Raw genomic sequence first — 144,179 nt, forward strand, 5'->3', positions numbered from 1 at the left:
TTTCGAATGCTCCAGTTCCTCGCCCAAATTCCAATCAACCTGTAACGAAATCATGACACTATGTGTGTGCGAAATTTAGAATCCTCCACTTCCCCTTCCAAATTCCCAACAAAACCAGGGAATAAGAGCAGTTCACTCATTGCTAATTTCAACTCCTCCTCTTCCTCTCCCAAATTTCCACCAAACTCGAATGGAAGAACGGCATTTTGTGTGTGCCAAATTTAGAATCCTCCACTTCCCCTTCCAAATTCCCATAGAATAGCTGCATTCCGGGTATGGGGATTTTCAAAACATCCATATGCCCACTTAAATTCCCACGACAACCTAGGAAAAACAGCATTCATGGTGTTGGGAATATGGTATCCGCCATTTGCACTATCCAATTCCCAGCAAAACCATGCAATTACAGCACTCTGGGCATTGGGAATTTGGAATCCTCCGGTTCCACTCCCAAATTCCAATAGAATAACAGCCTTGCAGGCATGGGGATATTGGAATCCTCGAGTTCCCTTCCAAAAAGCCCATGGAATAACGACATTCTGGGTATTGAGAATTGACAATTTGCCCATTTCCCTCCCAGATCCCTAGGGAGTAAGACACTTCCGGGTGTCACGTATTTCGAATCCTTCAAATCCGCACCATAACAGCCATGGAATAACAGAATTCCAGGTGTCAGGAATTGAGCATCCTCCACTTCCCCTTCGAATTTCCCATGGAATCATGGCATTCTGGCTGTTGGCACTTTAGAATCTCCCATACAGCCTCCCAAATACCCAGGAAATTCACAAGGAATAACAGAATTCCAGATATCAGGAATCTATTATCCGCCAGCTCTCCACGCAATTTCCCATGGAATCATGGCATTGCTGGTGCAGGGAATCTTGACTCCTGCAGTTATCCTCCCAAATCGCCATAGAAAAATGGCATTCTGCGTGTTGGGAATTAACAATCCCCCAGAAACCCACCCCAAATCCCACCACATTCCCAAAGAAAAGCAACTTTCCAGATGTCTGCAATTTGAAATATTCCAGTTCCCCACTCAAATTCCGATGGAACAACAGCATCCCTAGTGTCAGGAATTGGGAATCCTCCAGCTTCCTGAAAAAAATTCCCATGGAATCATGGGATTCCAGGTGTGAGGAATTGAGAATGCCCCATACAGCCTCCCAGATTCCCACCACATTCCCATGGAATAACAACATTCCAGATTTCACGAACTGAGAATCATCCTCTTCCCCTCCCAAATTCCCATGGAAACATTGCATTCGGTTTTTCCGCAATTTGGAACCCCCCAGAAGCTGTCCCAAAATCCCACCAAATTCCCATGCAATAGCGGCATTCCAAGTATCAGGAATTTAGGATACCCCATTTCCGCATCCAAATTCCCATAGAATAACGGCCTTCCGGCTATCAGGAATTTTGAATCGTCCATACGGTCTCCCATATTCCCATGGAATAACGCATACCCAAGCATGGGGAATTGAGTTTCATCTAGTTCCATACCCCAATTCCCATGGAATAACAGCATTCTGGGAGCGGAGGACTTGGAATCTGCCTATTTCCCTCCCAAATGTTTAGGGAATAATGGCATTCTGGGCATTGGGAAGGTTGAATCGTCATGTTGCCCTTGCAAATTCCCATGAAATAACCAATTTAATGTGTTGGGAATTTCGAATGCTCCAGTTCCTCGCCCAAATTCCAATCAACCTGTAACGAAATCATGACACTATGTGTGTGCGAAATTTAGAATCCTCCACTTCCCCTTCCAAATTCCCAACAAAACCAGGGAATAAGAGCAGTTCACTCATTGCTAATTTCAACTCCTCCTCTTCCTCTCCCAAATTTCCACCAAACTCGAATGGAAGAACGGCATTTTGTGTGTGCCAAATTTAGAATCCTCCACTTCCCCTTCCAAATTCCCATAGAATTGCTGCATTCCGGGTATGGGGATTTTCAAAACATCCATATGCCCACTTAAATTCCCACGACAACCTCGGAAAAACAGCATTCATGGTGTTGGGAATATGGTATCCGCCATTTGCACTATCCAATTCCCAGCAAAACCATGCAATTACAGCACTCTGGGCATTGGGAATTTGGAATCCTCCGGTTCCACTCCCAAATTCCAATAGAATAACAGCCTTGCAGGCATGGGGATATTGGAATCCTCGAGTTCCCTTCCAAAAAGCCCATGGAATAACGACATTCTGGGTATTGAGAATTGACAATTTGCCCATTTCCCTCCCAGATCCCTAGGGAGTAAGACACTTCCGGGTGTCACGTATTTCGAATCCTTCAAATCCGCACCATAACAGCCATGGAATAACAGAATTCCAGGTGTCAGGAATTGAGCATCCTCCACTTCCCCTTCGAATTTCCCATGGAATCATGGCATTCTGGCTGTTGGCACTTTAGAATCTCCCATACAGCCTCCCAAATACCCAGGAAATTCACAAGGAATAACAGAATTCCAGATATCAGGAATCTATTATCCGCCAGCTCTCCACGCAATTTCCCATGGAATCATGGCATTGCTGGTGCAGGGAATCTTGACTCCTCCAGTTATCCTCCCAAATCGCCATAGAAAAATGGCATTCTGCGTGTTGGGAATTAACAATCCCCCAGAAACCCACCCCAAATCCCACCACATTCCCAAAGAAAAGCAACTTTCCAGATGTCTGCAATTTGAAATATTCCAGTTCCCCACTCAAATTCCGATGGAACAACAGCATCCCTAGTGTCAGGAATTGGGAATCCTCCAGCTTCCTGAAAAAAATTCCCATGGAATCATGGGATTCCAGGTGTGAGGAACTGAGAATGCCCCATACAGCCTCCCAGATTCCCACCACATTCCCATGGAATAACAACATTCCAGATTTCAGGAACTGAGAATCATCCTCTTCCCCTCCCAAATTCCCATGGAAACATTGCATTCGGTTTTTCTGCAATTTGGAACCCCCCAGAAGCTGTCCCAAAATCCCACCAAATTCCCATGCAATAGCGGCATTCCAAGTATCAGGAATTTAGGATACCCCATTTCCGCATCCAAATTCCCATAGAATAACGGCCTTCCGGCTATCAGGAATTTTGAATCGTCCATACGGTCTCCCAAATTCCCATGGAATAACGCATACCCAAGCATGGGGAATTGAGTTTCATCTAGTTCCATACCCCAATTCCCATGGAATAACAGCATTCTGGGAGCTGAGGACTTGGAATCTGCCTATTTCCCTCCCAAATGTTTAGGGAATAATGGCATTCTGGGCATTGGGAAGGTTGAATCGTCATGTTGCCCTTGCAAATTCCCATGAAATAACCAATTTAATGTGTTGGGAATTTCGAATGCTCCAGTTCCTCGCCCAAATTCCAATCAACCTGTAACGAAATCATGACACTATGTGTGTGCGAAATTTAGAATCCTCCACTTCCCCTTCCAAATTCCCAACAAAACCAGGGAATAAGAGCAGTTCACTCATTGCTAATTTCAACTCCTCCTCTTCCTCTCCCAAATTTCCACCAAACTCGAATGGAAGAACGGCATTTTGTGTGTGCGAAATTTAGAATCCTCCACTTCCCCTTCCAAATTCCCATAGAATTGCTGCATTCCGGGTATGGGGATTTTCAAAACATCCATATGCCCACTTAAATTCCCACGACAACCTAGGAAAAACAGCATTCATGGTGTTGGGAATATGGTATCCGCCATTTGCACTATCCAATTCCCAGCAAAACCATGCAATTACAGCACTCTGGGCATTGGGAATTTGGAATCCTCCGGTTCCACTCCCAAATTCCAATAGAATAACAGCCTTGCAGGCATGGGGATATTGGAATCCTCGAGTTCCCTTCCAAAAAGCCCATGGAATAACGACATTCTGGGTATTGAGAATTGACAATTTGCCCATTTCCCTCCCAGATCCCTAGGGAGTAAGACACTTCCGGGTGTCACGTATTTCGAATCCTTCAAATCCGCACCATAACAGCCATGGAATAACAGAATTCCAGGTGTCAGGAATTGAGCATCCTCCACTTCCCCTTCGAATTTCCCATGGAATCATGGCATTCTGGCTGTTGGCACTTTAGAATCTCCCATACAGCCTCCCAAATACCCAGGAAATTCACAAGGAATAACAGAATTCCAGATATCAGGAATCTATTATCCGCCAGCTCTCCACGCAATTTCCCATGGAATCATGGCATTGCTGGTGCAGGGAATCTTGACTCCTGCAGTTATCCTCCCAAATCGCCATAGAAAAATGGCATTCTGCGTGTTGGGAATTAACAATCCCCCAGAAACCCACCCCAAATCCCACCACATTCCCAAAGAAAAGCAACTTTCCAGATGTCTGCAATTTGAAATATTCCAGTTCCCCACTCAAATTCCGATGGAACAACAGCATCCCTAGTGTCAGGAATTGGGAATCCTCCAGCTTCCTGAAAAAAATTCCCATGGAATCATGGGATTCCAGGTGTGAGGAATTGAGAATGCCCCATACAGCCTCCCAGATTCCCACCACATTCCCATGGAATAACAACATTCCAGATTTCACGAACTGAGAATCATCCTCTTCCCCTCCCAAATTCCCATGGAAACATTGCATTCGGTTTTTCTGCAATTTGGAACCCCCCAGAAGCTGTCCCAAAATCCCACCAAATTCCCATGCAATAGCGGCATTCCAAGTATCAGGAATTTAGGATACCCCATTTCCGCATCCAAATTCCCATAGAATAACGGCCTTCCGGCTATCAGGAATTTTGAATCGTCCATACGGTCTCCCAAATTCCCATGGAATAACGCATACCCAAGCATGGGGAATTGAGTTTCATCTAGTTCCATACCCCAATTCCCATGGAATAACAGCATTCTGGGAGCGGAGGACTTGGAATCTGCCTATTTCCCTCCCAAATGTTTAGGGAATAATGGCATTCTGGGCATTGGGAAGGTTGAATCGTCATGTTGCCCTTGCAAATTCCCATGAAATAACCAATTTAATGTGTTGGGAATTTCGAATGCTCCAGTTCCTCGCCCAAATTCCAATCAACCTGTAACGAAATCATGACACTATGTGTGTGCGAAATTTAGAATCCTCCACTTCCCCTTCCAAATTCCCAACAAAACCAGGGAATAAGAGCAGTTCACTCATTGCTAATTTCAACTCCTCCTCTTCCTCTCCCAAATTTCCACCAAACTCGAATGGAAGAACGGCATTTTGTGTGTGCCAAATTTAGAATCCTCCACTTCCCCTTCCAAATTCCCATAGAATAGCTGCATTCCGGGTATGGGGATTTTCAAAACATCCATATGCCCACTTAAATTCCCACGACAACCTCGGAAAAACAGCATTCATGGTGTTGGGAATATGGTATCCGCCATTTGCACTATCCAATTCCCAGCAAAACCATGCAATTACAGCACTCTGGGCATTGGGAATTTGGAATCCTCCGGTTCCACTCCCAAATTCCAATAGAATAACAGCCTTGCAGGCATGGGGATATTGGAATCCTCGAGTTCCCTTCCAAAAAGCCCATGGAATAACGACATTCTGGGTATTGAGAATTGACAATTTGCCCATTTCCCTCCCAGATCCCTAGGGAGTAAGACACTTCCGGGTGTCACGTATTTCAAATCCTTCAAATCCGCACCATAACAGCCATGGAATAACAGAATTCCAGGTGTCAGGAATTGAGCATCCTCCACTTCCCCTTCGAATTTCGCATGGAATCATGTCATTCTGGCTGTTGGCACTTTAGAATCTCCCATACAGCCTCCCAAATACCCAGGAAATTCACAAGGAATAACAGAATTCCAGATATCAGGAATCTATTATCCGCCAGCTCTCCACGCAATTTCCCATGGAATCATGGCATTGCTGGTGCAGGGAATCTTGACTCCTCCAGTTATCCTCCCAAATCGCCATAGAAAAATGGCATTCTGTGTGTTGGGAATTAACAATCCCCCAGAAACCCACCCCAAATCCCACCACATTCCCAAAGAAAAGCAACTTTCCAGATGTCTGCAATTTGAAATATTCCAGTTCCCCACTCAAATTCCGATGGAACAACAGCATCCCTAGTGTCAGGAATTGGGAATCCTCCAGCTTCCTGAAAAAAATTCCCATGGAATCATGGGATTCCAGGTGTGAGGAACTGAGAATGCCCCATACAGCCTCCCAGATTCCCACCACATTCCCATGGAATTACAACATTCCAGATTTCACGAACTGAGAATCATCCTCTTCCCCTCCCAAATTCCCATGGAAACATTGCATTCGGTTTTTCTGCAATTTGGAACCCCCCAGAAGCTGTCCCAAAATCCCACCAAATTCCCATGCAATAGCGGCATTCCAAGTATCAGGAATTTAGGATACCCCATTTCCGCATCCAAATTCCCATAGAATAACGGCCTTCCGGCTATCAGGAATTTTGAATCGTCCATACGGTCTCCCAAATTCCCATGGAATAACGCATACCCAAGCATGGGGAATTGAGTTTCATCTAGTTCCATACCCCAATTCCCATGGAATAACAGCATTCTGGGAGCTGAGGACTTGGAATCTGCCTATTTCCCTCCCAAATGTTTAGGGAATAATGGCATTCTGGGCATTGGGAAGGTTGAATCGTCATGTTGCCCTTGCAAATTCCCATGAAATAACCAATTTAATGTGTTGGGAATTTCGAATGCTCCAGTTCCTCGCCCAAATTCCAATCAACCTGTAACGAAATCATGACACTATGTGTGTGCGAAATTTAGAATCCTCCACTTCCCCTTCCAAATTCCCAACAAAACCAGGGAATAAGAGCAGTTCACTCATTGCTAATTTCAACTCCTCCTCTTCCTCTCCCAAATTTCCACCAAACTCGAATGGAAGAACGGCATTTTGTGTGTGCCAAATTTAGAATCCTCCACTTCCCCTTCCAAATTCCCATAGAATAGCTGCATTCCGGGTATGGGGATTTTCAAAACATCCATATGCCCACTTAAATTCCCACGACAACCTAGGAAAAACAGCATTCATGGTGTTGGGAATATGGTATCCGCCATTTGCACTATCCAATTCCCAGCAAAACCATGCAATTACAGCACTCTGGGCATTGGGAATTTGGAATCCTCCGGTTCCACTCCCAAATTCCAATAGAATAACAGCCTTGCAGGCATGGGGATATTGGAATCCTCGAGTTCCCTTCCAAAAAGCCCATGGAATAACGACATTCTGGGTATTGAGAATTGACAATTTGCCCATTTCCCTCCCAGATCCCTAGGGAGTAAGACACTTCCGGGTGTCACGTATTTCGAATCCTTCAAATCCGCACCATAACAGCCATGGAATAACAGAATTCCAGGTGTCAGGAATTGAGCATCCTCCACTTCCCCTTCGAATTTCCCATGGAATCATGGCATTCTGGCTGTTGGCACTTTAGAATCTCCCATACAGCCTCCCAAATACCCAGGAAATTCACAAGGAATAACAGAATTCCAGATATCAGGAATCTATTATCCGCCAGCTCTCCACGCAATTTCCCATGGAATCATGGCATTGCTGGTGCAGGGAATCTTGACTCCTCCAGTTATCCTCCCAAATCGCCATAGAAAAATGGCATTCTGCGTGTTGGGAATTAACAATCCCCCAGAAACCCACCCCAAATCCCACCACATTCCCAAAGAAAAGCAACTTTCCAGATGTCTGCAATTTGAAATATTCCAGTTCCCCACTCAAATTCCGATGGAACAACAGCATCCCTAGTGTCAGGAATTGGGAATCCTCCAGCTTCCTGAAAAAAATTCCCATGGAATCATGGGATTCCAGGTGTGAGGAATTGAGAATGCCCCATACAGCCTCCCAGATTCCCACCACATTCCCATGGAATAACAACATTCCAGATTTCACGAACTGAGAATCATCCTCTTCCCCTCCCAAATTCCCATGGAAACATTGCATTCGGTTTTTCTGCAATTTGGAACCCCCCAGAAGCTGTCCCAAAATCCCACCAAATTCCCATGCAATAGCGGCATTCCAAGTATCAGGAATTTAGGATACCCCATTTCCGCATCCAAATTCCCATAGAATAACGGCCTTCCGGCTATCAGGAATTTTGAATCGTCCATACGGTCTCCCAAATTCCCATGGAATAACGCATACCCAAGCATGGGGAATTGAGTTTCATCTAGTTCCATACCCCAATTCCCATGGAATAACAGCATTCTGGGAGCGGAGGACTTGGAATCTGCCTATTTCCCTCCCAAATGTTTAGGGAATAATGGCATTCTGGGCATTGGGAAGGTTGAATCGTCATGTTGCCCTTGCAAATTCCCATGAAATAACCAATTTAATGTGTTGGGAATTTCGAATGCTCCAGTTCCTCGCCCAAATTCCAATCAACCTGTAACGAAATCATGACACTATGTGTGTGCGAAATTTAGAATCCTCCACTTCCCCTTCCAAATTCCCAACAAAACCAGGGAATAAGAGCAGTTCACTCATTGCTAATTTCAACTCCTCCTCTTCCTCTCCCAAATTTCCACCAAACTCGAATGGAAGAACGGCATTTTGTGTGTGCCAAATTTAGAATCCTCCACTTCCCCTTCCAAATTCCCATAGAATTGCTGCATTCCGGGTATGGGGATTTTCAAAACATCCATATGCCCACTTAAATTCCCACGACAACCTCGGAAAAACAGCATTCATGGTGTTGGGAATATGGTATCCGCCATTTGCACTATCCAATTCCCAGCAAAACCATGCAATTACAGCACTCTGGGCATTGGGAATTTGGAATCCTCCGGTTCCACTCCCAAATTCCAATAGAATAACAGCCTTGCAGGCATGGGGATATTGGAATCCTCGAGTTCCCTTCCAAAAAGCCCATGGAATAACGACATTCTGGGTATTGAGAATTGAGAATTTGCCCATTTCCCTCCCAGATCCCTAGGGAGTAAGACACTTCCGGGTGTCACGTATTTCGAATCCTTCAAATCCGCACCATAACAGCCATGGAATAACAGAATTCCAGGTGTCAGGAATTGAGCATCCTCCACTTCCCCTTCGAATTTCCCATGGAATCATGGCATTCTGGCTGTTGGCACTTTAGAATCTCCCATACAGCCTCCCAAATACCCAGGAAATTCACAAGGAATAACAGAATTCCAGATATCAGGAATCTATTATCCGCCAGCTCTCCACGCAATTTCCCATGGAATCATGGCATTGCTGGTGCAGGGAATCTTGACTCCTGCAGTTATCCTCCCAAATCGCCATAGAAAAATGGCATTCTGCGTGTTGGGAATTAACAATCCCCCAGAAACCCACCCCAAATCCCACCACATTCCCAAAGAAAAGCAACTTTCCAGATGTCTGCAATTTGAAATATTCCAGTTCCCCACTCAAATTCCGATGGAACAACAGCATCCCTAGTGTCAGGAATTGGGAATCCTCCAGCTTCCTGAAAAAAATTCCCATGGAATCATGGGATTCCAGGTGTGAGGAATTGAGAATGCCCCATACAGCCTCCCAGATTCCCACCACATTCCCATGGAATAACAACATTCCAGATTTCACGAACTGAGAATCATCCTCTTCCCCTCCCAAATTCCCATGGAAACATTGCATTCGGTTTTTCTGCAATTTGGAACCCCCCAGAAGCTGTCCCAAAATCCCACCAAATTCCCATGCAATAGCGGCATTCCAAGTATCAGGAATTTAGGATACCCCATTTCCGCATCCAAATTCCCATAGAATAACGGCCTTCCGGCTATCAGGAATTTTGAATCGTCCATACGGTCTCCCAAATTCCCATGGAATAACGCATACCCAAGCATGGGGAATTGAGTTTCATCTAGTTCCATACCCCAATTCCCATGGAATAACAGCATTCTGGGAGCGGAGGACTTGGAATCTGCCTATTTCCCTCCCAAATGTTTAGGGAATAATGGCATTCTGGGCATTGGGAAGGTTGAATCGTCATGTTGCCCTTGCAAATTCCCATGAAATAACCAATTTAATGTGTTGGGAATTTCGAATGCTCCAGTTCCTCGCCCAAATTCCAATCAACCTGTAACGAAATCATGACACTATGTGTGTGCGAAATTTAGAATCCTCCACTTCCCCTTCCAAATTCCCAACAAAACCAGGGAATAAGAGCAGTTCACTCATTGCTAATTTCAACTCCTCCTCTTCCTCTCCCAAATTTCCACCAAACTCGAATGGAAGAACGGCATTTTGTGTGTGCCAAATTTAGAATCCTCCACTTCCCCTTCCAAATTCCCATAGAATAGCTGCATTCCGGGTATGGGGATTTTCAAAACATCCATATGCCCACTTAAATTCCCACGACAACCTCGGAAAAACAGCATTCATGGTGTTGGGAATATGGTATCCGCCATTTGCACTATCCAATTCCCAGCAAAACCATGCAATTACAGCACTCTGGGCATTGGGAATTTGGAATCCTCCGGTTCCACTCCCAAATTCCAATAGAATAACAGCCTTGCAGGCATGGGGATATTGGAATCCTCGAGTTCCCTTCCAAAAAGCCCATGGAATAACGACATTCTGGGTATTGAGAATTGAGAATTTGCCCATTTCCCTCCCAGATCCCTAGGGAGTAAGACACTTCCGGGTGTCACGTATTTCAAATCCTTCAAATCCGCACCATAACAGCCATGGAATAACAGAATTCCAGGTGTCAGGAATTGAGCATCCTCCACTTCCCCTTCGAATTTCCCATGGAATCATGGCATTCTGGCTGTTGGCACTTTAGAATCTCCCATACAGCCTCCCAAATACCCAGGAAATTCACAAGGAATAACAGAATTCCAGATATCAGGAATCTATTATCCGCCAGCTCTCCACGCAATTTCCCATGGAATCATGGCATTGCTGGTGCAGGGAATCTTGACTCCTCCAGTTATCCTCCCAAATCGCCATAGAAAAATGGCATTCTGCGTGTTGGGAATTAACAATCCCCCAGAAACCCACCCCAAATCCCACCACATTCCCAAAGAAAAGCAACTTTCCAGATGTCTGCAATTTGAAATATTCCAGTTCCCCACTCAAATTCCGATGGAACAACAGCATCCCTAGTGTCAGGAATTGGGAATCCTCCAGCTTCCTGAAAAAAATTCCCATGGAATCATGGGATTCCAGGTGTGAGGAACTGAGAATGCCCCATACAGCCTCCCAGATTCCCACCACATTCCCATGGAATTACAACATTCCAGATTTCACGAACTGAGAATCATCCTCTTCCCCTCCCAAATTCCCATGGAAACATTGCATTCGGTTTTTCTGCAATTTGGAACCCCCCAGAAGCTGTCCCAAAATCCCACCAAATTCCCATGCAATAGCGGCATTCCAAGTATCAGGAATTTAGGATACCCCATTTCCGCATCCAAATTCCCATAGAATAACGGCCTTCCGGCTATCAGGAATTTTGAATCGTCCATACGGTCTCCCAAATTCCCATGGAATAACGCATACCCAAGCATGGGGAATTGAGTTTCATCTAGTTCCATACCCCAATTCCCATGGAATAACAGCATTCTGGGAGCTGAGGACTTGGAATCTGCCTATTTCCCTCCCAAATGTTTAGGGAATAATGGCATTCTGGGCATTGGGAAGGTTGAATCGTCATGTTGCCCTTGCAAATTCCCATGAAATAACCAATTTAATGTGTTGGGAATTTCGAATGCTCCAGTTCCTCGCCCAAATTCCAATCAACCTGTAACGAAATCATGACACTATGTGTGTGCGAAATTTAGAATCCTCCACTTCCCCTTCCAAATTCCCAACAAAACCAGGGAATAAGAGCAGTTCACTCATTGCTAATTTCAACTCCTCCTCTTCCTCTCCCAAATTTCCACCAAACTCGAATGGAAGAACGGCATTTTGTGTGTGCCAAATTTAGAATCCTCCACTTCCCCTTCCAAATTCCCATAGAATAGCTGCATTCCGGGTATGGGGATTTTCAAAACATCCATATGCCCACTTAAATTCCCACGACAACCTAGGAAAAACAGCATTCATGGTGTTGGGAATATGGTATCCGCCATTTGCACTATCCAATTCCCAGCAAAACCATGCAATTACAGCACTCTGGGCATTGGGAATTTGGAATCCTCCGGTTCCACTCCCAAATTCCAATAGAATAACAGCCTTGCAGGCATGGGGATATTGGAATCCTCGAGTTCCCTTCCAAAAAGCCCATGGAATAACGACATTCTGGGTATTGAGAATTGAGAATTTGCCCATTTCCCTCCCAGATCCCTAGGGAGTAAGACACTTCCGGGTGTCACGTATTTCGAATCCTTCAAATCCGCACCATAACAGCCATGGAATAACAGAATTCCAGGTGTCAGGAATTGAGCATCCTCCACTTCCCCTTCGAATTTCGCATGGAATCATGTCATTCTGGCTGTTGGCACTTTAGAATCTCCCATACAGCCTCCCAAATACCCAGGAAATTCACAAGGAATAACAGAATTCCAGATATCAGGAATCTATTATCCGCCAGCTCTCCACGCAATTTCCCATGGAATCATGGCATTGCTGGTGCAGGGAATCTTGACTCCTGCAGTTATCCTCCCAAATCGCCATAGAAAAATGGCATTCTGCGTGTTGGGAATTAACAATCCCCCAGAAACCCACCCCAAATCCCACCACATTCCCAAAGAAAAGCAACTTTCCAGATGTCTGCAATTTGAAATATTCCAGTTCCCCACTCAAATTCCGATGGAACAACAGCATCCCTAGTGTCAGGAATTGGGAATCCTCCAGCTTCCTGAAAAAAATTCCCATGGAATCATGGGATTCCAGGTGTGAGGAATTGAGAATGCCCCATACAGCCTCCCAGATTCCCACCACATTCCCATGGAATAACAACATTCCAGATTTCACGAACTGAGAATCATCCTCTTCCCCTCCCAAATTCCCATGGAAACATTGCATTCGGTTTTTCTGCAATTTGGAACCCCCCAGAAGCTGTCCCAAAATCCCACCAAATTCCCATGCAATAGCGGCATTCCAAGTATCAGGAATTTAGGATACCCCATTTCCGCATCCAAATTCCCATAGAATAACGGCCTTCCGGCTATCAGGAATTTTGAATCGTCCATACGGTCTCCCATATTCCCATGGAATAACGCATACCCAAGCATGGGGAATTGAGTTTCATCTAGTTCCATACCCCAATTCCCATGGAATAACAGCATTCTGGGAGCGGAGGACTTGGAATCTGCCTATTTCCCTCCCAAATGTTTAGGGAATAATGGCATTCTGGGCATTGGGAAGGTTGAATCGTCATGTTGCCCTTGCAAATTCCCATGAAATAACCAATTTAATGTGTTGGGAATTTCGAATGCTCCAGTTCCTCGCCCAAATTCCAATCAACCTGTAACGAAATCATGACACTATGTGTGTGCGAAATTTAGAATCCTCCACTTCCCCTTCCAAATTCCCAACAAAACCAGGGAATAAGAGCAGTTCACTCATTGCTAATTTCAACTCCTCCTCTTCCTCTCCCAAATTTCCACCAAACTCGAATGGAAGAACGGCATTTTGTGTGTGCGAAATTTAGAATCCTCCACTTCCCCTTCCAAATTCCCATAGAATAGCTGCATTCCGGGTATGGGGATTTTCAAAACATCCATATGCCCACTTAAATTCCCACGACAACCTAGGAAAAACAGCATTCATGGTGTTGGGAATATGGTATCCGCCATTTGCACTATCCAATTCCCAGCAAAACCATGCAATTACAGCACTCTGGGCATTGGGAATTTGGAATCCTCCGGTTCCACTCCCAAATTCCAATAGAATAACAGCCTTGCAGGCATGGGGATATTGGAATCCTCGAGTTCCCTTCCAAAAAGCCCATGGAATAACGACATTCTGGGTATTGAGAATTGACAATTTGCCCATTTCCCTCCCAGATCCCTAGGGAGTAAGACACTTCCGGGTGTCACGTATTTCGAATCCTTCAAATCCGCACCATAACAGCCATGGAATAACAGAATTCCAGGTGTCAGGAATTGAGCATCCTCCACTTCCCCTTCGAATTTCCCATGGAATCATGGCATTCTGGCTGTTGGCACTTTAGAATCTCCCATACAGCCTCCCAAATACCCAGGAAATTCACAAGGAATAACAGAATTCCAGATATCAGGAATCTATTATCCGCCAGCTCTCCACGCAATTTCCCATGGAATCATGGCATTGCTGGTGCAGGGAATCTTGACTCCTCCAGTTATCCTCCCAAATCGCCATAGAAAAATGGCATTCTGCGTGTTGGGAATTAACAATCCCCCAGAAACCCACCCCAAATCCCACCACATTCCCAAAGAAAAGCAACTTTCCAGATGTCTGCAATTTGAAATATTCCAGTTCCCCACTCAAATTCCGATGGAACAACAGCATCCCTAGTGTCAGGAATTGGGAATCCTCCAGCTTCCTGAAAAAAATTCCCATGGAATCATGGGATTCCAGGTGTGAGGAATTGAGAATGCCCCATACAGCCTCCCAGATTCCCACCACATTCCCATGGAATAACAACATTCCAGATTTCAGGAACTGAGAATCATCCTCTTCCCCTCCCAAATTCCCATGGAAACATTGCATTCGGTTTTTCTGCAATTTGGAACCCCCCAGAAGCTGTCCCAAAATCCCACCAAATTCCCATGCAATAGCGGCATTCCAAGTATCAGGAATTTAGGATACCCCATTTCCGCATCCAAATTCCCATAGAATAACGGCCTTCCGGCTATCAGGAATTTTGAATCGTCCATACGGTCTCCCAAATTCCCATGGAATAACGCATACCCAAGCATGGGGAATTGAGTTTCATCTAGTTCCATACCCCAATTCCCATGGAATAACAGCATTCTGGGAGCTGAGGACTTGGAATCTGCCTATTTCCCTCCCAAATGTTTAGGGAATAATGGCATTCTGGGCATTGGGAAGGTTGAATCGTCATGTTGCCCTTGCAAATTCCCATGAAATAACCAATTTAATGTGTTGGGAATTTCGAATGCTCCAGTTCCTCGCCCAAATTCCAATCAACCTGTAACGAAATCATGACACTATGTGTGTGCGAAATTTAGAATCCTCCACTTCCCCTTCCAAATTCCCAACAAAACCAGGGAATAAGAGCAGTTCACTCATTGCTAATTTCAACTCCTCCTCTTCCTCTCCCAAATTTCCACCAAACTCGAATGGAAGAACGGCATTTTGTGTGTGCGAAATTTAGAATCCTCCACTTCCCCTTCCAAATTCCCATAGAATAGCTGCATTCCGGGTATGGGGATTTTCAAAACATCCATATGCCCACTTAAATTCCCACGACAACCTAGGAAAAACAGCATTCATGGTGTTGGGAATATGGTATCCGCCATTTGCACTATCCAATTCCCAGCAAAACCATGCAATTACAGCACTCTGGGCATTGGGAATTTGGAATCCTCCGGTTCCACTCCCAAATTCCAATAGAATAACAGCCTTGCAGGCATGGGGATATTGGAATCCTCGAGTTCCCTTCCAAAAAGCCCATGGAATAACGACATTCTGGGTATTGAGAATTGACAATTTGCCCATTTCCCTCCCAGATCCCTAGGGAGTAAGACACTTCCGGGTGTCACGTATTTCGAATCCTTCAAATCCGCACCATAACAGCCATGGAATAACAGAATTCCAGGTGTCAGGAATTGAGCATCCTCCACTTCCCCTTCGAATTTCCCATGGAATCATGGCATTCTGGCTGTTGGCACTTTAGAATCTCCCATACAGCCTCCCAAATACCCAGGAAATTCACAAGGAATAACAGAATTCCAGATATCAGGAATCTATTATCCGCCAGCTCTCCACGCAATTTCCCATGGAATCATGGCATTCCTGGTGCAGGGAATCTTGACTCCTCCAGTTATCCTCCCAAATCGCCATAGAAAAATGGCATTCTGCGTGTTGGGAATTAACAATCCCCCAGAAACCCACCCCAAATCCCACCACATTCCCAAAGAAAAGCAACTTTCCAGATGTCTGCAATTTGAAATATTCCAGTTCCCCACTCAAATTCCGATGGAACAACAGCATCCCTAGTGTCAGGAATTGGGAATCCTCCAGCTTCCTGAAAAAAATTCCCATGGAATCATGGGATTCCAGGTGTGAGGAATTGAGAATGCCCCATACAGCCTCCCAGATTCCCACCACATTCCCATGGAATAACAACATTCCAGATTTCACGAACTGAGAATCATCCTCTTCCCCTCCCAAATTCCCATGGAAACATTGCATTCGGTTTTTCTGCAATTTGGAACCCCCCAGAAGCTGTCCCAAAATCCCACCAAATTCCCATGCAATAGCGGCATTCCAAGTATCAGGAATTTAGGATACCCCATTTCCGCATCCAAATTCCCATAGAATAACGGCCTTCCGGCTATCAGGAATTTTGAATCGTCCATACGGTCTCCCATATTCCCATGGAATAACGCATACCCAAGCATGGGGAATTGAGTTTCATCTAGTTCCATACCCCAATTCCCATGGAATAACAGCATTCTGGGAGCGGAGGACTTGGAATCTGCCTATTTCCCTCCCAAATGTTTAGGGAATAATGGCATTCTGGGCATTGGGAAGGTTGAATCGTCATGTTGCCCTTGCAAATTCCCATGAAATAACCAATTTAATGTGTTGGGAATTTCGAATGCTCCAGTTCCTCGCCCAAATTCCAATCAACCTGTAACGAAATCATGACACTATGTGTGTGCGAAATTTAGAATCCTCCACTTCCCCTTCCAAATTCCCAACAAAACCAGGGAATAAGAGCAGTTCACTCATTGCTAATTTCAACTCCTCCTCTTCCTCTCCCAAATTTCCACCAAACTCGAATGGAAGAACGGCATTTTGTGTGTGCGAAATTTAGAATCCTCCACTTCCCCTTCCAAATTCCCATAGAATAGCTGCATTCCGGGCATGGGGATTTTCAAAACATCCATATGCCCACTTAAATTCCCACGACAACCTCGGAAAAACAGCATTCATGGTGTTGGGAATATGGTATCCGCCATTTGCACTATCCAATTCCCAGCAAAACCATGCAATGACAGCACTCTGGGCATTGGGAATTTGGAATCCTCCGGTTCCACTCCCAAATTCCAATAGAATAACAGCCTTGCAGGCATGGGGATATTGGAATCCTCGAGTTCCCTTCCAAAAAGCCCATGGAATAACGACATTCTGGGTATTGAGAATTGAGAATTTGCCCATTTCCCTCCCAGATCCCTAGGGAGTAAGACACTTCCGGGTGTCACGTATTTCGAATCCTTCAAATCCGCACCATAACAGCCATGGAATAACAGAATTCCAGGTGTCAGGAATTGAGCATCCTCCACTTCCCCTTCGAATTTCCCATGGAATCATGGCATTCTGGCTGTTGGCACTTTAGAATCTCCCATACAGCCTCCCAAATACCCAGGAAATTCACAAGGAATAACAGAATTCCAGATATCAGGAATCTATTATCCGCCAGCTCTCCACGCAATTTCCCATGGAATCATGGCATTGCTGGTGCAGGGAATCTTGACTCCTCCAGTTATCCTCCCAAATCGCCATAGAAAAATGGCATTCTGCGTGTTGGGAATTAACAATCCCCCAGAAACCCACCCCAAATCCCACCACATTCCCAAAGAAAAGCAACTTTCCAGATGTCTGCAATTTGAAATATTCCAGTTCCCCACTCAAATTCCGATGGAACAACAGCATCCCTAGTGTCAGGAATTGGGAATCCTCCAGCTTCCTGAAAAAAATTCCCATGGAATCATGGGATTCCAGGTGTGAGGAATTGAGAATGCCCCATACAGCCTCCCAGATTCCCACCACATTCCCATGGAATAACAACATTCCAGATTTCAGGAACTGAGAATCATCCTCTTCCCCTCCCAAATTCCCATGGAAACATTGCATTCGGTTTTTCTGCAATTTGGAACCCCCCAGAAGCTGTCCCAAAATCCCACCAAATTCCCATGCAATAGCGGCATTCCAAGTATCAGGAATTTAGGATACCCCATTTCCGCATCCAAATTCCCATAGAATAACGGCCTTCCGGCTATCAGGAATTTTGAATCGTCCATACGGTCTCCCAAATTCCCATGGAATAACGCATACCCAAGCATGGGGAATTGAGTTTCATCTAGTTCCATACCCCAATTCCCATGGAATAACAGCATTCTGGGAGCTGAGGACTTGGAATCTGCCTATTTCCCTCCCAAATGTTTAGGGAATAATGGCATTCTGGGCATTGGGAAGGTTGAATCCTCATGTTGCCCTTGCAAATTCCCATGAAATAACCAATTTAATGTGTTGGGAATTTCGAATGCTCCAGTTCCTCGCCCAAATTCCAATCAACCTGTAACGAAATCATGACACTATGTGTGTGCGAAATTTAGAATCCTCCACTTCCCCTTCCAAATTCCCAACAAAACCAGGGAATAAGAGCAGTTCACTCATTGCTAATTTCAACTCCTCCTCTTCCTCTCCCAAATTTCCACCAAACTCGAATGGAAGAACGGCATTTTGTGTGTGCGAAATTTAGAATCCTCCACTTCCCCTTCCAAATTCCCATAGAATTGCTGCATTCCGGGTATGGGGATTTTCAAAACATCCATATGCCCACTTAAATTCCCACGACAACCTCGGAAAAACAGCATTCATGGTGTTGGGAATATGGTATCCGCCATTTGCACTATCCAATTCCCAGCAAAACCATGCAATTACAGCACTCTGGGCATTGGGAATTTGGAATCCTCCGGTTCCACTCCCAAATTCCAATAGAATAACAGCCTTGCAGGCATGGGGATATTGGAATCCTCGAGTTCCCTTCCAAAAAGCCCATGGAATAACGACATTCTGGGTATTGAGAATTGACAATTTGCCCATTTCCCTCCCAGATCCCTAGGGAGTAAGACACTTCCGGGTGTCACGTATTTCGAATCCTTCAAATCCGCACCATAACAGCCATGGAATAACAGAATTCCAGGTGTCAGGAATTGAGCATCCTCCACTTCCCCTTCGAATTTCCCATGGAATCATGGCATTCTGGCTGTTGGCACTTTAGAATCTCCCATACAGCCTCCCAAATACCCAGGAAATTCACAAGGAATAACAGAATTCCAGATATCAGGAATGTATTATCCGCCAGCTCTCCACGCAATTTCCCATGGAATCATGGCATTGCTGGTGCAGGGAATCATGACTCCTGCAGTTATCCTCCCAAATCGCCATAGAAAAATGGCATTCTGTGTGTTGGGAATTAACAATCCCCCAGAAACCCACCCCAAATCCCACCACATTCCCAAAGAAAAGCAACTTTCCAGATGTCTGCAATTTGAAATATTCCAGTTCCCCACTCAAATTCCGATGGAACAACAGCATCCCTAGTGTCAGGAATTGGGAATCCTCCAGCTTCCTGAAAAAAATTCCCATGGAATCATGGGATTCCAGGTGTGAGGAATTGAGAATGCCCCATACAGCCTCCCAGATTCCCACCACATTCCCATGGAATAACAACATTCCAGATTTCACGAACTGAGAATCATCCTCTTCCCCTCCCAAATTCCCATGGAAACATTGCATTCGGTTTTTCTGCAATTTGGAACCCCCCAGAAGCTGTCCCAAAATCCCACCAAATTCCCATGCAATAGCGGCATTCCAAGTATCAGGAATTTAGGATACCCCATTTCCGCATCCAAATTCCCATAGAATAACGGCCTTCCGGCTATCAGGAATTTTGAATCGTCCATACGGTCTCCCAAATTCCCATGGAATAACGCATACCCAAGCATGGGGAATTGAGTTTCATCTAGTTCCATACCCCAATTCCCATGGAATAACAGCATTCTGGGAGCTGAGGACTTGGAATCTGCCTATTTCCCTCCCAAATGTTTAGGGAATAATGGCATTCTGGGCATTGGGAAGGTTGAATCGTCATGTTGCCCTTGCAAATTCCCATGAAATAACGAATTTAATGTGTTGGGAATTTCGAATGCTCCAGTTCCTCGCCCAAATTCCAATCAACCTGTAACGAAATCATGACACTATGTGTGTGCGAAATTTAGAATCCTCCACTTCCCCTTCCAAATTCCCAACAAAACCAGGGAATAAGAGCAGTTCACTCATTGCTAATTTCAACTCCTCCTCTTCCTCTCCCAAATTTCCACCAAACTCGAATGGAAGAACGGCATTTTGTGTGTGCGAAATTTAGAATCCTCCACTTCCCCTTCCAAATTCCCATAGAATAGCTGCATTCCGGGTATGGGGATTTTCAAAACATCCATATGCCCACTTAAATTCCCACGACAACCTAGGAAAAACAGCATTCATGGTGTTGGGAATATGGTATCCGCCATTTGCACTATCCAATTCCCAGCAAAACCATGCAATTACAGCACTCTGGGCATTGGGAATTTGGAATCCTCCGGTTCCACTCCCAAATTCCAATAGAATAACAGCCTTGCAGGCATGGGGATATTGGAATCCTCGAGTTCCCTTCCAAAAAGCCCATGGAATAACGACATTCTGGGTATTGAGAATTGAGAATTTGCCCATTTCCCTCCCAGATCCCTAGGGAGTAAGACACTTCCGGGTGTCACGTATTTCGAATCCTTCAAATCCGCACCATAACAGCCATGGAATAACAGAATTCCAGGTGTCAGGAATTGAGCATCCTCCACTTCCCCTTCGAATTTCCCATGGAATCATGGCATTCTGGCTGTTGGCACTTTAGAATCTCCCATACAGCCTCCCAAATACCCAGGAAATTCACAAGGAATAACAGAATTCCAGATATCAGGAATCTATTATCCGCCAGCTCTCCACGCAATTTCCCATGGAATCATGGCATTGCTGGTGCAGGGAATCTTGACTCCTCCAGTTATCCTCCCAAATCGCCATAGAAAAATGGCATTCTGCGTGTTGGGAATTAACAATCCCCCAGAAACCCACCCCAAATCCCACCACATTCCCAAAGAAAAGCAACTTTCCAGATGTCTGCAATTTGAAATATTCCAGTTCCCCACTCAAATTCCGATGGAACAACAGCATCCCTAGTGTCAGGAATTGGGAATCCTCCAGCTTCCTGAAAAAAATTCCCATGGAATCATGGGATTCCAGGTGTGAGGAATTGAGAATGCCCCATACAGCCTCCCAGATTCCCACCACATTCCCATGGAATAACAACATTCCAGATTTCAGGAACTGAGAATCATCCTCTTCCCCTCCCAAATTCCCATGGAAACATTGCATTCGGTTTTTCTGCAATTTGGAACCCCCCAGAAGCTGTCCCAAAATCCCACCAAATTCCCATGCAATAGCGGCATTCCAAGTATCAGGAATTTAGGATACCCCATTTCCGCATCCAAATTCCCATAGAATAACGGCCTTCCGGCTATCAGGAATTTTGAATCGTCCATACGGTCTCCCAAATTCCCATGGAATAACGCATACCCAAGCATGGGGAATTGAGTTTCATCTAGTTCCATACCCCAATTCCCATGGAATAACAGCATTCTGGGAGCTGAGGACTTGGAATCTGCCTATTTCCCTCCCAAATGTTTAGGGAATAATGGCATTCTGGGCATTGGGAAGGTTGAATCGTCATGTTGCCCTTGCAAATTCCCATGAAATAACCAATTTAATGTGTTGGGAATTTCGAATGCTCCAGTTCCTCGCCCAAATTCCAATCAACCTGTAACGAAATCATGACACTATGTGTGTGCGAAATTTAGAATCCTCCACTTCCCCTTCCAAATTCCCAACAAAACCAGGGAATAAGAGCAGTTCACTCATTGCTAATTTCAACTCCTCCTCTTCCTCTCCCAAATTTCCACCAAACTCGAATGGAAGAACGGCATTTTGTGTGTGCGAAATTTAGAATCCTCCACTTCCCCTTCCAAATTCCCATAGAATTGCTGCATTCCGGGTATGGGGATTTTCAAAACATCCATATGCCCACTTAAATTCCCACGACAACCTCGGAAAAACAGCATTCATGGTGTTGGGAATATGGTATCCGCCATTTGCACTATCCAATTCCCAGCAAAACCATGCAATTACAGCACTCTGGGCATTGGGAATTTGGAATCCTCCGGTTCCACTCCCAAATTCCAATAGAATAACAGCCTTGCAGGCATGGGGATATTGGAATCCTCGAGTTCCCTTCCAAAAAGCCCATGGAATAACGACATTCTGGGTATTGAGAATTGACAATTTGCCCATTTCCCTCCCAGATCCCTAGGGAGTAAGACACTTCCGGGTGTCACGTATTTCGAATCCTTCAAATCCGCACCATAACAGCCATGGAATAACAGAATTCCAGGTGTCAGGAATTGAGCATCCTCCACTTCCCCTTCGAATTTCCCATGGAATCATGGCATTCTGGCTGTTGGCACTTTAGAATCTCCCATACAGCCTCCCAAATACCCAGGAAATTCACAAGGAATAACAGAATTCCAGATATCAGGAATCTATTATCCGCCAGCTCTCCACGCAATTTCCCATGGAATCATGGCATTGCTGGTGCAGGGAATCTTGACTCCTCCAGTTATCCTCCCAAATCGCCATAGAAAAATGGCATTCTGCGTGTTGGGAATTAACAATCCCCCAGAAACCCACCCCAAATCCCACCACATTCCCAAAGAAAAGCAACTTTCCAGATGTCTGCAATTTGAAATATTCCAGTTCCCCACTCAAATTCCGATGGAACAACAGCATCCCTAGTGTCAGGAATTGGGAATCCTCCAGCTTCCTGAAAAAAATTCCCATGGAATCATGGGATTCCAGGTGTGAGGAATTGAGAATGCCCCATACAGCCTCCCAGATTCCCACCACATTCCCATGGAATAACAACATTCCAGATTTCAGGAACTGAGAATCATCCTCTTCCCCTCCCAAATTCCCATGGAAACATTGCATTCGGTTTTTCTGCAATTTGGAACCCCCCAGAAGCTGTCCCAAAATCCCACCAAATTCCCATGCAATAGCGGCATTCCAAGTATCAGGAATTTAGGATACCCCATTTCCGCATCCAAATTCCCATAGAATAACGGCCTTCCGGCTATCAGGAATTTTGAATCGTCCATACGGTCTCCCATATTCCCATGGAATAACGCATACCCAAGCATGGGGAATTGAGTTTCATCTAGTTCCATACCCCAATTCCCATGGAATAACAGCATTCTGGGAGCGGAGGACTTGGAATCTGCCTATTTCCCTCCCAAATGTTTAGGGAATAATGGCATTCTGGGCATTGGGAAGGTTGAATCGTCATGTTGCCCTTGCAAATTCCCATGAAATAACCAATTTAATGTGTTGGGAATTTCGAATGCTCCAGTTCCTCGCCCAAATTCCAATCAACCTGTAACGAAATCATGACACTATGTGTGTGCGAAATTTAGAATCCTCCACTTCCCCTTCCAAATTCCCAACAAAACCAGGGAATAAGAGCAGTTCACTCATTTCTAATTTCAACTCCTCCTCTTCCTCTCCCAAATTTCCACCAAACTCGAATGGAAGAACGGCATTTTGTGTGTGCGAAATTTAGAATCCTCCACTTCCCCTTCCAAATTCCCATAGAATAGCTGCATTCCGGGTATGGGGATTTTCAAAACATCCATATGCCCACTTAAATTCCCACGACAACCTAGGAAAAACAGCATTCATGGTGTTGGGAATATGGTATCCGCCATTTGCACTATCCAATTCCCAGCAAAACCATGCAATTACAGCACTCTGGGCATTGGGAATTTGGAATCCTCCGGTTCCACTCCCAAATTCCAATAGAATAACAGCCTTGCAGGCATGGGGATATTGGAATCCTCGAGTTCCCTTCCAAAAAGCCCATGGAATAACGACATTCTGGGTATTGAGAATTGAGAATTTGCCCATTTCCCTCCCAGATCCCTAGGGAATAAGACACTTCTGGGTGTCACGTATTTCGAATCCTTCAAATCCGCACCATAACAGCCATGGAATAACAGAATTCCAGGTGTCAGGAATTGAGCATCCTCCACTTCCCCTTCGAATTTCCCATGGAATCATGGCATTCTGGTTGTTGGCACTTTAGAATCTCCCATACAGCCTCCCAAATACCCAGGAAATTCACAAGGAATAACAGAATTCCAGATATCAGGAATGTATTATCCGCCAGCTCTCCACGCAATTTCCCATGGAATCATGGCATTGCTGGTGCAGGGAATCTTGACTCCTGCAGTTATCCTCCCAAATCGCCATAGAAAAATGGCATTCTGCCTGTTGGGAATTAACAATCCCCCAGAAATCCACCCCAAATCCCACCACATTCCCAAAGAAAAGCAACTTTCCAGATGTCTGCAATTTGAAATATTCCAGTTCCCCACTCAAATTCCGATGGAACAACAGCATCCCAAGTGTCAGGAATTGGGAATGCTCCAGCTCCCTGAAAAAAATTCCCATGGAATCATGGGATTCCAGGTGTGAGCAATTGAGAATGCCCCGTACAGCCTCCCAGATTCCCACCACATTCCCATGGAATAACAACATTCCAGATTTCAGGAACTGAGAATCATCCTCTTCCCCTCCCAAATTCCCATGGAAACATTGCATTCGGTTTTTCCGCAATTTGGAACCCCCCAGAAGCTGTCCAAAAATCCCACCAAATTCCCATGCAATAGCGGCATTCCAAGTATCAGGAATTTAGGATACCCCATTTCCGCATCCAAATTCCCATAGAATAACGGCCTTCCGGCTATCAGGAATTTCGAATCGTCCATACGGTCTCCCATATTCCCATGGAATAACGCATACCCAAGCATGGGGAATTGAGTTTCATCTAGTTCCATACCCCAATTCCCATGGAATAACAGCATTCTGGGAGCTGAGGACTTGGAATCTGCCTATTTCCCTCCCAAATGTTTAGGGAATAATGGCATTCTGGGCATTGGGAAGGTTGAATCGTCATGTTGCCCTTGCAAATTCCCATGAAATAACCAATTTAATGTGTTGGGAATTTCGAATGCTCCAGTTCCTCGCCCAAATTCCAATCAACCTGTAACGAAATCATGACACTATGTGTGTGCGAAATTTAGAATCCTCCACTTCCCCTTCCAAATTCCCAACAAAACCAGGGAATAAGAGCAGTTCACTCATTGCTAATTTCAACTCCTCCTCTCCCTCTCCCAAATTTCCACCAAACTCGAATGGAAGAACGGCATTTTGTGTGTGCGAAATTTAGAATCCTCCACTTCCCCTTCCAAATTCCCATAGAATAGCTGCATTCCGGGTATGGGGATTTTCAAAACATCCATATGCCCACTTAAATTCCCACGACAACCTAGGAAAAACAGCATTCATGGTGTTGGGAATATGGTATCCGCCATTTGCACTATCCAATTCCCAGCAAAACCATGCAATTACAGCACTCTGGGCATTGGGAATTTGGAATCCTCCGGTTCCACTCCCAAATTCCAATAGAATAACAGCCTTGCAGGCATGGGGATATTGGAATCCTCGAGTTCCCTTCCAAAAAGCCCATGGAATAACGACATTCTGGGTATTGAGAATTGAGAATTTGCCCATTTCCCTCCCAGATCCCTAGGGAGTAAGACACTTCCGGGTGTCACGTATTTCAAATCCTTCAAATCCGCACCATAACAGCCATGGAATAACAGAATTCCAGGTGTCAGGAATTGAGCATCCTCCACTTCCCCTTCGAATTTCCCATGGATTCATGGCATTCTGGCTGTTGGCACTTTAGAATCTCCCATACAGCCTCCCAAATACCCAGGAAATTCACAAGGAATAACAGAATTCCAGATATCAGGAATGTATTATCCGCCAGCTCTCCACGCAATTTCCCATGGAATCATGGCATTGCTGGTGCAGGGAATCTTGACTCCTGCAGTTATCCTCCCAAATCGCCATAGAAAAATGGCATTCTGCCTGTTGGGAATTAACAATCCCCCAGAAATCCACCCCAAATCCCACCACATTCCCAAAGAAAAGCAACTTTCCAGATGTCTGCATTTTGAAATATTCCAGTTCCCCACTCAAATTCCGATGGAACAACAGCATCCCAAGTGTCAGGAATTGGGAATGCTCCAGCTCCCTGAAAAAAATTCCCATGGAATCATGGGATTCCAGGTGTGAGCAATTGAGAATGCCCCGTACAGCCTCCCAGATTCCCACCACATTCCCATGGAATAACAACATTCCAGATTTCAGGAACTGAGAATCATCCTCTTCCCCTCCCAAATTCCCATGGAAACATTGCATTCGGTTTTTCCGCAATTTGGAACCCCCCAGAAGCTGTCCAAAAATCCCACCAAATTCCCATGCAATAGCGGCATTCCAAGTATCAGGAATTTAGGATACCCCATTTCCGCATCCAAATTCCCATAGAATAACGGCCTTCCGGCTATCAGGAATTTCGAATCGTCCATACGGTCTCCCATATTCCCATGGAATAACGCATACCCAAGCATGGGGAATTGAGTTTCATCTAGTTCCATACCCCAATTCCCATGGAATAACAGCATTCTGGGAGCTGAGGACTTGGAATCTGCCTATTTCCCTCCCAAATGTTTAGGGAATAATGGCATTCTGGGCATTGGGAAGGTTGAATCGTCATGTTGCCCTTGCAAATTCCCATGAAATAACCAATTTAATGTGTTGGGAATTTCGAATGCTCCAGTTCCTCGCCCAAATTCCAATCAACCTGTAACGAAATCATGACACTATGTGTGTGCGAAATTTAGAATCCTCCACTTCCCCTTCCAAATTCCCAACAAAACCAGGGAATAAGAGCAGTTCACTCATTGCTAATTTCAACTCCTCCTCTTCCTCTCCCAAATTTCCACCAAACTCGAATGGAAGAACGGCATTTTGTGTGTGCGAAATTTAGAATCCTCCACTTCCCCTTCCAAATTCCCATAGAATAGCTGCATTCCGGGTATGGGGATTTTCAAAACATCCATATGCCCACTTAAATTCCCACGACAACCTAGGAAAAACAGCATTCATGGTGTTGGGAATATGGTATCCGCCATTTGCACTATCCAATTCCCAGCAAAACCATGCAATTACAGCACTCTGGGCATTGGGAATTTGGAATCCTCCGGTTCCACTCCCAAATTCCAATAGAATAACAGCCTTGCAGGCATGGGGATATTGGAATCCTCGAGTTCCCTTCCAAAAAGCCCATGGAATAACGACATTCTGGGTATTGAGAATTGAGAATTTGCCCATTTCCCTCCCAGATCCCTAGGGAATAAGACACTTCCGGGTGTCACGTATTTCGAATCCTTCAAATCCGCACCATAACAGCCATGGAATAACAGAATTCCAGGTGTCAGGAATTGAGCATCCTCCACTTCCCCTTCGAATTTCCCATGGAATCATGGCATTCTGGCTGTTGGCACTTTAGAATCTCCCATACAGCCTCCCAAATACCCAGGAAATTCACAAGGAATAACAGAATTCCAGATATCAGGAATGTATTATCCGCCAGCTCTCCACGCAATTTCCCATGGAATCATGGCATTGCTGGTGCAGGGAATCTTGACTCCTCCAGTTATCCTCCCAAATCGCCATAGAAAAATGGCATTCTGCGTGTTGGGAATTAACAATCCCCCAGAAACCCACCCCAAATCCCACCACATTCCCAAAGAAAAGCAACTTTCCAGATGTCTGCAATTTGAAATATTCCAGTTCCCCACTCAAATTCCGATGGAACAACAGCATCCCTAGTGTCAGGAATTGGGAATCCTCCAGCTTCCTGAAAAAAATTCCCATGGAATCATGGGATTCCAGGTGTGAGGAATTGAGAATGCCCCATACAGCCTCCCAGATTCCCACCACATTCCCATGGAATAACAACATTCCAGATTTCAGGAACTGAGAATCATCCTCTTCCCCTCCCAAATTCCCATGGAAACATTGCATTCGGTTTTTCCGCAATTTGGAACCCCCCAGAAGCTGTCCCAAAATCCCACCAAATTCCCATGCAATAGCGGCATTCCAAGTATCAGGAATTTAGGATACCCCATTTCCGCATCCAAATTCCCATAGAATAACGGCCTTCCGGCTATCAGGAATTTTGAATCGTCCATACGGTCTCCCATATTCCCATGGAATAACGCATACCCAAGCATGGGGAATTGAGTTTCATCTAGTTCCATACCCCAATTCCCATGGAATAACAGCATTCTGGGAGCGGAGGACTTGGAATCTGCCTGTTTCCCTCCCAAATGTTTAGGGAATAATGGCATTCTGGGCATTGGGAAGGTTGAATCCTCATGTTGCCCTTGCAAATTCCCATGAAATAACCAATTTAATGTGTTGGGAATTTCGAATGCTCCAGTTCCTCGCCCAAATTCCAATCAACCTGTAACGAAATCATGACACTATGTGTGTGCCAAATTTAGAATCCTCCACTTCCCCTTCCAAATTCCCAACAAAACCAGGGAATAAGAGCAGTTCACTCATTGCTAATTTCAACTCCTCCTCTTCCTCTCCCAAATTTCCACCAAACTCGAATGGAAGAACGGCATTTTGTGTGTGCCAAATTTAGAATCCTCCACTTCCCCTTCCAAATTCCCATAGAATAGCTGCATTCCGGGTATGGGGATTTTCAAAACATCCATATGCCCACTTAAATTCCCACGACAACCTCGGAAAAACAGCATTCATGGTGTTGGGAATATGGTATCCGCCATTTGCACTATCCAATTCCCAGCAAAACCATGCAATTACAGCACTCTGGGCATTGGGAATTTGGAATCCTCCGGTTCCACTCCCAAATTCCAATAGAATAACAGCCTTGCAGGCATGGGGATATTGGAATCCTCGAGTTCCCTTCCAAAAAGCCCATGGAATAACGACATTCTGGGTATTGAGAATTGAGAATTTGCCCATTTCCCTCCCAGATCCCTAGGGAATAAGACACTTCTGGGTGTCACGTATTTCGAATCCTTCAAATCCGCACCATAACAGCCATGGAATAACAGAATTCCAGGTGTCAGGAATTGAGCATCCTCCACTTCCCCTTCGAATTTCCCATGGAATCATGGCATTCTGGTTGTTGGCACTTTAGAATCTCCCATACAGCCTCCCAAATACCCAGGAAATTCACAAGGAATAACAGAATTCCAGATATCAGGAATGTATTATCCGCCAGCTCTCCACGCAATTTCCCATGGAATCATGGCATTGCTGGTGCAGGGAATCTTGACTCCTGCAGTTATCCTCCCAAATCGCCATAGAAAAATGGCATTCTGCCTGTTGGGAATTAACAATCCCCCAGAAATCCACCCCAAATCCCACCACATTCCCAAAGAAAAGCAACTTTCCAGATGTCTGCAATTTGAAATATTCCAGTTCCCCACTCAAATTCCGATGGAACAACAGCATCCCAAGTGTCAGGAATTGGGAATGCTCCAGCTCCCTGAAAAAAATTCCCATGGAATCATGGGATTCCAGGTGTGAGCAATTGAGAATGCCCCGTACAGCCTCCCAGATTCCCACCACATTCCCATGGAATAACAACATTCCAGATTTCACGAACTGAGAATCATCCTCTTCCCCTCCCAAATTCCCATGGAAACATTGCATTCGGTTTTTCCGCAATTTGGAACCCCCCAGAAGCTGTCCAAAAATCCCACCAAATTCCCATGCAATAGCGGCATTCCAAGTATCAGGAATTTAGGATACCCCATTTCCGCATCCAAATTCCCATAGAATAACGGCCTTCCGGCTATCAGGAATTTCGAATCGTCCATACGGTCTCCCATATTCCCATGGAATAACGCATACCCAAGCATGGGGAATTGAGTTTCATCTAGTTCCATACCCCAATTCCCATGGAATAACAGCATTCTGGGAGCTGAGGACTTGGAATCTGCCTATTTCCCTCCCAAATGTTTAGGGAATAATGGCATTCTGGGCATTGGGAAGGTTGAATCGTCATGTTGCCCTTGCAAATTCCCATGAAATAACCAATTTAATGTGTTGGGAATTTCGAATGCTCCAGTTCCTCGCCCAAATTCCAATCAACCTGTAACGAAATCATGACACTATGTGTGTGCGAAATTTAGAATCCTCCACTTCCCCTTCCAAATTCCCAACAAAACCAGGGAATAAGAGCAGTTCACTCATTGCTAATTTCAACTCCTCCTCTCCCTCTCCCAAATTTCCACCAAACTCGAATGGAAGAACGGCATTTTGTGTGTGCGAAATTTAGAATCCTCCACTTCCCCTTCCAAATTCCCATAGAATAGCTGCATTCCGGGTATGGGGATTTTCAAAACATCCATATGCCCACTTAAATTCCCACGACAACCTAGGAAAAACAGCATTCATGGTGTTGGGAATATGGTATCCGCCATTTGCACTATCCAATTCCCAGCAAAACCATGCAATTACAGCACTCTGGGCATTGGGAATTTGGAATCCTCCGGTTCCACTCCCAAATTCCAATAGAATAACAGCCTTGCAGGCATGGGGATATTGGAATCCTCGAGTTCCCTTCCAAAAAGCCCATGGAATAACGACATTCTGGGTATTGAGAATTGAGAATTTGCCCATTTCCCTCCCAGATCCCTAGGGAGTAAGACACTTCCGGGTGTCACGTATTTCGAATCCTTCAAATCCGCACCATAACAGCCATGGAATAACAGAATTCCAGGTGTCAGGAATTGAGCATCCTCCACTTCCCCTTCGAATTTCCCATGGATTCATGGCATTCTGGCTGTTGGCACTTTAGAATCTCCCATACAGCCTCCCAAATACCCAGGAAATTCACAAGGAATAACAGAATTCCAGATATCAGGAATGTATTATCCGCCAGCTCTCCACGCAATTTCCCATGGAATCATGGCATTGCTGGTGCAGGGAATCTTGACTCCTGCAGTTATCCTCCCAAATCGCCATAGAAAAATGGCATTCTGCCTGTTGGGAATTAACAATCCCCCAGAAATCCACCCCAAATCCCACCACATTCCCAAAGAAAAGCAACTTTCCAGATGTCTGCAATTTGAAATATTCCAGTTCCCCACTCAAATTCCGATGGAACAACAGCATCCCAAGTGTCAGGAATTGGGAATGCTCCAGCTCCCTGAAAAAAATTCCCATGGAATCATGGGATTCCAGGTGTGAGCAATTGAGAATGCCCCGTACAGCCTCCCAGATTCCCACCACATTCCCATGGAATAACAACATTCCAGATTTCACGAACTGAGAATCATCCTCTTCCCCTCCCAAATTCCCATGGAAACATTGCATTCGGTTTTTCCGCAATTTGGAACCCCCCAGAAGCTGTCCAAAAATCCCACCAAATTCCCATGCAATAGCGGCATTCCAAGTATCAGGAATTTAGGATACCCCATTTCCGCATCCAAATTCCCATAGAATAACGGCCTTCCGGCTATCAGGAATTTCGAATCGTCCATACGGTCTCCCATATTCCCATGGAATAACGCATACCCAAGCATGGGGAATTGAGTTTCATCTAGTTCCATACCCCAATTCCCATGGAATAACAGCATTCTGGGAGCTGAGGACTTGGAATCTGCCTATTTCCCTCCCAAATGTTTAGGGAATAATGGCATTCTGGGCATTGGGAAGGTTGAATCGTCATGTTGCCCTTGCAAATTCCCATGAAATAACCAATTTAATGTGTTGGGAATTTCGAATGCTCCAGTTCCTCGCCCAAATTCCAATCAACCTGTAACGAAATCATGACACTATGTGTGTGCGAAATTTAGAATCCTCCACTTCCCCTTCCAAATTCCCAACAAAACCAGGGAATAAGAGCAGTTCACTCATTGCTAATTTCAACTCCTCCTCTTCCTCTCCCAAATTTCCACCAAACTCGAATGGAAGAACGGCATTTTGTGTGTGCCAAATTTAGAATCCTCCACTTCCCCTTCCAAATTCCCATAGAATAGCTGCATTCCGGGTATGGGGATTTTCAAAACATCCATATGCCCACTTAAATTCCCACGACAACCTCGGAAAAACAGCATTCATGGTGTTGGGAATATGGTATCCGCCATTTGCACTATCCAATTCCCAGCAAAACCATGCAATTACAGCACTCTGGGCATTGGGAATTTGGAATCCTCCGGTTCCACTCCCAAATTCCAATAGAATAACAGCCTTGCAGGCATGGGGATATTGGAATCCTCGAGTTCCCTTCCAAAAAGCCCATGGAATAACGACATTCTGGGTATTGAGAATTGAGAATTTGCCCATTTCCCTCCCAGATCCCTAGGGAGTAAGACACTTCCGGGTGTCACGTATTTCGAATCCTTCAAATCCGCACCATAACAGCCATGGAATAACAGAATTCCAGGTGTCAGGAATTGAGCATCCTCCACTTCCCCTTCGAATTTCGCATGGAATCATGTCATTCTGGCTGTTGGCACTTTAGAATCTCCCATACAGCCTCCCAAATACCCAGGAAATTCACAAGGAATAACAGAATTCCAGATATCAGGAATCTATTATCCGCCAGCTCTCCACGCAATTTCCCATGGAATCATGGCATTGCTGGTGCAGGGAATCTTGACTCCTCCAGTTATCCTCCCAAATCGCCATAGAAAAATGGCATTCTGCGTGTTGGGAATTAACAATCCCCCAGAAACCCACCCCAAATCCCACCACATTCCCAAAGAAAAGCAACTTTCCAGATGTCTGCAATTTGAAATATTCCAGTTCCCCACTCAAATTCCGATGGAACAACAGCATCCCTAGTGTCAGGAATTGGGAATCCTCCAGCTTCCTGAAAAAAATTCCCATGGAATCATGGGATTCCAGGTGTGAGGAATTGAGAATGCCCCATACAGCCTCCCAGATTCCCACCACATTCCCATGGAATAACAACATTCCAGATTTCAGGAACTGAGAATCATCCTCTTCCCCTCCCAAATTCCCATGGAAACATTGCATTCGGTTTTTCTGCAATTTGGAACCCCCCAGAAGCTGTCCCAAAATCCCACCAAATTCCCATGCAATAGCGGCATTCCAAGTATCAGGAATTTAGGATACCCCATTTCCGCATCCAAATTCCCATAGAATAACGGCCTTCCGGCTATCAGGAATTTTGAATCGTCCATACGGTCTCCCATATTCCCATGGAATAACGCATACCCAAGCATGGGGAATTGAGTTTCATCTAGTTCCATACCCCAATTCCCATGGAATAACAGCATTCTGGGAGCGGAGGACTTGGAATCTGCCTATTTCCCTCCCAAATGTTTAGGGAATAATGGCATTCTGGGCATTGGGAAGGTTGAATCGTCATGTTGCCCTTGCAAATTCCCATGAAATAACCAATTTAATGTGTTGGGAATTTCGAATGCTCCAGTTCCTCGCCCAAATTCCAATCAACCTGTAACGAAATCATGACACTATGTGTGTGCGAAATTTAGAATCCTCCACTTCCCCTTCCAAATTCCCAACAAAACCAGGGAATAAGAGCAGTTCACTCATTGCTAATTTCAACTCCTCCTCTTCCTCTCCCAAATTTCCACCAAACTCGAATGGAAGAACGGCATTTTGTGTGTGCGAAATTTAGAATCCTCCACTTCCCCTTCCAAATTCCCATAGAATAGCTGCATTCCGGGTATGGGGATTTTCAAAACATCCATATGCCCACTTAAATTCCCACGACAACCTAGGAAAAACAGCATTCATGGTGTTGGGAATATGGTATCCGCCATTTGCACTATCCAATTCCCAGCAAAACCATGCAATTACAGCACTCTGGGCATTGGGAATTTGGAATCCTCCGGTTCCACTCCCAAATTCCAATAGAATAACAGCCTTGCAGGCATGGGGATATTGGAATCCTCGAGTTCCCTTCCAAAAAGCCCATGGAATAACGACATTCTGGGTATTGAGAATTGAGAATTTGCCCATTTCCCTCCCAGATCCCTAGGGAGTAAGACACTTCCGGGTGTCACGTATTTCGAATCCTTCAAATCCGCACCATAACAGCCATGGAATAACAGAATTCCAGGTGTCAGGAATTGAGCATCCTCCACTTCCCCTTCGAATTTCCCATGGAATCATGGCATTCTGGCTGTTGGCACTTTAGAATCTCCCATACAGCCTCCCAAATACCCAGGAAATTCACAAGGAATAACAGAATTCCAGATATCAGGAATCTATTATCCGCCAGCTCTCCACGCAATTTCCCATGGAATCATGGCATTGCTGGTGCAGGGAATCTTGACTCCTCCAGTTATCCTCCCAAATCGCCATAGAAAAATGGCATTCTGCGTGTTGGGAATTAACAATCCCCCAGAAACCCACCCCAAATCCCACCACATTCCCAAAGAAAAGCAACTTTCCAGATGTCTGCAATTTGAAATATTCCAGTTCCCCACTCAAATTCCGATGGAACAACAGCATCCCTAGTGTCAGGAATTGGGAATCCTCCAGCTTCCTGAAAAAAATTCCCATGGAATCATGGGATTCCAGGTGTGAGGAATTGAGAATGCCCCATACAGCCTCCCAGATTCCCACCACATTCCCATGGAATAACAACATTCCAGATTTCACGAACTGAGAATCATCCTCTTCCCCTCCCAAATTCCCATGGAAACATTGCATTCGGTTTTTCTGCAATTTGGAACCCCCCAGAAGCTGTCCCAAAATCCCACCAAATTCCCATGCAATAGCGGCATTCCAAGTATCAGGAATTTAGGATACCCCATTTCCGCATCCAAATTCCCATAGAATAACGGCCTTCCGGCTATCAGGAATTTTGAATCGTCCATACGGTCTCCCATATTCCCATGGAATAACGCATACCCAAGCATGGGGAATTGAGTTTCATCTAGTTCCATACCCCAATTCCCATGGAATAACAGCATTCTGGGAGCGGAGGACTTGGAAGCTGCCTATTTCCCTCCCAAATGTTTAGGGAATAATGGCATTCTGGGCATTGGGAAGGTTGAATCGTCATGTTGCCCTTGCAAATTCCCATGAAATAACCAATTTAATGTGTTGGGAATTTCGAATGCTCCAGTTCCTCGCCCAAATTCCAATCAACCTGTAACGAAATCATGACACTATGTGTGTGCGAAATTTAGAATCCTCCACTTCCCCTTCCAAATTCCCAACAAAACCAGGGAATAAGAGCAGTTCACTCATTGCTAATTTCAACTCCTCCTCTTCCTCTCCCAAATTTCCACCAAACTCGAATGGAAGAACGGCATTTTGTGTGTGCCAAATTTAGAATCCTCCACTTCCCCTTCCAAATTCCCATAGAATTGCTGCATTCCGGGTATGGGGATTTTCAAAACATCCATATGCCCACTTAAATTCCCACGACAACCTCGGAAAAACAGCATTCATGGTGTTGGGAATATGGTATCCGCCATTTGCACTATCCAATTCCCAGCAAAACCATGCAATTACAGCACTCTGGGCATTGGGAATTTGGAATCCTCCGGTTCCACTCCCAAATTCCAATAGAATAACAGCCTTGCAGGCATGGGGATATTGGAATCCTCGAGTTCCCTTCCAAAAAGCCCATGGAATAACGACATTCTGGGTATTGAGAATTGACAATTTGCCCATTTCCCTCCCAGATCCCTAGGGAGTAAGACACTTCCGGGTGTCACGTATTTCGAATCCTTCAAATCCGCACCATAACAGCCATGGAATAACAGAATTCCAGCTGTCAGGAATTGAGCATCCTCCACTTCCCCTTCGAATTTCCCATGGAATCATGGCATTCTGGCTGTTGGCACTTTAGAATCTCCCATACAGCCTCCCAAATACCCAGGAAATTCACAAGGAATAACAGAATTCCAGATATCAGGAATCTATTATCCGCCAGCTCTCCACGCAATTTCCCATGGAATCATGGCATTGCTGGTGCAGGGAATCTTGACTCCTGCAGTTATCCTCCCAAATCGCCATAGAAAAATGGCATTCTGCGTGTTGGGAATTAACAATCCCCCAGAAACCCACCCCAAATCCCACCACATTCCCAAAGAAAAGCAACTTTCCAGATGTCTGCAATTTGAAATATTCCAGTTCCCCACTCAAATTCCGATGGAACAACAGCATCCCTAGTGTCAGGAATTGGGAATCCTCCAGCTTCCTGAAAAAAATTCCCATGGAATCATGGGATTCCAGGTGTGAGGAATTGAGAATGCCCCATACAGCCTCCCAGATTCCCACCACATTCCCATGGAATAACAACATTCCAGATTTCACGAACTGAGAATCATCCTCTTCCCCTCCCAAATTCCCATGGAAACATTGCATTCGGTTTTTCCGCAATTTGGAACCCCCCAGAAGCTGTCCCAAAATCCCACCAAATTCCCATGCAATAGCGGCATTCCAAGTATCAGGAATTTAGGATACCCCATTTCCGCATCCAAATTCCCATAGAATAACGGCCTTCCGGCTATCAGGAATTTTGAATCGTCCATACGGTCTCCCATATTCCCATGGAATAACGCATACCCAAGCATGGGGAATTGAGTTTCATCTAGTTCCATACCCCAATTCCCATGGAATAACAGCATTCTGGGAGCGGAGGACTTGGAATCTGCCTATTTCCCTCCCAAATGTTTAGGGAATAATGGCATTCTGGGCATTGGGAAGGTTGAATCGTCATGTTGCCCTTGCAAATTCCCATGAAATAACCAATTTAATGTGTTGGGAATTTCGAATGCTCCAGTTCCTCGCCCAAATTCCAATCAACCTGTAACGAAATCATGACACTATGTGTGTGCGAAATTTAGAATCCTCCACTTCCCCTTCCAAATTCCCAACAAAACCAGGGAATAAGAGCAGTTCACTCATTGCTAATTTCAACTCCTCCTCTTCCTCTCCCAAATTTCCACCAAACTCGAATGGAAGAACGGCATTTTGTGTGTGCCAAATTTAGAATCCTCCACTTCCCCTTCCAAATTCCCATAGAATTGCTGCATTCCGGGTATGGGGATTTTCAAAACATCCATATGCCCACTTAAATTCCCACGACAACCTCGGAAAAACAGCATTCATGGTGTTGGGAATATGGTATCCGCCATTTGCACTATCCAATTCCCAGCAAAACCATGCAATTACAGCACTCTGGGCATTGGGAATTTGGAATCCTCCGGTTCCACTCCCAAATTCCAATAGAATAACAGCCTTGCAGGCATGGGGATATTGGAATCCTCGAGTTCCCTTCCAAAAAGCCCATGGAATAACGACATTCTGGGTATTGAGAATTGAGAATTTGCCCATTTCCCTCCCAGATCCCTAGGGAGTAAGACACTTCCGGGTGTCACGTATTTCGAATCCTTCAAATCCGCACCATAACAGCCATGGAATAACAGAATTCCAGGTGTCAGGAATTGAGCATCCTCCACTTCCCCTTCGAATTTCCCATGGAATCATGGCATTCTGGCTGTTGGCACTTTAGAATCTCCCATACAGCCTCCCAAATACCCAGGAAATTCACAAGGAATAACAGAATTCCAGATATCAGGAATCTATTATCCGCCAGCTCTCCACGCAATTTCCCATGGAATCATGGCATTGCTGGTGCAGGGAATCTTGACTCCTCCAGTTATCCTCCCAAATCGCCATAGAAAAATGGCATTCTGCGTGTTGGGAATTAACAATCCCCCAGAAACCCACCCCAAATCCCACCACATTCCCAAAGAAAAGCAACTTTCCAGATGTCTGCAATTTGAAATATTCCAGTTCCCCACTCAAATTCCGATGGAACAACAGCATCCCTAGTGTCAGGAATTGGGAATCCTCCAGCTTCCTGAAAAAAATTCCCATGGAATCATGGGATTCCAGGTGTGAGGAATTGAGAATGCCCCATACAGCCTCCCAGATTCCCACCACATTCCCATGGAATAACAACATTCCAGATTTCAGGAACTGAGAATCATCCTCTTCCCCTCCCAAATTCCCATGGAAACATTGCATTCGGTTTTTCTGCAATTTGGAACCCCCCAGAAGCTGTCCCAAAATCCCACCAAATTCCCATGCAATAGCGGCATTCCAAGTATCAGGAATTTAGGATACCCCATTTCCGCATCCAAATTCCCATAGAATAACGGCCTTCCGGCTATCAGGAATTTTGAATCGTCCATACGGTCTCCCAAATTCCCATGGAATAACGCATACCCAAGCATGGGGAATTGAGTTTCATCTAGTTCCATACCCCAATTCCCATGGAATAACAGCATTCTGGGAGCTGAGGACTTGGAATCTGCCTATTTCCCTCCCAAATGTTTAGGGAATAATGGCATTCTGGGCATTGGGAAGGTTGAATCGTCATGTTGCCCTTGCAAATTCCCATGAAATAACCAATTTAATGTGTTGGGAATTTCGAATGCTCCAGTTCCTCGCCCAAATTCCAATCAACCTGTAACGAAATCATGACACTATGTGTGTGCGAAATTTAGAATCCTCCACTTCCCCTTCCAAATTCCCAACAAAACCAGGGAATAAGAGCAGTTCACTCATTGCTAATTTCAACTCCTCCTCTTCCTCTCCCAAATTTCCACCAAACTCGAATGGAAGAACGGCATTTTGTGTGTGCCAAATTTAGAATCCTCCACTTCCCCTTCCAAATTCCCATAGAATAGCTGCATTCCGGGTATGGGGATTTTCAAAACATCCATATGCCCACTTAAATTCCCACGACAACCTAGGAAAAACAGCATTCATGGTGTTGGGAATATGGTATCCGCCATTTGCACTATCCAATTCCCAGCAAAACCATGCAATTACAGCACTCTGGGCATTGGGAATTTGGAATCCTCCGGTTCCACTCCCAAATTCCAATAGAATAACAGCCTTGCAGGCATGGGGATATTGGAATCCTCGAGTTCCCTTCCAAAAAGCCCATGGAATAACGACATTCTGGGTATTGAGAATTGAGAATTTGCCCATTTCCCTCCCAGATCCCTAGGGAGTAAGACACTTCCGGGTGTCACGTATTTCGAATCCTTCAAATCCGCACCATAACAGCCATGGAATAACAGAATTCCAGGTGTCAGGAATTGAGCATCCTCCACTTCCCCTTCGAATTTCGCATGGAATCATGTCATTCTGGCTGTTGGCACTTTAGAATCTCCCATACAGCCTCCCAAATACCCAGGAAATTCACAAGGAATAACAGAATTCCAGATATCAGGAATCTATTATCCGCCAGCTCTCCACGCAATTTCCCATGGAATCATGGCATTGCTGGTGCAGGGAATCTTGACTCCTCCAGTTATCCTCCCAAATCGCCATAGAAAAATGGCATTCTGCGTGTTGGGAATTAACAATCCCCCAGAAACCCACCCCAAATCCCACCACATTCCCAAAGAAAAGCAACTTTCCAGATGTCTGCAATTTGAAATATTCCAGTTCCCCACTCAAATTCCGATGGAACAACAGCATCCCTAGTGTCAGGAATTGGGAATCCTCCAGCTTCCTGAAAAAAATTCCCATGGAATCATGGGATTCCAGGTGTGAGGAATTGAGAATGCCCCATACAGCCTCCCAGATTCCCACCACATTCCCATGGAATAACAACATTCCAGATTTCACGAACTGAGAATCATCCTCTTCCCCTCCCAAATTCCCATGGAAACATTGCATTCGGTTTTTCTGCAATTTGGAACCCCCCAGAAGCTGTCCCAAAATCCCACCAAATTCCCATGCAATAGCGGCATTCCAAGTATCAGGAATTTAGGATACCCCATTTCCGCATCCAAATTCCCATAGAATAACGGCCTTCCGGCTATCAGGAATTTTGAATCGTCCATACGGTCTCCCATATTCCCATGGAATAACGCATACCCAAGCATGGGGAATTGAGTTTCATCTAGTTCCATACCCCAATTCCCATGGAATAACAGCATTCTGGGAGCGGAGGACTTGGAAGCTGCCTATTTCCCTCCCAAATGTTTAGGGAATAATGGCATTCTGGGCATTGGGAAGGTTGAATCGTCATGTTGCCCTTGCAAATTCCCATGAAATAACCAATTTAATGTGTTGGGAATTTCGAATGCTCCAGTTCCTCGCCCAAATTCCAATCAACCTGTAACGAAATCATGACACTATGTGTGTGCGAAATTTAGAATCCTCCACTTCCCCTTCCAAATTCCCAACAAAACCAGGGAATAAGAGCAGTTCACTCATTGCTAATTTCAACTCCTCCTCTTCCTCTCCCAAATTTCCACCAAACTCGAATGGAAGAACGGCATTTTGTGTGTGCCAAATTTAGAATCCTCCACTTCCCCTTCCAAATTCCCATAGAATAGCTGCATTCCGGGTATGGGGATTTTCAAAACATCCATATGCCCACTTAAATTCCCACGACAACCTAGGAAAAACAGCATTCATGGTGTTGGGAATATGGTATCCGCCATTTGCACTATCCAATTCCCAGCAAAACCATGCAATTACAGCACTCTGGGCATTGGGAATTTGGAATCCTCCGGTTCCACTCCCAAATTCCAATAGAATAACAGCCTTGCAGGCATGGGGATATTGGAATCCTCGAGTTCCCTTCCAAAAAGCCCATGGAATAACGACATTCTGGGTATTGAGAATTGACAATTTGCCCATTTCCCTCCCAGATCCCTAGGGAGTAAGACACTTCCGGGTGTCACGTATTTCGAATCCTTCAAATCCGCACCATAACAGCCATGGAATAACAGAATTCCAGGTGTCAGGAATTGAGCATCCTCCACTTCCCCTTCGAATTTCGCATGGAATCATGGCATTCTGGCTGTTGGCACTTTAGAATCTCCCATACAGCCTCCCAAATACCCAGGAAATTCACAAGGAATAACAGAATTCCAGATATCAGGAATCTATTATCCGCCAGCTCTCCACGCAATTTCCCATGGAATCATGGCATTGCTGGTGCAGGGAATCTTGACTCCTGCAGTTATCCTCCCAAATCGCCATAGAAAAATGGCATTCTGCGTGTTGGGAATTAACAATCCCCCAGAAACCCACCCCAAATCCCACCACATTCCCAAAGAAAAGCAACTTTCCAGATGTCTGCAATTTGAAATATTCCAGTTCCCCACTCAAATTCCGATGGAACAACAGCATCCCTAGTGTCAGGAATTGGGAATCCTCCAGCTTCCTGAAAAAAATTCCCATGGAATCATGGGATTCCAGGTGTGAGGAATTGAGAATGCCCCATACAGCCTCCCAGATTCCCACCACATTCCCATGGAATAACAACATTCCAGATTTCACGAACTGAGAATCATCCTCTTCCCCTCCCAAATTCCCATGGAAACATTGCATTCGGTTTTTCTGCAATTTGGAACCCCCCAGAAGCTGTCCCAAAATCCCACCAAATTCCCATGCAATAGCGGCATTCCAAGTATCAGGAATTTAGGATACCCCATTTCCGCATCCAAATTCCCATAGAATAACGGCCTTCCGGCTATCAGGAATTTTGAATCGTCCATACGGTCTCCCATATTCCCATGGAATAACGCATACCCAAGCATGGGGAATTGAGTTTCATCTAGTTCCATACCCCAATTCCCATGGAATAACAGCATTCTGGGAGCGGAGGACTTGGAAGCTGCCTATTTCCCTCCCAAATGTTTAGGGAATAATGGCATTCTGGGCATTGGGAAGGTTGAATCGTCATGTTGCCCTTGCAAATTCCCATGAAATAACCAATTTAATGTGTTGGGAATTTCGAATGCTCCAGTTCCTCGCCCAAATTCCAATCAACCTGTAACGAAATCATGACACTATGTGTGTGCGAAATTTAGAATCCTCCACTTCCCCTTCCAAATTCCCAACAAAACCAGGGAATAAGAGCAGTTCACTCATTGCTAATTTCAACTCCTCCTCTTCCTCTCCCAAATTTCCACCAAACTCGAATGGAAGAACGGCATTTTGTGTGTGCCAAATTTAGAATCCTCCACTTCCCCTTCCAAATTCCCATAGAATTGCTGCATTCCGGGTATGGGGATTTTCAAAACATCCATATGCCCACTTAAATTCCCACGACAACCTCGGAAAAACAGCATTCATGGTGTTGGGAATATGGTATCCGCCATTTGCACTATCCAATTCCCAGCAAAACCATGCAATTACAGCACTCTGGGCATTGGGAATTTGGAATCCTCCGGTTCCACTCCCAAATTCCAATAGAATAACAGCCTTGCAGGCATGGGGATATTGGAATCCTCGAGTTCCCTTCCAAAAAGCCCATGGAATAACGACATTCTGGGTATTGAGAATTGACAATTTGCCCATTTCCCTCCCAGATCCCTAGGGAGTAAGACACTTCCGGGTGTCACGTATTTCGAATCCTTCAAATCCGCACCATAACAGCCATGGAATAACAGAATTCCAGCTGTCAGGAATTGAGCATCCTCCACTTCCCCTTCGAATTTCCCATGGAATCATGGCATTCTGGCTGTTGGCACTTTAGAATCTCCCATACAGCCTCCCAAATACCCAGGAAATTCACAAGGAATAACAGAATTCCAGATATCAGGAATCTATTATCCGCCAGCTCTCCACGCAATTTCCCATGGAATCATGGCATTGCTGGTGCAGGGAATCTTGACTCCTGCAGTTATCCTCCCAAATCGCCATAGAAAAATGGCATTCTGCGTGTTGGGAATTAACAATCCCCCAGAAACCCACCCCAAATCCCACCACATTCCCAAAGAAAAGCAACTTTCCAGATGTCTGCAATTTGAAATATTCCAGTTCCCCACTCAAATTCCGATGGAACAACAGCATCCCTAGTGTCAGGAATTGGGAATCCTCCAGCTTCCTGAAAAAAATTCCCATGGAATCATGGGATTCCAGGTGTGAGGAATTGAGAATGCCCCATACAGCCTCCCAGATTCCCACCACATTCCCATGGAATAACAACATTCCAGATTTCAGGAACTGAGAATCATCCTCTTCCCCTCCCAAATTCCCATGGAAACATTGCATTCGGTTTTTCTGCAATTTGGAACCCCCCAGAAGCTGTCCCAAAATCCCACCAAATTCCCATGCAATAGCGGCATTCCAAGTATCAGGAATTTAGGATACCCCATTTCCGCATCCAAATTCCCATAGAATAACGGCCTTCCGGCTATCAGGAATTTTGAATCGTCCATACGGTCTCCCAAATTCCCATGGAATAACGCATACCCAAGCATGGGGAATTGAGTTTCATCTAGTTCCATACCCCAATTCCCATGGAATAACAGCATTCTGGGAGCTGAGGACTTGGAATCTGCCTATTTCCCTCCCAAATGTTTAGGGAATAATGGCATTCTGGGCATTGGGAAGGTTGAATCGTCATGTTGCCCTTGCAAATTCCCATGAAATAACCAATTTAATGTGTTGGGAATTTCGAATGCTCCAGTTCCTCGCCCAAATTCCAATCAACCTGTAACGAAATCATGACACTATGTGTGTGCGAAATTTAGAATCCTCCACTTCCCCTTCCAAATTCCCAACAAAACCAGGGAATAAGAGCAGTTCACTCATTGCTAATTTCAACTCCTCCTCTTCCTCTCCCAAATTTCCACCAAACTCGAATGGAAGAACGGCATTTTGTGTGTGCCAAATTTAGAATCCTCCACTTCCCCTTCCAAATTCCCATAGAATAGCTGCATTCCGGGTATGGGGATTTTCAAAACATCCATATGCCCACTTAAATTCCCACGACAACCTAGGAAAAACAGCATTCATGGTGTTGGGAATATGGTATCCGCCATTTGCACTATCCAATTCCCAGCAAAACCATGCAATTACAGCACTCTGGGCATTGGGAATTTGGAATCCTCCGGTTCCACTCCCAAATTCCAATAGAATAACAGCCTTGCAGGCATGGGGATATTGGAATCCTCGAGTTCCCTTCCAAAAAGCCCATGGAATAACGACATTCTGGGTATTGAGAATTGACAATTTGCCCATTTCCCTCCCAGATCCCTAGGGAGTAAGACACTTCCGGGTGTCACGTATTTCGAATCCTTCAAATCCGCACCATAACAGCCATGGAATAACAGAATTCCAGGTGTCAGGAATTGAGCATCCTCCACTTCCCCTTCGAATTTCGCATGGAATCATGTCATTCTGGCTGTTGGCACTTTAGAATCTCCCATACAGCCTCCCAAATACCCAGGAAATTCACAAGGAATAACAGAATTCCAGATATCAGGAATCTATTATCCGCCAGCTCTCCACGCAATTTCCCATGGAATCATGGCATTGCTGGTGCAGGGAATCTTGACTCCTGCAGTTATCCTCCCAAATCGCCATAGAAAAATGGCATTCTGCGTGTTGGGAATTAACAATCCCCCAGAAACCCACCCCAAATCCCACCACATTCCCAAAGAAAAGCAACTTTCCAGATGTCTGCAATTTGAAATATTCCAGTTCCCCACTCAAATTCCGATGGAACAACAGCATCCCTAGTGTCAGGAATTGGGAATCCTCCAGCTTCCTGAAAAAAATTCCCATGGAATCATGGGATTCCAGGTGTGAGGAATTGAGAATGCCCCATACAGCCTCCCAGATTCCCACCACATTCCCATGGAATAACAACATTCCAGATTTCACGAACTGAGAATCATCCTCTTCCCCTCCCAAATTCCCATGGAAACATTGCATTCGGTTTTTCCGCAATTTGGAACCCCCCAGAAGCTGTCCCAAAATCCCACCAAATTCCCATGCAATAGCGGCATTCCAAGTATCAGGAATTTAGGATACCCCATTTCCGCATCCAAATTCCCATAGAATAACGGCCTTCCGGCTATCAGGAATTTTGAATCGTCCATACGGTCTCCCATATTCCCATGGAATAACGCATACCCAAGCATGGGGAATTGAGTTTCATCTAGTTCCATACCCCAATTCCCATGGAATAACAGCATTCTGGGAGCGGAGGACTTGGAATCTGCCTATTTCCCTCCCAAATGTTTAGGGAATAATGGCATTCTGGGCATTGGGAAGGTTGAATCGTCATGTTGCCCTTGCAAATTCCCATGAAATAACCAATTTAATGTGTTGGGAATTTCGAATGCTCCAGTTCCTCGCCCAAATTCCAATCAACCTGTAACGAAATCATGACACTATGTGTGTGCGAAATTTAGAATCCTCCACTTCCCCTTCCAAATTCCCAACAAAACCAGGGAATAAGAGCAGTTCACTCATTGCTAATTTCAACTCCTCCTCTTCCTCTCCCAAATTTCCACCAAACTCGAATGGAAGAACGGCATTTTGTGTGTGCCAAATTTAGAATCCTCCACTTCCCCTTCCAAATTCCCATAGAATTGCTGCATTCCGGGTATGGGGATTTTCAAAACATCCATATGCCCACTTAAATTCCCACGACAACCTCGGAAAAACAGCATTCATGGTGTTGGGAATATGGTATCCGCCATTTGCACTATCCAATTCCCAGCAAAACCATGCAATTACAGCACTCTGGGCATTGGGAATTTGGAATCCTCCGGTTCCACTCCCAAATTCCAATAGAATAACAGCCTTGCAGGCATGGGGATATTGGAATCCTCGAGTTCCCTTCCAAAAAGCCCATGGAATAACGACATTCTGGGTATTGAGAATTGACAATTTGCCCATTTCCCTCCCAGATCCCTAGGGAGTAAGACACTTCCGGGTGTCACGTATTTCGAATCCTTCAAATCCGCACCATAACAGCCATGGAATAACAGAATTCCAGGTGTCAGGAATTGAGCATCCTCCACTTCCCCTTCGAATTTCCCATGGAATCATGGCATTCTGGCTGTTGGCACTTTAGAATCTCCCATACAGCCTCCCAAATACCCAGGAAATTCACAAGGAATAACAGAATTCCAGATATCAGGAATCTATTATCCGCCAGCTCTCCACGCAATTTCCCATGGAATCATGGCATTGCTGGTGCAGGGAATCTTGACTCCTCCAGTTATCCTCCCAAATCGCCATAGAAAAATGGCATTCTGCGTGTTGGGAATTAACAATCCCCCAGAAACCCACCCCAAATCCCACCACATTCCCAAAGAAAAGCAACTTTCCAGATGTCTGCAATTTGAAATATTCCAGTTCCCCACTCAAATTCCGATGGAACAACAGCATCCCTAGTGTCAGGAATTGGGAATCCTCCAGCTTCCTGAAAAAAATTCCCATGGAATCATGGGATTCCAGGTGTGAGGAACTGAGAATGCCCCATACAGCCTCCCAGATTCCCACCACATTCCCATGGAATAACAACATTCCAGATTTCAGGAACTGAGAATCATCCTCTTCCCCTCCCAAATTCCCATGGAAACATTGCATTCGGTTTTTCTGCAATTTGGAACCCCCCAGAAGCTGTCCCAAAATCCCACCAAATTCCCATGCAATAGCGGCATTCCAAGTATCAGGAATTTAGGATACCCCATTTCCGCATCCAAATTCCCATAGAATAACGGCCTTCCGGCTATCAGGAATTTTGAATCGTCCATACGGTCTCCCAAATTCCCATGGAATAACGCATACCCAAGCATGGGGAATTGAGTTTCATCTAGTTCCATACCCCAATTCCCATGGAATAACAGCATTCTGGGAGCTGAGGACTTGGAATCTGCCTATTTCCCTCCCAAATGTTTAGGGAATAATGGCATTCTGGGCATTGGGAAGGTTGAATCGTCATGTTGCCCTTGCAAATTCCCATGAAATAACCAATTTAATGTGTTGGGAATTTCGAATGCTCCAGTTCCTCGCCCAAATTCCAATCAACCTGTAACGAAATCATGACACTATGTGTGTGCGAAATTTAGAATCCTCCACTTCCCCTTCCAAATTCCCAACAAAACCAGGGAATAAGAGCAGTTCACTCATTGCTAATTTCAACTCCTCCTCTTCCTCTCCCAAATTTCCACCAAACTCGAATGGAAGAACGGCATTTTGTGTGTGCCAAATTTAGAATCCTCCACTTCCCCTTCCAAATTCCCATAGAATTGCTGCATTCCGGGTATGGGGATTTTCAAAACATCCATATGCCCACTTAAATTCCCACGACAACCTAGGAAAAACAGCATTCATGGTGTTGGGAATATGGTATCCGCCATTTGCACTATCCAATTCCCAGCAAAACCATGCAATTACAGCACTCTGGGCATTGGGAATTTGGAATCCTCCGGTTCCACTCCCAAATTCCAATAGAATAACAGCCTTGCAGGCATGGGGATATTGGAATCCTCGAGTTCCCTTCCAAAAAGCCCATGGAATAACGACATTCTGGGTATTGAGAATTGACAATTTGCCCATTTCCCTCCCAGATCCCTAGGGAGTAAGACACTTCCGGGTGTCACGTATTTCGAATCCTTCAAATCCGCACCATAACAGCCATGGAATAACAGAATTCCAGGTGTCAGGAATTGAGCATCCTCCACTTCCCCTTCGAATTTCCCATGGAATCATGGCATTCTGGCTGTTGGCACTTTAGAATCTCCCATACAGCCTCCCAAATACCCAGGAAATTCACAAGGAATAACAGAATTCCAGATATCAGGAATCTATTATCCGCCAGCTCTCCACGCAATTTCCCATGGAATCATGGCATTGCTGGTGCAGGGAATCTTGACTCCTGCAGTTATCCTCCCAAATCGCCATAGAAAAATGGCATTCTGCGTGTTGGGAATTAACAATCCCCCAGAAACCCACCCCAAATCCCACCACATTCCCAAAGAAAAGCAACTTTCCAGATGTCTGCAATTTGAAATATTCCAGTTCCCCACTCAAATTCCGATGGAACAACAGCATCCCTAGTGTCAGGAATTGGGAATCCTCCAGCTTCCTGAAAAAAATTCCCATGGAATCATGGGATTCCAGGTGTGAGGAATTGAGAATGCCCCATACAGCCTCCCAGATTCCCACCACATTCCCATGGAATAACAACATTCCAGATTTCACGAACTGAGAATCATCCTCTTCCCCTCCCAAATTCCCATGGAAACATTGCATTCGGTTTTTCTGCAATTTGGAACCCCCCAGAAGCTGTCCCAAAATCCCACCAAATTCCCATGCAATAGCGGCATTCCAAGTATCAGGAATTTAGGATACCCCATTTCCGCATCCAAATTCCCATAGAATAACGGCCTTCCGGCTATCAGGAATTTTGAATCGTCCATACGGTCTCCCATATTCCCATGGAATAACGCATACCCAAGCATGGGGAATTGAGTTTCATCTAGTTCCATACCCCAATTCCCATGGAATAACAGCATTCTGGGAGCGGAGGACTTGGAAGCTGCCTATTTCCCTCCCAAATGTTTAGGGAATAATGGCATTCTGGGCATTGGGAAGGTTGAATCGTCATGTTGCCCTTGCAAATTCCCATGAAATAACCAATTTAATGTGTTGGGAATTTCGAATGCTCCAGTTCCTCGCCCAAATTCCAATCAACCTGTAACGAAATCATGACACTATGTGTGTGCGAAATTTAGAATCCTCCACTTCCCCTTCCAAATTCCCAACAAAACCAGGGAATAAGAGCAGTTCACTCATTGCTAATTTCAACTCCTCCTCTTCCTCTCCCAAATTTCCACCAAACTCGAATGGAAGAACGGCATTTTGTGTGTGCCAAATTTAGAATCCTCCACTTCCCCTTCCAAATTCCCATAGAATTGCTGCATTCCGGGTATGGGGATTTTCAAAACATCCATATGCCCACTTAAATTCCCACGACAACCTCGGAAAAACAGCATTCATGGTGTTGGGAATATGGTATCCGCCATTTGCACTATCCAATTCCCAGCAAAACCATGCAATTACAGCACTCTGGGCATTGGGAATTTGGAATCCTCCGGTTCCACTCCCAAATTCCAATAGAATAACAGCCTTGCAGGCATGGGGATATTGGAATCCTCGAGTTCCCTTCCAAAAAGCCCATGGAATAACGACATTCTGGGTATTGAGAATTGACAATTTGCCCATTTCCCTCCCAGATCCCTAGGGAGTAAGACACTTCCGGGTGTCACGTATTTCGAATCCTTCAAATCCGCACCATAACAGCCATGGAATAACAGAATTCCAGCTGTCAGGAATTGAGCATCCTCCACTTCCCCTTCGAATTTCCCATGGAATCATGGCATTCTGGCTGTTGGCACTTTAGAATCTCCCATACAGCCTCCCAAATACCCAGGAAATTCACAAGGAATAACAGAATTCCAGATATCAGGAATCTATTATCCGCCAGCTCTCCACGCAATTTCCCATGGAATCATGGCATTGCTGGTGCAGGGAATCTTGACTCCTGCAGTTATCCTCCCAAATCGCCATAGAAAAATGGCATTCTGCGTGTTGGGAATTAACAATCCCCCAGAAACCCACCCCAAATCCCACCACATTCCCAAAGAAAAGCAACTTTCCAGATGTCTGCAATTTGAAATATTCCAGTTCCCCACTCAAATTCCGATGGAACAACAGCATCCCTAGTGTCAGGAATTGGGAATCCTCCAGCTTCCTGAAAAAAATTCCCATGGAATCATGGGATTCCAGGTGTGAGGAATTGAGAATGCCCCATACAGCCTCCCAGATTCCCACCACATTCCCATGGAATAACAACATTCCAGATTTCACGAACTGAGAATCATCCTCTTCCCCTCCCAAATTCCCATGGAAACATTGCATTCGGTTTTTCTGCAATTTGGAACCCCCCAGAAGCTGTCCCAAAATCCCACCAAATTCCCATGCAATAGCGGCATTCCAAGTATCAGGAATTTAGGATACCCCATTTCCGCATCCAAATTCCCATAGAATAACGGCCTTCCGGCTATCAGGAATTTTGAATCGTCCATACGGTCTCCCAAATTCCCATGGAATAACGCATACCCAAGCATGGGGAATTGAGTTTCATCTAGTTCCATACCCCAATTCCCATGGAATAACAGCATTCTGGGAGCTGAGGACTTGGAATCTGCCTATTTCCCTCCCAAATGTTTAGGGAATAATGGCATTCTGGGCATTGGGAAGGTTGAATCGTCATGTTGCCCTTGCAAATTCCCATGAAATAACCAATTTAATGTGTTGGGAATTTCGAATGCTCCAGTTCCTCGCCCAAATTCCAATCAACCTGTAACGAAATCATGACACTATGTGTGTGCGAAATTTAGAATCCTCCACTTCCCCTTCCAAATTCCCAACAAAACCAGGGAATAAGAGCAGTTCACTCATTGCTAATTTCAACTCCTCCTCTTCCTCTCCCAAATTTCCACCAAACTCGAATGGAAGAACGGCATTTTGTGTGTGCCAAATTTAGAATCCTCCACTTCCCCTTCCAAATTCCCATAGAATAGCTGCATTCCGGGTATGGGGATTTTCAAAACATCCATATGCCCACTTAAATTCCCACGACAACCTAGGAAAAACAGCATTCATGGTGTTGGGAATATGGTATCCGCCATTTGCACTATCCAATTCCCAGCAAAACCATGCAATTACAGCACTCTGGGCATTGGGAATTTGGAATCCTCCGGTTCCACTCCCAAATTCCAATAGAATAACAGCCTTGCAGGCATGGGGATATTGGAATCCTCGAGTTCCCTTCCAAAAAGCCCATGGAATAACGACATTCTGGGTATTGAGAATTGACAATTTGCCCATTTCCCTCCCAGATCCCTAGGGAGTAAGACACTTCCGGGTGTCACGTATTTCGAATCCTTCAAATCCGCACCATAACAGCCATGGAATAACAGAATTCCAGGTGTCAGGAATTGAGCATCCTCCACTTCCCCTTCGAATTTCGCATGGAATCATGTCATTCTGGCTGTTGGCACTTTAGAATCTCCCATACAGCCTCCCAAATACCCAGGAAATTCACAAGGAATAACAGAATTCCAGATATCAGGAATCTATTATCCGCCAGCTCTCCACGCAATTTCCCATGGAATCATGGCATTGCTGGTGCAGGGAATCTTGACTCCTGCAGTTATCCTCCCAAATCGCCATAGAAAAATGGCATTCTGCGTGTTGGGAATTAACAATCCCCCAGAAACCCACCCCAAATCCCACCACATTCCCAAAGAAAAGCAACTTTCCAGATGTCTGCAATTTGAAATATTCCAGTTCCCCACTCAAATTCCGATGGAACAACAGCATCCCTAGTGTCAGGAATTGGGAATCCTCCAGCTTCCTGAAAAAAATTCCCATGGAATCATGGGATTCCAGGTGTGAGGAATTGAGAATGCCCCATACAGCCTCCCAGATTCCCACCACATTCCCATGGAATAACAACATTCCAGATTTCACGAACTGAGAATCATCCTCTTCCCCTCCCAAATTCCCATGGAAACATTGCATTCGGTTTTTCCGCAATTTGGAACCCCCCAGAAGCTGTCCCAAAATCCCACCAAATTCCCATGCAATAGCGGCATTCCAAGTATCAGGAATTTAGGATACCCCATTTCCGCATCCAAATTCCCATAGAATAACGGCCTTCCGGCTATCAGGAATTTTGAATCGTCCATACGGTCTCCCATATTCCCATGGAATAACGCATACCCAAGCATGGGGAATTGAGTTTCATCTAGTTCCATACCCCAATTCCCATGGAATAACAGCATTCTGGGAGCGGAGGACTTGGAATCTGCCTATTTCCCTCCCAAATGTTTAGGGAATAATGGCATTCTGGGCATTGGGAAGGTTGAATCGTCATGTTGCCCTTGCAAATTCCCATGAAATAACCAATTTAATGTGTTGGGAATTTCGAATGCTCCAGTTCCTCGCCCAAATTCCAATCAACCTGTAACGAAATCATGACACTATGTGTGTGCGAAATTTAGAATCCTCCACTTCCCCTTCCAAATTCCCAACAAAACCAGGGAATAAGAGCAGTTCACTCATTGCTAATTTCAACTCCTCCTCTTCCTCTCCCAAATTTCCACCAAACTCGAATGGAAGAACGGCATTTTGTGTGTGCCAAATTTAGAATCCTCCACTTCCCCTTCCAAATTCCCATAGAATTGCTGCATTCCGGGTATGGGGATTTTCAAAACATCCATATGCCCACTTAAATTCCCACGACAACCTCGGAAAAACAGCATTCATGGTGTTGGGAATATGGTATCCGCCATTTGCACTATCCAATTCCCAGCAAAACCATGCAATTACAGCACTCTGGGCATTGGGAATTTGGAATCCTCCGGTTCCACTCCCAAATTCCAATAGAATAACAGCCTTGCAGGCATGGGGATATTGGAATCCTCGAGTTCCCTTCCAAAAAGCCCATGGAATAACGACATTCTGGGTATTGAGAATTGACAATTTGCCCATTTCCCTCCCAGATCCCTAGGGAGTAAGACACTTCCGGGTGTCACGTATTTCGAATCCTTCAAATCCGCACCATAACAGCCATGGAATAACAGAATTCCAGGTGTCAGGAATTGAGCATCCTCCACTTCCCCTTCGAATTTCCCATGGAATCATGGCATTCTGGCTGTTGGCACTTTAGAATCTCCCATACAGCCTCCCAAATACCCAGGAAATTCACAAGGAATAACAGAATTCCAGATATCAGGAATCTATTATCCGCCAGCTCTCCACGCAATTTCCCATGGAATCATGGCATTGCTGGTGCAGGGAATCTTGACTCCTCCAGTTATCCTCCCAAATCGCCATAGAAAAATGGCATTCTGCGTGTTGGGAATTAACAATCCCCCAGAAACCCACCCCAAATCCCACCACATTCCCAAAGAAAAGCAACTTTCCAGATGTCTGCAATTTGAAATATTCCAGTTCCCCACTCAAATTCCGATGGAACAACAGCATCCCTAGTGTCAGGAATTGGGAATCCTCCAGCTTCCTGAAAAAAATTCCCATGGAATCATGGGATTCCAGGTGTGAGGAACTGAGAATGCCCCATACAGCCTCCCAGATTCCCACCACATTCCCATGGAATAACAACATTCCAGATTTCAGGAACTGAGAATCATCCTCTTCCCCTCCCAAATTCCCATGGAAACATTGCATTCGGTTTTTCTGCAATTTGGAACCCCCCAGAAGCTGTCCCAAAATCCCACCAAATTCCCATGCAATAGCGGCATTCCAAGTATCAGGAATTTAGGATACCCCATTTCCGCATCCAAATTCCCATAGAATAACGGCCTTCCGGCTATCAGGAATTTTGAATCGTCCATACGGTCTCCCAAATTCCCATGGAATAACGCATACCCAAGCATGGGGAATTGAGTTTCATCTAGTTCCATACCCCAATTCCCATGGAATAACAGCATTCTGGGAGCTGAGGACTTGGAATCTGCCTATTTCCCTCCCAAATGTTTAGGGAATAATGGCATTCTGGGCATTGGGAAGGTTGAATCGTCATGTTGCCCTTGCAAATTCCCATGAAATAACCAATTTAATGTGTTGGGAATTTCGAATGCTCCAGTTCCTCGCCCAAATTCCAATCAACCTGTAACGAAATCATGACACTATGTGTGTGCGAAATTTAGAATCCTCCACTTCCCCTTCCAAATTCCCAACAAAACCAGGGAATAAGAGCAGTTCACTCATTGCTAATTTCAACTCCTCCTCTTCCTCTCCCAAATTTCCACCAAACTCGAATGGAAGAACGGCATTTTGTGTGTGCCAAATTTAGAATCCTCCACTTCCCCTTCCAAATTCCCATAGAATTGCTGCATTCCGGGTATGGGGATTTTCAAAACATCCATATGCCCACTTAAATTCCCACGACAACCTAGGAAAAACAGCATTCATGGTGTTGGGAATATGGTATCCGCCATTTGCACTATCCAATTCCCAGCAAAACCATGCAATTACAGCACTCTGGGCATTGGGAATTTGGAATCCTCCGGTTCCACTCCCAAATTCCAATAGAATAACAGCCTTGCAGGCATGGGGATATTGGAATCCTCGAGTTCCCTTCCAAAAAGCCCATGGAATAACGACATTCTGGGTATTGAGAATTGACAATTTGCCCATTTCCCTCCCAGATCCCTAGGGAGTAAGACACTTCCGGGTGTCACGTATTTCGAATCCTTCAAATCCGCACCATAACAGCCATGGAATAACAGAATTCCAGGTGTCAGGAATTGAGCATCCTCCACTTCCCCTTCGAATTTCGCATGGAATCATGTCATTCTGGCTGTTGGCACTTTAGAATCTCCCATACAGCCTCCCAAATACCCAGGAAATTCACAAGGAATAACAGAATTCCAGATATCAGGAATCTATTATCCGCCAGCTCTCCACGCAATTTCCCATGGAATCATGGCATTGCTGGTGCAGGGAATCTTGACTCCTGCAGTTATCCTCCCAAATCGCCATAGAAAAATGGCATTCTGCGTGTTGGGAATTAACAATCCCCCAGAAACCCACCCCAAATCCCACCACATTCCCAAAGAAAAGCAACTTTCCAGATGTCTGCAATTTGAAATATTCCAGTTCCCCACTCAAATTCCGATGGAACAACAGCATCCCTAGTGTCAGGAATTGGGAATCCTCCAGCTTCCTGAAAAAAATTCCCATGGAATCATGGGATTCCAGGTGTGAGGAATTGAGAATGCCCCATACAGCCTCCCAGATTCCCACCACATTCCCATGGAATAACAACATTCCAGATTTCACGAACTGAGAATCATCCTCTTCCCCTCCCAAATTCCCATGGAAACATTGCATTCGGTTTTTCTGCAATTTGGAACCCCCCAGAAGCTGTCCCAAAATCCCACCAAATTCCCATGCAATAGCGGCATTCCAAGTATCAGGAATTTAGGATACCCCATTTCCGCATCCAAATTCCCATAGAATAACGGCCTTCCGGCTATCAGGAATTTTGAATCGTCCATACGGTCTCCCATATTCCCATGGAATAACGCATACCCAAGCATGGGGAATTGAGTTTCATCTAGTTCCATACCCCAATTCCCATGGAATAACAGCATTCTGGGAGCGGAGGACTTGGAATCTGCCTATTTCCCTCCCAAATGTTTAGGGAATAATGGCATTCTGGGCATTGGGAAGGTTGAATCGTCATGTTGCCCTTGCAAATTCCCATGAAATAACCAATTTAATGTGTTGGGAATTTCGAATGCTCCAGTTCCTCGCCCAAATTCCAATCAACCTGTAACGAAATCATGACACTATGTGTGTGCGAAATTTAGAATCCTCCACTTCCCCTTCCAAATTCCCAACAAAACCAGGGAATAAGAGCAGTTCACTCATTGCTAATTTCAACTCCTCCTCTTCCTCTCCCAAATTTCCACCAAACTCGAATGGAAGAACGGCATTTTGTGTGTGCCAAATTTAGAATCCTCCACTTCCCCTTCCAAATTCCCATAGAATAGCTGCATTCCGGGTATGGGGATTTTCAAAACATCCATATGCCCACTTAAATTCCCACGACAACCTAGGAAAAACAGCATTCATGGTGTTGGGAATATGGTATCCGCCATTTGCACTATCCAATTCCCAGCAAAACCATGCAATTACAGCACTCTGGGCATTGGGAATTTGGAATCCTCCGGTTCCACTCCCAAATTCCAATAGAATAACAGCCTTGCAGGCATGGGGATATTGGAATCCTCGAGTTCCCTTCCAAAAAGCCCATGGAATAACGACATTCTGGGTATTGAGAATTGACAATTTGCCCATTTCCCTCCCAGATCCCTAGGGAGTAAGACACTTCCGGGTGTCACGTATTTCGAATCCTTCAAATCCGCACCATAACAGCCATGGAATAACAGAATTCCAGGTGTCAGGAATTGAGCATCCTCCACTTCCCCTTCGAATTTCCCATGGAATCATGGCATTCTGGCTGTTGGCACTTTAGAATCTCCCATACAGCCTCCCAAATACCCAGGAAATTCACAAGGAATAACAGAATTCCAGATATCAGGAATCTATTATCCGCCAGCTCTCCACGCAATTTCCCATGGAATCATGGCATTGCTGGTGCAGGGAATCTTGACTCCTCCAGTTATCCTCCCAAATCGCCATAGAAAAATGGCATTCTGCGTGTTGGGAATTAACAATCCCCCAGAAACCCACCCCAAATCCCACCACATTCCCAAAGAAAAGCAACTTTCCAGATGTCTGCAATTTGAAATATTCCAGTTCCCCACTCAAATTCCGATGGAACAACAGCATCCCTAGTGTCAGGAATTGGGAATCCTCCAGCTTCCTGAAAAAAATTCCCATGGAATCATGGGATTCCAGGTGTGAGGAATTGAGAATGCCCCATACAGCCTCCCAGATTCCCACCACATTCCCATGGAATAACAACATTCCAGATTTCACGAACTGAGAATCATCCTCTTCCCCTCCCAAATTCCCATGGAAACATTGCATTCGGTTTTTCTGCAATTTGGAACCCCCCAGAAGCTGTCCCAAAATCCCACCAAATTCCCATGCAATAGCGGCATTCCAAGTATCAGGAATTTAGGATACCCCATTTCCGCATCCAAATTCCCATAGAATAACGGCCTTCCGGCTATCAGGAATTTTGAATCGTCCATACGGTCTCCCATATTCCCATGGAATAACGCATACCCAAGCATGGGGAATTGAGTTTCATCTAGTTCCATACCCCAATTCCCATGGAATAACAGCATTCTGGGAGCGGAGGACTTGGAAGCTGCCTATTTCCCTCCCAAATGTTTAGGGAATAATGGCATTCTGGGCATTGGGAAGGTTGAATCGTCATGTTGCCCTTGCAAATTCCCATGAAATAACCAATTTAATGTGTTGGGAATTTCGAATGCTCCAGTTCCTCGCCCAAATTCCAATCAACCTGTAACGAAATCATGACACTATGTGTGTGCGAAATTTAGAATCCTCCACTTCCCCTTCCAAATTCCCAACAAAACCAGGGAATAAGAGCAGTTCACTCATTGCTAATTTCAACTCCTCCTCTTCCTCTCCCAAATTTCCACCAAACTCGAATGGAAGAACGGCATTTTGTGTGTGCCAAATTTAGAATCCTCCACTTCCCCTTCCAAATTCCCATAGAATTGCTGCATTCCGGGTATGGGGATTTTCAAAACATCCATATGCCCACTTAAATTCCCACGACAACCTCGGAAAAACAGCATTCATGGTGTTGGGAATATGGTATCCGCCATTTGCACTATCCAATTCCCAGCAAAACCATGCAATTACAGCACTCTGGGCATTGGGAATTTGGAATCCTCCGGTTCCACTCCCAAATTCCAATAGAATAACAGCCTTGCAGGCATGGGGATATTGGAATCCTCGAGTTCCCTTCCAAAAAGCCCATGGAATAACGACATTCTGGGTATTGAGAATTGACAATTTGCCCATTTCCCTCCCAGATCCCTAGGGAGTAAGACACTTCCGGGTGTCACGTATTTCGAATCCTTCAAATCCGCACCATAACAGCCATGGAATAACAGAATTCCAGCTGTCAGGAATTGAGCATCCTCCACTTCCCCTTCGAATTTCCCATGGAATCATGGCATTCTGGCTGTTGGCACTTTAGAATCTCCCATACAGCCTCCCAAATACCCAGGAAATTCACAAGGAATAACAGAATTCCAGATATCAGGAATCTATTATCCGCCAGCTCTCCACGCAATTTCCCATGGAATCATGGCATTGCTGGTGCAGGGAATCTTGACTCCTGCAGTTATCCTCCCAAATCGCCATAGAAAAATGGCATTCTGCGTGTTGGGAATTAACAATCCCCCAGAAACCCACCCCAAATCCCACCACATTCCCAAAGAAAAGCAACTTTCCAGATGTCTGCAATTTGAAATATTCCAGTTCCCCACTCAAATTCCGATGGAACAACAGCATCCCTAGTGTCAGGAATTGGGAATCCTCCAGCTTCCTGAAAAAAATTCCCATGGAATCATGGGATTCCAGGTGTGAGGAATTGAGAATGCCCCATACAGCCTCCCAGATTCCCACCACATTCCCATGGAATAACAACATTCCAGATTTCAGGAACTGAGAATCATCCTCTTCCCCTCCCAAATTCCCATGGAAACATTGCATTCGGTTTTTCTGCAATTTGGAACCCCCCAGAAGCTGTCCCAAAATCCCACCAAATTCCCATGCAATAGCGGCATTCCAAGTATCAGGAATTTAGGATACCCCATTTCCGCATCCAAATTCCCATAGAATAACGGCCTTCCGGCTATCAGGAATTTTGAATCGTCCATACGGTCTCCCAAATTCCCATGGAATAACGCATACCCAAGCATGGGGAATTGAGTTTCATCTAGTTCCATACCCCAATTCCCATGGAATAACAGCATTCTGGGAGCTGAGGACTTGGAATCTGCCTATTTCCCTCCCAAATGTTTAGGGAATAATGGCATTCTGGGCATTGGGAAGGTTGAATCGTCATGTTGCCCTTGCAAATTCCCATGAAATAACCAATTTAATGTGTTGGGAATTTCGAATGCTCCAGTTCCTCGCCCAAATTCCAATCAACCTGTAACGAAATCATGACACTATGTGTGTGCGAAATTTAGAATCCTCCACTTCCCCTTCCAAATTCCCAACAAAACCAGGGAATAAGAGCAGTTCACTCATTGCTAATTTCAACTCCTCCTCTTCCTCTCCCAAATTTCCACCAAACTCGAATGGAAGAACGGCATTTTGTGTGTGCCAAATTTAGAATCCTCCACTTCCCCTTCCAAATTCCCATAGAATAGCTGCATTCCGGGTATGGGGATTTTCAAAACATCCATATGCCCACTTAAATTCCCACGACAACCTAGGAAAAACAGCATTCATGGTGTTGGGAATATGGTATCCGCCATTTGCACTATCCAATTCCCAGCAAAACCATGCAATTACAGCACTCTGGGCATTGGGAATTTGGAATCCTCCGGTTCCACTCCCAAATTCCAATAGAATAACAGCCTTGCAGGCATGGGGATATTGGAATCCTCGAGTTCCCTTCCAAAAAGCCCATGGAATAACGACATTCTGGGTATTGAGAATTGACAATTTGCCCATTTCCCTCCCAGATCCCTAGGGAGTAAGACACTTCCGGGTGTCACGTATTTCGAATCCTTCAAATCCGCACCATAACAGCCATGGAATAACAGAATTCCAGGTGTCAGGAATTGAGCATCCTCCACTTCCCCTTCGAATTTCGCATGGAATCATGTCATTCTGGCTGTTGGCACTTTAGAATCTCCCATACAGCCTCCCAAATACCCAGGAAATTCACAAGGAATAACAGAATTCCAGATATCAGGAATCTATTATCCGCCAGCTCTCCACGCAATTTCCCATGGAATCATGGCATTGCTGGTGCAGGGAATCTTGACTCCTGCAGTTATCCTCCCAAATCGCCATAGAAAAATGGCATTCTGCGTGTTGGGAATTAACAATCCCCCAGAAACCCACCCCAAATCCCACCACATTCCCAAAGAAAAGCAACTTTCCAGATGTCTGCATTTTGAAATATTCCAGTTCCCCACTCAAATTCCGATGGAACAACAGCATCCCTAGTGTCAGGAATTGGGAATCCTCCAGCTTCCTGAAAAAAATTCCCATGGAATCATGGGATTCCAGGTGTGAGGAATTGAGAATGCCCCATACAGCCTCCCAGATTCCCACCACATTCCCATGGAATAACAACATTCCAGATTTCACGAACTGAGAATCATCCTCTTCCCCTCCCAAATTCCCATGGAAACATTGCATTCGGTTTTTCCGCAATTTGGAACCCCCCAGAAGCTGTCCCAAAATCCCACCAAATTCCCATGCAATAGCGGCATTCCAAGTATCAGGAATTTAGGATACCCCATTTCCGCATCCAAATTCCCATAGAATAACGGCCTTCCGGCTATCAGGAATTTTGAATCGTCCATACGGTCTCCCATATTCCCATGGAATAACGCATACCCAAGCATGGGGAATTGAGTTTCATCTAGTTCCATACCCCAATTCCCATGGAATAACAGCATTCTGGGAGCGGAGGACTTGGAATCTGCCTATTTCCCTCCCAAATGTTTAGGGAATAATGGCATTCTGGGCATTGGGAAGGTTGAATCGTCATGTTGCCCTTGCAAATTCCCATGAAATAACCAATTTAATGTGTTGGGAATTTCGAATGCTCCAGTTCCTCGCCCAAATTCCAATCAACCTGTAACGAAATCATGACACTATGTGTGTGCGAAATTTAGAATCCTCCACTTCCCCTTCCAAATTCCCAACAAAACCAGGGAATAAGAGCAGTTCACTCATTGCTAATTTCAACTCCTCCTCTTCCTCTCCCAAATTTCCACCAAACTCGAATGGAAGAACGGCATTTTGTGTGTGCCAAATTTAGAATCCTCCACTTCCCCTTCCAAATTCCCATAGAATTGCTGCATTCCGGGTATGGGGATTTTCAAAACATCCATATGCCCACTTAAATTCCCACGACAACCTCGGAAAAACAGCATTCATGGTGTTGGGAATATGGTATCCGCCATTTGCACTATCCAATTCCCAGCAAAACCATGCAATTACAGCACTCTGGGCATTGGGAATTTGGAATCCTCCGGTTCCACTCCCAAATTCCAATAGAATAACAGCCTTGCAGGCATGGGGATATTGGAATCCTCGAGTTCCCTTCCAAAAAGCCCATGGAATAACGACATTCTGGGTATTGAGAATTGACAATTTGCCCATTTCCCTCCCAGATCCCTAGGGAGTAAGACACTTCCGGGTGTCACGTATTTCGAATCCTTCAAATCCGCACCATAACAGCCATGGAATAACAGAATTCCAGGTGTCAGGAATTGAGCATCCTCCACTTCCCCTTCGAATTTCCCATGGAATCATGGCATTCTGGCTGTTGGCACTTTAGAATCTCCCATACAGCCTCCCAAATACCCAGGAAATTCACAAGGAATAACAGAATTCCAGATATCAGGAATCTATTATCCGCCAGCTCTCCACGCAATTTCCCATGGAATCATGGCATTGCTGGTGCAGGGAATCTTGACTCCTCCAGTTATCCTCCCAAATCGCCATAGAAAAATGGCATTCTGCGTGTTGGGAATTAACAATCCCCCAGAAACCCACCCCAAATCCCACCACATTCCCAAAGAAAAGCAACTTTCCAGATGTCTGCAATTTGAAATATTCCAGTTCCCCACTCAAATTCCGATGGAACAACAGCATCCCTAGTGTCAGGAATTGGGAATCCTCCAGCTTCCTGAAAAAAATTCCCATGGAATCATGGGATTCCAGGTGTGAGGAACTGAGAATGCCCCATACAGCCTCCCAGATTCCCACCACATTCCCATGGAATAACAACATTCCAGATTTCAGGAACTGAGAATCATCCTCTTCCCCTCCCAAATTCCCATGGAAACATTGCATTCGGTTTTTCTGCAATTTGGAACCCCCCAGAAGCTGTCCCAAAATCCCACCAAATTCCCATGCAATAGCGGCATTCCAAGTATCAGGAATTTAGGATACCCCATTTCCGCATCCAAATTCCCATAGAATAACGGCCTTCCGGCTATCAGGAATTTTGAATCGTCCATACGGTCTCCCAAATTCCCATGGAATAACGCATACCCAAGCATGGGGAATTGAGTTTCATCTAGTTCCATACCCCAATTCCCATGGAATAACAGCATTCTGGGAGCTGAGGACTTGGAATCTGCCTATTTCCCTCCCAAATGTTTAGGGAATAATGGCATTCTGGGCATTGGGAAGGTTGAATCGTCATGTTGCCCTTGCAAATTCCCATGAAATAACCAATTTAATGTGTTGGGAATTTCGAATGCTCCAGTTCCTCGCCCAAATTCCAATCAACCTGTAACGAAATCATGACACTATGTGTGTGCGAAATTTAGAATCCTCCACTTCCCCTTCCAAATTCCCAACAAAACCAGGGAATAAGAGCAGTTCACTCATTGCTAATTTCAACTCCTCCTCTTCCTCTCCCAAATTTCCACCAAACTCGAATGGAAGAACGGCATTTTGTGTGTGCCAAATTTAGAATCCTCCACTTCCCCTTCCAAATTCCCATAGAATTGCTGCATTCCGGGTATGGGGATTTTCAAAACATCCATATGCCCACTTAAATTCCCACGACAACCTAGGAAAAACAGCATTCATGGTGTTGGGAATATGGTATCCGCCATTTGCACTATCCAATTCCCAGCAAAACCATGCAATTACAGCACTCTGGGCATTGGGAATTTGGAATCCTCCGGTTCCACTCCCAAATTCCAATAGAATAACAGCCTTGCAGGCATGGGGATATTGGAATCCTCGAGTTCCCTTCCAAAAAGCCCATGGAATAACGACATTCTGGGTATTGAGAATTGACAATTTGCCCATTTCCCTCCCAGATCCCTAGGGAGTAAGACACTTCCGGGTGTCACGTATTTCGAATCCTTCAAATCCGCACCATAACAGCCATGGAATAACAGAATTCCAGGTGTCAGGAATTGAGCATCCTCCACTTCCCCTTCGAATTTCCCATGGAATCATGGCATTCTGGCTGTTGGCACTTTAGAATCTCCCATACAGCCTCCCAAATACCCAGGAAATTCACAAGGAATAACAGAATTCCAGATATCAGGAATCTATTATCCGCCAGCTCTCCACGCAATTTCCCATGGAATCATGGCATTGCTGGTGCAGGGAATCTTGACTCCTCCAGTTATCCTCCCAAATCGCCATAGAAAAATGGCATTCTGCGTGTTGGGAATTAACAATCCCCCAGAAACCCACCCCAAATCCCACCACATTCCCAAAGAAAAGCAACTTTCCAGATGTCTGCAATTTGAAATATTCCAGTTCCCCACTCAAATTCCGATGGAACAACAGCATCCCTAGTGTCAGGAATTGGGAATCCTCCAGCTTCCTGAAAAAAATTCCCATGGAATCATGGGATTCCAGGTGTGAGGAATTGAGAATGCCCCATACAGCCTCCCAGATTCCCACCACATTCCCATGGAATAACAACATTCCAGATTTCACGAACTGAGAATCATCCTCTTCCCCTCCCAAATTCCCATGGAAACATTGCATTCGGTTTTTCTGCAATTTGGAACCCCCCAGAAGCTGTCCCAAAATCCCACCAAATTCCCATGCAATAGCGGCATTCCAAGTATCAGGAATTTAGGATACCCCATTTCCGCATCCAAATTCCCATAGAATAACGGCCTTCCGGCTATCAGGAATTTTGAATCGTCCATACGGTCTCCCAAATTCCCATGGAATAACGCATACCCAAGCATGGGGAATTGAGTTTCATCTAGTTCCATACCCCAATTCCCATGGAATAACAGCATTCTGGGAGCGGAGGACTTGGAATCTGCCTATTTCCCTCCCAAATGTTTAGGGAATAATGGCATTCTGGGCATTGGGAAGGTTGAATCGTCATGTTGCCCTTGCAAATTCCCATGAAATAACCAATTTAATGTGTTGGGAATTTCGAATGCTCCAGTTCCTCGCCCAAATTCCAATCAACCTGTAACGAAATCATGACACTATGTGTGTGCGAAATTTAGAATCCTCCACTTCCCCTTCCAAATTCCCAACAAAACCAGGGAATAAGAGCAGTTCACTCATTGCTAATTTCAACTCCTCCTCTTCCTCTCCCAAATTTCCACCAAACTCGAATGGAAGAACGGCATTTTGTGTGTGCCAAATTTAGAATCCTCCACTTCCCCTTCCAAATTCCCATAGAATAGCTGCATTCCGGGTATGGGGATTTTCAAAACATCCATATGCCCACTTAAATTCCCACGACAACCTCGGAAAAACAGCATTCATGGTGTTGGGAATATGGTATCCGCCATTTGCACTATCCAATTCCCAGCAAAACCATGCAATTACAGCACTCTGGGCATTGGGAATTTGGAATCCTCCGGTTCCACTCCCAAATTCCAATAGAATAACAGCCTTGCAGGCATGGGGATATTGGAATCCTCGAGTTCCCTTCCAAAAAGCCCATGGAATAACGACATTCTGGGTATTGAGAATTGAGAATTTGCCCATTTCCCTCCCAGATCCCTAGGGAGTAAGACACTTCCGGGTGTCACGTATTTCAAATCCTTCAAATCCGCACCATAACAGCCATGGAATAACAGAATTCCAGGTGTCAGGAATTGAGCATCCTCCACTTCCCCTTCGAATTTCGCATGGAATCATGTCATTCTGGCTGTTGGCACTTTAGAATCTCCCATACAGCCTCCCAAATACCCAGGAAATTCACAAGGAATAACAGAATTCCAGATATCAGGAATCTATTATCCGCCAGCTCTCCACGCAATTTCCCATGGAATCATGGCATTGCTGGTGCAGGGAATCTTGACTCCTCCAGTTATCCTCCCAAATCGCCATAGAAAAATGGCATTCTGCGTGTTGGGAATTAACAATCCCCCAGAAACCCACCCCAAATCCCACCACATTCCCAAAGAAAAGCAACTTTCCAGATGTCTGCAATTTGAAATATTCCAGTTCCCCACTCAAATTCCGATGGAACAACAGCATCCCTAGTGTCAGGAATTGGGAATCCTCCAGCTTCCTGAAAAAAATTCCCATGGAATCATGGGATTCCAGGTGTGAGGAATTGAGAATGCCCCATACAGCCTCCCAGATTCCCACCACATTCCCATGGAATAACAACATTCCAGATTTCAGGAACTGAGAATCATCCTCTTCCCCTCCCAAATTCCCATGGAAACATTGCATTCGGTTTTTCTGCAATTTGGAACCCCCCAGAAGCTGTCCCAAAATCCCACCAAATTCCCATGCAATAGCGGCATTCCAAGTATCAGGAATTTAGGATACCCCATTTCCGCATCCAAATTCCCATAGAATAACGGCCTTCCGGCTATCAGGAATTTTGAATCGTCCATACGGTCTCCCATATTCCCATGGAATAACGCATACCCAAGCATGGGGAATTGAGTTTCATCTAGTTCCATACCCCAATTCCCATGGAATAACAGCATTCTGGGAGCGGAGGACTTGGAATCTGCCTATTTCCCTCCCAAATGTTTAGGGAATAATGGCATTCTGGGCATTGGGAAGGTTGAATCGTCATGTTGCCCTTGCAAATTCCCATGAAATAACCAATTTAATGTGTTGGGAATTTCGAATGCTCCAGTTCCTCGCCCAAATTCCAATCAACCTGTAACGAAATCATGACACTATGTGTGTGCGAAATTTAGAATCCTCCACTTCCCCTTCCAAATTCCCAACAAAACCAGGGAATAAGAGCAGTTCACTCATTGCTAATTTCAACTCCTCCTCTTCCTCTCCCAAATTTCCACCAAACTCGAATGGAAGAACGGCATTTTGTGTGTGCCAAATTTAGAATCCTCCACTTCCCCTTCCAAATTCCCATAGAATAGCTGCATTCCGGGTATGGGGATTTTCAAAACATCCATATGCCCACTTAAATTCCCACGACAACCTAGGAAAAACAGCATTCATGGTGTTGGGAATATGGTATCCGCCATTTGCACTATCCAATTCCCAGCAAAACCATGCAATTACAGCACTCTGGGCATTGGGAATTTGGAATCCTCCGGTTCCACTCCCAAATTCCAATAGAATAACAGCCTTGCAGGCATGGGGATATTGGAATCCTCGAGTTCCCTTCCAAAAAGCCCATGGAATAACGACATTCTGGGTATTGAGAATTGACAATTTGCCCATTTCCCTCCCAGATCCCTAGGGAGTAAGACACTTCCGGGTGTCACGTATTTCGAATCCTTCAAATCCGCACCATAACAGCCATGGAATAACAGAATTCCAGGTGTCAGGAATTGAGCATCCTCCACTTCCCCTTCGAATTTCCCATGGAATCATGGCATTCTGGCTGTTGGCACTTTAGAATCTCCCATACAGCCTCCCAAATACCCAGGAAATTCACAAGGAATAACAGAATTCCAGATATCAGGAATCTATTATCCGCCAGCTCTCCACGCAATTTCCCATGGAATCATGGCATTGCTGGTGCAGGGAATCTTGACTCCTCCAGTTATCCTCCCAAATCGCCATAGAAAAATGGCATTCTGCGTGTTGGGAATTAACAATCCCCCAGAAACCCACCCCAAATCCCACCACATTCCCAAAGAAAAGCAACTTTCCAGATGTCTGCAATTTGAAATATTCCAGTTCCCCACTCAAATTCCGATGGAACAACAGCATCCCTAGTGTCAGGAATTGGGAATCCTCCAGCTTCCTGAAAAAAATTCCCATGGAATCATGGGATTCCAGGTGTGAGGAATTGAGAATGCCCCATACAGCCTCCCAGATTCCCACCACATTCCCATGGAATAACAACATTCCAGATTTCACGAACTGAGAATCATCCTCTTCCCCTCCCAAATTCCCATGGAAACATTGCATTCGGTTTTTCTGCAATTTGGAACCCCCCAGAAGCTGTCCCAAAATCCCACCAAATTCCCATGCAATAGCGGCATTCCAAGTATCAGGAATTTAGGATACCCCATTTCCGCATCCAAATTCCCATAGAATAACGGCCTTCCGGCTATCAGGAATTTTGAATCGTCCATACGGTCTCCCATATTCCCATGGAATAACGCATACCCAAGCATGGGGAATTGAGTTTCATCTAGTTCCATACCCCAATTCCCATGGAATAACAGCATTCTGGGAGCGGAGGACTTGGAAGCTGCCTATTTCCCTCCCAAATGTTTAGGGAATAATGGCATTCTGGGCATTGGGAAGGTTGAATCGTCATGTTGCCCTTGCAAATTCCCATGAAATAACCAATTTAATGTGTTGGGAATTTCGAATGCTCCAGTTCCTCGCCCAAATTCCAATCAACCTGTAACGAAATCATGACACTATGTGTGTGCGAAATTTAGAATCCTCCACTTCCCCTTCCAAATTCCCAACAAAACCAGGGAATAAGAGCAGTTCACTCATTGCTAATTTCAACTCCTCCTCTTCCTCTCCCAAATTTCCACCAAACTCGAATGGAAGAACGGCATTTTGTGTGTGCCAAATTTAGAATCCTCCACTTCCCCTTCCAAATTCCCATAGAATTGCTGCATTCCGGGTATGGGGATTTTCAAAACATCCATATGCCCACTTAAATTCCCACGACAACCTCGGAAAAACAGCATTCATGGTGTTGGGAATATGGTATCCGCCATTTGCACTATCCAATTCCCAGCAAAACCATGCAATTACAGCACTCTGGGCATTGGGAATTTGGAATCCTCCGGTTCCACTCCCAAATTCCAATAGAATAACAGCCTTGCAGGCATGGGGATATTGGAATCCTCGAGTTCCCTTCCAAAAAGCCCATGGAATAACGACATTCTGGGTATTGAGAATTGACAATTTGCCCATTTCCCTCCCAGATCCCTAGGGAGTAAGACACTTCCGGGTGTCACGTATTTCGAATCCTTCAAATCCGCACCATAACAGCCATGGAATAACAGAATTCCAGCTGTCAGGAATTGAGCATCCTCCACTTCCCCTTCGAATTTCCCATGGAATCATGGCATTCTGGCTGTTGGCACTTTAGAATCTCCCATACAGCCTCCCAAATACCCAGGAAATTCACAAGGAATAACAGAATTCCAGATATCAGGAATCTATTATCCGCCAGCTCTCCACGCAATTTCCCATGGAATCATGGCATTGCTGGTGCAGGGAATCTTGACTCCTGCAGTTATCCTCCCAAATCGCCATAGAAAAATGGCATTCTGCGTGTTGGGAATTAACAATCCCCCAGAAACCCACCCCAAATCCCACCACATTCCCAAAGAAAAGCAACTTTCCAGATGTCTGCAATTTGAAATATTCCAGTTCCCCACTCAAATTCCGATGGAACAACAGCATCCCTAGTGTCAGGAATTGGGAATCCTCCAGCTTCCTGAAAAAAATTCCCATGGAATCATGGGATTCCAGGTGTGAGGAATTGAGAATGCCCCATACAGCCTCCCAGATTCCCACCACATTCCCATGGAATAACAACATTCCAGATTTCAGGAACTGAGAATCATCCTCTTCCCCTCCCAAATTCCCATGGAAACATTGCATTCGGTTTTTCTGCAATTTGGAACCCCCCAGAAGCTGTCCCAAAATCCCACCAAATTCCCATGCAATAGCGGCATTCCAAGTATCAGGAATTTAGGATACCCCATTTCCGCATCCAAATTCCCATAGAATAACGGCCTTCCGGCTATCAGGAATTTTGAATCGTCCATACGGTCTCCCAAATTCCCATGGAATAACGCATACCCAAGCATGGGGAATTGAGTTTCATCTAGTTCCATACCCCAATTCCCATGGAATAACAGCATTCTGGGAGCTGAGGACTTGGAATCTGCCTATTTCCCTCCCAAATGTTTAGGGAATAATGGCATTCTGGGCATTGGGAAGGTTGAATCGTCATGTTGCCCTTGCAAATTCCCATGAAATAACCAATTTAATGTGTTGGGAATTTCGAATGCTCCAGTTCCTCGCCCAAATTCCAATCAACCTGTAACGAAATCATGACACTATGTGTGTGCGAAATTTAGAATCCTCCACTTCCCCTTCCAAATTCCCAACAAAACCAGGGAATAAGAGCAGTTCACTCATTGCTAATTTCAACTCCTCCTCTTCCTCTCCCAAATTTCCACCAAACTCGAATGGAAGAACGGCATTTTGTGTGTGCCAAATTTAGAATCCTCCACTTCCCCTTCCAAATTCCCATAGAATAGCTGCATTCCGGGTATGGGGATTTTCAAAACATCCATATGCCCACTTAAATTCCCACGACAACCTAGGAAAAACAGCATTCATGGTGTTGGGAATATGGTATCCGCCATTTGCACTATCCAATTCCCAGCAAAACCATGCAATTACAGCACTCTGGGCATTGGGAATTTGGAATCCTCCGGTTCCACTCCCAAATTCCAATAGAATAACAGCCTTGCAGGCATGGGGATATTGGAATCCTCGAGTTCCCTTCCAAAAAGCCCATGGAATAACGACATTCTGGGTATTGAGAATTGACAATTTGCCCATTTCCCTCCCAGATCCCTAGGGAGTAAGACACTTCCGGGTGTCACGTATTTCGAATCCTTCAAATCCGCACCATAACAGCCATGGAATAACAGAATTCCAGGTGTCAGGAATTGAGCATCCTCCACTTCCCCTTCGAATTTCGCATGGAATCATGTCATTCTGGCTGTTGGCACTTTAGAATCTCCCATACAGCCTCCCAAATACCCAGGAAATTCACAAGGAATAACAGAATTCCAGATATCAGGAATCTATTATCCGCCAGCTCTCCACGCAATTTCCCATGGAATCATGGCATTGCTGGTGCAGGGAATCTTGACTCCTGCAGTTATCCTCCCAAATCGCCATAGAAAAATGGCATTCTGCGTGTTGGGAATTAACAATCCCCCAGAAACCCACCCCAAATCCCACCACATTCCCAAAGAAAAGCAACTTTCCAGATGTCTGCATTTTGAAATATTCCAGTTCCCCACTCAAATTCCGATGGAACAACAGCATCCCTAGTGTCAGGAATTGGGAATCCTCCAGCTTCCTGAAAAAAATTCCCATGGAATCATGGGATTCCAGGTGTGAGGAATTGAGAATGCCCCATACAGCCTCCCAGATTCCCACCACATTCCCATGGAATAACAACATTCCAGATTTCACGAACTGAGAATCATCCTCTTCCCCTCCCAAATTCCCATGGAAACATTGCATTCGGTTTTTCTGCAATTTGGAACCCCCCAGAAGCTGTCCCAAAATCCCACCAAATTCCCATGCAATAGCGGCATTCCAAGTATCAGGAATTTAGGATACCCCATTTCCGCATCCAAATTCCCATAGAATAACGGCCTTCCGGCTATCAGGAATTTTGAATCGTCCATACGGTCTCCCATATTCCCATGGAATAACGCATACCCAAGCATGGGGAATTGAGTTTCATCTAGTTCCATACCCCAATTCCCATGGAATAACAGCATTCTGGGAGCGGAGGACTTGGAATCTGCCTATTTCCCTCCCAAATGTTTAGGGAATAATGGCATTCTGGGCATTGGGAAGGTTGAATCGTCATGTTGCCCTTGCAAATTCCCATGAAATAACCAATTTAATGTGTTGGGAATTTCGAATGCTCCAGTTCCTCGCCCAAATTCCAATCAACCTGTAACGAAATCATGACACTATGTGTGTGCGAAATTTAGAATCCTCCACTTCCCCTTCCAAATTCCCAACAAAACCAGGGAATAAGAGCAGTTCACTCATTGCTAATTTCAACTCCTCCTCTTCCTCTCCCAAATTTCCACCAAACTCGAATGGAAGAACGGCATTTTGTGTGTGCCAAATTTAGAATCCTCCACTTCCCCTTCCAAATTCCCATAGAATTGCTGCATTCCGGGTATGGGGATTTTCAAAACATCCATATGCCCACTTAAATTCCCACGACAACCTCGGAAAAACAGCATTCATGGTGTTGGGAATATGGTATCCGCCATTTGCACTATCCAATTCCCAGCAAAACCATGCAATTACAGCACTCTGGGCATTGGGAATTTGGAATCCTCCGGTTCCACTCCCAAATTCCAATAGAATAACAGCCTTGCAGGCATGGGGATATTGGAATCCTCGAGTTCCCTTCCAAAAAGCCCATGGAATAACGACATTCTGGGTATTGAGAATTGACAATTTGCCCATTTCCCTCCCAGATCCCTAGGGAGTAAGACACTTCCGGGTGTCACGTATTTCGAATCCTTCAAATCCGCACCATAACAGCCATGGAATAACAGAATTCCAGGTGTCAGGAATTGAGCATCCTCCACTTCCCCTTCGAATTTCCCATGGAATCATGGCATTCTGGCTGTTGGCACTTTAGAATCTCCCATACAGCCTCCCAAATACCCAGGAAATTCACAAGGAATAACAGAATTCCAGATATCAGGAATCTATTATCCGCCAGCTCTCCACGCAATTTCCCATGGAATCATGGCATTGCTGGTGCAGGGAATCTTGACTCCTCCAGTTATCCTCCCAAATCGCCATAGAAAAATGGCATTCTGCGTGTTGGGAATTAACAATCCCCCAGAAACCCACCCCAAATCCCACCACATTCCCAAAGAAAAGCAACTTTCCAGATGTCTGCAATTTGAAATATTCCAGTTCCCCACTCAAATTCCGATGGAACAACAGCATCCCTAGTGTCAGGAATTGGGAATCCTCCAGCTTCCTGAAAAAAATTCCCATGGAATCATGGGATTCCAGGTGTGAGGAACTGAGAATGCCCCATACAGCCTCCCAGATTCCCACCACATTCCCATGGAATAACAACATTCCAGATTTCAGGAACTGAGAATCATCCTCTTCCCCTCCCAAATTCCCATGGAAACATTGCATTCGGTTTTTCTGCAATTTGGAACCCCCCAGAAGCTGTCCCAAAATCCCACCAAATTCCCATGCAATAGCGGCATTCCAAGTATCAGGAATTTAGGATACCCCATTTCCGCATCCAAATTCCCATAGAATAACGGCCTTCCGGCTATCAGGAATTTTGAATCGTCCATACGGTCTCCCAAATTCCCATGGAATAACGCATACCCAAGCATGGGGAATTGAGTTTCATCTAGTTCCATACCCCAATTCCCATGGAATAACAGCATTCTGGGAGCTGAGGACTTGGAATCTGCCTATTTCCCTCCCAAATGTTTAGGGAATAATGGCATTCTGGGCATTGGGAAGGTTGAATCGTCATGTTGCCCTTGCAAATTCCCATGAAATAACCAATTTAATGTGTTGGGAATTTCGAATGCTCCAGTTCCTCGCCCAAATTCCAATCAACCTGTAACGAAATCATGACACTATGTGTGTGCGAAATTTAGAATCCTCCACTTCCCCTTCCAAATTCCCAACAAAACCAGGGAATAAGAGCAGTTCACTCATTGCTAATTTCAACTCCTCCTCTTCCTCTCCCAAATTTCCACCAAACTCGAATGGAAGAACGGCATTTTGTGTGTGCCAAATTTAGAATCCTCCACTTCCCCTTCCAAATTCCCATAGAATTGCTGCATTCCGGGTATGGGGATTTTCAAAACATCCATATGCCCACTTAAATTCCCACGACAACCTAGGAAAAACAGCATTCATGGTGTTGGGAATATGGTATCCGCCATTTGCACTATCCAATTCCCAGCAAAACCATGCAATTACAGCACTCTGGGCATTGGGAATTTGGAATCCTCCGGTTCCACTCCCAAATTCCAATAGAATAACAGCCTTGCAGGCATGGGGATATTGGAATCCTCGAGTTCCCTTCCAAAAAGCCCATGGAATAACGACATTCTGGGTATTGAGAATTGACAATTTGCCCATTTCCCTCCCAGATCCCTAGGGAGTAAGACACTTCCGGGTGTCACGTATTTCGAATCCTTCAAATCCGCACCATAACAGCCATGGAATAACAGAATTCCAGGTGTCAGGAATTGAGCATCCTCCACTTCCCCTTCGAATTTCCCATGGAATCATGGCATTCTGGCTGTTGGCACTTTAGAATCTCCCATACAGCCTCCCAAATACCCAGGAAATTCACAAGGAATAACAGAATTCCAGATATCAGGAATCTATTATCCGCCAGCTCTCCACGCAATTTCCCATGGAATCATGGCATTGCTGGTGCAGGGAATCTTGACTCCTCCAGTTATCCTCCCAAATCGCCATAGAAAAATGGCATTCTGCGTGTTGGGAATTAACAATCCCCCAGAAACCCACCCCAAATCCCACCACATTCCCAAAGAAAAGCAACTTTCCAGATGTCTGCAATTTGAAATATTCCAGTTCCCCACTCAAATTCCGATGGAACAACAGCATCCCTAGTGTCAGGAATTGGGAATCCTCCAGCTTCCTGAAAAAAATTCCCATGGAATCATGGGATTCCAGGTGTGAGGAATTGAGAATGCCCCATACAGCCTCCCAGATTCCCACCACATTCCCATGGAATAACAACATTCCAGATTTCACGAACTGAGAATCATCCTCTTCCCCTCCCAAATTCCCATGGAAACATTGCATTCGGTTTTTCTGCAATTTGGAACCCCCCAGAAGCTGTCCCAAAATCCCACCAAATTCCCATGCAATAGCGGCATTCCAAGTATCAGGAATTTAGGATACCCCATTTCCGCATCCAAATTCCCATAGAATAACGGCCTTCCGGCTATCAGGAATTTTGAATCGTCCATACGGTCTCCCAAATTCCCATGGAATAACGCATACCCAAGCATGGGGAATTGAGTTTCATCTAGTTCCATACCCCAATTCCCATGGAATAACAGCATTCTGGGAGCGGAGGACTTGGAATCTGCCTATTTCCCTCCCAAATGTTTAGGGAATAATGGCATTCTGGGCATTGGGAAGGTTGAATCGTCATGTTGCCCTTGCAAATTCCCATGAAATAACCAATTTAATGTGTTGGGAATTTCGAATGCTCCAGTTCCTCGCCCAAATTCCAATCAACCTGTAACGAAATCATGACACTATGTGTGTGCGAAATTTAGAATCCTCCACTTCCCCTTCCAAATTCCCAACAAAACCAGGGAATAAGAGCAGTTCACTCATTGCTAATTTCAACTCCTCCTCTTCCTCTCCCAAATTTCCACCAAACTCGAATGGAAGAACGGCATTTTGTGTGTGCCAAATTTAGAATCCTCCACTTCCCCTTCCAAATTCCCATAGAATAGCTGCATTCCGGGTATGGGGATTTTCAAAACATCCATATGCCCACTTAAATTCCCACGACAACCTCGGAAAAACAGCATTCATGGTGTTGGGAATATGGTATCCGCCATTTGCACTATCCAATTCCCAGCAAAACCATGCAATTACAGCACTCTGGGCATTGGGAATTTGGAATCCTCCGGTTCCACTCCCAAATTCCAATAGAATAACAGCCTTGCAGGCATGGGGATATTGGAATCCTCGAGTTCCCTTCCAAAAAGCCCATGGAATAACGACATTCTGGGTATTGAGAATTGAGAATTTGCCCATTTCCCTCCCAGATCCCTAGGGAGTAAGACACTTCCGGGTGTCACGTATTTCAAATCCTTCAAATCCGCACCATAACAGCCATGGAATAACAGAATTCCAGGTGTCAGGAATTGAGCATCCTCCACTTCCCCTTCGAATTTCGCATGGAATCATGTCATTCTGGCTGTTGGCACTTTAGAATCTCCCATACAGCCTCCCAAATACCCAGGAAATTCACAAGGAATAACAGAATTCCAGATATCAGGAATCTATTATCCGCCAGCTCTCCACGCAATTTCCCATGGAATCATGGCATTGCTGGTGCAGGGAATCTTGACTCCTCCAGTTATCCTCCCAAATCGCCATAGAAAAATGGCATTCTGCGTGTTGGGAATTAACAATCCCCCAGAAACCCACCCCAAATCCCACCACATTCCCAAAGAAAAGCAACTTTCCAGATGTCTGCAATTTGAAATATTCCAGTTCCCCACTCAAATTCCGATGGAACAACAGCATCCCTAGTGTCAGGAATTGGGAATCCTCCAGCTTCCTGAAAAAAATTCCCATGGAATCATGGGATTCCAGGTGTGAGGAACTGAGAATGCCCCATACAGCCTCCCAGATTCCCACCACATTCCCATGGAATTACAACATTCCAGATTTCACGAACTGAGAATCATCCTCTTCCCCTCCCAAATTCCCATGGAAACATTGCATTCGGTTTTTCTGCAATTTGGAACCCCCCAGAAGCTGTCCCAAAATCCCACCAAATTCCCATGCAATAGCGGCATTCCAAGTATCAGGAATTTAGGATACCCCATTTCCGCATCCAAATTCCCATAGAATAACGGCCTTCCGGCTATCAGGAATTTTGAATCGTCCATACGGTCTCCCAAATTCCCATGGAATAACGCATACCCAAGCATGGGGAATTGAGTTTCATCTAGTTCCATACCCCAATTCCCATGGAATAACAGCATTCTGGGAGCTGAGGACTTGGAATCTGCCTATTTCCCTCCCAAATGTTTAGGGAATAATGGCATTCTGGGCATTGGGAAGGTTGAATCGTCATGTTGCCCTTGCAAATTCCCATGAAATAACCAATTTAATGTGTTGGGAATTTCGAATGCTCCAGTTCCTCGCCCAAATTCCAATCAACCTGTAACGAAATCATGACACTATGTGTGTGCGAAATTTAGAATCCTCCACTTCCCCTTCCAAATTCCCAACAAAACCAGGGAATAAGAGCAGTTCACTCATTGCTAATTTCAACTCCTCCTCTTCCTCTCCCAAATTTCCACCAAACTCGAATGGAAGAACGGCATTTTGTGTGTGCGAAATTTAGAATCCTCCACTTCCCCTTCCAAATTCCCATAGAATAGCTGCATTCCGGGTATGGGGATTTTCAAAACATCCATATGCCCACTTAAATTCCCACGACAACCTAGGAAAAACAGCATTCATGGTGTTGGGAATATGGTATCCGCCATTTGCACTATCCAATTCCCAGCAAAACCATGCAATTACAGCACTCTGGGCATTGGGAATTTGGAATCCTCCGGTTCCACTCCCAAATTCCAATAGAATAACAGCCTTGCAGGCATGGGGATATTGGAATCCTCGAGTTCCCTTCCAAAAAGCCCATGGAATAACGACATTCTGGGTATTGAGAATTGACAATTTGCCCATTTCCCTCCCAGATCCCTAGGGAGTAAGACACTTCCGGGTGTCACGTATTTCGAATCCTTCAAATCCGCACCATAACAGCCATGGAATAACAGAATTCCAGGTGTCAGGAATTGAGCATCCTCCACTTCCCCTTCGAATTTCCCATGGAATCATGGCATTCTGGCTGTTGGCACTTTAGAATCTCCCATACAGCCTCCCAAATACCCAGGAAATTCACAAGGAATAACAGAATTCCAGATATCAGGAATCTATTATCCGCCAGCTCTCCACGCAATTTCCCATGGAATCATGGCATTGCTGGTGCAGGGAATCTTGACTCCTCCAGTTATCCTCCCAAATCGCCATAGAAAAATGGCATTCTGCGTGTTGGGAATTAACAATCCCCCAGAAACCCACCCCAAATCCCACCACATTCCCAAAGAAAAGCAACTTTCCAGATGTCTGCAATTTGAAATATTCCAGTTCCCCACTCAAATTCCGATGGAACAACAGCATCCCTAGTGTCAGGAATTGGGAATCCTCCAGCTTCCTGAAAAAAATTCCCATGGAATCATGGGATTCCAGGTGTGAGGAATTGAGAATGCCCCATACAGCCTCCCAGATTCCCACCACATTCCCATGGAATAACAACATTCCAGATTTCACGAACTGAGAATCATCCTCTTCCCCTCCCAAATTCCCATGGAAACATTGCATTCGGTTTTTCTGCAATTTGGAACCCCCCAGAAGCTGTCCCAAAATCCCACCAAATTCCCATGCAATAGCGGCATTCCAAGTATCAGGAATTTAGGATACCCCATTTCCGCATCCAAATTCCCATAGAATAACGGCCTTCCGGCTATCAGGAATTTTGAATCGTCCATACGGTCTCCCATATTCCCATGGAATAACGCATACCCAAGCATGGGGAATTGAGTTTCATCTAGTTCCATACCCCAATTCCCATGGAATAACAGCATTCTGGGAGCGGAGGACTTGGAATCTGCCTATTTCCCTCCCAAATGTTTAGGGAATAATGGCATTCTGGGCATTGGGAAGGTTGAATCGTCATGTTGCCCTTGCAAATTCCCATGAAATAACCAATTTAATGTGTTGGGAATTTCGAATGCTCCAGTTCCTCGCCCAAATTCCAATCAACCTGTAACGAAATCATGACACTATGTGTGTGCGAAATTTAGAATCCTCCACTTCCCCTTCCAAATTCCCAACAAAACCAGGGAATAAGAGCAGTTCACTCATTGCTAATTTCAACTCCTCCTCTTCCTCTCCCAAATTTCCACCAAACTCGAATGGAAGAACGGCATTTTGTGTGTGCGAAATTTAGAATCCTCCACTTCCCCTTCCAAATTCCCATAGAATTGCTGCATTCCGGGTATGGGGATTTTCAAAACATCCATATGCCCACTTAAATTCCCACGACAACCTCGGAAAAACAGCATTCATGGTGTTGGGAATATGGTATCCGCCATTTGCACTATCCAATTCCCAGCAAAACCATGCAATTACAGCACTCTGGGCATTGGGAATTTGGAATCCTCCGGTTCCACTCCCAAATTCCAATAGAATAACAGCCTTGCAGGCATGGGGATATTGGAATCCTCGAGTTCCCTTCCAAAAAGCCCATGGAATAACGACATTCTGGGTATTGAGAATTGAGAATTTGCCCATTTCCCTCCCAGATCCCTAGGGAGTAAGACACTTCCGGGTGTCACGTATTTCAAATCCTTCAAATCCGCACCATAACAGCCATGGAATAACAGAATTCCAGGTGTCAGGAATTGAGCATCCTCCACTTCCCCTTCGAATTTCCCATGGAATCATGGCATTCTGGCTGTTGGCACTTTAGAATCTCCCATACAGCCTCCCAAATACCCAGGAAATTCACAAGGAATAACAGAATTCCAGATATCAGGAATCTATTATCCGCCAGCTCTCCACGCAATTTCCCATGGAATCATGGCATTGCTGGTGCAGGGAATCTTGACTCCTCCAGTTATCCTCCCAAATCGCCATAGAAAAATGGCATTCTGCGTGTTGGGAATTAACAATCCCCCAGAAACCCACCCCAAATCCCACCACATTCCCAAAGAAAAGCAACTTTCCAGATGTCTGCAATTTGAAATATTCCAGTTCCCCACTCAAATTCCGATGGAACAACAGCATCCCTAGTGTCAGGAATTGGGAATCCTCCAGCTTCCTGAAAAAAATTCCCATGGAATCATGGGATTCCAGGTGTGAGGAACTGAGAATGCCCCATACAGCCTCCCAGATTCCCACCACATTCCCATGGAATTACAACATTCCAGATTTCACGAACTGAGAATCATCCTCTTCCCCTCCCAAATTCCCATGGAAACATTGCATTCGGTTTTTCTGCAATTTGGAACCCCCCAGAAGCTGTCCCAAAATCCCACCAAATTCCCATGCAATAGCGGCATTCCAAGTATCAGGAATTTAGGATACCCCATTTCCGCATCCAAATTCCCATAGAATAACGGCCTTCCGGCTATCAGGAATTTTGAATCGTCCATACGGTCTCCCAAATTCCCATGGAATAACGCATACCCAAGCATGGGGAATTGAGTTTCATCTAGTTCCATACCCCAATTCCCATGGAATAACAGCATTCTGGGAGCTGAGGACTTGGAATCTGCCTATTTCCCTCCCAAATGTTTAGGGAATAATGGCATTCTGGGCATTGGGAAGGTTGAATCCTCATGTTGCCCTTGCAAATTCCCATGAAATAACGAATTTAATGTGTTGGGAATTTCGAATGCTCCAGTTCCTCGCCCAAATTCCAATCAACCTGTAACGAAATCATGACACTATGTGTGTGCGAAATTTAGAATCCTCCACTTCCCCTTCCAAATTCCCAACAAAACCAGGGAATAAGAGCAGTTCACTCATTGCTAATTTCAACTCCTCCTCTTCCTCTCCCAAATTTCCACCAAACTCGAATGGAAGAACGGCATTTTGTGTGTGCGAAATTTAGAATCCTCCACTTCCCCTTCCAAATTCCCATAGAATAGCTGCATTCCGGGTATGGGGATTTTCAAAACATCCATATGCCCACTTAAATTCCCACGACAACCTAGGAAAAACAGCATTCATGGTGTTGGGAATATGGTATCCGCCATTTGCACTATCCAATTCCCAGCAAAACCATGCAATTACAGCACTCTGGGCATTGGGAATTTGGAATCCTCCGGTTCCACTCCCAAATTCCAATAGAATAACAGCCTTGCAGGCATGGGGATATTGGAATCCTCGAGTTCCCTTCCAAAAAGCCCATGGAATAACGACATTCTGGGTATTGAGAATTGAGAATTTGCCCATTTCCCTCCCAGATCCCTAGGGAGTAAGACACTTCCGGGTGTCACGTATTTCGAATCCTTCAAATCCGCACCATAACAGCCATGGAATAACAGAATTCCAGGTGTCAGGAATTGAGCATCCTCCACTTCCCCTTAGAATTTCCCATGGAATCATGGCATTCTGGCTGTTGGCACTTTAGAATCTCCCATACAGCCTCCCAAATACCCAGGAAATTCACAAGGAATAACAGAATTCCAGATATCAGGAATCTATTATCCGCCAGCTCTCCACGCAATTTCCCATGGAATCATGGCATTGCTGGTGCAGGGAATCTTGACTCCTCCAGTTATCCTCCCAAATCGCCATAGAAAAATGGCATTCTGCGTGTTGGGAATTAACAATCCCCCAGAAACCCACCCCAAATCCCACCACATTCCCAAAGAAAAGCAACTTTCCAGATGTCTGCAATTTGAAATATTCCAGTTCCCCACTCAAATTCCGATGGAACAACAGCATCCCTAGTGTCAGGAATTGGGAATCCTCCAGCTTCCTGAAAAAAATTCCCATGGAATCATGGGATTCCAGGTGTGAGGAATTGAGAATGCCCCATACAGCCTCCCAGATTCCCACCACATTCCCATGGAATAACAACATTCCAGATTTCAGGAACTGAGAATCATCCTCTTCCCCTCCCAAATTCCCATGGAAACATTGCATTCGGTTTTTCTGCAATTTGGAACCCCCCAGAAGCTGTCCCAAAATCCCACCAAATTCCCATGCAATAGCGGCATTCCAAGTATCAGGAATTTAGGATACCCCATTTCCGCATCCAAATTCCCATAGAATAACGGCCTTCCGGCTATCAGGAATTTTGAATCGTCCATACGGTCTCCCAAATTCCCATGGAATAACGCATACCCAAGCATGGGGAATTGAGTTTCATCTAGTTCCATACCCCAATTCCCATGGAATAACAGCATTCTGGGAGCTGAGGACTTGGAATCTGCCTATTTCCCTCCCAAATGTTTAGGGAATAATGGCATTCTGGGCATTGGGAAGGTTGAATCGTCATGTTGCCCTTGCAAATTCCCATGAAATAACCAATTTAATGTGTTGGGAATTTCGAATGCTCCAGTTCCTCGCCCAAATTCCAATCAACCTGTAACGAAATCATGACACTATGTGTGTGCGAAATTTAGAATCCTCCACTTCCCCTTCCAAATTCCCAACAAAACCAGGGAATAAGAGCAGTTCACTCATTGCTAATTTCAACTCCTCCTCTTCCTCTCCCAAATTTCCACCAAACTCGAATGGAAGAACGGCATTTTGTGTGTGCGAAATTTAGAATCCTCCACTTCCCCTTCCAAATTCCCATAGAATTGCTGCATTCCGGGTATGGGGATTTTCAAAACATCCATATGCCCACTTAAATTCCCACGACAACCTCGGAAAAACAGCATTCATGGTGTTGGGAATATGGTATCCGCCATTTGCACTATCCAATTCCCAGCAAAACCATGCAATTACAGCACTCTGGGCATTGGGAATTTGGAATCCTCCGGTTCCACTCCCAAATTCCAATAGAATAACAGCCTTGCAGGCATGGGGATATTGGAATCCTCGAGTTCCCTTCCAAAAAGCCCATGGAATAACGACATTCTGGGTATTGAGAATTGACAATTTGCCCATTTCCCTCCCAGATCCCTAGGGAGTAAGACACTTCCGGGTGTCACGTATTTCGAATCCTTCAAATCCGCACCATAACAGCCATGGAATAACAGAATTCCAGGTGTCAGGAATTGAGCATCCTCCACTTCCCCTTCGAATTTCCCATGGAATCATGGCATTCTGGCTGTTGGCACTTTAGAATCTCCCATACAGCCTCCCAAATACCCAGGAAATTCACAAGGAATAACAGAATTCCAGATATCAGGAATCTATTATCCGCCAGCTCTCCACGCAATTTCCCATGGAATCATGGCATTGCTGGTGCAGGGAATCTTGACTCCTCCAGTTATCCTCCCAAATCGCCATAGAAAAATGGCATTCTGCGTGTTGGGAATTAACAATCCCCCAGAAACCCACCCCAAATCCCACCACATTCCCAAAGAAAAGCAACTTTCCAGATGTCTGCAATTTGAAATATTCCAGTTCCCCACTCAAATTCCGATGGAACAACAGCATCCCAAGTGTCAGGAATTGGGAATCCTCCAGCTTCCTGAAAAAAATTCCCATGGAATCATGGGATTCCAGGTGTGAGGAATTGAGAATGCCCCATACAGCCTCCCAGATTCCCACCACATTCCCATGGAATAACAACATTCCAGATTTCAGGAACTGAGAATCATCCTCTTCCCCTCCCAAATTCCCATGGAAACATTGCATTCGGTTTTTCTGCAATTTGGAACCCCCCAGAAGCTGTCCCAAAATCCCACCAAATTCCCATGCAATAGCGGCATTCCAAGTATCAGGAATTTAGGATACCCCATTTCCGCATCCAAATTCCCATAGAATAACGGCCTTCCGGCTATCAGGAATTTTGAATCGTCCATACGGTCTCCCAAATTCCCATGGAATAACGCATACCCAAGCATGGGGAATTGAGTTTCATCTAGTTCCATACCCCAATTCCCATGGAATAACAGCATTCTGGGAGCTGAGGACTTGGAATCTGCCTATTTCCCTCCCAAATGTTTAGGGAATAATGGCATTCTGGGCATTGGGAAGGTTGAATCCTCATGTTGCCCTTGCAAATTCCCATGAAATAACGAATTTAATGTGTTGGGAATTTCGAATGCTCCAGTTCCTCGCCCAAATTCCAATCAACCTGTAACGAAATCATGACACTATGTGTGTGCGAAATTTAGAATCCTCCACTTCCCCTTCCAAATTCCCAACAAAACCAGGGAATAAGAGCAGTTCACTCATTGCTAATTTCAACTCCTCCTCTTCCTCTCCCAAATTTCCACCAAACTCGAATGGAAGAACGGCATTTTGTGTGTGCGAAATTTAGAATCCTCCACTTCCCCTTCCAAATTCCCATAGAATAGCTGCATTCCGGGTATGGGGATTTTCAAAACATCCATATGCCCACTTAAATTCCCACGACAACCTAGGAAAAACAGCATTCATGGTGTTGGGAATATGGTATCCGCCATTTGCACTATCCAATTCCCAGCAAAACCATGCAATTACAGCACTCTGGGCATTGGGAATTTGGAATCCTCCGGTTCCACTCCCAAATTCCAATAGAATAACAGCCTTGCAGGCATGGGGATATTGGAATCCTCGAGTTCCCTTCCAAAAAGCCCATGGAATAACGACATTCTGGGTATTGAGAATTGAGAATTTGCCCATTTCCCTCCCAGATCCCTAGGGAGTAAGACACTTCCGGGTGTCACGTATTTCGAATCCTTCAAATCCGCACCATAACAGCCATGGAATAACAGAATTCCAGGTGTCAGGAATTGAGCATCCTCCACTTCCCCTTCGAATTTCCCATGGAATCATGGCATTCTGGCTGTTGGCACTTTAGAATCTCCCATACAGCCTCCCAAATACCCAGGAAATTCACAAGGAATAACAGAATTCCAGATATCAGGAATCTATTATCCGCCAGCTCTCCACGCAATTTCCCATGGAATCATGGCATTGCTGGTGCAGGGAATCTTGACTCCTCCAGTTATCCTCCCAAATCGCCATAGAAAAATGGCATTCTGCGTGTTGGGAATTAACAATCCCCCAGAAACCCACCCCAAATCCCACCACATTCCCAAAGAAAAGCAACTTTCCAGATGTCTGCAATTTGAAATATTCCAGTTCCCCACTCAAATTCCGATGGAACAACAGCATCCCTAGTGTCAGGAATTGGGAATCCTCCAGCTTCCTGAAAAAAATTCCCATGGAATCATGGGATTCCAGGTGTGAGGAATTGAGAATGCCCCATACAGCCTCCCAGATTCCCACCACATTCCCATGGAATAACAACATTCCAGATTTCAGGAACTGAGAATCATCCTCTTCCCCTCCCAAATTCCCATGGAAACATTGCATTCGGTTTTTCTGCAATTTGGAACCCCCCAGAAGCTGTCCCAAAATCCCACCAAATTCCCATGCAATAGCGGCATTCCAAGTATCAGGAATTTAGGATACCCCATTTCCGCATCCAAATTCCCATAGAATAACGGCCTTCCGGCTATCAGGAATTTTGAATCGTCCATACGGTCTCCCAAATTCCCATGGAATAACGCATACCCAAGCATGGGGAATTGAGTTTCATCTAGTTCCATACCCCAATTCCCATGGAATAACAGCATTCTGGGAGCTGAGGACTTGGAATCTGCCTATTTCCCTCCCAAATGTTTAGGGAATAATGGCATTCTGGGCATTGGGAAGGTTGAATCCTCATGTTGCCCTTGCAAATTCCCATGAAATAACCAATTTAATGTGTTGGGAATTTCGAATGCTCCAGTTCCTCGCCCAAATTCCAATCAACCTGTAACGAAATCATGACACTATGTGTGTGCGAAATTTAGAATCCTCCACTTCCCCTTCCAAATTCCCAACAAAACCAGGGAATAAGAGCAGTTCACTCATTGCTAATTTCAACTCCTCCTCTTCCTCTCCCAAATTTCCACCAAACTCGAATGGAAGAACGGCATTTTGTGTGTGCGAAATTTAGAATCCTCCACTTCCCCTTCCAAATTCCCATAGAATAGCTGCATTCCGGGTATGGGGATTTTCAAAACATCCATATGCCCACTTAAATTCCCACGACAACCTAGGAAAAACAGCATTCATGGTGTTGGGAATATGGTATCCGCCATTTGCACTATCCAATTCCCAGCAAAACCATGCAATTACAGCACTCTGGGCATTGGGAATTTGGAATCCTCCGGTTCCACTCCCAAATTCCAATAGAATAACAGCCTTGCAGGCATGGGGATATTGGAATCCTCGAGTTCCCTTCCAAAAAGCCCATGGAATAACGACATTCTGGGTATTGAGAATTGAGAATTTGCCCATTTCCCTCCCAGATCCCTAGGGAGTAAGACACTTCCGGGTGTCACGTATTTCGAATCCTTCAAATCCGCACCATAACAGCCATGGAATAACAGAATTCCAGGTGTCAGGAATTGAGCATCCTCCACTTCCCCTTAGAATTTCCCATGGAATCATGGCATTCTGGCTGTTGGCACTTTAGAATCTCCCATACAGCCTCCCAAATACCCAGGAAATTCACAAGGAATAACAGAATTCCAGATATCAGGAATCTATTATCCGCCAGCTCTCCACGCAATTTCCCATGGAATCATGGCATTCCTGGTGCAGGGAATCTTGACTCCTGCAGTTATCCTCCCAAATCGCCATAGAAAAATGGCATTCTGCGTGTTGGGAATTAACAATCCCCCAGAAACCCACCCCAAATCCCACCACATTCCCAAAGAAAAGCAACTTTCCAGATGTCTGCAATTTGAAATATTCCAGTTCCCCACTCAAATTCCGATGGAACAACAGCATCCCTAGTGTCAGGAATTGGGAATCCTCCAGCTTCCTGAAAAAAATTCCCATGGAATCATGGGATTCCAGGTGTGAGGAATTGAGAATGCCCCATACAGCCTCCCAGATTCCCACCACATTCCCATGGAATAACAACATTCCAGATTTCACGAACTGAGAATCATCCTCTTCCCCTCCCAAATTCCCATGGAAACATTGCATTCGGTTTTTCTGCAATTTGGAACCCCCCAGAAGCTGTCCCAAAATCCCACCAAATTCCCATGCAATAGCGGCATTCCAAGTATCAGGAATTTAGGATACCCCATTTCCGCATCCAAATTCCCATAGAATAACGGCCTTCCGGCTATCAGGAATTTTGAATCGTCCATACGGTCTCCCAAATTCCCATAGAATAACGCATACCCAAGCATGGGGAATTGAGTTTCATCTAGTTCCATACCCCAATTCCCATGGAATAACAGCATTCTGGGAGCTGAGGACTTGGAATCTGCCTATTTCCCTCCCAAATGTTTAGGGAATAATGGCATTCTGGGCATTGGGAAGGTTGAATCGTCATGTTGCCCTTGCAAATTCCCATGAAATAACCAATTTAATGTGTTGGGAATTTCGAATGCTCCAGTTCCTCGCCCAAATTCCAATCAACCTGTAACGAAATCATGACACTATGTGTGTGCGAAATTTAGAATCCTCCACTTCCCCTTCCAAATTCCCAACAAAACCAGGGAATAAGAGCAGTTCACTCATTGCTAATTTCAACTCCTCCTCTTCCTCTCCCAAATTTCCACCAAACTCGAATGGAAGAACGGCATTTTGTGTGTGCGAAATTTAGAATCCTCCACTTCCCCTTCCAAATTCCCATAGAATTGCTGCATTCCGGGTATGGGGATTTTCAAAACATCCATATGCCCACTTAAATTCCCACGACAACCTCGGAAAAACAGCATTCATGGTGTTGGGAATATGGTATCCGCCATTTGCACTATCCAATTCCCAGCAAAACCATGCAATTACAGCACTCTGGGCATTGGGAATTTGGAATCCTCCGGTTCCACTCCCAAATTCCAATAGAATAACAGCCTTGCAGGCATGGGGATATTGGAATCCTCGAGTTCCCTTCCAAAAAGCCCATGGAATAACGACATTCTGGGTATTGAGAATTGAGAATTTGCCCATTTCCCTCCCAGATCCCTAGGGAGTAAGACACTTCCGGGTGTCACGTATTTCGAATCCTTCAAATCCGCACCATAACAGCCATGGAATAACAGAATTCCAGGTGTCAGGAATTGAGCATCCTCCACTTCCCCTTCGAATTTCCCATGGAATCATGGCATTCTGGCTGTTGGCACTTTAGAATCTCCCATACAGCCTCCCAAATACCCAGGAAATTCACAAGGAATAACAGAATTCCAGATATCAGGAATCTATTATCCGCCAGCTCTCCACGCAATTTCCCATGGAATCATGGCATTGCTGGTGCAGGGAATCTTGACTCCTGCAGTTATCCTCCCAAATCGCCATAGAAAAATGGCATTCTGCGTGTTGGGAATTAACAATCCCCCAGAAACCCACCCCAAATCCCACCACATTCCCAAAGAAAAGCAACTTTCCAGATGTCTGCAATTTGAAATATTCCAGTTCCCCACTCAAATTCCGATGGAACAACAGCATCCCTAGTGTCAGGAATTGGGAATCCTCCAGCTTCCTGAAAAAAATTCCCATGGAATCATGGGATTCCAGGTGTGAGGAATTGAGAATGCCCCATACAGCCTCCCAGATTCCCACCACATTCCCATGGAATAACAACATTCCAGATTTCAGGAACTGAGAATCATCCTCTTCCCCTCCCAAATTCCCATGGAAACATTGCATTCGGTTTTTCTGCAATTTGGAACCCCCCAGAAGCTGTCCCAAAATCCCACCAAATTCCCATGCAATAGCGGCATTCCAAGTATCAGGAATTTAGGATACCCCATTTCCGCATCCAAATTCCCATAGAATAACGGCCTTCCGGCTATCAGGAATTTTGAATCGTCCATACGGTCTCCCAAATTCCCATGGAATAACGCATACCCAAGCATGGGGAATTGAGTTTCATCTAGTTCCATACCCCAATTCCCATGGAATAACAGCATTCTGGGAGCTGAGGACTTGGAATCTGCCTATTTCCCTCCCAAATGTTTAGGGAATAATGGCATTCTGGGCATTGGGAAGGTTGAATCCTCATGTTGCCCTTGCAAATTCCCATGAAATAACGAATTTAATGTGTTGGGAATTTCGAATGCTCCAGTTCCTCGCCCAAATTCCAATCAACCTGTAACGAAATCATGACACTATGTGTGTGCGAAATTTAGAATCCTCCACTTCCCCTTCCAAATTCCCAACAAAACCAGGGAATAAGAGCAGTTCACTCATTGCTAATTTCAACTCCTCCTCTTCCTCTCCCAAATTTCCACCAAACTCGAATGGAAGAACGGCATTTTGTGTGTGCGAAATTTAGAATCCTCCACTTCCCCTTCCAAATTCCCATAGAATTGCTGCATTCCGGGTATGGGGATTTTCAAAACATCCATATGCCCACTTAAATTCCCACGACAACCTCGGAAAAACAGCATTCATGGTGTTGGGAATATGGTATCCGCCATTTGCACTATCCAATTCCCAGCAAAACCATGCAATTACAGCACTCTGGGCATTGGGAATTTGGAATCCTCCGGTTCCACTCCCAAATTCCAATAGAATAACAGCCTTGCAGGCATGGGGATATTGGAATCCTCGAGTTCCCTTCCAAAAAGCCCATGGAATAACGACATTCTGGGTATTGAGAATTGAGAATTTGCCCATTTCCCTCCCAGATCCCTAGGGAGTAAGACACTTCCGGGTGTCACGTATTTCGAATCCTTCAAATCCGCACCATAACAGCCATGGAATAACAGAATTCCAGGTGTCAGGAATTGAGCATCCTCCACTTCCCCTTCGAATTTCCCATGGAATCATGGCATTCTGGCTGTTGGCACTTTAGAATCTCCCATACAGCCTCCCAAATACCCAGGAAATTCACAAGGAATAACAGAATTCCAGATATCAGGAATCTATTATCCGCCAGCTCTCCACGCAATTTCCCATGGAATCATGGCATTCCTGGTGCAGGGAATCTTGACTCCTGCAGTTATCCTCCCAAATCGCCATAGAAAAATGGCATTCTGCGTGTTGGGAATTAACAATCCCCCAGAAACCCACCCCAAATCCCACCACATTCCCAAAGAAAAGCAACTTTCCAGATGTCTGCAATTTGAAATATTCCAGTTCCCCACTCAAATTCCGATGGAACAACAGCATCCCTAGTGTCAGGAATTGGGAATCCTCCAGCTTCCTGAAAAAAATTCCCATGGAATCATGGGATTCCAGGTGTGAGGAATTGAGAATGCCCCATACAGCCTCCCAGATTCCCACCACATTCCCATGGAATAACAACATTCCAGATTTCAGGAACTGAGAATCATCCTCTTCCCCTCCCAAATTCCCATGGAAACATTGCATTCGGTTTTTCTGCAATTTGGAACCCCCCAGAAGCTGTCCCAAAATCCCACCAAATTCCCATGCAATAGCGGCATTCCAAGTATCAGGAATTTAGGATACCCCATTTCCGCATCCAAATTCCCATAGAATAACGGCCTTCCGGCTATCAGGAATTTCAAATCGTCCATACGGTCTCCCAAATTCCCATAGAATAACGCATACCCAAGCATGGGGAATTGAGTTTCATCTAGTTCCATACCCCAATTCCCATGGAATAACAGCATTCTGGGAGCTGAGGACTTGGAATCTGCCTATTTCCCTCCCAAATGTTTAGGGAATAATGGCATTCTGGGCATTGGGAAGGTTGAATCGTCATGTTGCCCTTGCAAATTCCCATGAAATAACCAATTTAATGTGTTGGGAATTTCGAATGCTCCAGTTCCTCGCCCAAATTCCAATCAACCTGTAACGAAATCATGACACTATGTGTGTGCGAAATTTAGAATCCTCCACTTCCCCTTCCAAATTCCCAACAAAACCAGGGAATAAGAGCAGTTCACTCATTGCTAATTTCAACTCCTCCTCTTCCTCTCCCAAATTTCCACCAAACTCGAATGGAAGAACGGCATTATAAGTGTGGGAAATTTAGAATCCTCCACTTCCCCTTCCAAATTCCCATAGAATAGCTGCATTCCGGGCATGGGGATTTTCAAAACATCCATATGCCCACTTAAATTCCCACGACAACCTCGGAAAAACAGCATTCATGGTGTTGGGAATATGGTATCCGCCATTTGCACTATCCAATTCCCAGCAAAACCATGCAATTACAGCACTCTGGGCATTGGGAATTTGGAATCCTCCGGTTCCACTCCCAAATTCCAATAGAATAACAGCCTTGCAGGCATGGGGATGTTGGAATCCTCGAGTTCCCTTCCAAAAAGCCCATGGAATAACGACATTCTGGGTATTGAGAATTGACAATTTGCCCATTTCCCTCCCAGATCCCTAGGGAGTAAGACACTTCCGGGTGTCACGTATTTCGAATCCTTCAAATCCGCACCATAACAGCCATGGAATAACAGAATTCCAGGTGTCAGGAATTGAGCATCCTCCACTTCCCCTTCGAATTTCCCATGGAATCATGGCATTCTGGCTGTTGGCACTTTAGAATCTCCCATACAGCCTCCCAAATACCCAGGAAATTCACAAGGAATAACAGAATTCCAGATATCAGGAATGTATTATCCGCCAGCTCTCCACGCAATTTCCCATGGAATCATGGCATTGCTGGTGCAGGGAATCTTGACTCCTGCAGTTATCCTCCCAAATCGCCATAGAAAAATGGCATTCTGCGTGTTGGGAATTAACAATCCCCCAGAAACCCACCCCAAATCCCACCACATTCCCAAAGAAAAGCAACTTTCCAGATGTCTGCAATTTGAAATATTCCAGTTCCCCACTCAAATTCCGATGGAACAACAGCATCCCTAGTGTCAGGAATTGGGAATCCTCCAGCTTCCTGAAAAAAATTCCCATGGAATCATGGGATTCCAGGTGTGAGGAATTGAGAATGCCCCATACAGCCTCCCAGATTCCCACCACATTCCCATGGAATAACAACATTCCAGATTTCAGGAACTGAGAATCATCCTCTTCCCCTCCCAAATTCCCATGGAAACATTGCATTCGGTTTTTCTGCAATTTGGAACCCCCCAGAAGCTGTCCCAAAATCCCACCAAATTCCCATGCAATAGCGGCATTCCAAGTATCAGGAATTTAGGATACCCCATTTCCGCATCCAAATTCCCATAGAATAACGGCCTTCCGGCTATCAGGAATTTTGAATCGTCCATACGGTCTCCCAAATTCCCATGGAATAACGCATACCCAAGCATGGGGAATTGAGTTTCATCTAGTTCCATACCCCAATTCCCATGGAATAACAGCATTCTGGGAGCTGAGGACTTGGAATCTGCCTATTTCCCTCCCAAATGTTTAGGGAATAATGGCATTCTGGGCATTGGGAAGGTTGAATCCTCATGTTGCCCTTGCAAATTCCCATGAAATAACGAATTTAATGTCTTGGGAATTTCGAATGCTCCAGTTCCTCGCCCAAATTCCAATCAACCTGTAACGAAATCATGACACTATGTGTGTGCGAAATTTAGAATCCTCCACTTCCCCTTCCAAATTCCCAACAAAACCAGGGAATAAGAGCAGTTCACTCATTGCTAATTTCAACTCCTCCTCTTCCTCTCCCAAATTTCCACCAAACTCGAATGGAAGAACGGCATTTTGTGTGTGCGAAATTTAGAATCCTCCACTTCCCCTTCCAAATTCCCATAGAATTGCTGCATTCCGGGTATGGGGATTTTCAAAACATCCATATGCCCACTTAAATTCCCACGACAACCTCGGAAAAACAGCATTCATGGTGTTGGGAATATGGTATCCGCCATTTGCACTATCCAATTCCCAGCAAAACCATGCAATGACAGCACTCTGGGCATTGGGAATTTGGAATCCTCCGGTTCCACTCCCAAATTCCAATAGAATAACAGCCTTGCAGGCATGGGGATATTGGAATCCTCGAGTTCCCTTCCAAAAAGCCCATGGAATAACGACATTCTGGGTATTGAGAATTGACAATTTGCCCATTTCCCTCCCAGATCCCTAGGGAGTAAGACACTTCCGGGTGTCACGTATTTCGAATCCTTCAAATCCGCACCATAACAGCCATGGAATAACAGAATTCCAGGTGTCAGGAATTGAGCATCCTCCACTTCCCCTTCGAATTTCCCATGGAATCATGGCATTCTGGCTGTTGGCACTTTAGAATCTCCCATACAGCCTCCCAAATACCCAGGAAATTCACAAGGAATAACAGAATTCCAGATATCAGGAATCTATTATCCGCCAGCTCTCCACGCAATTTCCCATGGAATCATGGCATTGCTGGTGCAGGGAATCTTGACTCCTCCAGTTATCCTCCCAAATCGCCATAGAAAAATGGCATTCTGCGTGTTGGGAATTAACAATCCCCCAGAAACCCACCCCAAATCCCACCACATTCCCAAAGAAAAGCAACTTTCCAGATGTCTGCAATTTGAAATATTCCAGTTCCCCACTCAAATTCCGATGGAACAACAGCATCCCTAGTGTCAGGAATTGGGAATCCTCCAGCTTCCTGAAAAAAATTCCCATGGAATCATGGGATTCCAGGTGTGAGGAATTGAGAATGCCCCATACAGCCTCCCAGATTCCCACCACATTCCCATGGAATAACAACATTCCAGATTTCAGGAACTGAGAATCATCCTCTTCCCCTCCCAAATTCCCATGGAAACATTGCATTCGGTTTTTCTGCAATTTGGAACCCCCCAGAAGCTGTCCCAAAATCCCACCAAATTCCCATGCAATAGCGGCATTCCAAGTATCAGGAATTTAGGATACCCCATTTCCGCATCCAAATTCCCATAGAATAACGGCCTTCCGGCTATCAGGAATTTTGAATCGTCCATACGGTCTCCCAAATTCCCATGGAATAACGCATACCCAAGCATGGGGAATTGAGTTTCATCTAGTTCCATACCCCAATTCCCATGGAATAACAGCATTCTGGGAGCGGAGGACTTGGAATCTGCCTATTTCCCTCCCAAATGTTTAGGGAATAATGGCATTCTGGGCATTGGGAAGGTTGAATCGTCATGTTGCCCTTGCAAATTCCCATGAAATAACCAATTTAATGTGTTGGGAATTTCGAATGCTCCAGTTCCTCGCCCAAATTCCAATCAACCTGTAACGAAATCATGACACTATGTGTGTGCGAAATTTAGAATCCTCCACTTCCCCTTCCAAATTCCCAACAAAACCAGGGAATAAGAGCAGTTCACTCATTGCTAATTTCAACTCCTCCTCTTCCTCTCCCAAATTTCCACCAAACTCGAATGGAAGAACGGCATTTTGTGTGTGCGAAATTTAGAATCCTCCACTTCCCCTTCCAAATTCCCATAGAATAGCTGCATTCCGGGCATGGGGATTTTCAAAACATCCATATGCCCACTTAAATTCCCACGACAACCTAGGAAAAACAGCATTCATGGTGTTGGGAATATGGTATCCGCCATTTGCACTATCCAATTCCCAGCAAAACCATGCAATTACAGCACTCTGGGCATTGGGAATTTGGAATCCTCCGGTTCCACTCCCAAATTCCAATAGAATAACAGCCTTGCAGGCATGGGGATATTGGAATCCTCGAGTTCCCTTCCAAAAAGCCCATGGAATAACGACATTCTGGGTATTGAGAATTGACAATTTGCCCATTTCCCTCCCAGATCCCTAGGGAGTAAGACACTTCCGGGTGTCACGTATTTCGAATCCTTCAAATCCGCACCATAACAGCCATGGAATAACAGAATTCCAGGTGTCAGGAATTGAGCATCCTCCACTTCCCCTTCGAATTTCCCATGGAATCATGGCATTCTGGCTGTTGGCACTTTAGAATCTCCCATACAGCCTCCCAAATACCCAGGAAATTCACAAGGAATAACAGAATTCCAGATATCAGGAATCTATTATCCGCCAGCTCTCCACGCAATTTCCCATGGAATCATGGCATTGCTGGTGCAGGGAATCTTGACTCCTGCAGTTATCCTCCCAAATCGCCATAGAAAAATGGCATTCTGCGTGTTGGGAATTAACAATCCCCCAGAAACCCACCCCAAATCCCACCACATTCCCAAAGAAAAGCAACTTTCCAGATGTCTGCAATTTGAAATATTCCAGTTCCCCACTCAAATTCCGATGGAACAACAGCATCCCTAGTGTCAGGAATTGGGAATCCTCCAGCTTCCTGAAAAAAATTCCCATGGAATCATGGGATTCCAGGTGTGAGGAATTGAGAATGCCCCATACAGCCTCCCAGATTCCCACCACATTCCCATGGAATAACAACATTCCAGATTTCAGGAACTGAGAATCATCCTCTTCCCCTCCCAAATTCCCATGGAAACATTGCATTCGGTTTTTCTGCAATTTGGAACCCCCCAGAAGCTGTCCCAAAATCCCACCAAATTCCCATGCAATAGCGGCATTCCAAGTATCAGGAATTTAGGATACCCCATTTCCGCATCCAAATTCCCATAGAATAACGGCCTTCCGGCTATCAGGAATTTTGAATCGTCCATACGGTCTCCCAAATTCCCATGGAATAACGCATACCCAAGCATGGGGAATTGAGTTTCATCTAGTTCCATACCCCAATTCCCATGGAATAACAGCATTCTGGGAGCTGAGGACTTGGAATCTGCCTATTTCCCTCCCAAATGTTTAGGGAATAATGGCATTCTGGGCATTGGGAAGGTTGAATCCTCATGTTGCCCTTGCAAATTCCCATGAAATAACGAATTTAATGTGTTGGGAATTTCGAATGCTCCAGTTCCTCGCCCAAATTCCAATCAACCTGTAACGAAATCATGACACTATGTGTGTGCGAAATTTAGAATCCTCCACTTCCCCTTCCAAATTCCCAACAAAACCAGGGAATAAGAGCAGTTCACTCATTGCTAATTTCAACTCCTCCTCTTCCTCTCCCAAATTTCCACCAAACTCGAATGGAAGAACGGCATTTTGTGTGTGCGAAATTTAGAATCCTCCACTTCCCCTTCCAAATTCCCATAGAATTGCTGCATTCCGGGTATGGGGATTTTCAAAACATCCATATGCCCACTTAAATTCCCACGACAACCTCGGAAAAACAGCATTCATGGTGTTGGGAATATGGTATCCGCCATTTGCACTATCCAATTCCCAGCAAAACCATGCAATTACAGCACTCTGGGCATTGGGAATTTGGAATCCTCCGGTTCCACTCCCAAATTCCAATAGAATAACAGCCTTGCAGGCATGGGGATATTGGAATCCTCGAGTTCCCTTCCAAAAAGCCCATGGAATAACGACATTCTGGGTATTGAGAATTGAGAATTTGCCCATTTCCCTCCCAGATCCCTAGGGAGTAAGACACTTCCGGGTGTCACGTATTTCGAATCCTTCAAATCCGCACCATAACAGCCATGGAATAACAGAATTCCAGGTGTCAGGAATTGAGCATCCTCCACTTCCCCTTCGAATTTCCCATGGAATCATGGCATTCTGGCTGTTGGCACTTTAGAATCTCCCATACAGCCTCCCAAATACCCAGGAAATTCACAAGGAATAACAGAATTCCAGATATCAGGAATCTATTATCCGCCAGCTCTCCACGCAATTTCCCATGGAATCATGGCATTGCTGGTGCAGGGAATCTTGACTCCTCCAGTTATCCTCCCAAATCGCCATAGAAAAATGGCATTCTGCGTGTTGGGAATTAACAATCCCCCAGAAACCCACCCCAAATCCCACCACATTCCCAAAGAAAAGCAACTTTCCAGATGTCTGCAATTTGAAATATTCCAGTTCCCCACTCAAATTCCGATGGAACAACAGCATCCCTAGTGTCAGGAATTGGGAATCCTCCAGCTTCCTGAAAAAAATTCCCATGGAATCATGGGATTCCAGGTGTGAGGAATTGAGAATGCCCCATACAGCCTCCCAGATTCCCACCACATTCCCATGGAATAACAACATTCCAGATTTCAGGAACTGAGAATCATCCTCTTCCCCTCCCAAATTCCCATGGAAACATTGCATTCGGTTTTTCTGCAATTTGGAACCCCCCAGAAGCTGTCCCAAAATCCCACCAAATTCCCATGCAATAGCGGCATTCCAAGTATCAGGAATTTAGGATACCCCATTTCCGCATCCAAATTCCCATAGAATAACGGCCTTCCGGCTATCAGGAATTTTGAATCGTCCATACGGTCTCCCAAATTCCCATGGAATAACGCATACCCAAGCATGGGGAATTGAGTTTCATCTAGTTCCATACCCCAATTCCCATGGAATAACAGCATTCTGGGAGCGGAGGACTTGGAATCTGCCTATTTCCCTCCCAAATGTTTAGGGAATAATGGCATTCTGGGCATTGGGAAGGTTGAATCGTCATGTTGCCCTTGCAAATTCCCATGAAATAACCAATTTAATGTGTTGGGAATTTCGAATGCTCCAGTTCCTCGCCCAAATTCCAATCAACCTGTAACGAAATCATGACACTATGTGTGTGCGAAATTTAGAATCCTCCACTTCCCCTTCCAAATTCCCAACAAAACCAGGGAATAAGAGCAGTTCACTCATTGCTAATTTCAACTCCTCCTCTTCCTCTCCCAAATTTCCACCAAACTCGAATGGAAGAACGGCATTTTGTGTGTGCGAAATTTAGAATCCTCCACTTCCCCTTCCAAATTCCCATAGAATTGCTGCATTCCGGGCATGGGGATTTTCAAAACATCCATATGCCCACTTAAATTCCCACGACAACCTAGGAAAAACAGCATTCATGGTGTTGGGAATATGGTATCCGCCATTTGCACTATCCAATTCCCAGCAAAACCATGCAATTACAGCACTCTGGGCATTGGGAATTTGGAATCCTCCGGTTCCACTCCCAAATTCCAATAGAATAACAGCCTTGCAGGCATGGGGATATTGGAATCCTCGAGTTCCCTTCCAAAAAGCCCATGGAATAATGACATTCTGGGTATTGAGAATTGAGAATTTGCCCATTTCCCTCCCAGATCCCTAGGGAGTAAGACACTTCCGGGTGTCACGTATTTCGAATCCTTCAAATCCGCACCATAACAGCCATGGAATAACAGAATTCCAGGTGTCAGGAATTGAGCATCCTCCACTTCCCCTTCGAATTTCCCATGGAATCATGTCATTCTGGCTGTTGGCACTTTAGAATCTCCCATACAGCCTCCCAAATACCCAGGAAATTCACAAGGAATAACAGAATTCCAGATATCAGGAATCTATTATCCGCCAGCTCTCCACGCAATTTCCCATGGAATCATGGCATTCCTGGTGCAGGGAATCTTGACTCCTCCAGTTATCCTCCCAAATCGCCATAGAAAAATGGCATTCTGCGTGTTGGGAATTAACAATCCCCCAGAAACCCACCCCAAATCCCACCACATTCCCAAAGAAAAGCAACTTTCCAGATGTCTGCAATTTGAAATATTCCAGTTCCCCACTCAAATTCCGATGGAACAACAGCATCCCTAGTGTCAGGAATTGGGAATCCTCCAGCTTCCTGAAAAAAATTCCCATGGAATCATGGGATTCCAGGTGTGAGGAATTGAGAATGCCCCGTACAGCCTCCCAGATTCCCACCACATTCCCATGGAATAACAACATTCCAGATTTCAGGAACTGAGAATCATCCTCTTCCCCTCCCAAATTCCCATGGAAACATTGCATTCGGTTTTTCTGCAATTTGGAACCCCCCAGAAGCTGTCCCAAAATCCCACCAAATTCCCATGCAATAGCGGCATTCCAAGTATCAGGAATTTAGGATACCCCATTTCCGCATCCAAATTCCCATAGAATAACGGCCTTCCGGCTATCAGGAATTTTGAATCGTCCATACGGTCTCCCAAATTCCCATGGAATAACGCATACCCAAGCATGGGGAATTGAGTTTCATCTAGTTCCATACCCCAATTCCCATGGAATAACAGCATTCTGGGAGCTGAGGACTTGGAATCTGCCTATTTCCCTCCCAAATGTTTAGGGAATAATGGCATTCTGGGCATTGGGAAGGTTGAATCGTCATGTTGCCCTTGCAAATTCCCATGAAATAACCAATTTAATGTGTTGGGAATTTCGAATGCTCCAGTTCCTCGCCCAAATTCCAATCAACCTGTAACGAAATCATGACACTATGTGTGTGCGAAATTTAGAATCCTCCACTTCCCCTTCCAAATTCCCAACAAAACCAGGGAATAAGAGCAGTTCACTCATTGCTAATTTCAACTCCTCCTCTTCCTCTCCCAAATTTCCACCAAACTCGAATGGAAGAACGGCATTTTGTGTGTGCGAAATTTAGAATCCTCCACTTCCCCTTCCAAATTCCCATAGAATAGCTGCATTCCGGGCATGGGGATTTTCAAAACATCCATATGCCCACTTAAATTCCCACGACAACCTCGGAAAAACAGCATTCATGGTGTTGGGAATATGGTATCCGCCATTTGCACTATCCAATTCCCAGCAAAACCATGCAATTACAGCACTCTGGGCATTGGGAATTTGGAATCCTCCGGTTCCACTCCCAAATTCCAATAGAATAACAGCCTTGCAGGCATGGGGATATTGGAATCCTCGAGTTCCCTTCCAAAAAGCCCATGGAATAACGACATTCTGGGTATTGAGAATTGAGAATTTGCCCATTTCCCTCCCAGATCCCTAGGGAGTAAGACACTTCCGGGTGTCACGTATTTCGAATCCTTCAAATCCGCACCATAACAGCCATGGAATAACAGAATTCCAGGTGTCAGGAATTGAGCATCCTCCACTTCCCCTTCGAATTTCGCATGGAATCATGTCATTCTGGCTGTTGGCACTTTAGAATCTCCCATACAGCCTCCCAAATACCCAGGAAATTCACAAGGAATAACAGAATTCCAGATATCAGGAATCTATTATCCGCCAGCTCTCCACGCAATTTCCCATGGAATCATGGCATTGCTGGTGCAGGGAATCTTGACTCCTCCAGTTATCCTCCCAAATCGCCATAGAAAAATGGCATTCTGCGTGTTGGGAATTAACAATCCCCCAGAAACCCACCCCAAATCCCACCACATTCCCAAAGAAAAGCAACTTTCCAGATGTCTGCAATTTGAAATATTCCAGTTCCCCACTCAAATTCCGATGGAACAACAGCATCCCAAGTGTCAGGAATTGGGAATCCTCCAGCTTCCTGAAAAAAATTCCCATGGAATCATGGGATTCCAGGTGTGAGGAATTGAGAATGCCCCGTACAGCCTCCCAGATTCCCACCACATTCCCATGGAATAACAACATTCCAGATTTCACGAACTGAGAATCATCCTCTTCCCCTCCCAAATTCCCATGGAAACATTGCATTCGGTTTTTCTGCAATTTGGAACCCCCCAGAAGCTGTCCCAAAATCCCACCAAATTCCCATGCAATAGCGGCATTCCAAGTATCAGGAATTTAGGATACCCCATTTCCGCATCCAAATTCCCATAGAATAACGGCCTTCCGGCTATCAGGAATTTCGAATCGTCCATACGGTCTCCCAAATTCCCATAGAATAACGCATACCCAAGCATGGGGAATTGAGTTTCATCTAGTTCCATACCCCAATTCCCATGGAATAACAGCATTCTGGGAGCTGAGGACTTGGAATCTGCCTATTTCCCTCCCAAATGTTTAGGGAATAATGGCATTCTGGGCATTGGGAAGGTTGAATCGTCATGTTGCCCTTGCAAATTCCCATGAAATAACCAATTTAATGTGTTGGGAATTTCGAATGCTCCAGTTCCTCGCCCAAATTCCAATCAACCTGTAACGAAATCATGACACTATGTGTGTGCGAAATTTAGAATCCTCCACTTCCCCTTCCAAATTCCCAACAAAACCAGGGAATAAGAGCAGTTCACTCATTGCTAATTTCAACTCCTCCTCTTCCTCTCCCAAATTTCCACCAAACTCGAATGGAAGAACGGCATTTTGTGTGTGCGAAATTTAGAATCCTCCACTTCCCCTTCCAAATTCCCATAGAATAGCTGCATTCCGGGCATGGGGATTTTCAAAACATCCATAAGCCCACTTAAATTCCCACGACAACCTAGGAAAAACAGCATTCATGGTGTTGGGAATATGGTATCCGCCATTTGCACTATCCAATTCCCAGCAAAACCATGCAATTACAGCACTCTGGGCATTGGGAATTTGGAATCCTCCGGTTCCACTCCCAAATTCCAATAGAATAACAGCCTTGCAGGCATGGGGATATTGGAATCCTCGAGTTCCCTTCCAAAAAGCCCATGGAATAACGACATTCTGGGTATTGAGAATTGAGAATTTGCCCATTTCCCTCCCAGATCCCTAGGGAGTAAGACACTTCCGGGTGTCACGTATTTCGAATCCTTCAAATCCGCACCATAACAGCCATGGAATAACAGAATTCCAGGTGTCAGGAATTGAGCATCCTCCACTTCCCCTTCGAATTTCGCATGGAATCATGTCATTCTGGCTGTTGGCACTTTAGAATCTCCCATACAGCCTCCCAAATACCCAGGAAATTCACAAGGAATAACAGAATTCCAGATATCAGGAATCTATTATCCGCCAGCTCTCCACGCAATTTCCCATGGAATCATGGCATTCCTGGTGCATGGAATCTTGACTCCTCCAGTTATCCTCCCAAATCGCCATAGAAAAATGGCATTCTGCGTGTTGGGAATTAACAATCCCCCAGAAACCCACCCCAAATCCCACCACATTCCCAAAGAAAATCAACTTTCCAGATGTCTGCAATTTGAAATATTCCAGTTCCCCACTCAAATTCCGATGGAACAACAGCATCCCAAGTGTCAGGAATTGGGAATCCTCCAGCTTCCTGAAAAAAATTCCCATGGAATCATGGGATTCCAGGTGTGAGGAATTGAGAATGCCCCGTACAGCCTCCCAGATTCCCACCACATTCCCATGGAATAACAACATTCCAGATTTCAGGAACTGAGAATCATCCTCTTCCCCTCCCAAATTCCCATGGAAACATTGCATTCGGTTTTTCTGCAATTTGGAACCCCCCAGAAGCTGTCCCAAAATCCCACCAAATTCCCATGCAATAGCGGCATTCCAAGTATCAGGAATTTAGGATACCCCATTTCCGCATCCAAATTCCCATAGAATAACGGCCTTCCGGCTATCAGGAATTTCGAATCGTCCATACGGTCTCCCAAATTCCCATAGAATAACGCATACCCAAGCATGGGGAATTGAGTTTCATCTAGTTCCATACCCCAATTCCCATGGAATAACAGCATTCTGGGAGCTGAGGACTTGGAATCTGCCTATTTCCCTCCCAAATGTTTAGGGAATAATGGCATTCTGGGCATTGGGAAGGTTGAATCGTCATGTTGCCCTTGCAAATTCCCATGAAATAACCAATTTAATGTGTTGGGAATTTCGAATGCTCCAGTTCCTCGCCCAAATTCCAATCAACCTGTAACGAAATCATGACACTATGTGTGTGCGAAATTTAGAATCCTCCACTTCCCCTTCCAAATTCCCAACAAAACCAGGGAATAAGAGCAGTTCACTCATTGCTAATTTCAACTCCTCCTCTTCCTCTCCCAAATTTCCACCAAACTCGAATGGAAGAACGGCATTTTGTGTGTGCGAAATTTAGAATCCTCCACTTCCCCTTCCAAATTCCCATAGAATAGCTGCATTCCGGGCATGGGGATTTTCAAAACATCCATATGCCCACTTAAATTCCCACGACAACCTAGGAAAAACAGCATTCATGGTGTTGGGAATATGGTATCCGCCATTTGCACTATCCAATTCCCAGCAAAACCATGCAATTACAGCACTCTGGGCATTGGGAATTTGGAATCCTCCGGTTCCACTCCCAAATTCCAATAGAATAACAGCCTTGCAGGCATGGGGATATTGGAATCCTCGAGTTCCCTTCCAAAAAGCCCATGGAATAACGACATTCTGGGTATTGAGAATTGAGAATTTGCCCATTTCCCTCCCAGATCCCTAGGGAGTAAGACACTTCCGGGTGTCACGTATTTCGAATCCTTCAAATCCGCACCATAACAGCCATGGAATAACAGAATTCCAGGTGTCAGGAATTGAGCATCCTCCACTTCCCCTTCGAATTTCCCATGGAATCATGGCATTCTGGCTGTTGGCACTTTAGAATCTCCCATACAGCCTCCCAAATACCCAGGAAATTCACAAGGAATAACAGAATTCCAGATATCAGGAATCTATTATCCGCCAGCTCTCCACGCAATTTCCCATGGAATCATGGCATTCCTGGTGCAGGGAATCTTGACTCCTCCAGTTATCCTCCCAAATCGCCATAGAAAAATGGCATTCTGCCTGTTGGGAATTAACAATCCCCCAGAAACCCACCCCAAATCCCACCACATTCCCAAAGAAAAGCAACTTTCCAGATGTCTGCAATTTGAAATATTCCAGTTCCCCACTCAAATTCCGATGGAACAACAGCATCCCAAGTGTCAGGAATTGGGAACGCTCCAGCTCCCTGAAAAAAATTCCCATGGAATCATGGGATTCCAGGTGTGAGGAATTGAGAATGCCCCGTACAGCCTCCCAGATTCCCACCACATTCCCATGGAAAAACAACATTCCAGATTTCACGAACTGAGAATCATCCTCTTCCCCTCCCAAATTCCCATGGAAACATTGCATTCGGTTTTTCTGCAATTTGGAACCCCCCAGAAGCTGTCCCAAAATCCCACCAAATTCCCATGCAATAGCGGCATTCCAAGTATCAGGAATTTAGGATACCCCATTTCCGCATCCAAATTCCCATAGAATAACGGCCTTCCGGCTATCAGGAATTTCAAATCGTCCATACGGTCTCCCAAATTCCCATAGAATAACGCATACCCAAGCATGGGGAATTGAGTTTCATCTAGTTCCATACCCCAATTCCCATGGAATAACAGCATTCTGGGAGCTGAGGACTTGGAATCTGCCTATTTCCCTCCCAAATGTTTAGGGAATAATGGCATTCTGGGCATTGGGAAGGTTGAATCGTCATGTTGCCCTTGCAAATTCCCATGAAATAACCAATTTAATGTGTTGGGAATTTCGAATGCTCCAGTTCCTCGCCCAAATTCCAATCAACCTGTAACGAAATCATGACACTATGTGTGTGCGAAATTTAGAATCCTCCACTTCCCCTTCCAAATTCCCAACAAAACCAGGGAATAAGAGCAGTTCACTCATTGCTAATTTCAACTCCTCCTCTTCCTCTCCCAAATTTCCACCAAACTCGAATGGAAGAACGGCATTTTGTGTGTGCGAAATTTAGAATCCTCCACTTCCCCTTCCAAATTCCCATAGAATAGCTGCATTCCGGGCATGGGGATTTTCAAAACATCCATATGCCCACTTAAATTCCCACGACAACCTCGGAAAAACAGCATTCATGGTGTTGGGAATATGGTATCCGCCATTTGCACTATCCAATTCCCAGCAAAACCATGCAATTACAGCACTCTGGGCATTGGGAATTTGGAATCCTCCGGTTCCACTCCCAAATTCCAATAGAATAACAGCCTTGCAGGCATGGGGATATTGGAATCCTCGAGTTCCCTTCCAAAAAGCCCATGGAATAACGACATTCTGGGTATTGAGAATTGACAATTTGCCCATTTCCCTCCCAGATCCCTAGGGAGTAAGACACTTCCGGGTGTCACGTATTTCGAATCCTTCAAATCCGCACCATAACAGCCATGGAATAACAGAATTCCAGGTGTCAGGAATTGAGCATCCTCCACTTCCCCTTCGAATTTCCCATGGAATCATGGCATTCTGGCTGTTGGCACTTTAGAATCTCCCATACAGCCTCCCAAATACCCAGGAAATTCACAAGGAATAACAGAATTCCAGATATCAGGAATCTATTATCCGCCAGCTCTCCACGCAATTTCCCATGGAATCATGGCATTGCTGGTGCAGGGAATCTTGACTCCTCCAGTTATCCTCCCAAATCGCCATAGAAAAATGGCATTCTGCCTGTTGGGAATTAACAATCCCCCAGAAACCCACCCCAAATCCCACCACATTCCCAAAGAAAAGCAACTTTCCAGATGTCTGCATTTTGAAATATTCCAGTTCCCCACTCAAATTCCGATGGAACAACAGCATCCCAAGTGTCAGGAATTGGGAACGCTCCAGCTCCCTGAAAAAAATTCCCATGGAATCATGGGATTCCAGGTGTGAGGAATTGAGAATGCCCCGTACAGCCTCCCAGATTCCCACCACATTCCCATGGAAAAACAACATTCCAGATTTCACGAACTGAGAATCATCCTCTTCCCCTCCCAAATTCCCATGGAAACATTGCATTCGGTTTTTCTGCAATTTGGAACCCCCCAGAAGCTGTCCCAAAATCCCACCAAATTCCCATGCAATAGCGGCATTCCAAGTATCAGGAATTTAGGATACCCCATTTCCGCATCCAAATTCCCATAGAATAACGGCCTTCCGGCTATCAGGAATTTCAAATCGTCCATACGGTCTCCCAAATTCCCATAGAATAACGCATACCCAAGCATGGGGAATTGAGTTTCATCTAGTTCCATACCCCAATTCCCATGGAATAACAGCATTCTGGGAGCTGAGGACTTGGAATCTGCCTATTTCCCTCCCAAATGTTTAGGGAATAATGGCATTCTGGGCATTGGGAAGGTTGAATCGTCATGTTGCCCTTGCAAATTCCCATGAAATAACGAATTTAATGTGTTGGGAATTTCGAATGCTCCAGTTCCTCGCCCAAATTCCAATCAACCTGTAACGAAATCATGACACTATGTGTGTGCGAAATTTAGAATCCTCCACTTCCCCTTCCAAATTCCCAACAAAACCAGGGAATAAGAGCAGTTCACTCATTGCTAATTTCAACTCCTCCTCTTCCTCTCCCAAATTTCCACCAAACTCGAATGGAAGAACGGCATTTTGTGTGTGCGAAATTTAGAATCCTCCACTTCCCCTTCCAAATTCCCATAGAATAGCTGCATTCCGGGCATGGGGATTTTCAAAACATCCATATGCCCACTTAAATTCCCACGACAACCTCGGAAAAACAGCATTCATGGTGTTGGGAATATGGTATCCGCCATTTGCACTATCCAATTCCCAGCAAAACCATGCAATTACAGCACTCTGGGCATTGGGAATTTGGAATCCTCCGGTTCCACTCCCAAATTCCAATAGAATAACAGCCTTGCAGGCATGGGGATATTGGAATCCTCGAGTTCCCTTCCAAAAAGCCCATGGAATAACGACATTCTGGGTATTGAGAATTGACAATTTGCCCATTTCCCTCCCAGATCCCTAGGGAGTAAGACACTTCCGGGTGTCACGTATTTCGAATCCTTCAAATCCGCACCATAACAGCCATGGAATAACAGAATTCCAGGTGTCAGGAATTGAGCATCCTCCACTTCCCCTTCGAATTTCCCATGGAATCATGGCATTCTGGCTGTTGGCACTTTAGAATCTCCCATACAGCCTCCCAAATACCCAGGAAATTCACAAGGAATAACAGAATTCCAGATATCAGGAATCTATTATCCGCCAGCTCTCCACGCAATTTCCCATGGAATCATGGCATTGCTGGTGCAGGGAATCTTGACTCCTGCAGTTATCCTCCCAAATCGCCATAGAAAAATGGCATTCTGCGTGTTGGGAATTAACAATCCCCCAGAAACCCACCCCAAATCCCACCACATTCCCAAAGAAAATCAACTTTCCAGATGTCTGCAATTTGAAATATTCCAGTTCCCCACTCAAATTCCGATGGAACAACAGCATCCCAAGTGTCAGGAATTGGGAACGCTCCAGCTCCCTGAAAAAAATTCCCATGGAATCATGGGATTCCAGGTGTGAGGAATTGAGAATGCCCCGTACAGCCTCCCAGATTCCCACCACATTCCCATGGAAAAACAACATTCCAGATTTCACGAACTGAGAATCATCCTCTTCCCCTCCCAAATTCCCATGGAAACATTGCATTCGGTTTTTCTGCAATTTGGAACCCCCCAGAAGCTGTCCCAAAATCCCACCAAATTCCCATGCAATAGCGGCATTCCAAGTATCAGGAATTTAGGATACCCCATTTCCGCATCCAAATTCCCATAGAATAACGGCCTTCCGGCTATCAGGAATTTCAAATCGTCCATACGGTCTCCCAAATTCCCATAGAATAACGCATACCCAAGCATGGGGAATTGAGTTTCATCTAGTTCCATACCCCAATTCCCATGGAATAACAGCATTCTGGGAGCTGAGGACTTGGAATCTGCCTATTTCCCTCCCAAATGTTTAGGGAATAATGGCATTCTGGGCATTGGGAAGGTTGAATCGTCATGTTGCCCTTGCAAATTCCCATGAAATAACCAATTTAATGTGTTGGGAATTTCGAATGCTCCAGTTCCTCGCCCAAATTCCAATCAACCTGTAACGAAATCATGACACTATGTGTGTGCGAAATTTAGAATCCTCCACTTCCCCTTCCAAATTCCCAACAAAACCAGGGAATAAGAGCAGTTCACTCATTGCTAATTTCAACTCCTCCTCTTCCTCTCCCAAATTTCCACCAAACTCGAATGGAAGAACGGCATTTTGTGTGTGCGAAATTTAGAATCCTCCACTTCCCCTTCCAAATTCCCATAGAATAGCTGCATTCCGGGCATGGGGATTTTCAAAACATCCATATGCCCACTTAAATTCCCACGACAACCTCGGAAAAACAGCATTCATGGTGTTGGGAATATGGTATCCGCCATTTGCACTATCCAATTCCCAGCAAAACCATGCAATTACAGCACTCTGGGCATTGGGAATTTGGAATCCTCCGGTTCCACTCCCAAATTCCAATAGAATAACAGCCTTGCAGGCATGGGGATATTGGAATCCTCGAGTTCCCTTCCAAAAAGCCCATGGAATAACGACATTCTGGGTATTGAGAATTGAGAATTTGCCCATTTCCCTCCCAGATCCCTAGGGAATAAGACACTTCCGGGTGTCACGTATTTCGAATCCTTCAAATCCGCACCATAACAGCCATGGAATAACAGAATTCCAGGTGTCAGGAATTGAGCATCCTCCACTTCCCCTTCGAATTTCCCATGGAATCATGGCATTCTGGCTGTTGGCACTTTAGAATCTCCCATACAGCCTCCCAAATAACCACGAAATTCACAAGGAATAACAGAATTCCAGATATCAGGAATCTATTATCCGCCAGCTCTCCACGCAATTTCCCATGGAATCATGGCATTCCTGGTGCAGGGAATCTTGACTCCTCCAGTTATCCTCCCAAATCGCCATAGAAAAATGGCATTCTGCGTGTTGGGAATTAACAATCCCCCAGAAACCCACCCCAAATCCCACCACATTCCCAAAGAAAAGCAACTTTCCAGATGTCTGCATTTTGAAATATTCCAGTTCCCCACTCAAATTCCGATGGAACAACAGCATCCCTAGTGTCAGGAATTGGGAATCCTCCAGCTTCCTGAAAAAAATTCCCATGGAATCATGGGATTCCAGGTGTGAGGAATTGAGAATGCCCCATACAGCCTCCCAGATTCCCACCACATTCCCATGGAATAACAACATTCCAGATTTCAGGAACTGAGAATCATCCTCTTCCCCTCCCAAATTCCCATGGAAACATTGCATTCGGTTTTTCTGCAATTTGGAACCCCCCAGAAGCTGTCCCAAAATCCCACCAAATTCCCATGCAATAGCGGCATTCCAAGTATCAGGAATTTAGGATACCCCATTTCCGCATCCAAATTCCCATAGAATAACGGCCTTCCGGCTATCAGGAATTTTGAATCGTCCATACGGTCTCCCAAATTCCCATGGAATAACGCATACCCAAGCATGGGGAATTGAGTTTCATCTAGTTCCATACCCCAATTCCCATGGAATAACAGCATTCTGGGAGCTGAGGACTTGGAATCTGCCTATTTCCCTCCCAAATGTTTAGGGAATAATGGCATTCTGGGCATTGGGAAGGTTGAATCGTCATGTTGCCCTTGCAAATTCCCATGAAATAACCAATTTAATGTGTTGGGAATTTCGAATGCTCCAGTTCCTCGCCCAAATTCCAATCAACCTGTAACGAAATCATGACACTATGTGTGTGCGAAATTTAGAATCCTCCACTTCCCCTTCCAAATTCCCAACAAAACCAGGGAATAAGAGCAGTTCACTCATTGCTAATTTCAACTCCTCCTCTTCCTCTCCCAAATTTCCACCAAACTCGAATGGAAGAACGGCATTTTGTGTGTGCGAAATTTAGAATCCTCCACTTCCCCTTCCAAATTCCCATAGAATAGCTGCATTCCGGGCATGGGGATTTTCAAAACATCCATATGCCCACTTAAATTCCCACGACAACCTCGGAAAAACAGCATTCATGGTGTTGGGAATATGGTATCCGCCATTTGCACTATCCAATTCCCAGCAAAACCATGCAATTACAGCACTCTGGGCATTGGGAATTTGGAATCCTCCGGTTCCACTCCCAAATTCCAATAGAATAACAGCCTTGCAGGCATGGGGATATTGGAATCCTCGAGTTCCCTTCCAAAAAGCCCATGGAATAACGACATTCTGGGTATTGAGAATTGAGAATTTGCCCATTTCCCTCCCAGATCCCTAGGGAGTAAGACACTTCCGGGTGTCACGTATTTCGAATCCTTCAAATCCGCACCATAACAGCCATGGAATAACAGAATTCCAGGTGTCAGGAATTGAGCATCCTCCACTTCCCCTTCGAATTTCCCATGGAATCATGGCATTCTGGTTGTTGGCACTTTAGAATCTCCCATACATCCTCCCAAATACCCAGGAAATTCACAAGGAATAACAGAATTCCAGATATCAGGAATCTATTATCCGCCAGCTCTCCACGCAATTTCCCATGGAATCATGGCATTCCTGGTGCAGGGAATCTTGACTCCTCCAGTTATCCTCCCAAATCGCCATAGAAAAATGGCATTCTGCCTGTTGGGAATTAACAATCCCCCAGAAACCCACCCCAAATCCCACCACATTCCCAAAGAAAAGCAACTTTCCAGATGTCTGCAATTTGAAATATTCCAGTTCCCCACTCAAATTCCGATGGAACAACAGCATCCCAAGTGTCAGGAATTGGGAACGCTCCAGCTCCCTGAAAAAAATTCCCATGGAATCATGGGATTCCAGGTGTGAGGAATTGAGAATGCCCCGTACAGCCTCCCAGATTCCCACCACATTCCCATGGAAAAACAACATTCCAGATTTCACGAACTGAGAATCATCCTCTTCCCCTCCCAAATTCCCATGGAAACATTGCATTCGGTTTTTCTGCAATTTGGAACCCCCCAGAAGCTGTCCCAAAATCCCACCAAATTCCCATGCAATAGCGGCATTCCAAGTATCAGGAATTTAGGATACCCCATTTCCGCATCCAAATTCCCATAGAATAACGGCCTTCCGGCTATCAGGAATTTCGAATCGTCCATACGGTCTCCCAAATTCCCATAGAATAACGCATACCCAAGCATGGGGAATTGAGTTTCATCTAGTTCCATACCCCAATTCCCATGGAATAACAGCATTCTGGGAGCTGAGGACTTGGAATCTGCCTATTTCCCTCCCAAATGTTTAGGGAATAATGGCATTCTGGGCATTGGGAAGGTTGAATCCTCATGTTGCCCTTGCAAATTCCCATGAAATAACCAATTTAATGTGTTGGGAATTTCGAATGCTCCAGTTCCTCGCCCAAATTCCAATCAACCTGTAACGAAATCATGACACTATGTGTGTGCGAAATTTAGAATCCTCCACTTCCCCTTCCAAATTCCCAACAAAACCAGGGAATAAGAGCAGTTCACTCATTGCTAATTTCAACTCCTCCTCTTCCTCTCCCAAATTTCCACCAAACTCGAATGGAAGAACGGCATTATAAGTGTGGGAAATTTAGAATCCTCCACTTCCCCTTCCAAATTCCCATAGAATAGCTGCATTCCGGGCATGGGGATTTTCAAAACATCCATATGCCCACTTAAATTCCCACGACAACCTCGGAAAAACAGCATTCATGGTGTTGGGAATATGGTATCCGCCATTTGCACTATCCAATTCCCAGCAAAACCATGCAATGACAGCACTCTGGGCATTGGGAATTTGGAATCCTCCGGTTCCACTCCCAAATTCCAATAGAATAACAGCCTTGCAGGCATGGGGATATTGGAATCCTCGAGTTCCCTTCCAAAAAGCCCATGGAATAACGACATTCTGGGTATTGAGAATTGAGAATTTGCCCATTTCCCTCCCAGATCCCTAGGGAGTAAGACACTTCCGGGTGTCACGTATTTCGAATCCTTCAAATCCGCACCATAACAGCCATGGAATAACAGAATTCCAGGTGTCAGGAATTGAGCATCCTCCACTTCCCCTTCGAATTTCCCATGGAATCATGGCATTCTGGCTGTTGGCACTTTAGAATCTCCCATACAGCCTCCCAAATACCCAGGAAATTCACAAGGAATAACAGAATTCCAGATATCAGGAATCTATTATCCGCCAGCTCTCCACGCAATTTCCCATGGAATCATGGCATTGCTGGTGCAGGGAATCTTGACTCCTGCAGTTATCCTCCCAAATCGCCATAGAAAAATGGCATTCTGCGTGTTGGGAATTAACAATCCCCCAGAAACCCACCCCAAATCCCACCACATTCCCAAAGAAAAGCAACTTTCCAGATGTCTGCATTTTGAAATATTCCAGTTCCCCACTCAAATTCCGATGGAACAACAGCATCCCAAGTGTCAGGAATTGGGAATCCTCCAGCTTCCTGAAAAAAATTCCCATGGAATCATGGGATTCCAGGTGTGAGGAATTGAGAATGCCCCATACAGCCTCCCAGATTCCCACCACATTCCCATGGAATAACAACATTCCAGATTTCAGGAACTGAGAATCATCCTCTTCCCCTCCCAAATTCCCATGGAAACATTGCATTCGGTTTTTCTGCAATTTGGAACCCCCCAGAAGCTGTCCCAAAATCCCACCAAATTCCCATGCAATAGCGGCATTCCAAGTATCAGGAATTTAGGATACCCCATTTCCGCATCCAAATTCCCATAGAATAACGGCCTTCCGGCTATCAGGAATTTTGAATCGTCCATACGGTCTCCCAAATTCCCATGGAATAACGCATACCCAAGCATGGGGAATTGAGTTTCATCTAGTTCCATACCCCAATTCCCATGGAATAACAGCATTCTGGGAGCGGAGGACTTGGAATCTGCCTATTTCCCTCCCAAATGTTTAGGGAATAATGGCATTCTGGGCATTGGGAAGGTTGAATCGTCATGTTGCCCTTGCAAATTCCCATGAAATAACCAATTTAATGTGTTGGGAATTTCGAATGCTCCAGTTCCTCGCCCAAATTCCAACCAACCTGTAACGAAATCATGACACTATGTGTGTGCGAAATTTAGAATCCTCCACTTCCCCTTCCAAATTCCCAACAAAACCAGGGAATAAGAGCAGTTCACTCATTGCTAATTTCAACTCCTCCTCTTCCTCTCCCAAATTTCCACCAAACTCGAATGGAAGAACGGCATTATAAGTGTGGGAAATTTAGAATCCTCCACTTCCCCTTCCAAATTCCCATAGAATAGCTGCATTCCGGGCATGGGGATTTTCAAAACATCCATATGCCCACTTAAATTCCCACGACAACCTCGGAAAAACAGCATTCATGGTGTTGGGAATATGGTATCCGCCATTTGCACTATCCAATTCCCAGCAAAACCATGCAATGACAGCACTCTGGGCATTGGGAATTTGGAATCCTCCGGTTCCACTCCCAAATTCCAATAGAATAACAGCCTTGCAGGCATGGGGATATTGGAATCCTCGAGTTCCCTTCCAAAAAGCCCATGGAATAACGACATTCTGGGTATTGAGAATTGAGAATTTGCCCATTTCCCTCCCAGATCCCTAGGGAGTAAGACACTTCCGGGTGTCACGTATTTCGAATCCTTCAAATCCGCACCATAACAGCCATGGAATAACAGAATTCCAGGTGTCAGGAATTGAGCATCCTCCACTTCCCCTTCGAATTTCCCATGGAATCATGGCATTCTGGCTGTTGGCACTTTAGAATCTCCCATACAGCCTCCCAAATACCCAGGAAATTCACAAGGAATAACAGAATTCCAGATATCAGGAATCTATTATCCGCCAGCTCTCCACGCAATTTCCCATGGAATCATGGCATTCCTGGTGCAGGGAATCTTGACTCCTCCAGTTATCCTCCCAAATCGCCATAGAAAAATGGCATTCTGCGTGTTGGGAATTAACAATCCCCCAGAAATCCACCCCAAATCCCACCACATTCCCAAAGAAAATCAACTTTCCAGATGTCTGCAATTTGAAATATTCCGGTTCCCCACTCAAATTCCGATGGAACAACAGCATCCCAAGTGTCAGGAATTGGGAATCCTCCAGCTTCCTGAAAAAAATTCCCATGGAATCATGGGATTCCAGGTGTGAGGAATTGAGAATGCCCCGTACAGCCTCCCAGATTCCCACCACATTCCCATGGAATAACAACATTCCAGATTTCACGAACTGAGAATCATCCTCTTCCCCTCCCAAATTCCCATGGAAACATTGCATTCGGTTTTTCTGCAATTTGGAACCCCCCAGAAGCTGTCCCAAAATCCCACCAAATTCCCATGCAATAGCGGCATTCCAAGTATCAGGAATTTAGGATACCCCATTTCCGCATCCAAATTCCCATAGAATAACGGCCTTCCGGCTATCAGGAATTTCAAATCGTCCATACGGTCTCCCAAATTCCCATAGAATAACGCATACCCAAGCATGGGGAATTGAGTTTCATCTAGTTCCATACCCCAATTCCCATGGAATAACAGCATTCTGGGAGCTGAGGACTTGGAATCTGCCTATTTCCCTCCCAAATGTTTAGGGAATAATGGCATTCTGGGCATTGGGAAGGTTGAATCGTCATGTTGCCCTTGCAAATTCCCATGAAATAACCAATTTAATGTGTTGGGAATTTCGAATGCTCCAGTTCCTCGCCCAAATTCCAATCAACCTGTAACGAAATCATGACACTATGTGTGTGCGAAATTTAGAATCCTCCACTTCCCCTTCCAAATTCCCAACAAAACCAGGGAATAAGAGCAGTTCACTCATTGCTAATTTCAACTCCTCCTCTTCCTCTCCCAAATTTCCACCAAACTCGAATGGAAGAACGGCATTTTGTGTGTGCGAAATTTAGAATCCTCCACTTCCCCTTCCAAATTCCCATAGAATAGCTGCATTCCGGGCATGGGGATTTTCAAAACATCCATATGCCCACTTAAATTCCCACGACAACCTCGGAAAAACAGCATTCATGGTGTTGGGAATATGGTATCCGCCATTTGCACTATCCAATTCCCAGCAAAACCATGCAATGACAGCACTCTGGGCATTGGGAATTTGGAATCCTCCGGTTCCACTCCCAAATTCCAATAGAATAACAGCCTTGCAGGCATGGGGATATTGGAATCCTCGAGTTCCCTTCCAAAAAGCCCATGGAATAACGACATTCTGGGTATTGAGAATTGAGAATTTGCCCATTTCCCTCCCAGATCCCTAGGGAGTAAGACACTTCCGGGTGTCACGTATTTCGAATCCTTCAAATCCGCACCATAACAGCCATGGAATAACAGAATTCCAGGTGTCAGGAATTGAGCATCCTCCACTTCCCCTTCGAATTTCCCATGGAATCATGGCATTCTGGCTGTTGGCACTTTAGAATCTCCCATACAGCCTCCCAAATACCCAGGAAATTCACAAGGAATAACAGAATTCCAGATATCAGGAATCTATTATCCGCCAGCTCTCCACGCAATTTCCCATGGAATCATGGCATTCCTGGTGCAGGGAATCTTGACTCCTCCAGTTATCCTCCCAAATCGCCATAGAAAAATGGCATTCTGCGTGTTGGGAATTAACAATCCCCCAGAAATCCACCCCAAATCCCACCACATTCCCAAAGAAAATCAACTTTCCAGATGTCTGCAATTTGAAATATTCCGGTTCCCCACTCAAATTCCGATGGAACAACAGCATCCCAAGTGTCAGGAATTGGGAATCCTCCAGCTTCCTGAAAAAAATTCCCATGGAATCATGGGATTCCAGGTGTGAGGAATTGAGAATGCCCCGTACAGCCTCCCAGATTCCCACCACATTCCCATGGAATAACAACATTCCAGATTTCACGAACTGAGAATCATCCTCTTCCCCTCCCAAATTCCCATGGAAACATTGCATTCGGTTTTTCTGCAATTTGGAACCCCCCAGAAGCTGTCCCAAAATCCCACCAAATTCCCATGCAATAGCGGCATTCCAAGTATCAGGAATTTAGGATACCCCATTTCCGCATCCAAATTCCCATAGAATAACGGCCTTCCGGCTATCAGGAATTTTGAATCGTCCATACGGTCTCCCAAATTCCCATGGAATAACGCATACCCAAGCATGGGGAATTGAGTTTCATCTAGTTCCATACCCCAATTCCCATGGAATAACAGCATTCTGGGAGCTGAGGACTTGGAATCTGCCTATTTCCCTCCCAAATGTTTAGGGAATAATGGCATTCTGGGCATTGGGAAGGTTGAATCGTCATGTTGCCCTTGCAAATTCCCATGAAATAACCAATTTAATGTGTTGGGAATTTCGAATGCTCCAGTTCCTCGCCCAAATTCCAATCAACCTGTAACGAAATCATGACACTATGTGTGTGCGAAATTTAGAATCCTCCACTTCCCCTTCCAAATTCCCAACAAAACCAGGGAATAAGAGCAGTTCACTCATTGCTAATTTCAACTCCTCCTCTTCCTCTCCCAAATTTCCACCAAACTCGAATGGAAGAACGGCATTTTGTGTGTGCGAAATTTAGAATCCTCCACTTCCCCTTCCAAATTCCCATAGAATAGCTGCATTCCGGGCATGGGGATTTTCAAAACATCCATATGCCCACTTAAATTCCCACGACAACCTCGGAAAAACAGCATTCATGGTGTTGGGAATATGGTATCCGCCATTTGCACTATCCAATTCCCAGCAAAACCATGCAATTACAGCACTCTGGGCATTGGGAATTTGGAATCCTCCGGTTCCACTCCCAAATTCCAATAGAATAACAGCCTTGCAGGCATGGGGATATTGGAATCCTCGAGTTCCCTTCCAAAAAGCCCATGGAATAACGACATTCTGGGTATTGAGAATTGAGAATTTGCCCATTTCCCTCCCAGATCCCTAGGGAGTAAGACACTTCCGGGTGTCACGTATTTCGAATCCTTCAAATCCGCACCATAACAGCCATGGAATAACAGAATTCCAGGTGTCAGGAATTGAGCATCCTCCACTTCCCCTTCGAATTTCCCATGGAATCATGGCATTCTGGTTGTTGGCACTTTAGAATCTCCCATACATCCTCCCAAATACCCAGGAAATTCACAAGGAATAACAGAATTCCAGATATCAGGAATCTATTATCCGCCAGCTCTCCACGCAATTTCCCATGGAATCATGGCATTCCTGGTGCAGGGAATCTTGACTCCTCCAGTTATCCTCCCAAATCGCCATAGAAAAATGGCATTCTGCCTGTTGGGAATTAACAATCCCCCAGAAACCCACCCCAAATCCCACCACATTCCCAAAGAAAAGCAACTTTCCAGATGTCTGCAATTTGAAATATTCCAGTTCCCCACTCAAATTCCGATGGAACAACAGCATCCCAAGTGTCAGGAATTGGGAACGCTCCAGCTCCCTGAAAAAAATTCCCATGGAATCATGGGATTCCAGGTGTGAGGAATTGAGAATGCCCCGTACAGCCTCCCAGATTCCCACCACATTCCCATGGAAAAACAACATTCCAGATTTCACGAACTGAGAATCATCCTCTTCCCCTCCCAAATTCCCATGGAAACATTGCATTCGGTTTTTCTGCAATTTGGAACCCCCCAGAAGCTGTCCCAAAATCCCACCAAATTCCCATGCAATAGCGGCATTCCAAGTATCAGGAATTTAGGATACCCCATTTCCGCATCCAAATTCCCATAGAATAACGGCCTTCCGGCTATCAGGAATTTCGAATCGTCCATACGGTCTCCCAAATTCCCATAGAATAACGCATACCCAAGCATGGGGAATTGAGTTTCATCTAGTTCCATACCCCAATTCCCATGGAATAACAGCATTCTGGGAGCTGAGGACTTGGAATCTGCCTATTTCCCTCCCAAATGTTTAGGGAATAATGGCATTCTGGGCATTGGGAAGGTTGAATCCTCATGTTGCCCTTGCAAATTCCCATGAAATAACCAATTTAATGTGTTGGGAATTTCGAATGCTCCAGTTCCTCGCCCAAATTCCAATCAACCTGTAACGAAATCATGACACTATGTGTGTGCGAAATTTAGAATCCTCCACTTCCCCTTCCAAATTCCCAACAAAACCAGGGAATAAGAGCAGTTCACTCATTGCTAATTTCAACTCCTCCTCTTCCTCTCCCAAATTTCCACCAAACTCGAATGGAAGAACGGCATTATAAGTGTGGGAAATTTAGAATCCTCCACTTCCCCTTCCAAATTCCCATAGAATAGCTGCATTCCGGGCATGGGGATTTTCAAAACATCCATATGCCCACTTAAATTCCCACGACAACCTCGGAAAAACAGCATTCATGGTGTTGGGAATATGGTATCCGCCATTTGCACTATCCAATTCCCAGCAAAACCATGCAATTACAGCACTCTGGGCATTGGGAATTTGGAATCCTCCGGTTCCACTCCCAAATTCCAATAGAATAACAGCCTTGCAGGCATGGGGATATTGGAATCCTCGAGTTCCCTTCCAAAAAGCCCATGGAATAACGACATTCTGCGTATTGAGAATTGAGAATTTGCCCATTTCCCTCCCAGATCCCTAGGGAGTAAGACACTTCCGGGTGTCACGTATTTCGAATCCTTCAAATCCGCACCATAACAGCCATGGAATAACAGAATTCCAGGTGTCAGGAATTGAGCATCCTCCACTTCCCCTTCGAATTTCCCATGGAATCATGGCATTCTGGCTGTTGGCACTTTAGAATCTCCCATACAGCCTCCCAAATACCCAGGAAATTCACAAGGAATAACAGAATTCCAGATATCAGGAATGTATTATCCGCCAGCTCTCCACGCAATTTCCCATGGAATCATGGCATTGCTGGTGCAGGGAATCTTGACTCCTGCAGTTATCCTCCCAAATCGCCATAGAAAAATGGCATTCTGCGTGTTGGGAATTAACAATCCCCCAGAAACCCACCCCAAATCCCACCACATTCCCAAAGAAAAGCAACTTTCCAGATGTCTGCATTTTGAAATATTCCAGTTCCCCACTCAAATTCCGATGGAACAACAGCATCCCAAGTGTCAGGAATTGGGAATCCTCCAGCTTCCTGAAAAAAATTCCCATGGAATCATGGGATTCCAGGTGTGAGGAATTGAGAATGCCCCATACAGCCTCCCAGATTCCCACCACATTCCCATGGAATAACAACATTCCAGATTTCAGGAACTGAGAATCATCCTCTTCCCCTCCCAAATTCCCATGGAAACATTGCATTCGGTTTTTCTGCAATTTGGAACCCCCCAGAAGCTGTCCCAAAATCCCACCAAATTCCCATGCAATAGCGGCATTCCAAGTATCAGGAATTTAGGATACCCCATTTCCGCATCCAAATTCCCATAGAATAACGGCCTTCCGGCTATCAGGAATTTTGAATCGTCCATACGGTCTCCCAAATTCCCATGGAATAACGCATACCCAAGCATGGGGAATTGAGTTTCATCTAGTTCCATACCCCAATTCCCATGGAATAACAGCATTCTGGGAGCGGAGGACTTGGAATCTGCCTATTTCCCTCCCAAATGTTTAGGGAATAATGGCATTCTGGGCATTGGGAAGGTTGAATCGTCATGTTGCCCTTGCAAATTCCCATGAAATAACCAATTTAATGTGTTGGGAATTTCGAATGCTCCAGTTCCTCGCCCAAATTCCAACCAACCTGTAACGAAATCATGACACTATGTGTGTGCGAAATTTAGAATCCTCCACTTCCCCTTCCAAATTCCCAACAAAACCAGGGAATAAGAGCAGTTCACTCATTGCTAATTTCAACTCCTCCTCTTCCTCTCCCAAATTTCCACCAAACTCGAATGGAAGAACGGCATTATAAGTGTGGGAAATTTAGAATCCTCCACTTCCCCTTCCAAATTCCCATAGAATAGCTGCATTCCGGGCATGGGGATTTTCAAAACATCCATATGCCCACTTAAATTCCCACGACAACCTCGGAAAAACAGCATTCATGGTGTTGGGAATATGGTATCCGCCATTTGCACTATCCAATTCCCAGCAAAACCATGCAATGACAGCACTCTGGGCATTGGGAATTTGGAATCCTCCGGTTCCACTCCCAAATTCCAATAGAATAACAGCCTTGCAGGCATGGGGATATTGGAATCCTCGAGTTCCCTTCCAAAAAGCCCATGGAATAACGACATTCTGGGTATTGAGAATTGAGAATTTGCCCATTTCCCTCCCAGATCCCTAGGGAGTAAGACACTTCCGGGTGTCACGTATTTCGAATCCTTCAAATCCGCACCATAACAGCCATGGAATAACAGAATTCCAGGTGTCAGGAATTGAGCATCCTCCACTTCCCCTTCGAATTTCCCATGGAATCATGGCATTCTGGCTGTTGGCACTTTAGAATCTCCCATACAGCCTCCCAAATACCCAGGAAATTCACAAGGAATAACAGAATTCCAGATATCAGGAATCTATTATCCGCCAGCTCTCCACGCAATTTCCCATGGAATCATGGCATTCCTGGTGCAGGGAATCTTGACTCCTCCAGTTATCCTCCCAAATCGCCATAGAAAAATGGCATTCTGCGTGTTGGGAATTAACAATCCCCCAGAAATCCACCCCAAATCCCACCACATTCCCAAAGAAAATCAACTTTCCAGATGTCTGCAATTTGAAATATTCCGGTTCCCCACTCAAATTCCGATGGAACAACAGCATCCCAAGTGTCAGGAATTGGGAATCCTCCAGCTTCCTGAAAAAAATTCCCATGGAATCATGGGATTCCAGGTGTGAGGAATTGAGAATGCCCCGTACAGCCTCCCAGATTCCCACCACATTCCCATGGAATAACAACATTCCAGATTTCACGAACTGAGAATCATCCTCTTCCCCTCCCAAATTCCCATGGAAACATTGCATTCGGTTTTTCTGCAATTTGGAACCCCCCAGAAGCTGTCCCAAAATCCCACCAAATTCCCATGCAATAGCGGCATTCCAAGTATCAGGAATTTAGGATACCCCATTTCCGCATCCAAATTCCCATAGAATAACGGCCTTCCGGCTATCAGGAATTTCAAATCGTCCATACGGTCTCCCAAATTCCCATAGAATAACGCATACCCAAGCATGGGGAATTGAGTTTCATCTAGTTCCATACCCCAATTCCCATGGAATAACAGCATTCTGGGAGCTGAGGACTTGGAATCTGCCTATTTCCCTCCCAAATGTTTAGGGAATAATGGCATTCTGGGCATTGGGAAGGTTGAATCGTCATGTTGCCCTTGCAAATTCCCATGAAATAACCAATTTAATGTGTTGGGAATTTCGAATGCTCCAGTTCCTCGCCCAAATTCCAATCAACCTGTAACGAAATCATGACACTATGTGTGTGCGAAATTTAGAATCCTCCACTTCCCCTTCCAAATTCCCAACAAAACCAGGGAATAAGAGCAGTTCACTCATTGCTAATTTCAACTCCTCCTCTTCCTCTCCCAAATTTCCACCAAACTCGAATGGAAGAACGGCATTTTGTGTGTGCGAAATTTAGAATCCTCCACTTCCCCTTCCAAATTCCCATAGAATAGCTGCATTCCGGGTATGGGGATTTTCAAAACATCCATATGCCCACTTAAATTCCCACGACAACCTCGGAAAAACAGCATTCATGGTGTTGGGAATATGGTATCCGCCATTTGCACTATCCAATTCCCAGCAAAACCATGCAATGACAGCACTCTGGGCATTGGGAATTTGGAATCCTCCGGTTCCACTCCCAAATTCCAATAGAATAACAGCCTTGCAGGCATGGGGATATTGGAATCCTCGAGTTCCCTTCCAAAAAGCCCATGGAATAACGACATTCTGGGTATTGAGAATTGAGAATTTGCCCATTTCCCTCCCAGATCCCTAGGGAGTAAGACACTTCCGGGTGTCACGTATTTCGAATCCTTCAAATCCGCACCATAACAGCCATGGAATAACAGAATTCCAGGTGTCAGGAATTGAGCATCCTCCACTTCCCCTTCGAATTTCCCATGGAATCATGGCATTCTGGCTGTTGGCACTTTAGAATCTCCCATACAGCCTCCCAAATACCCAGGAAATTCACAAGGAATAACAGAATTCCAGATATCAGGAATGTATTATCCGCCAGCTCTCCACGCAATTTCCCATGGAATCATGGCATTGCTGGTGCAGGGAATCTTGACTCCTCCAGTTATCCTCCCAAATCGCCATAGAAAAATGGCATTCTGCGTGTTGGGAATTAACAATCCCCCAGAAATCCACCCCAAATCCCACCACATTCCCAAAGAAAATCAACTTTCCAGATGTCTGCAATTTGAAATATTCCGGTTCCCCACTCAAATTCCGATGGAACAACAGCATCCCAAGTGTCAGGAATTGGGAATCCTCCAGCTTCCTGAAAAAAATTCCCATGGAATCATGGGATTCCAGGTGTGAGGAATTGAGAATGCCCCGTACAGCCTCCCAGATTCCCACCACATTCCCATGGAAAAACAACATTCCAGATTTCACGAACTGAGAATCATCCTCTTCCCCTCCCAAATTCCCATGGAAACATTGCATTCGGTTTTTCTGCAATTTGGAACCCCCCAGAAGCTGTCCCAAAATCCCACCAAATTCCCATGCAATAGCGGCATTCCAAGTATCAGGAATTTAGGATACCCCATTTCCGCATCCAAATTCCCATAGAATAACGGCCTTCCGGCTATCAGGAATTTTGAATCGTCCATACGGTCTCCCAAATTCCCATGGAATAACGCATACCCAAGCATGGGGAATTGAGTTTCATCTAGTTCCATACCCCAATTCCCATGGAATAACAGCATTCTGGGAGCTGAGGACTTGGAATCTGCCTATTTCCCTCCCAAATGTTTAGGGAATAATGGCATTCTGGGCATTGGGAAGGTTGAATCGTCATGTTGCCCTTGCAAATTCCCATGAAATAACCAATTTAATGTGTTGGGAATTTCGAATGCTCCAGTTCCTCGCCCAAATTCCAATCAACCTGTAACGAAATCATGACACTATGTGTGTGCGAAATTTAGAATCCTCCACTTCCCCTTCCAAATTCCCAACAAAACCAGGGAATAAGAGCAGTTCACTCATTGCTAATTTCAACTCCTCCTCTTCCTCTCCCAAATTTCCACCAAACTCGAATGGAAGAACGGCATTTTGTGTGTGCGAAATTTAGAATCCTCCACTTCCCCTTCCAAATTCCCATAGAATAGCTGCATTCCGGGCATGGGGATTTTCAAAACATCCATATGCCCACTTAAATTCCCACGACAACCTCGGAAAAACAGCATTCATGGTGTTGGGAATATGGTATCCGCCATTTGCACTATCCAATTCCCAGCAAAACCATGCAATTACAGCACTCTGGGCATTGGGAATTTGGAATCCTCCGGTTCCACTCCCAAATTCCAATAGAATAACAGCCTTGCAGGCATGGGGATATTGGAATCCTCGAGTTCCCTTCCAAAAAGCCCATGGAATAACGACATTCTGGGTATTGAGAATTGACAATTTGCCCATTTCCCTCCCAGATCCCTAGGGAGTAAGACACTTCCGGGTGTCACGTATTTCGAATCCTTCAAATCCGCACCATAACAGCCATGGAATAACAGAATTCCAGGTGTCAGGAATTGAGCATCCTCCACTTCCCCTTCGAATTTCCCATGGAATCATGGCATTCTGGTTGTTGGCACTTTAGAATCTCCCATACATCCTCCCAAATACCCAGGAAATTCACAAGGAATAACAGAATTCCAGATATCAGGAATCTATTATCCGCCAGCTCTCCACGCAATTTCCCATGGAATCATGGCATTCCTGGTGCAGGGAATCTTGACTCCTCCAGTTATCCTCCCAAATCGCCATAGAAAAATGGCATTCTGCCTGTTGGGAATTAACAATCCCCCAGAAACCCACCCCAAATCCCACCACATTCCCAAAGAAAAGCAACTTTCCAGATGTCTGCAATTTGAAATATTCCAGTTCCCCACTCAAATTCCGATGGAACAACAGCATCCCAAGTGTCAGGAATTGGGAACGCTCCAGCTCCCTGAAAAAAATTCCCATGGAATCATGGGATTCCAGGTGTGAGGAATTGAGAATGCCCCGTACAGCCTCCCAGATTCCCACCACATTCCCATGGAAAAACAACATTCCAGATTTCACGAACTGAGAATCATCCTCTTCCCCTCCCAAATTCCCATGGAAACATTGCATTCGGTTTTTCTGCAATTTGGAACCCCCCAGAAGCTGTCCCAAAATCCCACCAAATTCCCATGCAATAGCGGCATTCCAAGTATCAGGAATTTAGGATACCCCATTTCCGCATCCAAATTCCCATAGAATAACGGCCTTCCGGCTATCAGGAATTTCGAATCGTCCATACGGTCTCCCAAATTCCCATAGAATAACGCATACCCAAGCATGGGGAATTGAGTTTCATCTAGTTCCATACCCCAATTCCCATGGAATAACAGCATTCTGGGAGCTGAGGACTTGGAATCTGCCTATTTCCCTCCCAAATGTTTAGGGAATAATGGCATTCTGGGCATTGGGAAGGTTGAATCCTCATGTTGCCCTTGCAAATTCCCATGAAATAACCAATTTAATGTGTTGGGAATTTCGAATGCTCCAGTTCCTCGCCCAAATTCCAATCAACCTGTAACGAAATCATGACACTATGTGTGTGCGAAATTTAGAATCCTCCACTTCCCCTTCCAAATTCCCAACAAAACCAGGGAATAAGAGCAGTTCACTCATTGCTAATTTCAACTCCTCCTCTTCCTCTCCCAAATTTCCACCAAACTCGAATGGAAGAACGGCATTATAAGTGTGGGAAATTTAGAATCCTCCACTTCCCCTTCCAAATTCCCATAGAATAGCTGCATTCCGGGCATGGGGATTTTCAAAACATCCATATGCCCACTTAAATTCCCACGACAACCTCGGAAAAACAGCATTCATGGTGTTGGGAATATGGTATCCGCCATTTGCACTATCCAATTCCCAGCAAAACCATGCAATTACAGCACTCTGGGCATTGGGAATTTGGAATCCTCCGGTTCCACTCCCAAATTCCAATAGAATAACAGCCTTGCAGGCATGGGGATATTGGAATCCTCGAGTTCCCTTCCAAAAAGCCCATGGAATAACGACATTCTGGGTATTGAGAATTGAGAATTTGCCCATTTCCCTCCCAGATCCCTAGGGAGTAAGACACTTCCGGGTGTCACGTATTTCGAATCCTTCAAATCCGCACCATAACAGCCATGGAATAACAGAATTCCAGGTGTCAGGAATTGAGCATCCTCCACTTCCCCTTCGAATTTCCCATGGAATCATGGCATTCTGGCTGTTGGCACTTTAGAATCTCCCATACAGCCTCCCAAATACCCAGGAAATTCACAAGGAATAACAGAATTCCAGATATCAGGAATGTATTATCCGCCAGCTCTCCACGCAATTTCCCATGGAATCATGGCATTGCTGGTGCAGGGAATCTTGACTCCTGCAGTTATCCTCCCAAATCGCCATAGAAAAATGGCATTCTGCGTGTTGGGAATTAACAATCCCCCAGAAACCCACCCCAAATCCCACCACATTCCCAAAGAAAAGCAACTTTCCAGATGTCTGCATTTTGAAATATTCCAGTTCCCCACTCAAATTCCGATGGAACAACAGCATCCCAAGTGTCAGGAATTGGGAATCCTCCAGCTTCCTGAAAAAAATTCCCATGGAATCATGGGATTCCAGGTGTGAGGAATTGAGAATGCCCCATACAGCCTCCCAGATTCCCACCACATTCCCATGGAATAACAACATTCCAGATTTCAGGAACTGAGAATCATCCTCTTCCCCTCCCAAATTCCCATGGAAACATTGCATTCGGTTTTTCTGCAATTTGGAACCCCCCAGAAGCTGTCCCAAAATCCCACCAAATTCCCATGCAATAGCGGCATTCCAAGTATCAGGAATTTAGGATACCCCATTTCCGCATCCAAATTCCCATAGAATAACGGCCTTCCGGCTATCAGGAATTTTGAATCGTCCATACGGTCTCCCAAATTCCCATGGAATAACGCATACCCAAGCATGGGGAATTGAGTTTCATCTAGTTCCATACCCCAATTCCCATGGAATAACAGCATTCTGGGAGCGGAGGACTTGGAATCTGCCTATTTCCCTCCCAAATGTTTAGGGAATAATGGCATTCTGGGCATTGGGAAGGTTGAATCGTCATGTTGCCCTTGCAAATTCCCATGAAATAACCAATTTAATGTGTTGGGAATTTCGAATGCTCCAGTTCCTCGCCCAAATTCCAACCAACCTGTAACGAAATCATGACACTATGTGTGTGCGAAATTTAGAATCCTCCACTTCCCCTTCCAAATTCCCAACAAAACCAGGGAATAAGAGCAGTTCACTCATTGCTAATTTCAACTCCTCCTCTTCCTCTCCCAAATTTCCACCAAACTCGAATGGAAGAACGGCATTATAAGTGTGGGAAATTTAGAATCCTCCACTTCCCCTTCCAAATTCCCATAGAATAGCTGCATTCCGGGCATGGGGATTTTCAAAACATCCATATGCCCACTTAAATTCCCACGACAACCTCGGAAAAACAGCATTCATGGTGTTGGGAATATGGTATCCGCCATTTGCACTATCCAATTCCCAGCAAAACCATGCAATGACAGCACTCTGGGCATTGGGAATTTGGAATCCTCCGGTTCCACTCCCAAATTCCAATAGAATAACAGCCTTGCAGGCATGGGGATATTGGAATCCTCGAGTTCCCTTCCAAAAAGCCCATGGAATAACGACATTCTGGGTATTGAGAATTGAGAATTTGCCCATTTCCCTCCCAGATCCCTAGGGAGTAAGACACTTCCGGGTGTCACGTATTTCGAATCCTTCAAATCCGCACCATAACAGCCATGGAATAACAGAATTCCAGGTGTCAGGAATTGAGCATCCTCCACTTCCCCTTCGAATTTCCCATGGAATCATGGCATTCTGGCTGTTGGCACTTTAGAATCTCCCATACAGCCTCCCAAATACCCAGGAAATTCACAAGGAATAACAGAATTCCAGATATCAGGAATCTATTATCCGCCAGCTCTCCACGCAATTTCCCATGGAATCATGGCATTCCTGGTGCAGGGAATCTTGACTCCTCCAGTTATCCTCCCAAATCGCCATAGAAAAATGGCATTCTGCGTGTTGGGAATTAACAATCCCCCAGAAATCCACCCCAAATCCCACCACATTCCCAAAGAAAATCAACTTTCCAGATGTCTGCAATTTGAAATATTCCGGTTCCCCACTCAAATTCCGATGGAACAACAGCATCCCAAGTGTCAGGAATTGGGAATCCTCCAGCTTCCTGAAAAAAATTCCCATGGAATCATGGGATTCCAGGTGTGAGGAATTGAGAATGCCCCGTACAGCCTCCCAGATTCCCACCACATTCCCATGGAATAACAACATTCCAGATTTCACGAACTGAGAATCATCCTCTTCCCCTCCCAAATTCCCATGGAAACATTGCATTCGGTTTTTCTGCAATTTGGAACCCCCCAGAAGCTGTCCCAAAATCCCACCAAATTCCCATGCAATAGCGGCATTCCAAGTATCAGGAATTTAGGATACCCCATTTCCGCATCCAAATTCCCATAGAATAACGGCCTTCCGGCTATCAGGAATTTCAAATCGTCCATACGGTCTCCCAAATTCCCATAGAATAACGCATACCCAAGCATGGGGAATTGAGTTTCATCTAGTTCCATACCCCAATTCCCATGGAATAACAGCATTCTGGGAGCTGAGGACTTGGAATCTGCCTATTTCCCTCCCAAATGTTTAGGGAATAATGGCATTCTGGGCATTGGGAAGGTTGAATCGTCATGTTGCCCTTGCAAATTCCCATGAAATAACCAATTTAATGTGTTGGGAATTTCGAATGCTCCAGTTCCTCGCCCAAATTCCAATCAACCTGTAACGAAATCATGACACTATGTGTGTGCGAAATTTAGAATCCTCCACTTCCCCTTCCAAATTCCCAACAAAACCAGGGAATAAGAGCAGTTCACTCATTGCTAATTTCAACTCCTCCTCTTCCTCTCCCAAATTTCCACCAAACTCGAATGGAAGAACGGCATTATAAGTGTGGGAAATTTAGAATCCTCCACTTCCCCTTCCAAATTCCCATAGAATAGCTGCATTCCGGGCATGGGGATTTTCAAAACATCCATATGCCCACTTAAATTCCCACGACAACCTCGGAAAAACAGCATTCATGGTGTTGGGAATATGGTATCCGCCATTTGCACTATCCAATTCCCAGCAAAACCATGCAATTACAGCACTCTGGGCATTGGGAATTTGGAATCCTCCGGTTCCACTCCCAAATTCCAATAGAATAACAGCCTTGCAGGCATGGGGATATTGGAATCCTCGAGTTCCCTTCCAAAAAGCCCATGGAATAACGACATTCTGCGTATTGAGAATTGAGAATTTGCCCATTTCCCTCCCAGATCCCTAGGGAGTAAGACACTTCCGGGTGTCACGTATTTCGAATCCTTCAAATCCGCACCATAACAGCCATGGAATAACAGAATTCCAGGTGTCAGGAATTGAGCATCCTCCACTTCCCCTTCGAATTTCCCATGGAATCATGGCATTCTGGCTGTTGGCACTTTAGAATCTCCCATACAGCCTCCCAAATACCCAGGAAATTCACAAGGAATAACAGAATTCCAGATATCAGGAATGTATTATCCGCCAGCTCTCCACGCAATTTCCCATGGAATCATGGCATTCCTGGTGCAGGGAATCTTGACTCCTGCAGTTATCCTCCCAAATCGCCATAGAAAAATGGCATTCTGCGTGTTGGGAATTAACAATCCCCCAGAAACCCACCCCAAATCCCACCACATTCCCAAAGAAAAGCAACTTTCCAGATGTCTGCATTTTGAAATATTCCAGTTCCCCACTCAAATTCCGATGGAACAACAGCATCCCAAGTGTCAGGAATTGGGAATCCTCCAGCTTCCTGAAAAAAATTCCCATGGAATCATGGGATTCCAGGTGTGAGGAATTGAGAATGCCCCATACAGCCTCCCAGATTCCCACCACATTCCCATGGAATAACAACATTCCAGATTTCACGAACTGAGAATCATCCTCTTCCCCTCCCAAATTCCCATGGAAACATTGCATTCGGTTTTTCTGCAATTTGGAACCCCCCAGAAGCTGTCCCAAAATCCCACCAAATTCCCATGCAATAGCGGCATTCCAAGTATCAGGAATTTAGGATACCCCATTTCCGCATCCAAATTCCCATAGAATAACGGCCTTCCGGCTATCAGGAATTTTGAATCGTCCATACGGTCTCCCAAATTCCCATGGAATAACGCATACCCAAGCATGGGGAATTGAGTTTCATCTAGTTCCATACCCCAATTCCCATGGAATAACAGCATTCTGGGAGCGGAGGACTTGGAATCTGCCTATTTCCCTCCCAAATGTTTAGGGAATAATGGCATTCTGGGCATTGGGAAGGTTGAATCGTCATGTTGCCCTTGCAAATTCCCATGAAATAACCAATTTAATGTGTTGGGAATTTCGAATGCTCCAGTTCCTCGCCCAAATTCCAACCAACCTGTAACGAAATCATGACACTATGTGTGTGCGAAATTTAGAATCCTCCACTTCCCCTTCCAAATTCCCAACAAAACCAGGGAATAAGAGCAGTTCACTCATTGCTAATTTCAACTCCTCCTCTTCCTCTCCCAAATTTCCACCAAACTCGAATGGAAGAACGGCATTATAAGTGTGGGAAATTTAGAATCCTCCACTTCCCCTTCCAAATTCCCATAGAATAGCTGCATTCCGGGCATGGGGATTTTCAAAACATCCATATGCCCACTTAAATTCCCACGACAACCTCGGAAAAACAGCATTCATGGTGTTGGGAATATGGTATCCGCCATTTGCACTATCCAATTCCCAGCAAAACCATGCAATGACAGCACTCTGGGCATTGGGAATTTGGAATCCTCCGGTTCCACTCCCAAATTCCAATAGAATAACAGCCTTGCAGGCATGGGGATATTGGAATCCTCGAGTTCCCTTCCAAAAAGCCCATGGAATAACGACATTCTGGGTATTGAGAATTGAGAATTTGCCCATTTCCCTCCCAGATCCCTAGGGAGTAAGACACTTCCGGGTGTCACGTATTTCGAATCCTTCAAATCCGCACCATAACAGCCATGGAATAACAGAATTCCAGGTGTCAGGAATTGAGCATCCTCCACTTCCCCTTCGAATTTCCCATGGAATCATGGCATTCTGGCTGTTGGCACTTTAGAATCTCCCATACAGCCTCCCAAATACCCAGGAAATTCACAAGGAATAACAGAATTCCAGATATCAGGAATCTATTATCCGCCAGCTCTCCACGCAATTTCCCATGGAATCATGGCATTCCTGGTGCAGGGAATCTTGACTCCTCCAGTTATCCTCCCAAATCGCCATAGAAAAATGGCATTCTGCGTGTTGGGAATTAACAATCCCCCAGAAATCCACCCCAAATCCCACCACATTCCCAAAGAAAATCAACTTTCCAGATGTCTGCAATTTGAAATATTCCGGTTCCCCACTCAAATTCCGATGGAACAACAGCATCCCAAGTGTCAGGAATTGGGAATCCTCCAGCTTCCTGAAAAAAATTCCCATGGAATCATGGGATTCCAGGTGTGAGGAATTGAGAATGCCCCATACAGCCTCCCAGATTCCCACCACATTCCCATGGAATAACAACATTCCAGATTTCAGGAACTGAGAATCATCCTCTTCCCCTCCCAAATTCCCATGGAAACATTGCATTCGGTTTTTCTGCAATTTGGAACCCCCCAGAAGCTGTCCCAAAATCCCACCAAATTCCCATGCAATAGCGGCATTCCAAGTATCAGGAATTTAGGATACCCCATTTCCGCATCCAAATTCCCATAGAATAACGGCCTTCCGGCTATCAGGAATTTTGAATCGTCCATACGGTCTCCCAAATTCCCATGGAATAACGCATACCCAAGCATGGGGAATTGAGTTTCATCTAGTTCCATACCCCAATTCCCATGGAATAACAGCATTCTGGGAGCGGAGGACTTGGAATCTGCCTATTTCCCTCCCAAATGTTTAGGGAATAATGGCATTCTGGGCATTGGGAAGGTTGAATCGTCATGTTGCCCTTGCAAATTCCCATGAAATAACCAATTTAATGTGTTGGGAATTTCGAATGCTCCAGTTCCTCGCCCAAATTCCAACCAACCTGTAACGAAATCATGACACTATGTGTGTGCGAAATTTAGAATCCTCCACTTCCCCTTCCAAATTCCCAACAAAACCAGGGAATAAGAGCAGTTCACTCATTGCTAATTTCAACTCCTCCTCTTCCTCTCCCAAATTTCCACCAAACTCGAATGGAAGAACGGCATTATAAGTGTGGGAAATTTAGAATCCTCCACTTCCCCTTCCAAATTCCCATAGAATAGCTGCATTCCGGGCATGGGGATTTTCAAAACATCCATATGCCCACTTAAATTCCCACGACAACCTCGGAAAAACAGCATTCATGGTGTTGGGAATATGGTATCCGCCATTTGCACTATCCAATTCCCAGCAAAACCATGCAATGACAGCACTCTGGGCATTGGGAATTTGGAATCCTCCGGTTCCACTCCCAAATTCCAATAGAATAACAGCCTTGCAGGCATGGGGATATTGGAATCCTCGAGTTCCCTTCCAAAAAGCCCATGGAATAACGACATTCTGGGTATTGAGAATTGAGAATTTGCCCATTTCCCTCCCAGATCCCTAGGGAGTAAGACACTTCCGGGTGTCACGTATTTCGAATCCTTCAAATCCGCACCATAACAGCCATGGAATAACAGAATTCCAGGTGTCAGGAATTGAGCATCCTCCACTTCCCCTTCGAATTTCCCATGGAATCATGGCATTCTGGCTGTTGGCACTTTAGAATCTCCCATACAGCCTCCCAAATACCCAGGAAATTCACAAGGAATAACAGAATTCCAGATATCAGGAATCTATTATCCGCCAGCTCTCCACGCAATTTCCCATGGAATCATGGCATTCCTGGTGCAGGGAATCTTGACTCCTCCAGTTATCCTCCCAAATCGCCATAGAAAAATGGCATTCTGCGTGTTGGGAATTAACAATCCCCCAGAAATCCACCCCAAATCCCACCACATTCCCAAAGAAAATCAACTTTCCAGATGTCTGCAATTTGAAATATTCCGGTTCCCCACTCAAATTCCGATGGAACAACAGCATCCCAAGTGTCAGGAATTGGGAATCCTCCAGCTTCCTGAAAAAAATTCCCATGGAATCATGGGATTCCAGGTGTGAGGAATTGAGAATGCCCCGTACAGCCTCCCAGATTCCCACCACATTCCCATGGAATAACAACATTCCAGATTTCACGAACTGAGAATCATCCTCTTCCCCTCCCAAATTCCCATGGAAACATTGCATTCGGTTTTTCTGCAATTTGGAACCCCCCAGAAGCTGTCCCAAAATCCCACCAAATTCCCATGCAATAGCGGCATTCCAAGTATCAGGAATTTAGGATACCCCATTTCCGCATCCAAATTCCCATAGAATAACGGCCTTCCGGCTATCAGGAATTTCAAATCGTCCATACGGTCTCCCAAATTCCCATAGAATAACGCATACCCAAGCATGGGGAATTGAGTTTCATCTAGTTCCATACCCCAATTCCCATGGAATAACAGCATTCTGGGAGCTGAGGACTTGGAATCTGCCTATTTCCCTCCCAAATGTTTAGGGAATAATGGCATTCTGGGCATTGGGAAGGTTGAATCGTCATGTTGCCCTTGCAAATTCCCATGAAATAACCAATTTAATGTGTTGGGAATTTCGAATGCTCCAGTTCCTCGCCCAAATTCCAATCAACCTGTAACGAAATCATGACACTATGTGTGTGCGAAATTTAGAATCCTCCACTTCCCCTTCCAAATTCCCAACAAAACCAGGGAATAAGAGCAGTTCACTCATTGCTAATTTCAACTCCTCCTCTTCCTCTCCCAAATTTCCACCAAACTCGAATGGAAGAACGGCATTTTGTGTGTGCGAAATTTAGAATCCTCCACTTCCCCTTCCAAATTCCCATAGAATAGCTGCATTCCGGGCATGGGGATTTTCAAAACATCCATATGCCCACTTAAATTCCCACGACAACCTCGGAAAAACAGCATTCATGGTGTTGGGAATATGGTATCCGCCATTTGCACTATCCAATTCCCAGCAAAACCATGCAATGACAGCACTCTGGGCATTGGGAATTTGGAATCCTCCGGTTCCACTCCCAAATTCCAATAGAATAACAGCCTTGCAGGCATGGGGATATTGGAATCCTCGAGTTCCCTTCCAAAAAGCCCATGGAATAACGACATTCTGGGTATTGAGAATTGAGAATTTGCCCATTTCCCTCCCAGATCCCTAGGGAGTAAGACACTTCCGGGTGTCACGTATTTCGAATCCTTCAAATCCGCACCATAACAGCCATGGAATAACAGAATTCCAGGTGTCAGGAATTGAGCATCCTCCACTTCCCCTTCGAATTTCCCATGGAATCATGGCATTCTGGCTGTTGGCACTTTAGAATCTCCCATACAGCCTCCCAAATACCCAGGAAATTCACAAGGAATAACAGAATTCCAGATATCAGGAATCTATTATCCGCCAGCTCTCCACGCAATTTCCCATGGAATCATGGCATTCCTGGTGCAGGGAATCTTGACTCCTCCAGTTATCCTCCCAAATCGCCATAGAAAAATGGCATTCTGCGTGTTGGGAATTAACAATCCCCCAGAAATCCACCCCAAATCCCACCACATTCCCAAAGAAAATCAACTTTCCAGATGTCTGCAATTTGAAATATTCCGGTTCCCCACTCAAATTCCGATGGAACAACAGCATCCCAAGTGTCAGGAATTGGGAATCCTCCAGCTTCCTGAAAAAAATTCCCATGGAATCATGGGATTCCAGGTGTGAGGAATTGAGAATGCCCCGTACAGCCTCCCAGATTCCCACCACATTCCCATGGAATAACAACATTCCAGATTTCACGAACTGAGAATCATCCTCTTCCCCTCCCAAATTCCCATGGAAACATTGCATTCGGTTTTTCTGCAATTTGGAACCCCCCAGAAGCTGTCCCAAAATCCCACCAAATTCCCATGCAATAGCGGCATTCCAAGTATCAGGAATTTAGGATACCCCATTTCCGCATCCAAATTCCCATAGAATAACGGCCTTCCGGCTATCAGGAATTTTGAATCGTCCATACGGTCTCCCAAATTCCCATGGAATAACGCATACCCAAGCATGGGGAATTGAGTTTCATCTAGTTCCATACCCCAATTCCCATGGAATAACAGCATTCTGGGAGCTGAGGACTTGGAATCTGCCTATTTCCCTCCCAAATGTTTAGGGAATAATGGCATTCTGGGCATTGGGAAGGTTGAATCGTCATGTTGCCCTTGCAAATTCCCATGAAATAACCAATTTAATGTGTTGGGAATTTCGAATGCTCCAGTTCCTCGCCCAAATTCCAATCAACCTGTAACGAAATCATGACACTATGTGTGTGCGAAATTTAGAATCCTCCACTTCCCCTTCCAAATTCCCAACAAAACCAGGGAATAAGAGCAGTTCACTCATTGCTAATTTCAACTCCTCCTCTTCCTCTCCCAAATTTCCACCAAACTCGAATGGAAGAACGGCATTTTGTGTGTGCGAAATTTAGAATCCTCCACTTCCCCTTCCAAATTCCCATAGAATAGCTGCATTCCGGGCATGGGGATTTTCAAAACATCCATATGCCCACTTAAATTCCCACGACAACCTCGGAAAAACAGCATTCATGGTGTTGGGAATATGGTATCCGCCATTTGCACTATCCAATTCCCAGCAAAACCATGCAATTACAGCACTCTGGGCATTGGGAATTTGGAATCCTCCGGTTCCACTCCCAAATTCCAATAGAATAACAGCCTTGCAGGCATGGGGATATTGGAATCCTCGAGTTCCCTTCCAAAAAGCCCATGGAATAACGACATTCTGGGTATTGAGAATTGACAATTTGCCCATTTCCCTCCCAGATCCCTAGGGAGTAAGACACTTCCGGGTGTCACGTATTTCGAATCCTTCAAATCCGCACCATAACAGCCATGGAATAACAGAATTCCAGGTGTCAGGAATTGAGCATCCTCCACTTCCCCTTCGAATTTCCCATGGAATCATGGCATTCTGGTTGTTGGCACTTTAGAATCTCCCATACATCCTCCCAAATACCCAGGAAATTCACAAGGAATAACAGAATTCCAGATATCAGGAATCTATTATCCGCCAGCTCTCCACGCAATTTCCCATGGAATCATGGCATTCCTGGTGCAGGGAATCTTGACTCCTCCAGTTATCCTCCCAAATCGCCATAGAAAAATGGCATTCTGCCTGTTGGGAATTAACAATCCCCCAGAAACCCACCCCAAATCCCACCACATTCCCAAAGAAAAGCAACTTTCCAGATGTCTGCAATTTGAAATATTCCAGTTCCCCACTCAAATTCCGATGGAACAACAGCATCCCAAGTGTCAGGAATTGGGAACGCTCCAGCTCCCTGAAAAAAATTCCCATGGAATCATGGGATTCCAGGTGTGAGGAATTGAGAATGCCCCGTACAGCCTCCCAGATTCCCACCACATTCCCATGGAAAAACAACATTCCAGATTTCACGAACTGAGAATCATCCTCTTCCCCTCCCAAATTCCCATGGAAACATTGCATTCGGTTTTTCTGCAATTTGGAACCCCCCAGAAGCTGTCCCAAAATCCCACCAAATTCCCATGCAATAGCGGCATTCCAAGTATCAGGAATTTAGGATACCCCATTTCCGCATCCAAATTCCCATAGAATAACGGCCTTCCGGCTATCAGGAATTTCGAATCGTCCATACGGTCTCCCAAATTCCCATAGAATAACGCATACCCAAGCATGGGGAATTGAGTTTCATCTAGTTCCATACCCCAATTCCCATGGAATAACAGCATTCTGGGAGCTGAGGACTTGGAATCTGCCTATTTCCCTCCCAAATGTTTAGGGAATAATGGCATTCTGGGCATTGGGAAGGTTGAATCCTCATGTTGCCCTTGCAAATTCCCATGAAATAACCAATTTAATGTGTTGGGAATTTCGAATGCTCCAGTTCCTCGCCCAAATTCCAATCAACCTGTAACGAAATCATGACACTATGTGTGTGCGAAATTTAGAATCCTCCACTTCCCCTTCCAAATTCCCAACAAAACCAGGGAATAAGAGCAGTTCACTCATTGCTAATTTCAACTCCTCCTCTTCCTCTCCCAAATTTCCACCAAACTCGAATGGAAGAACGGCATTATAAGTGTGGGAAATTTAGAATCCTCCACTTCCCCTTCCAAATTCCCATAGAATAGCTGCATTCCGGGCATGGGGATTTTCAAAACATCCATATGCCCACTTAAATTCCCACGACAACCTCGGAAAAACAGCATTCATGGTGTTGGGAATATGGTATCCGCCATTTGCACTATCCAATTCCCAGCAAAACCATGCAATTACAGCACTCTGGGCATTGGGAATTTGGAATCCTCCGGTTCCACTCCCAAATTCCAATAGAATAACAGCCTTGCAGGCATGGGGATATTGGAATCCTCGAGTTCCCTTCCAAAAAGCCCATGGAATAACGACATTCTGGGTATTGAGAATTGAGAATTTGCCCATTTCCCTCCCAGATCCCTAGGGAGTAAGACACTTCCGGGTGTCACGTATTTCGAATCCTTCAAATCCGCACCATAACAGCCATGGAATAACAGAATTCCAGGTGTCAGGAATTGAGCATCCTCCACTTCCCCTTCGAATTTCCCATGGAATCATGGCATTCTGGCTGTTGGCACTTTAGAATCTCCCATACAGCCTCCCAAATACCCAGGAAATTCACAAGGAATAACAGAATTCCAGATATCAGGAATGTATTATCCGCCAGCTCTCCACGCAATTTCCCATGGAATCATGGCATTGCTGGTGCAGGGAATCTTGACTCCTGCAGTTATCCTCCCAAATCGCCATAGAAAAATGGCATTCTGCGTGTTGGGAATTAACAATCCCCCAGAAACCCACCCCAAATCCCACCACATTCCCAAAGAAAAGCAACTTTCCAGATGTCTGCATTTTGAAATATTCCAGTTCCCCACTCAAATTCCGATGGAACAACAGCATCCCAAGTGTCAGGAATTGGGAATCCTCCAGCTTCCTGAAAAAAATTCCCATGGAATCATGGGATTCCAGGTGTGAGGAATTGAGAATGCCCCATACAGCCTCCCAGATTCCCACCACATTCCCATGGAATAACAACATTCCAGATTTCAGGAACTGAGAATCATCCTCTTCCCCTCCCAAATTCCCATGGAAACATTGCATTCGGTTTTTCTGCAATTTGGAACCCCCCAGAAGCTGTCCCAAAATCCCACCAAATTCCCATGCAATAGCGGCATTCCAAGTATCAGGAATTTAGGATACCCCATTTCCGCATCCAAATTCCCATAGAATAACGGCCTTCCGGCTATCAGGAATTTTGAATCGTCCATACGGTCTCCCAAATTCCCATGGAATAACGCATACCCAAGCATGGGGAATTGAGTTTCATCTAGTTCCATACCCCAATTCCCATGGAATAACAGCATTCTGGGAGCGGAGGACTTGGAATCTGCCTATTTCCCTCCCAAATGTTTAGGGAATAATGGCATTCTGGGCATTGGGAAGGTTGAATCGTCATGTTGCCCTTGCAAATTCCCATGAAATAACCAATTTAATGTGTTGGGAATTTCGAATGCTCCAGTTCCTCGCCCAAATTCCAACCAACCTGTAACGAAATCATGACACTATGTGTGTGCGAAATTTAGAATCCTCCACTTCCCCTTCCAAATTCCCAACAAAACCAGGGAATAAGAGCAGTTCACTCATTGCTAATTTCAACTCCTCCTCTTCCTCTCCCAAATTTCCACCAAACTCGAATGGAAGAACGGCATTATAAGTGTGGGAAATTTAGAATCCTCCACTTCCCCTTCCAAATTCCCATAGAATAGCTGCATTCCGGGCATGGGGATTTTCAAAACATCCATATGCCCACTTAAATTCCCACGACAACCTCGGAAAAACAGCATTCATGGTGTTGGGAATATGGTATCCGCCATTTGCACTATCCAATTCCCAGCAAAACCATGCAATGACAGCACTCTGGGCATTGGGAATTTGGAATCCTCCGGTTCCACTCCCAAATTCCAATAGAATAACAGCCTTGCAGGCATGGGGATATTGGAATCCTCGAGTTCCCTTCCAAAAAGCCCATGGAATAACGACATTCTGGGTATTGAGAATTGAGAATTTGCCCATTTCCCTCCCAGATCCCTAGGGAGTAAGACACTTCCGGGTGTCACGTATTTCGAATCCTTCAAATCCGCACCATAACAGCCATGGAATAACAGAATTCCAGGTGTCAGGAATTGAGCATCCTCCACTTCCCCTTCGAATTTCCCATGGAATCATGGCATTCTGGCTGTTGGCACTTTAGAATCTCCCATACAGCCTCCCAAATACCCAGGAAATTCACAAGGAATAACAGAATTCCAGATATCAGGAATCTATTATCCGCCAGCTCTCCACGCAATTTCCCATGGAATCATGGCATTCCTGGTGCAGGGAATCTTGACTCCTCCAGTTATCCTCCCAAATCGCCATAGAAAAATGGCATTCTGCGTGTTGGGAATTAACAATCCCCCAGAAATCCACCCCAAATCCCACCACATTCCCAAAGAAAATCAACTTTCCAGATGTCTGCAATTTGAAATATTCCGGTTCCCCACTCAAATTCCGATGGAACAACAGCATCCCAAGTGTCAGGAATTGGGAATCCTCCAGCTTCCTGAAAAAAATTCCCATGGAATCATGGGATTCCAGGTGTGAGGAATTGAGAATGCCCCGTACAGCCTCCCAGATTCCCACCACATTCCCATGGAATAACAACATTCCAGATTTCACGAACTGAGAATCATCCTCTTCCCCTCCCAAATTCCCATGGAAACATTGCATTCGGTTTTTCTGCAATTTGGAACCCCCCAGAAGCTGTCCCAAAATCCCACCAAATTCCCATGCAATAGCGGCATTCCAAGTATCAGGAATTTAGGATACCCCATTTCCGCATCCAAATTCCCATAGAATAACGGCCTTCCGGCTATCAGGAATTTTGAATCGTCCATACGGTCTCCCAAATTCCCATGGAATAACGCATACCCAAGCATGGGGAATTGAGTTTCATCTAGTTCCATACCCCAATTCCCATGGAATAACAGCATTCTGGGAGCTGAGGACTTGGAATCTGCCTATTTCCCTCCCAAATGTTTAGGGAATAATGGCATTCTGGGCATTGGGAAGGTTGAATCGTCATGTTGCCCTTGCAAATTCCCATGAAATAACCAATTTAATGTGTTGGGAATTTCGAATGCTCCAGTTCCTCGCCCAAATTCCAATCAACCTGTAACGAAATCATGACACTATGTGTGTGCCAAATTTAGAATCCTCCACTTCCCCTTCCAAATTCCCAACAAAACCAGGGAATAAGAGCAGTTCACTCATTGCTAATTTCTACTCCTCCTCTTCCTCTCCCAAATTTCCACCAAACTCGAATGGAAGAACGGCATTTTGTGTGTGCGAAATTTAGAATCCTCCACTTCCCCTTCCAAATTCCCATAGAATAGCTGCATTCCGGGCATGGGGATTTTCAAAACATCCATATGCCCACTTAAATTCCCACGACAACCTCGGAAAAACAGCATTCATGGTGTTGGGAATATGGTATCCGCCATTTGCACTATCCAATTCCCAGCAAAACCATGCAATTACAGCACTCTGGGCATTGGGAATTTGGAATCCTCCGGTTCCACTCCCAAATTCCAATAGAATAACAGCCTTGCAGGCATGGGGATATTGGAATCCTCGAGTTCCCTTCCAAAAAGCCCATGGAATAACGACATTCTGGGTATTGAGAATTGACAATTTGCCCATTTCCCTCCCAGATCCCTAGGGAGTAAGACACTTCCGGGTGTCACGTATTTCGAATCCTTCAAATCCGCACCATAACAGCCATGGAATAACAGAATTCCAGGTGTCAGGAATTGAGCATCCTCCACTTCCCCTTCGAATTTCCCATGGAATCATGGCATTCTGGTTGTTGGCACTTTAGAATCTCCCATACATCCTCCCAAATACCCAGGAAATTCACAAGGAATAACAGAATTCCAGATATCAGGAATCTATTATCCGCCAGCTCTCCACGCAATTTCCCATGGAATCATGGCATTCCTGGTGCAGGGAATCTTGACTCCTCCAGTTATCCTCCCAAATCGCCATAGAAAAATGGCATTCTGCCTGTTGGGAATTAACAATCCCCCAGAAACCCACCCCAAATCCCACCACATTCCCAAAGAAAAGCAACTTTCCAGATGTCTGCAATTTGAAATATTCCAGTTCCCCACTCAAATTCCGATGGAACAACAGCATCCCAAGTGTCAGGAATTGGGAACGCTCCAGCTCCCTGAAAAAAATTCCCATGGAATCATGGGATTCCAGGTGTGAGGAATTGAGAATGCCCCGTACAGCCTCCCAGATTCCCACCACATTCCCATGGAAAAACAACATTCCAGATTTCACGAACTGAGAATCATCCTCTTCCCCTCCCAAATTCCCATGGAAACATTGCATTCGGTTTTTCTGCAATTTGGAACCCCCCAGAAGCTGTCCCAAAATCCCACCAAATTCCCATGCAATAGCGGCATTCCAAGTATCAGGAATTTAGGATACCCCATTTCCGCATCCAAATTCCCATAGAATAACGGCCTTCCGGCTATCAGGAATTTCGAATCGTCCATACGGTCTCCCAAATTCCCATAGAATAACGCATACCCAAGCATGGGGAATTGAGTTTCATCTAGTTCCATACCCCAATTCCCATGGAATAACAGCATTCTGGGAGCTGAGGACTTGGAATCTGCCTATTTCCCTCCCAAATGTTTAGGGAATAATGGCATTCTGGGCATTGGGAAGGTTGAATCCTCATGTTGCCCTTGCAAATTCCCATGAAATAACCAATTTAATGTGTTGGGAATTTCGAATGCTCCAGTTCCTCGCCCAAATTCCAATCAACCTGTAACGAAATCATGACACTATGTGTGTGCGAAATTTAGAATCCTCCACTTCCCCTTCCAAATTCCCAACAAAACCAGGGAATAAGAGCAGTTCACTCATTGCTAATTTCAACTCCTCCTCTTCCTCTCCCAAATTTCCACCAAACTCGAATGGAAGAACGGCATTATAAGTGTGGGAAATTTAGAATCCTCCACTTCCCCTTCCAAATTCCCATAGAATAGCTGCATTCCGGGCATGGGGATTTTCAAAACATCCATATGCCCACTTAAATTCCCACGACAACCTCGGAAAAACAGCATTCATGGTGTTGGGAATATGGTATCCGCCATTTGCACTATCCAATTCCCAGCAAAACCATGCAATTACAGCACTCTGGGCATTGGGAATTTGGAATCCTCCGGTTCCACTCCCAAATTCCAATAGAATAACAGCCTTGCAGGCATGGGGATATTGGAATCCTCGAGTTCCCTTCCAAAAAGCCCATGGAATAACGACATTCTGGGTATTGAGAATTGAGAATTTGCCCATTTCCCTCCCAGATCCCTAGGGAGTAAGACACTTCCGGGTGTCACGTATTTCGAATCCTTCAAATCCGCACCATAACAGCCATGGAATAACAGAATTCCAGGTGTCAGGAATTGAGCATCCTCCACTTCCCCTTCGAATTTCCCATGGAATCATGGCATTCTGGCTGTTGGCACTTTAGAATCTCCCATACAGCCTCCCAAATACCCAGGAAATTCACAAGGAATAACAGAATTCCAGATATCAGGAATGTATTATCCGCCAGCTCTCCACGCAATTTCCCATGGAATCATGGCATTGCTGGTGCAGGGAATCTTGACTCCTGCAGTTATCCTCCCAAATCGCCATAGAAAAATGGCATTCTGCGTGTTGGGAATTAACAATCCCCCAGAAACCCACCCCAAATCCCACCACATTCCCAAAGAAAAGCAACTTTCCAGATGTCTGCATTTTGAAATATTCCAGTTCCCCACTCAAATTCCGATGGAACAACAGCATCCCAAGTGTCAGGAATTGGGAATCCTCCAGCTTCCTGAAAAAAATTCCCATGGAATCATGGGATTCCAGGTGTGAGGAATTGAGAATGCCCCATACAGCCTCCCAGATTCCCACCACATTCCCATGGAATAACAACATTCCAGATTTCAGGAACTGAGAATCATCCTCTTCCCCTCCCAAATTCCCATGGAAACATTGCATTCGGTTTTTCTGCAATTTGGAACCCCCCAGAAGCTGTCCCAAAATCCCACCAAATTCCCATGCAATAGCGGCATTCCAAGTATCAGGAATTTAGGATACCCCATTTCCGCATCCAAATTCCCATAGAATAACGGCCTTCCGGCTATCAGGAATTTTGAATCGTCCATACGGTCTCCCAAATTCCCATGGAATAACGCATACCCAAGCATGGGGAATTGAGTTTCATCTAGTTCCATACCCCAATTCCCATGGAATAACAGCATTCTGGGAGCGGAGGACTTGGAATCTGCCTATTTCCCTCCCAAATGTTTAGGGAATAATGGCATTCTGGGCATTGGGAAGGTTGAATCGTCATGTTGCCCTTGCAAATTCCCATGAAATAACCAATTTAATGTGTTGGGAATTTCGAATGCTCCAGTTCCTCGCCCAAATTCCAACCAACCTGTAACGAAATCATGACACTATGTGTGTGCGAAATTTAGAATCCTCCACTTCCCCTTCCAAATTCCCAACAAAACCAGGGAATAAGAGCAGTTCACTCATTGCTAATTTCAACTCCTCCTCTTCCTCTCCCAAATTTCCACCAAACTCGAATGGAAGAACGGCATTATAAGTGTGGGAAATTTAGAATCCTCCACTTCCCCTTCCAAATTCCCATAGAATAGCTGCATTCCGGGCATGGGGATTTTCAAAACATCCATATGCCCACTTAAATTCCCACGACAACCTCGGAAAAACAGCATTCATGGTGTTGGGAATATGGTATCCGCCATTTGCACTATCCAATTCCCAGCAAAACCATGCAATGACAGCACTCTGGGCATTGGGAATTTGGAATCCTCCGGTTCCACTCCCAAATTCCAATAGAATAACAGCCTTGCAGGCATGGGGATATTGGAATCCTCGAGTTCCCTTCCAAAAAGCCCATGGAATAACGACATTCTGGGTATTGAGAATTGAGAATTTGCCCATTTCCCTCCCAGATCCCTAGGGAGTAAGACACTTCCGGGTGTCACGTATTTCGAATCCTTCAAATCCGCACCATAACAGCCATGGAATAACAGAATTCCAGGTGTCAGGAATTGAGCATCCTCCACTTCCCCTTCGAATTTCCCATGGAATCATGGCATTCTGGCTGTTGGCACTTTAGAATCTCCCATACAGCCTCCCAAATACCCAGGAAATTCACAAGGAATAACAGAATTCCAGATATCAGGAATCTATTATCCGCCAGCTCTCCACGCAATTTCCCATGGAATCATGGCATTCCTGGTGCAGGGAATCTTGACTCCTCCAGTTATCCTCCCAAATCGCCATAGAAAAATGGCATTCTGCGTGTTGGGAATTAACAATCCCCCAGAAATCCACCCCAAATCCCACCACATTCCCAAAGAAAATCAACTTTCCAGATGTCTGCAATTTGAAATATTCCGGTTCCCCACTCAAATTCCGATGGAACAACAGCATCCCAAGTGTCAGGAATTGGGAATCCTCCAGCTTCCTGAAAAAAATTCCCATGGAATCATGGGATTCCAGGTGTGAGGAATTGAGAATGCCCCGTACAGCCTCCCAGATTCCCACCACATTCCCATGGAATAACAACATTCCAGATTTCACGAACTGAGAATCATCCTCTTCCCCTCCCAAATTCCCATGGAAACATTGCATTCGGTTTTTCTGCAATTTGGAACCCCCCAGAAGCTGTCCCAAAATCCCACCAAATTCCCATGCAATAGCGGCATTCCAAGTATCAGGAATTTAGGATACCCCATTTCCGCATCCAAATTCCCATAGAATAACGGCCTTCCGGCTATCAGGAATTTCAAATCGTCCATACGGTCTCCCAAATTCCCATAGAATAACGCATACCCAAGCATGGGGAATTGAGTTTCATCTAGTTCCATACCCCAATTCCCATGGAATAACAGCATTCTGGGAGCTGAGGACTTGGAATCTGCCTATTTCCCTCCCAAATGTTTAGGGAATAATGGCATTCTGGGCATTGGGAAGGTTGAATCGTCATGTTGCCCTTGCAAATTCCCATGAAATAACCAATTTAATGTGTTGGGAATTTCGAATGCTCCAGTTCCTCGCCCAAATTCCAATCAACCTGTAACGAAATCATGACACTATGTGTGTGCGAAATTTAGAATCCTCCACTTCCCCTTCCAAATTCCCAACAAAACCAGGGAATAAGAGCAGTTCACTCATTGCTAATTTCAACTCCTCCTCTTCCTCTCCCAAATTTCCACCAAACTCGAATGGAAGAACGGCATTTTGTGTGTGCGAAATTTAGAATCCTCCACTTCCCCTTCCAAATTCCCATAGAATAGCTGCATTCCGGGCATGGGGATTTTCAAAACATCCATATGCCCACTTAAATTCCCACGACAACCTCGGAAAAACAGCATTCATGGTGTTGGGAATATGGTATCCGCCATTTGCACTATCCAATTCCCAGCAAAACCATGCAATGACAGCACTCTGGGCATTGGGAATTTGGAATCCTCCGGTTCCACTCCCAAATTCCAATAGAATAACAGCCTTGCAGGCATGGGGATATTGGAATCCTCGAGTTCCCTTCCAAAAAGCCCATGGAATAACGACATTCTGGGTATTGAGAATTGAGAATTTGCCCATTTCCCTCCCAGATCCCTAGGGAGTAAGACACTTCCGGGTGTCACGTATTTCGAATCCTTCAAATCCGCACCATAACAGCCATGGAATAACAGAATTCCAGGTGTCAGGAATTGAGCATCCTCCACTTCCCCTTCGAATTTCCCATGGAATCATGGCATTCTGGCTGTTGGCACTTTAGAATCTCCCATACAGCCTCCCAAATACCCAGGAAATTCACAAGGAATAACAGAATTCCAGATATCAGGAATCTATTATCCGCCAGCTCTCCACGCAATTTCCCATGGAATCATGGCATTCCTGGTGCAGGGAATCTTGACTCCTCCAGTTATCCTCCCAAATCGCCATAGAAAAATGGCATTCTGCGTGTTGGGAATTAACAATCCCCCAGAAATCCACCCCAAATCCCACCACATTCCCAAAGAAAATCAACTTTCCAGATGTCTGCAATTTGAAATATTCCGGTTCCCCACTCAAATTCCGATGGAACAACAGCATCCCAAGTGTCAGGAATTGGGAATCCTCCAGCTTCCTGAAAAAAATTCCCATGGAATCATGGGATTCCAGGTGTGAGGAATTGAGAATGCCCCGTACAGCCTCCCAGATTCCCACCACATTCCCATGGAATAACAACATTCCAGATTTCACGAACTGAGAATCATCCTCTTCCCCTCCCAAATTCCCATGGAAACATTGCATTCGGTTTTTCTGCAATTTGGAACCCCCCAGAAGCTGTCCCAAAATCCCACCAAATTCCCATGCAATAGCGGCATTCCAAGTATCAGGAATTTAGGATACCCCATTTCCGCATCCAAATTCCCATAGAATAACGGCCTTCCGGCTATCAGGAATTTCAAATCGTCCATACGGTCTCCCAAATTCCCATAGAATAACGCATACCCAAGCATGGGGAATTGAGTTTCATCTAGTTCCATACCCCAATTCCCATGGAATAACAGCATTCTGGGAGCTGAGGACTTGGAATCTGCCTATTTCCCTCCCAAATGTTTAGGGAATAATGGCATTCTGGGCATTGGGAAGGTTGAATCGTCATGTTGCCCTTGCAAATTCCCATGAAATAACCAATTTAATGTGTTGGGAATTTCGAATGCTCCAGTTCCTCGCCCAAATTCCAATCAACCTGTAACGAAATCATGACACTATGTGTGTGCGAAATTTAGAATCCTCCACTTCCCCTTCCAAATTCCCAACAAAACCAGGGAATAAGAGCAGTTCACTCATTGCTAATTTCAACTCCTCCTCTTCCTCTCCCAAATTTCCACCAAACTCGAATGGAAGAACGGCATTTTGTGTGTGCGAAATTTAGAATCCTCCACTTCCCCTTCCAAATTCCCATAGAATAGCTGCATTCCGGGCATGGGGATTTTCAAAACATCCATATGCCCACTTAAATTCCCACGACAACCTCGGAAAAACAGCATTCATGGTGTTGGGAATATGGTATCCGCCATTTGCACTATCCAATTCCCAGCAAAACCATGCAATTACAGCACTCTGGGCATTGGGAATTTGGAATCCTCCGGTTCCACTCCCAAATTCCAATAGAATAACAGCCTTGCAGGCATGGGGATATTGGAATCCTCGAGTTCCCTTCCAAAAAGCCCATGGAATAACGACATTCTGGGTATTGAGAATTGAGAATTTGCCCATTTCCCTCCCAGATCCCTAGGGAGTAAGACACTTCCGGGTGTCACGTATTTCGAATCCTTCAAATCCGCACCATAACAGCCATGGAATAACAGAATTCCAGGTGTCAGGAATTGAGCATCCTCCACTTCCCCTTCGAATTTCCCATGGAATCATGGCATTCTG

Source organism: Sturnus vulgaris, chromosome 7 (genome assembly GCF_052056855.1).
Source record: "Sturnus vulgaris isolate bStuVul1 chromosome 7, bStuVul1.hap1, whole genome shotgun sequence".
Classification (NCBI taxonomy): domain Eukaryota; kingdom Metazoa; phylum Chordata; class Aves; order Passeriformes; family Sturnidae; genus Sturnus; species Sturnus vulgaris.